Genomic DNA, 135177 nt, shown 5'->3' with positions numbered 1-135177 from the left:
CCTCCCCTCCCAGGTCTGTGGGCCCCCGACCGACCGACCGACCGCGGGCTCAGAGCCGCCTCCGTTAGCGCACACAGGCTCAGGCCCGCGCGGGGGGCTCAGCTGGGCCCTGCGCGCGCGAGTTGGAGTCAGGTCTGCCTTCCTCTGGGGATGCCCTGCTGCCGGCTGTTTGTCGGGTGTTGGGCAGAATCCCGTGCCTGCCGTTTGAGGGGCTGAGGTCCCGCTTCCCTGCTGGCTGCGAGCGGGGCCGCCCTCCTCTCCTGGAGGCCACCACACTCCTTGCCGCACAGGGGCCTCATGTGCCGACTCCCTCTTGCTTTGTATCTCGGCGGCCAGAATTCACCCGATTAGGTCAGGCCCACCAGGGCCCGTGTCCTTCAGGTCGCTGTGCCTTGTGACCTGGCCTAACCCCAGAGTGAAACCCACCTGCTCACAGCGGGGGGCCCCCAGCGGGACCGGCGGGAGCAGGGCCGCGGGCGTCTCGCTTGTGTGCCTGCTTCAGAGTCCATGGTCTCGCTCCTGCCTCGCTCCTTGCTTTGGGGGCCAGACCCCCTCTGGCCCCCAGGAGGAGCAGGGGCCCTGAGGCTCGGGCCCTGGGCTGCTGGGCGTCTCTGCGTCCCCGGCTTCCCATCCTCTGCTGGAGCCGCTCCCTCCCGCCTCCGTCTGGGACGCTGAGGTCCCGATGCTCTTCGGAACTTGCAGGTCTCGCCCCGTCACTGAGCCTGCTGCTGAATCTGGAGACGCGTGGGTTTTCTTTCTGGAAGTTTTCCGGACTGTTTTGGGTCATTTCCTCCCCTCGTGTTCTCTTTCTGGAGCTCCCGTTCGTCAGATGTTGGAGCTGCTTTCTGAGAGAGTTCCTTGGCTTTGTCTTCTAACCATCCTCTCGCCTTTTTTATCTGGTTATCATTTTATTTTATTGTTATTGTTTTGGCTGCACCCAGGGCCTGTGGAAGTTCCCAGACCAGGGACTGAATCTGAGCTGCAGCTGCGGCAATGCCGGGTCCTTAACCTACTGTGCCAGGCCTGGATTGAACCCAAGTCACTACAGACTCAACACCAGGTCCTTAACTCTGCACCACAGCGGGAGCTCCTCTGGTTGTAGCTTTTGGTTTTCCAATCAGGTTCTCGTTCTCGGGCCATCTTCTGTAACACCCCGTTGTGCTCCTGTGTCCGTGAGTGTCGTGAAGCAGCGCTTTCTGCTGTTAAAGCTCGGCCGACCCTGTTTGTCTCTTTCCTGCACGCTCTGACTCGTCCCGCTTTTATCTTGGTCTCTGTCTTTCACGTGGCAGACTTTCCTCGCGTCCCCGTCAGAGGCCTCGGGGGCTCACTGGCTGCTCTCCGTGCCTGGCGGCTCGTGAGGCCAGTGGGCTCCGCTGCGGGCAGAGACCCAGCCGTGCGCCTCGTGGCCGTCCCGTCCTCAGCTCCCCGCTCACCCCCACCGTGCGGGCCTCCCCCTGCTCGCGGTCGGCCTGGCCTGGTCCCCACACGCTCTGGGTCTCCGCCTTCCCAGCTCTGCTGGCCCCCCAGCTGTCTGCTGCCTTCCGAGAATCTGGTGCCATTTCTCCCAGTCTGGGCTCTCTCTTCCTGTTCTTGTGCGTTTCTGCCGTCTTCGTTCCTTTGCTGTCGCGTCGGGAGTTCCAGAAGGAGCAAAGGGGACTGCACGTTTCCGGCCGGCCGGGCGTAACTGCAGGTCGCGTGGTTCCTCCGAGTTGACCGTCACTGTGTGGTGGCCATTCCGTGGCCACGAGAAGCCGTGTCTGTCTCCTCCTGTCCTGCACTGCCGCAGTCTGGCGCCAGCAGGCCGTGGGGGTGTCTAGCGTTCTGTCCCCGAGGCCGTGCACAGAGCCCTCTGGAGACCCCCCTGCTGGTCAAGGGGCGTTGGGTTCCAGCTCCCGGGGAGCCCCGTTCTTGCCCTGTTAGCGCTGTTTCTCAGCAGTATTCACAGTCCTGCCTGTTGCTGCTCTTATGTTCACTTCTGACTTTCTGACTCCTTTCCATGTTAGAAGAAACAAGAGCAGAAGGCCCCGGATAGAGACGCTATATTCAGAGCCACGGCCAACCTGCCCTCCCGCGACATGGACCGGGCCGCGGTGCAGACCAGCCCGAGAGACGTGAGTGCTCGCGGGGCTGCCGGCCTCCCTGGGGCCATGGCCGCTGCGGCGGTGGGGGGTGCTTGGGGGCCCTGGGGAAGCCAGGCGAAGGGGGTACAGGCACTCTGAGTGCTGTTTGGGGCTTTTTTGTAAACCTGGCATTAACTCAGAATAAGAAGTTTGAAAATGAAAAGATAGAAACCGCTGGAGAAGCGGACGTCACGTCCTGAGTTTGGCAAGAACTGTTGGCTGGAACTCCGGGCTCCTGGCTCTTTGGGACTGGCAAGTTCTAAGTTACCACTGAGCCATGACGGGAATCCCAGTGGATTGGCACGTTCTAAGTTGCAAAGCTGAGCCTCTCCAGCGCTCCCTTGGGGGCCTTGGCCGGACCTGGGGCACCCCTGGGACTGGTCCGGTCTGAGCGCTCCCTCGAGCCCAGGTCACTGCAGGAACAGACCTCTCCAGCGCTCTTCCGGGGAGTTCCGTGGGCACCAGGGCACCAGAGCCCGGGTGCCCCCGCCCCCCGCCCTTGTGGTGTGTCTCACGTGATGGGGCGGGTTGGCAGGGTTTCTGAGGACGCCCCCCGCCCCCCCATTGAGAAGATGAGTTAGCGGCAGGCCGTCCTTGCGGCCGGGGCGGAGTTAGAGACTGCGAAGCCCGTAGAATCCGTCTGTTTTCCTCCGTGAAGCCAAAGGGGGGCTTCGCTGACTCCGTGACGGGCGGGCCGGATGCCACCCTGGGCCAGGGCGCCCAGGGACGTCCGCGGGTGTCGGGTTTGTGCCGCTGGCCGGGAGGCTGCGGGCCCTGGCCGTCTCTGCGGGCCCGGCCGCTCCTCCCCGCCCTGCGGACACGCCTCGTTGCCCTCTGGTCTCGTCTCCCGCTCGGTGTCTTTTCGGGGTCTGGCTCGCGCGTGGGGAGCCTCAGGCCGGGCGTGGCCCTCAGAGCCCGGGGCGGGGGGCGCCTTCCTCTCGCCGCAGTTCCAGACCGAGCTCCGGAAGATCCTGCTGTCCCTCATCGAGGTGGCACAGAAGCTGCTGGCGCTGAACCCGGACGCCGTCGAGCTGTTCAAGAAGGCCAACGGTACGCGCGGGCCCTCGCCTGGAGCCCATGGCGAGGCTGGAGACGGGGCTTCGGGGGGCCGCGGGTTCGAGCCCGGGCGCCCTTGGCCACGGGCGTCAGGTGCTCCGTGGCCGCCGTTGCTCACGCGCGTCTGCCGCCCGCAGCCATGCTGGACGAGGACGAGGACGAGCGTGTGGACGAGGCGGCCCTGCGGCAGCTCACGGAGATGGGCTTCCCCGAGAGCAGGGCCGTGAAGGCGCTGCGCCTGAACCAGTACGTGCAGCGGCCCCTGGAGCCCGCGCCGCTTGCATCGTTTCCCAAGTGAGAGGGTTTGGACCCTTCCCCGGGCGCCTGTGCAGGAATAACCCGATGGGGCGTCTCCCAGCGCTGGGGGGCAGCCGGAGGTCAAGTCGCTTGCTGCGAACGTGTGTCGCTCCGTCTGCACGTGTTACCGGGCTCTTGCCCAGGTCTGGTGGCGGCAGACGCGTGTGCGGCCGGCTCCCCAGGGGTCCCCTGTGGGCCCCGCCTTTAGGCCCGTGCCCTCCATTTCTGTTCAGCACTCGAGCCGGTCACCTGTCCCCAGGACACGGTCGGCAGGCCTTGTGCTTCGGACCCAGACGCACGCCTCCCTGGCAGGCAGCCCGGGCCGGCGATTCTCCCCCAGGGTGGGCGGCTCCCGCCGCGGGCGCAGAGCCCAGCGCCGGCCGGTGCCGCAGGGCCGTCTTCTCTCGCAGCATGTCGGTGCCTCAGGCCATGGAGTGGCTCATCGAGCACGCGGAAGACCCCACCATAGACACGCCGCTGCCGGGCCCGGCCTCGCCGGGAGAGGCGGCCGCCGCGGGGCCCAGCGCCGGGCCCAGCGCGGAGGAGGGGGACGAGGAGGCCCGGGACGAGCTGACGGAAATCTTCAAGAAGATCCGGAGGAAAAGGGAGTTTCGTGCCGACGCTCGGGTAGGTGCCGACGGCCCTGGCCCGGCTGCTTCCCCCCGGAGGCCGCGGCCCGGCCCGGCCCGGCCCTGCGGAACGGCAGGCCACGCGGGGGTCGGGGGAGAGGGGTAGATGGGCCGGCGGCGGCGGCTGTAGGGGGCTCCCGCTTTCTGTGGGGGGCTGCGCTTCCTCTGAACCATGAGTCCACAGGCCTGGCACTTTCTGGAAGCTCCGAGGCTCCCGTCTGTCTTCCGAGTGAGTGTCCCAGAGCCGAGCAGCTGGGCGGGGAGGCTGGTCAGGCTCGAGTCGAGGGCCCGAGGTCCACACGCTGTTGGCCGTGCCCCGCCAGCGGGCCCTAGCGAGCCCGCTCAGCGCCACCTCTTCTCTGCCGCCTGTCGTCCTGCCTTCGCATCTTCCCGCCCTCCTCTTCTCTGGGGGGTTGAATTTCAGTTTCACCTCGGATGGTTTCCTCCTTCGAGCACGGGCTGTTGTTCTCCATCCGAGGCCCACCCGCTTCAGCTGGCAGGGCTCTGATCCTTCCATCCTCTTGATTCCGCGGCCACGTCATCCCAGAGTGTGGGGCGTCTGGGGGCCGTGTTTCCAGGGGAGCCCCCACCCCCCCACCCCGCAGGCCACCCTCTGGGGGCGATTCAGAGCCCACTTCTGTGGGGCTGAGCCGGACCTCCAGCCAGGGGCCAGTTTTCCTGTGGCTCATCCCCTGCCCTCCCTCCAGGGATACAGACCCCTCTCAGGGGCCCTGCGTTGAGCTCTACGTGCCCCCAGGGCCTGCGTGCTGTGTGTGACCTCAGGCCCCAGTCCGGCCCGATAACGCCCGCGCGGGGGCCCCCCCACCCCCAGCACAGCCTCTGTGGGCCTGCAGTTCTTGTTCCTTTGGGAGTCTCCTCCTGTGCATTCACAAGTAGCTGGTTTACTTTGGTCCAGAGGAAAGTTTCTCATCGTCTCGGTGTCTTAGGGGCCAAGCTCGGCTCCAGCTTGGGAAGGGCAGCCGCTGCTGGCTGGGCCTTCTGCTCTTCGGCCGGGCTCTGCGCTTCGCCCTGTGGGGACCCGCGGGCCTTATGGGGCGGCTGCTGGGCCGTTCATCGTCTGGTTGCCGATTTAGAGGCTCGAGAGAAGGGGCTTCTGTTCCTGTCCCATCGGGAAGGTGTCCACAGGGATTGAGATGTGACTTTAGATCCTGGGGAGACCGGATTGGAGAGCACGGCTTGGACTTGAGATGCTCCCCTCGCCAGCTGTGGGCAGAGCCTGCGGATGCCAGGGCCCCATGTGGCAGCCCACGAGGGGTCTTTCCTGGACGGCTGGGAGGAGGGGTGGGGGAGCGTCCGCTCTCGCCCCCAGAAGTCCTGGGCCGAGACAGGAGTCAGGAGAGAGGAGGGTTTTTATTGGGACGAACAGGCAGGCCCTCCTGTCCTTGGCGTTCGAAGTAGATTCCCGGAGCTCCCTGGTGGCTCAGCGGGTTAAGGATCTGGTGTTGTCTCTCTTGTGGCGCTGGTTCAGTCCCTGGCCCCGGAACGTCACACGACGCAGGCACAGCCGAAAAGGAAGTAAACTGCCGGCGGTTTTATAGCGCGGGCGTCAGAATCCTCCTGCGTGGGGCTCTCACCCCAGCGGTCTCTGACGCCCAGAGGGAGGCCGTGGCTCGGGAAAGCAGACGAGGGGGGTTATAAGCAGAAAGTCCTGACTGACCGTCGGACGCACCGCGTGCGGTCTGGCCCCGCTGAGCCGTCTTTCCCGGCCCCCGCCCGCAGCTGGCGGCGGCGGCGTTGGGCCCTCTGGGCAGCAGTCAGGCGGCCTGCAGGCTGGCCGCCCACGTCCACCAGAGGGGGGCGAGGTCAGAGCGCGGGGCTGTGCGGTGTCCACATGCCGACCCTGGGCCCCCACTGCGAGCGGTCGAGGGCAGAAGGCGGCAGAGGCTTAAATCGCGTGGTGTGAGCGGCCGAGAGTTCAGAGAAGCCCGAGAGGCTTTGAAAAATCTGTTACCTTTTTGTGCAGAGCCGACCCTTTCAGAGATTGTGCGCTAAAGTCGGGGCAAAGCAAAGGGTGTGTTGTCCTGTTGGGGGTTTTTTGTCCTGAAAACGTACGTCCGTCCAACCCCCAAACGTTGGACATGGGGTCATTGTTCCTTCCAAAAATTAGCACGTGTCTATGCTTAAATCTCATTAATTGCGTTTAGCATTAATCTTAGTTTCCGTTTTTAAAGATAACATGTGAAGGAAACCTCTTTTTCTTTTTTTTCTCTGTCTTTTAGGGCTGCGCCCGCAGCATATGGAGGGTTCCAGCAGGGGTCGAATTGGAGCTGTAGCCACTGGCTTACGCCACAGCCACAGCCACGACTGCGACCTGCACCCCAGCTCACGGCAGCGCCGGATCCTTAACCCACGGAGCGAGGCCAGGGATCGAACCCGCATCCTCATGGATGCTAGTCAGGTTCCTTGCCACTGAGCCCTGACAGGAACTCTGAAAATGCTGTTTCTTGCGAAAATGACGGGCGTTTTGTCTGCACTGAAACGGAATTGCTCGTGTGCCCCTTTTCCCCGACACTCGCCCTGGATCATGTGAAGGCAGTTGTGCCCGCACAGCCGGGGCTGCCCCGGGGGGACCCGCGGCCCGTCCGCCCGCCTCTGGGCGGCAGGCCCTCACCTCGGCGCTGCGTCTCCCTGTGGTTCAGAAAACCAGGAAGCGTTCGGCCGAGGCCGTAGGGAAAGGGTTTTCGGAGAGCAGCCCCGGCGGCGTTTTAACCCAGCTTCAGCCAAGCGCCCAGACGCTTGCGGGCGCGGCCTCAGCCGGTGCCTTCTCCCCAGGCCGTCGTCTCCCTGATGGAGATGGGCTTCGACGAGAAGGAGGTGATGGACGCCCTCCGGGTGAACAACAACCAGCAGAACGCCGCCGTGAGTAACACCGCCGGGCGCCGGCGGCGGGCGCCCTGGGCTTTGCGGCAGGCAGGGCGCCAGGTGGGCGGCGGCGCCGAGCTTTCGGGCCCCGGGAGGTTCTCGCTTGGCCCTCCGAAGCCAAGCGCGCGTGCTGGGGCTGAGGGACGGGTTGGTGGACTTCGTTCCACTAGCGCCAGGAGGGACCCGCGCCCAGCGCGGCGGGGAGCTGCCCGGGAGGGGCTGGGGCGGCAGCTTCGCCCACTTGCGGGGTCAGAGCCGGGCAGTGGCCAAGCAGTTGGGAGACAGAGGGGCCTGGACCTGGGGGACGCCCAGTCCTGCCCGGCCGCTTCCCCGCAGCAGAGCCCAGCGTTCTTAGTTCCTCTCTCCGCCCCCTGTTCGCTGGCCGGGTGGGCTGCCTGCCGAGAAGACCACCCTGGGAGCCGGCTGGGAGCTCCAGCTGCAGCGCTTGGGGTTGGAGGGGGTCCGGGGACACTAACAGCTGCCGCCCTCTGTCCGCAGTGCGAGTGGCTGCTGGGAGACCGCAAGCCCTCTCCCGAGGAGCTGGACCAGGGCATCGACCCCGAGAGCCCCCTCTTTCAGGCCATCCTGGACAACCCGGTGGTGCAGCTGGGCCTGACCAACCCCAAGACGCTGCTAGGTGTGTGCCTTCTCTCTGCTGGTGCGGGCGGGCCCGGCGGCCACCGCGCAGGTGGCCCTGCTGATACTGCTGTCACCACACCCCGGTAGCTCCCGCCACCGCGAGTGCCGCGCGGGGCCCAGAGATTGGGCCCTGGTCGCAGTGGGACCGCCGCCTATGCGGTGGCTCCGTTCAAGCTTTGATAAACCAGTTAAAGTGGGTGATCCAGGCCGGCAGTGTAGACAGCAACGCAGGGTAGGGCCGAGCTTGAGGGCCTGTTGGTTGACTGGCTCTTACTCCTGTGAGGCGTTCCCGTGGCATTTTTTTCGACTGTGACGTGTATACGTACGGAAGGGTCTGTGCCTTTAAGAGTGTTATGCTTAAAGAGAATAATAAAACCAGCAACCAGTGCCTGCTGTTCAGCTTAAAAAACCCGGATTTTTAAAAGCCAGCGCAGCCCAGGCCCCAGGGGCTCCCCTCCCCCGCTGTGAGTGGCCCGAGAGCCTCCCCCGGGCCCTGCTGCCCGAGGCTGGTCGCTGCCTCTGTGTTCCAGGCAGGCTCCGCGCCGCGCCGGGCCTCTGTTCTAGAGAACTTCATCGCAAGGCGGTGCCAGGACTGGCCGCTCTGCGGCCATGGCACCTGCTGGTTCCTTGCCTGCCCGGCTGCCCTGCGCCCTCCGTGGCCCGCGGGAGGGTTTCTCCAGGCCGCCTGCTTCAGACAGGGCTTACCAGGCGGCCGTGAGTGTGCTGAGCCCGTTTGCCAGGAAGGTGGCGCACGTCCACAGCAGCTCCGAGCCCTGGTCCCTGGCCCCCCGGGAGCAGCCTCCCAGCGGGCACAGGTGCTTCTGCCTGCCTGGTCCTTTGCCTGACCTCAGAGGCCAGTCTGCTTCCAGCAGTTGCCTGCCGTCGGCCCCTCTGCCCGCAGTTGTCCTCCTCTCATCCAGGCGCTTCTTCCCCGCACGCCGATCCCGTCGCTGTGCAGGTTCCGCTGCTTTCTCCCCTCGGTGAACACATGTCCTGCTCTTGAAGCAGCTGAACGTTCCTGAGTCCTGGAGGAGGGCCCGCTGGTCCCACGGTCAGGAGACCTTCTCCTCTCTCCTAGTGGTTTTCGGGTTTTTTTTTTTTTTTGGCTTTTGAGGGCCGCACCCGAGGCATATGGAGGTTCCCAGGCTAGGGGATGAATCAGAGCTACACCTGCCAGCCTACGCCACAGCCACAGCAGTGCTGGATCCGAGCCACATCTGCGACCTACACCGCAGCTCATAGCAATGCCGGATCCTTCACCCACGGAGCAAGGCCAGGGATCGAACCTGCGTCCTCATGGATCCTAGTCAGATTCGTTTCCGCTGAGCCACGGCAGGAACTCTGAGAGTTATTGTTTATTTGGTAGATATTGTTAGGAATTGAAACCCAGAAGGCAGTGTCTCAAGTGACCCTGAGAAAACTGTTCCCTAAGAGTTTTTATTTGTACATTTGTTTTCAGCTGCGCCCAGGGGTGTGTGGAAGCTCCCTGGCCAGGGACTGAGCCAGTGCCGCAGCCGCGACCCGAGCCACTTGAGTGGCAGTGCTGGGTCCTTAACCCGCTGAGCCAGAAGAGAACGCCCTCAGATTTTTTTTTTTTTTGGTCTTTTTGCTATTTATCGGGCCGCTCCTGCGGCATATGGAGGTTCCCAGGCTAGGGGTCAAATCGGAGCTGTAGCCACCGGCCTACGCCAGAGCCACAGCAACGTGGGATCCAAGCCGCGCCTGCAACCTACACCACAGCTCACGGCAACGCTGGATCCTTAACCCACTGAGCAAGGGCAGGGACCGAACCCGCAACCTCATGGTTCCTAGTCGGAGTCGTTAACCCCTGCGCCACGACGGGAACTCCCGCCCTCAGGTTTTTAACCACAGATGCTTTTTCCCCTTCTGTCGAGATCGCCGGGTGGTTTAACATCTGCCACGTTGAGTGTTTCTCACGTTTCTGAAGCAAACCACCCAGAGCCGGTGACCCGGGCCAACACCACGTTTGATGTGTCTTCTCTTGATGCACCTGCTCTTTTCAAGGGGGGGTTTAGGAGTTCCTGCTGGGGTGCAGTGGGTTAAGGATCCAGCATTGCTGCAGCTGTGGCTGGGATTCGATCCCTGGCCTGGAACTTTCGTATGCTTTGGGTGTGGCCAAGAAAGACAGAGAGACGTTTTCAGTGGACACAGGTCTTTCTTTCTGTAGATGCATCACAGGTTATTTAACAGACGCTGTTCCTCTCTTGCTGGTTATTTACGTTGTTTTTCACTGGGCGCTTCCGAAGCTCCTCATCTTGGAGCTCTGTTCACAGGACGCCCCGTGCGCGCGCTCTGCGTCTGTAACGTGCAAGTGAGACGCGCGCAGAAGGTCCTGCCTTGGCGAACGCTCTGTGTGGTATTTCCTCTGTGCTCCTTCCCCCTGCGGTTCATCTTGCGGTTTGCTGGGTGGGGGGACGCGGGGTCCCCGTCCTCACCTGCAGCAGCACCCCGTACCTCCTTGTTCCGGGCGCTCCTGACCCTCCAGCTGGTTTTCAGAGGCGCGTGCTCAGGAGCGCCTGGCCCTGTTTTAGGGGCCGGGAGGGCCGCCCGTTGTGATCGCGATGGACTCAGACGTCCACGCCGAGCTGAGGCCCCCGTGGCCCCGAGCGGCTGTGAGCTCACATCAATGCTTTCCAGGAAGCCTGCAGGCTGGGGGCCGCTTTCCCAGCCGGGCCTTGACGTCGGCCGACCTGACAGGGTCCAGGGGGCGGGTGACAGCCCGTCCTGCGGTCAGCGAGCTCCCCACCACTTGGCCAGTGTGTCGGGGGTAGAGTTTCTTCCGGGGGCACCTCAGTGTGTAAAAGCGCTAAGTCCAGTTTTCATTTAAAGAACTGCTCAGTTCCATTTTCATTGTGCTCGTTTTTTTCAGTGATTCCCTTGAGCCTGAACACTCGGACTTTTCCCATTAGATGCTAGGTTGCAACAGCACCTTTGTTTCCAGTTGTGGTAGTGACCGGGGTGTCTGTCTTTCCTGCCTGACCGCTCTGTCAGCGTGGGCTTGGGGTGGGGTCACGTGGGCGCGGCTGCCAGTTCTTTAAGGCCCTGGCACCTGCTGCCGGGTGCTTGCCCGTTTCCGTGCCAGTGAACCCGCCCTCCTGCAAGTGAAGACACTGCTCCCGTTTTCAGGCAGCTGCATAAGCAGATCAGACCCGGCGGGCGGGGGGTTGGAAGGGCCTTCCGCGTGGCCCGGGCTGTCCCGGGAGCTGCCAGGCCGGGAGTCTGCAGCTGGGGAGGGCGCGGGCACTCAGCCGGCTCTGCTGTCTCCCCGCAGCGTTTGAAGACATGCTGGAGAACCCGCTGAACAGCACCCAGTGGATGAACGACCCTGAGACGGGGCCGGTCATGCTGCAGATCTCCAGGGTCTTCCAGACCCTGAACCGCTCGTAGGCCGCGCAGCGCGGCTCCTCTGCGCACCCCCAGCCGAGTCGGGGCAGGAGCGCCGACCCCCGGGGCCCCAGGCCGGGGGCGGAGAGGGGCCGGGGCTGCGGCTTCCACCTTCCTGCTGCACACCTCGGACGCCGCGTCTCCAGCCTCTGCCAGTGTTTACAGACAAGTGGCTGTCACACCGAGAAGGGTCGTCTCCCTCCGAGGGTCCCTGTGGGCTCTTGAAATGCTACTTGAATTGGCCTGTAGGCGCTGCTTGTAGAGTCCACGTGTTATTTGAGAGAGGAGGCATGTTTCAACCCAAAGTGTTAACGTCAAAGGTACTAACTTAAGTAGAATTCACAGATGACTTTCTTTAATAAATAAATCCCCTTTTGCAGTTTCTGTCCTGGTGTTATTTCGGTGCCCAAGTGGACGTCGTGTGCGCCCTGGCAGATGTTTGCATTCTTGGCTGAGAGCGGCTTTCCACGCCACTTCTGGTTTCTTGGCAAAGTCCCGTGTTTTAGTTGGAGTTAAAGTGCCGGCAGGGGAGTTCCCGTCGTGGCGCAGTGGTTAACGAATCCGACTAGGAACCATGAGGTTGCGGGTTCGGTCCCTGCCCTTGCTCAGTGGGTTAACGATCCGGCGTTGCCGTGAGCTGTGGTGTAGGTTTCAGACGCGGCTCGGATCCTGCGTTGCTGTGGCTGTGGCGTAGGCCGGTGGCTACAGCTCCGATTCGACCCCTAGCCTGGGAACCTCCATATGCCGCGGGAGCGGCCCAAAGAAATAGCAAAAAGACAAAAAAAAAAGTGCCAGCAGGAACTGGTCCTGGCTGCCTTTTCTTTTTTAACCGTACTTGTGTTTTTAAGTGAGAAACTGAGCCACCGCACGGTCCGTGGAGCTGGCCTGGTGTGGGGCTGGCTCAGCTGCGTGTGGCAGCGGGAGGGCCTCGGAGTCACCGAGTCACGGATCTTTCCTGCGATGTTTGGGGGAGGGGTCCCTCAATAAGAAGAGGCTGGAGCAGAGGGCAGAGCCCACTTCTCAGGTGACCAGCGCCCCGACTGGAGCGCCAGCCTGCTTGTTTTGGTTGAAGAAACCCTGTGCCTCGATACCCCAGGCGGCCAGGCCTCCTCCAGGCTGGAGGGAGGGGACCTGGCCACCTGGTGTCAGGTCCCGTCTCCTGTCTGGGCTTTTGCTCCTGCATGTCCCTTCCTGGCTTCTCGCTGTGGCCGCCACAGGTATGTGGAAACCCCCAGCCAGGGGCTGAACTGGCACCACAGCAGTGGCAGTGCTGGGTCCTTAGCCCACTGCCCCGCCAGGGAACTTGCAGGGCATCAGATCTTGATAAAGTACATTTTCCCATTGATTTACACAGTAGCCACGTTCCTCGAAAATACCCTAGAATTAAGAATACGTGCAAGTGATGGGGAAATTTCCACACCCTGAGGCATGAGGTCGTTCTGGCGCACATGTGATTTGGCTGGAACCTGGTGCTAACTAAAATGGCCTGTCTTACAGCCTGTCAAACATGCGTTGTGGGTCTGCTTTAACCACCAAAGGAAGACTGCACTAAAAAGAAAAATAATGCATTTGAAAATCAAAATAGTATTAGAGTTCCCTGGCAGCCTAGCAGGTTAAGAATCACGAGTTAGCACTGCTGTGGCTCAGCTTCAGTCTCTGGTCCAGGAACTTCCACATGCTCTGGGCGCTGCTGGAAAAAAAGCAAGGGGTTCCCACTGTGGCGCTGCAGAAACAATCCAGCATGAGGATGCGGGTGTGATCCCTGGCCTCACTCAGTGGGTTAAACATGCAGTGTTGCCGTGAGCTGTGGTGTAGGTCGCAGACACGGCTCAGATCCAGCATTGCTGTGGCTGTGGAGTAGGCTGGCGGCTACAGCTCCGATTTAGCCATTAGTCTGGGAAATTCCATGTGCCTCGGGTGAGACCCTAAAAAGCAAAAAAAAGAAAAGTCAAAATGGGTTAATGGTGGTTCAGGCACCCAGTATGCAGCCGGGTGGCTGTTGTGGATATGGTTTTAGACAGTTCCAGATCCCTCAGGACCTTAATTTTCTGAGCTGTATCAGACTCAACCAGCCGTTCTCAGAACAGTATCTGCCAGCAGCTGCCGGCTGCAGCCTTACAGTCTCAAGGTCTCCCGAATAACTGTGTATTTGGGACCCTAACACATCCTTGATTACCAAGCAGCCTTACATCTTGCCAGCTCCAATCCTAATTCTTTTTTTTTTTTTTTTTTTAAGGGCCAAACACGCAGCATGTGGAAGTTCCCGGGCTAGGGATCGAATTGGAGCTGCAGCTGCCTGCCACAGCCATAGGCACAGCAACTTGGGATCCCAGCCACGTCTGCAGCCTGCACCACAGCTCGCAGCAACGCCGGATCCTTAAGCCACCGAGGGAGGGTCAAGCCCGCATGGATACTAGTCAGATTCTTAACCTGCTGAGTTGCGACGGGAATTCCTCTAGTCCTGATTCTTGACGACTGACGTGATTTTGCAGGTTCCCTCTTTACAGGCCTCCCCTGTCTTATAGTCTGGGGAAGCGTTCGGGTGCTTTCTGAATCTGTGTCTCCCAGGCCGTGGGTCCTCAGGCTCAAACAGAACTCGTTTCTGCTCCCGCTGTAGATTGATTGTTTGTGGTTCTCTCTGTCCACACAAACAGCACTGAGTTTGAAGCAGAGTTAGTTTCTGGACACAGATGATGTGATGCGCGCGCTCGGCCGTGTGATGCCTGGTGCTCGAGGAAAGCCGTGTGGGGCAGTGAAGCTGTGAGTGGACGATAGGAGTTCCCTTGTGGCGCAGCATGTTAAGGGGCCAGTGTTGTTGCTGCTGTGGCTCGGTTCAGTCCCTGGCCCAGGGATTTCCACAACCAAAACAAAAAGAGAAAGTGGACCGGGCAAGGGTGGTGGGTTCGCCTTCAGTGTCTGGCACGCCCACCGCCCTTCCCCGAGAGCCCATTCTGTTGGTCCCTGGGCTGCTCCGTCTTGCAGGGTGGAGGCAGCTTTGCGACTGCCCTGTGGGGCCCCTCGCAGGGAACTGCAGACGTCAGCCGGATGCTGCTTTACCCCGTAGCGAAGCTTGTCCCTTACTCGTGAGCCGCTGCCCTGAAGGTTCCTCAGAGCTTCGTGCCTGCACCAACCTGACGGGGCTGCCTTAAGGCCGCGCCGCCGAGGGGAGGCCCAGTGACATTTCCAACCCAACGGTGGGCACTGGTGTTAGGAGTGGGGGGATGGCAGGGAGGCCAGCAGAGAAGCCACAGCAACCTCCTCGGTGGGCAGCCCCAGAGCGACGCCCTGGACAGGGCTGCTCAGAGCGCACAGCCACGGCCGGAAGCCCCCTGCTCCTCCCGGTCCTGGGTTCAGGGCACTGCCTTGCGGCTCCCCTCCTCTCAGGCTTTAGGTTAGGGGAGGGCTTTTTCTTCGAGGGCTCCACCCAGCTCTGCGCAGGGAGCCCTTGGGGAGCGTTCAGGGGCGGCTCCCCTGCCCAGGCCCCAGTGGGAGCTGTCTGCTGCTCTGAAGCCTTATCGCTGTGACCTGAGTGTCCCTGGCAGATGCCCACCGAATTTGGTGACTTGGGACGCTCAGCGCGCGTCCTCTTCCTTCCTTGGAGAGATTGGAAAGTGAGTTTGCTGCTCGAGGGGGCTGCTCCTCGGAGCGAGCGCGCGCGCGCTGTCTCCAGGGGCCTGGGTTCGCAGCGCCCCGCCCAGCCACGCCCTCAGCCACGCCCCGGCCCCGCCCGCTCCGGACCACACCTCTTCCAGGCCACGCCCCTTCTGGGCCCTGCCTCCTCCGGGCCACGCCTCTCCGGGGCGTGGCACCGCCCCCCGCCCGCCTCGTGCTCTTCTGAGCCGCACCCCTTCCAGGCCACTCCTCCGAGCTCGTCCGGGTCTCCCCAGGCGCGTCCTCAAAGGTAGGCCCGCGTTTTAACCCGACGGTGCGGTCGTGGGAGGAGCTGCGGAGGAGAATAAATCGCTCCCCTTGAAACTCAGTAGCTACGGAGAGCGCTTATGTAGGATTCAGGCCAGCACCTCTGCTTCCCTGTGGGCTGATCAGTTCTACTCCTGCGCCCGCCACTCGGGGGCACTCGGGGACTGTCCTCTGGCACGTGGAGAGGTGGGCTGGCCACTGCAGCAGGGGTTGTGGCCAAAGGAGTCTGAGGGTAGAAAGGCCCGGGGGTGACAACGAGGGCCTGCCTGTGCTGTGTGCCTGGTGGCACTCAGGAAACACTGGATGGGCCAGGCCAGGCGGGCGGCACGTGGAGGCCCCGTGGACTGGGAGAGCCTGGCGTCTGCCGGCCTGCTGCTGGGTTACCGTCCTCTGAGTGGGTGTGGAGGCGCGGCTGCAGGAGCGGAGGCCCCAGCTGTGGGGTGGGGTCTGCTCCCAGGCCCTGTGCCCTGCACTGCCCTGTGCTGGACGCTCAGTCTCCCCTCCATGGCTGGGCATCCTGCAGTGAGCCTGCGTAGCTGGATGAGGCAGAGCCCTGCCGGGCAAGGGCACCTGGCTCTGTGGGCCCAGCAGCGGGTGTCTGGGAGGTTGCAGGTTTGAGAGAAACTGTTTGCCAGCAGGACCCCCTTGGGTGATCCTGAGCAGCCCAGGTCTCCTGACTATTCAGAGCGTGCCTCTCAGGGTTTGGGGTGCCCAGGACACCCCACCCACCCCAGGCTTTCCTGGGATTAGGGGCCAAGTTGGGTGTGACAACTGCAAAAGGGCTTTCTGTGCTGGCACCTGGGGGGTGGGGGTGGGAGGACCCTGGCGGGCTCTCCCTGGGGGTGGGGAGCTCCCTCCCAGCTCTGAGACCTGGAATCCAGCATCTTCCTGCTTCACCCAGGGACTGTGGGGAGCTACAGGCCAACAGGTACGCCCCAGTTTGAACCACGTGCCCCAGGCCGCAGCTGAAGGCAGGTGGAAAGGCTTGTCTGGCCATCGCCTAAGACGGCAGCCTACCAGTTGGCCGAGACAGCCCAGGACGGGATAATCACTGCAGAGTGACCGCCATGTCACGTTGGCCAGTCCAGCCCAAGGCTGGTCTCAGAATCTAGAGCGGGGAGTTCCCGTCGTGGCGCAGTGGTTAATGAATCCGACTAGGAACCATGAGGTTGCGGGTTCGGTCCCTGCCCTTGCTCAGTGGGTTAACGATCCGGCGTTGCCGTGAGCTGTGGTGTAGGTTGCAGACGCGGCTCGGATCCCGCGTGGCTGTGGCTCTGGCGTAGGCCGGTGGCTACAGCTCCGATTCAACCCCTGGGCTGGGAACCTCCATATGCCGCGGGAGCGGCCCAAGAAATAGCAACAACAACAACAAAAAGACAAAAGACAAAAAAAAAAAAAAGAATCTAGAGTGCAGAGGCTTTGCGCTTAGGCCACTCCTAGCTGCTGCAGCCCCGGCTGGGCGCCACCTTCCTGCCAAGGACCTGGACCTGGCGACTCTGCTCTGCTGGCGGCCAGCGGGTGGGGTGGGGGCCAGGGGCTGCCCCCTCCCCCCAGCCAGGAGCAGCGCTCTACCTGTCCCCTCACACCCTCACCCACACCCACCTGGACCCCTGAGGCCGCCCCCTGTGGGCCTTTGTTCCTGAGCCCAGACTGTCTGCTCTTAATAAGAGAATGAGCTGCTGTCCCATCTGCCCCAAACCCTGCGCCTTCCCAGCTGCTCCTGGCAAGGTCCACACCTGCACAGTGCCGCCCCCATCATCTCACTTTCCAAGTGGCAGTGGCAGCTCCAGCACTGCAGCTTCTCAAACTGGTCCAAGGATGGACGCAGCAGCTTTCAGAGAAGGCTGAGGCCAGGTTGTCCCATGGAGCGGCCGATTCTGCCGGCCCCGCTAGAGTGTCCCTTGGAGGCCAGGGTGCTGGGGCTGCTCTCTGCACGTGCTGGCCACACCGGGGCCCAGAGCTGCTCTCCCACGCCCCTGTCAGGCCTGGTGCCACCTGCCCTGGGTATTAGCTCAGAGTCCTGGCAAGCAGACAGGGCGTGGGGGTGGGGCTGCGACCCTGTTTACAGCCAGGGAGGGGCAGCCGCCAGCCCGGGCCAGCAGGTCTGGGCAGGGCCCGAGGGCTCCAGGGCGGGAGCAAGAGCTGGGCAGGTGGAGGGCCAGGTGGAGATGCCTCAGCCTTGAAGTCCTGCAGCCACCTGGGGACTTGTCTTAAGTCTTTAACTTCCGCAGAATACAGAGCCTGCTAGAGGCCAGCACTCAGTCCCGGGGGGGTTTTGTCACTCCCATAAAGAGTGGCCCTGGATCCTTGTTCCCCACAGACAGGCACTGACGCCCGCATTGCCCACCTGGGCTGGGTCCTGCTCCCCACACCCTCGTTACTGTGGTAGACTCAGCCCCTTAGGGACACTCTGCTAAGCCCCCTTCCGCTGCCTGGTCATCTCGCCTCCAGACCCTCCAGTGCATCTGCAAAGATGCTTTTGCCAAAGGAGGGCACACGCACAGGTTCTGGGGGGACGTGGACCTCTGGGTCACACAGCAGCTTCTCTGTGGGGGACCCCCTGTAACCACAGGGACAGCAGCTTCCTCTACTCCCTCGTTGCAGGCCGAGGCTGGGAGCTCTGTCCTGCCCCTGGCTGCCGACCTGGGGCCAGGCTGGGCTTTCTCCCTTGGAGAAGGACCTCCTTTCTCAGGTGGGCCTTCTGGCAAAGAGGGGGCGGGCAGGATGTGCCTGCAGAGCCACGGTCCTCAGGGCTGCCTGACACAGTTAACTTAGTGTGGACGGTGGGTCCCCACCTCCGGCGGGACCCTTCCCACCTCTAGAGACAGGCCCCTTTGAGAGCCCCTCCCCATCCCTCTCCGCAGCCCCCACCCCCACTGCGTTTTGTCACATGGGTGGTTTGCCTGTGGTGGCAGGGACCGCGGGGTGCGGGCTGCGTGCCTGTGGTCCAGGAGCCGTGGCTGGCACGGTCTGGTGCCAGGCATTCACTCCAGTGGCTACTGAGCTGGGATCTGCTCCTCCCCTACACGCCTGGTGGGGGGCAGTACTCCCAGCCCAGCAGGTCTTGAACCCCGACCTGGGGCTCCAGGAGGGGTGGGGCTGGCAGGGACCTGGCCTCTGGATGTGACCTCTGGGGCTGGTGGGGAGGCCTCTGCCGGCCCCCTGTCTGGGGAGCGGGACGGTGTTCTGGGTGGCCAAGTCCAGCACCCAGGGTCTGTGTGGACCCTGCCTGGTTGCAGGGAATGCAGGCATGACCCACTGGCCACCTCTAGGGCAGGGGAGCTGCAGCTTCCCAGCTGCCTGGTGCCTGGTTCCCGATGACCCTAGTGTCTCAGGACAGGCTGCAGGCAGGTGCACCTTGGAGGACAAATGGCAGAGCACGTGAGTCCACTTATAGGAGAGACGTCCAGAAAGGCAAGTCCGGAGTTCCCTTTGTGGCTCAGCGAAAACGAATCTGACTAGTATCCGTGCGGACGCAGGTTCAATCCCTGGCCTTGCTCAGTGGGTTAAAGATCCGGCATTGCCATGAGGTGTGGTGCAGGTCGAAGATGCAGCTTGGATCTGGTGTTGCTGCGGCTGTGGTGTAGGCCAGCGGCTACAGCTTCAGTTGGATTCCTAGCCTGGGAACCTCCATGTGCCGCGGGTGTGGCCCTAAAAAGACAAAAAAGAAAAGGCGAGTCCACAGACAAAAGTGGGTTGGTGGTTTTGGGGGTTGGGGAGGGGGTGGGAAGGGACTGCTGACAGCAGGGGGTCTCCCGGGGTGGGGGGGTGCAGGTGCTCTGGCGCTAGATGGAGGTGGGGGCTGCACAGAACCCTGACTAAATCAAGCACCGCTGTCCTGGGCACCTGAAAGGGGCTAATTTTATGTTATGTGAATTCTGCCTCAAATTTTAATTGTATCTTTTTAAATTATCATTTTAAAATTTGAATTTGTATTTTATTTTTTAGGGCCACACCCATGGCACATGGAAGCTCCCGAACCAGGGACTGAATCCCAGGTGTGGTGATGCCGGATCCTTAACCCGCTGCACCAGCCGGGGATGGAACCGCCGCCTCCGTAGTGACCTGAGACGCCGCAGTCGGGTTTTCAACCCTCTGAGCCACGGTGGGAACTCCACCTCAATATTTTTTTTAACTTTTTTTTTTTTTTTTTTTTTTTTAGTCTTTTCAGGGCCACACCCATGGCATATGGAGGTTGCCAGGCTAGGGGTCGAGTCAGAACTGAAACCGCTGGCCTCCACCACAACCAGAGCAACAGCAGATCCAAGCCGCATCTGCAACTTACACCACAGCTCACGGCAACGCCAGACCTTCAACCCACTGAGCGAGGCCAGGGATCGAACCCGCGTCCTCATGGATACTTGTCAGGTTCGTTAACGACTGAGCTGCAATGGGAACTCCTCAATATTTTTAAAAAAGAAGAAAAACCCTAAATTGCCTCTAAGCTTTCCAGTTACGACTTTTATGATTTTTAAGCCCATTCCACCTATATTTTTTGCCTCTTTTATTGACTACATCAGTGTCAGCAAATTGATAAATTCTCTCTTTTTCTCCTTTTTTGGCCACACGCATGGCATACAGAAGTTCCCCGGCCAGAGACTGAATCCTAGCTGCAGCTGCAGCCTGTGCCACAGCTGGATCCTTAACCTGCTGAACCCCAGTGGGAACTCCTAATGCAGTTGTTTCAAAAGCCCGCCTCAGAGCAAAATGTCACCCGCCCAGTACTGTTAGACGTTTAGTAGAAAAAAGGGTGATGCATTGAAATTACCTTCTTGCGATGAGGTGGCCGAGCTCTGGCCTTTCTTTCCGAAGGGCCTGGTGCTGCCCAATCGGCCATCCTGAGGCCGCAGAGAAGGTGCAGCTGCGGGGATGCAGGCAGGGCCAGGGTGGTCCTAGCTGCCCACCCGGTCCATCCCTGAGGACGTCCAGCAGGGCTCGGTCTGGGGCACCCAGGGGCTCCAGGGCCAGACAGGACAGCTGACCTGAACCAGCACTTCCATCCGGGCTGCCCTGCTGAGCGGGCCCTGAGGCCAGAGCTGGGAAGGGGTGCGGGGAGGGGAAGGCGAGGGTGGGGGTAGCTTCCAGGAGGAAGGGGCTGGAGGTCCGACATGAAGGAGGGAGTGGGCGGGCGGCGGGGGCGTTCAGGAACCTGCAAGCCCCTCCTGCGGGAGCCGGAAGGAGGGGCCCCCCACTTCGCCAGCACAAGGAGGGGCGCGGCCCAGGCGGCGAGCAGGTCCGTCCCCCCCGAAGGGGCGCGATGCACCGGTGTCCTCCTACCCCGACGCCGAGAGGGGGCGGTGGGCGTTAGCTCTGGGCGGAGGGCGGGGCTCCTCGGCCCCGCCCTCCTGGGAGGCCCCGCCCACCGGCCCCGCAGAGTCCCGCCTGGCTCTCCTCCCCGCACCCCTGCCCGGCCCGCCCTGCCGCTTATAAGCCCCCGCCCCGGGCTCCTCGCCGGGGGTGGGCGTGGGGCCCCGAGCAGGCCGACCTGGGAGCAAATTGGGACCGTTGCCCGGGGGGCCCGCGGGTGCCAGAGCAGAGATGGAGGCTGGAGGGACAGCGGGGCTCTACCACCATCGCCTTAGCTCACGTCCCTCTCCTGCCTCGGCCAGCTGTCCGCAGGGTCGGTCCAGGTCCTGGGTGGGAGGAACACCCTGAACCCACATGTGCGGGGTGGATGCTGAGACGGGGGCGCAGGGGACAGAAGTGGGGTGGTATCCAAGGGCCAAGCAGGGGTGGGGCCCCTGGGCGGGGAGGGGGGTCCCCAAGGACAGATGGGGCAGAGATGGGAAGGCACTGAGGGCGGGGGTAAAGGCTCTATTTCCGTGACCCAAGGCTCGGACACGGGGCCAGGGGAGGCTCCGGGAAGGGGCTGGGGCCAGCTGCCCTGGGGCCCTACCCCTGGCCCAGGACGTTTCTCAGGTACAGCTTTGCCAGCCCAGCTGTCTGTCGTTCTACTCAAAACTTGGTGCTGGGGTTCCTGTGGTGGCTCAGTGGTTAATGAACCCAGCTAGCAACCAGGAGGACCTGGGTTCTATCCTTGGCCTCGCTCAGTGGGTGAAGGATCCGGCGTTGCTGGGAGCTGCTGTGTAGGTTACAGCCGAGGCTTGGATCTGGCGTTGGTGTGCTGGCAGCTGTGGCTCCAGTTCAACCCCTAGCCTGGGCACCTCCATATGCCACGGGTGCGGCGTTAAAAAAAAAAAAAAAGTGGTTAAGCTGGTGCATTTTATGTGATGCGCCTTTTCCACAAGAAAAAGGAGCCTGCTGCTGTCTCTGCCCTGAACCCTCCTGAGGGAGGGTCAGAGGGCGTTGGTGCCCCCTCCTTCCTCCTGGTGCTGCTTGGCCCAGAGAAGGAGTGATGGGGACGGGGATGCAGAGCTGTGGGTTCGGGCACCCCCAGGAGTGACTCCAGTCACACGGGGGACGCCTGTGGGGGAGCCCCGCCTGCCGCCAGCCTGCCCCTTTCTCTCGGGCACTGGCACCCTCAGCTGAGGCCCGTTCCTCACTCCTCTTTGCTGGGTGGTCAGCGGCCAGTGGGGCCTGGGCTTGCCCCTGGGCAGGGGTGCGGCTCCTGAACCACAGCTCCCTCCCGGGTGTCTGCAGACCGGTGACAGTGATGGTGGCCCCCAGGCTGACAGCCCTCTCCTGTCTTTGCCCAGGGAGTGTGTGACGATCACAGAAGCTCCAGGCTTCTTCCTGGGGCAGCCGAGGGGGCGGGAGGAGCCGCCTCCCCAACCCCTTCAGCGTTTCTCGAGGCCTCCCTGCCCCCCAGACAGAGCAAGGCCCCCTCCTCTGCCAGGTGTCTGCTCCTGCAGCACAGAGAGGGGACCACTGCCGCACAGGTGTCCACTGAGGGCCCCCCATCTCTCTAGCTGGTGGGGGGGCCGCAGTCAGAGCCGCCCCTCAAGGAGGCACCTGCCCCCCGAACTGTGAGGCTGTGCCCCAGACTTTCCATCCTTTGCGTGAGGACGGGGTGGCCTCGCAGAGTTGTTCAGGGTACCTGAGTATGGATGCCTCGGGTGTATCCTGGGCTGGCCTGTCCCCAGGAGCCAGAGGGGACGAGGAGGGAGCAAAGAGCAGAGTGGGGGTGGACCGGCCAATCCTGGGGTGGGGTCGGGGCCTGGAGGAGGAGGGGAGACCGCACATGGCGGTGGTTTGTGGTGCTTCCGAGACCACCCCGCCCCGACAGACCCTGCCTCTCTCTCGAAGGGGAAATTAACTTTTTATTAAATTAAGTTTAAATTGAATCAGCCTATCTCCCCGGGGGAGCGGCGGAAGGAAGGCTTGGGATGCGGGCACCTTAGGCCGAATGCCGGGGTGCGTGGCGTTTGGCGGGTGCCCCCTGCACTCATTACATCTGTACCTGGACTGTCCCAGGAGTCTCCCAGCCCGGCTTAGCTGTGCGATCTTCAGGTCCAGTAACCACGGGGGTGGGAGCCTCCCCTTGCCAGCTCTGCGCCCACTCTCCTGCTGCTGTCGGGGCTCCCCTCAGGGCTGGTTTGCACCCAGCTGCCCACGAGCCACGGTGAACAGGCCGTCCTGCCAGGCCTGCCCGAGGCCCTCACGAGCCGTCAACAGAGGTCCTCAGGGAAGCACCGGGCAGGTGGCCGGTGGCGACCTCAGCTGTCGGTTGAGGGGGGAGGAGTGCCTGGAAGGGTATCCAGGCAGGGAACAGCAGGCTCCAGGCCAGCCGAAGGGGGCCAGGACCAAGGTGGTGGTGGTGGGGGAGGCGATAGGACTGGCTCCTCCAGCCTGGTGGGTTCTCTCTGGAGCAGTGGAGCCCCCCGAAGGCTTGGCTGGGGCTGGTCTTGGAAGCTGCGGCTGCAGACAGAGCTGGGCCCCGGTTTTGCTTTATTCTTTTACTTAATAGCTTTTATTTTTTACAGTAGTTCTAGGTTCACATAAAATTGTGTTAAGAAAAGCGGAGGCCCCCGCCCCCGCCAGTTTCCCTCTTACTAACGTCTGCCTGCTGTTAGAGCATTTTATTAACGAAAGGCCGCTGTTTACTTAGGGGTCTCCTCTGGCCCGAGTCTCCCGGCAGCTGTGAGGCCCACCTGGGGCTGGTCACGTGACCTGATCCTCAATTTTCCCGCCTGTCAATCAGCTGTTGTTGCTCCATAACGATGCCGAGACCACAGCACGAGGCTGTGGCTGCCCTGAGGCGGCTAGGGCATGGGCTGCTGCTCCCTCTGTTCTCAGGAGTAAAGGTGACTCTTCTGCGGAAGGCGGTTTCCAGTTTTGCTTTTCAGGGCTGCACGTGCGGCACATGGAAGTTCCCAGGCTAGGAGCCGCAGCAGATTCGATCCACGTCTGCGACCTACACTGCAGACCACGGCAACGCCGGATCCTTAACCCACTGACCGAGACCATCCAAGACTCAGGACTCCTAGACCCCCAAAGATAATTGCTGGGCATCCATCCAGCAAGGAAAGTGACTCTGTGGGAGCCGTGGGATCCAGGGTGGAGACGAACCCCTGGGACAGCCCAAGACTGGGGAGAGCTTGCACCCAGGCAGCTGAGGTGTGGACAGAGGTTCAGAACCAGCCTCGAAGCCCCTGGGGATGCGGCTGCAGCCCTGATTGGCCTCGGTCTAGCCAGCAGCACCATATGCCAGCAGGAGTGATGCCTACCCACGCCTCAGGTAGCAAGACACAGACCTCACTGCTGGCGGTGGATCCTGAAATGGCCTCTCTTGGCCACAGTCTGGGAGGAGACCCTGCCAAACTCAGCCTTACGGGAGAGTCTAAAGTGGCCTGAACTGGGCTCCAGCCTTCCCAGCCATAGCCTGTGAGTCCTGCCGACACAGGGACACAGCAGGAGACACACTCACATCTGGGCCCTGTTGATTCTGAAGGGACCCTATAAGCAGCAGCTCCAGCCCCTCCAACCCTGGCCAGGAAGCAGCTCCCAGAAGCCTGCTGGGGACACGTCCATCTGTGTCTCCAGAGCCAGGTCTGCGGACTTGAATCTCAGCTGTGGACCATGAAGCAGTCCAGGGACTCAGTCATCCAGGGCCAGTCCTGCCCACTTAGAGGCCCATTCGGTGACCTGGCAGAAAACCTCCCAGGAACTCTGTGGAGCTACACCTGTCTGTGCACCTGGTACCCCGTAAGTATCTGAGGACCCGACTTCAGACTCTGAAGTGAACCCATATCCCACACAAGGTCTGGAGGCAGTCCTGTCCCCCAGGGACCAGACAGGCTCCATGAACACCCAAGCTCCTGGTAACAAGCCTGCCATCCAGGGGTCCAACCGCCGACCCAGCAACAGCCTCTAAGGCAGCTCCACCCAGCAGAGCTGTAATTCCAGCAGTAATTCCGTCATCCTGGGGAGTGATGGGGAAGGCATTTCTCAACCAAAACCAGTCTCTTTTGTTGTCTTTTCTAGGGCTGTGTCCGCGGCCTATGGAGGTTCCCAGGCTAGGGGTCTAATTGGAGCTGTAGCCACCAGCCCACGCCAGAGCCGCGGCAACGTGGGATCCAAGCCGCGTCTGCCACCTACACCACAGCTCACAGCAACGCCGGGTCCTTAACCCACTGAGCGAGGCTAGGGGTCGAACCCGCAACCTCATGGCTCCTGTGGGATTCGTTAACCACTGCGCCACAACGGGAACTCCAAAAAACCAGTCTTTAAAGACTGAAAGAGGAGTTCCCGTCCTGGTTCAGTGGTTAATGAATCCGACTAGGAACCATGAGGTTTCAGGTTCGATCCCTGGCCTCATTCAGTGGGTTAAGGATCTGGCATTGCCATGGGCTATGGTGTGGGTCGAAGACACAGCTTGGATCCCGCATTGCTGTGGCTGTGGTGAAGGCCAGCAGTTGTAGCTCCGATTTGACCCCTGGCCTGGGAACTTCCAAATGCTGTGGGTGCGGCCCTAAAAAGTAAAAAAAATTTAAAAAGATAAATAAAAATAAAGACTGAAAGAGGCATGTGCTCCTTCAAATGCACAGATATCAAGCTCCTTCAGCACTGAAGGAGCCATAAAAACATTCCCCAACAACAGAAGCTTGCAGAGCTCATCACCATCGGGCTTGCCTTACAAGAAACGCTAAAGGGAGTTGAAATGAAACCATGCTAAGTAACCACATGAAAACAAACACAGGGATAGGCCCACCGGGAAAGTCAAACTCAGAAAACCTTAGTACAATAATGGGTGCGTAAATAAATCACTTTTCTCTCTAGTGTAGCAGGAAAAGCAACACTGGAGAGCTTTGTATGTAATTGAAGGTAAGTTGCTATCAGCTTAAAGTAGACTGTTAGAGCTACACCAAAGATAAGGGAAAGCAGTTAATGCATACCACTAGAAAAAATAAATCACAAAAGGAAAACAGGAGAAGGATAAAGGAACAAAGGAACACAGAACAGTCAAAAAACAACGAACCAAATGGTGATACCTGGCAATAATTATTTTAAATGTAAATGGATTAAATTCTCCAGTCAAAAGACATAGGGAGGCTGGATGGATAAAAACACAAGATGCGATGATATGCTGCCTAAAGGGGATTCACTTTAGCTTTGAGGAGACACATAGGCTGAAAGTGAAAGGATGGAAGAGGATATCCCATGCAAATGGAGAACAGAAACGGCAACACTTCTGTCAGATAAAATAGATTTTCAGTCAGAATTGGTCACAGGAGACGAGGGGTCAGTGTGTAGCGTTAAGGGGCTCAATTCATCGAGAGGCGTAACAACTGTAAATGCACACGCACTTAACAGTGGATTGCCTAAGTATCTGAAGCAAACGTCAATAACTTAAGTGAAAAACAGACATACAGGAGCTCCCGTTGTGGTGCAGTGGTTAACGAATCCGACTAGGAACCAGGAGGTGGCAGGTTTGGTCCCTGGCCTTGATCCGTGGGTTAAGGACCCGGTGTTGCTGTGAGCTGAGGTGTAGGTGGCAGATGTGGCTCGGATCCCGAGTTGCTGTGGCTCTGGTGTAGGCCGGTGGCTACAGCTCCGATTAGACCCCTAGCCTGGGAACCTCCATATGCCGCAGGAGTGGCCCAAGAAATAGCAAAAAGACAAAACAAACAAACAAACAAACAAAACCCAAAAAAAACAAACAAAAAAACCAGACATATAGTAGTGGTGGGGGACTTTAATACCCCCATTTTCAACACCTGATAGATGTTCCAGAGAGGAAATCAATAGAGAAGCCAGCAGGCTAAAATAACATAAACAAAATGAACCTAACAGCCTATGCAGGACAGTCTATCCAAAAGCAAACAGAATACACATTCTTCTGAAGCACACACAGAACATCCCCCAGGATAGATCATACACTGGGCCACAGAGCAAGTCTTAACAAGTTTGAGAAGACTGGAATCGCATCGAGTACCTTTTCTGACCACAATGGTATAAGACTAGAAATCAACAACAGGAAGAAAACTGGGAAATTCACAAATAGATGAAAGTTGAATAACACACACCGGAACAACCACGAGGTCAAAGAAGAAATCCAAAGGGAAATCAGAAAGTATCTTGAGGCGTTCCTGCTGTGGTGCAATGGGATTGGTAGTGTCTCTGCAGCACCAGGATGCAGGTTCAATCCCCAGCCCGGCACAGTGGGTTAAAGAATCTGGCATTACCACAGCTGTGGTGTAGGTCACAACTGTGGCTTGAATGCACCAAAATTTATGGGATGGAGCAAGAGCAATTCTAAGAGGGAACTTTATAGAGATAAATGCCCATATTGAGAAAAAAGAGGGAGTTCCTGTTGTGGCACAGTGGAAATGAATCTGACTGGGAACCATGAGGTTGTGGGTTCGATACCTGGCCTCGCTCAGTGGGTGAAGGATCCAGCATTGCTGTGAGCTGATGTAGGTCACAGACCTGGCATTGCTGTGGCTGTGGTGTAGGGTGGCGGCTACAGCTCTGACTTGACCCCTAGCCTGGGAACCTCCATAAGCCATAAATGCGGCCCTGAAAAAAAAAAAGGAAAGATCTCCAATGAGTGTCCTAACTTTACACCTCAAGGAAATAGAAAATGAAGAACAAACTAAGCCCAAAGTTAGCAGAAGAAAGAAAATAATAAATAGTAGAGCAGGAATAAATAAAATAGAGACTAGAAAAAATAAGAAAAAAATCAACAAAGCTAAGAGGTTTTTTTTTTTCAGTGGGCACACTGGTAGCCTATGGAAGTTCCCAGGCCAGGGATCAAATCCAAGCTGCAGCTGCAACCTACACCACAGCTGCAGCAATGTCAGATCCTTAACTGGCTGTGCCACAGCAAGAACTCTCTAGGAGTTGGGTTTTTGAAAATGAAAAAATTGACAAGGGGAGTGCCCATCGTGGCACAGTGGAAGCTAATTCAACCACTATCCGTGAGGATGCGGGTTCCATCCCTGGCCTCAGTGGGTTAGGGATCCCGCATGGCTGTGGCTGTGGTGTAGGCCGGCAGCTGCAGCTCTGATTTGACCCCTGGCCTGGGAACTTCTATATGTCATGGGTGTGGCCATAAAAGGAAAATTAATTAAATAAATAAAATAAAAACATTGACAAGCCTCTTGCAAGACTAACCAAGAAAACAAGAGGACTCAAATTAACAAAAGCATGAATGAAAGAAGAGACATTACAATAGATACCAGAGAAATACAAAGGATCATTAGAGACTGCTATAAACCATTACACTCCAACAAACTGGATAGCCTGGAAGAGAAGGAATAAATGCCTAGAAACATACAGCACAGCGAGACTGAATCATGAAGAAGTAGGAAATCTAATAGACCAACAGTGACTAAGGAGATTGAATGAATCATCAAAAATCTCCCAACAAAGAAACGCCCAGGACCAGATGGTTTGACTGGTGAATTCCACCAAACATGTAAAGAAGAATTACTGCCAATCCACACGGAAGGATCATACACTATGATCAAATGGGATTCAACCCTGGGATGCAAGGATGGTTAAACACATGTAAATCAATAAATGTGATACAACACATTAATAGAATAAAAGATAAAAATTGCATTATCTCAGTCGATGCAAAAAAAAAGCATCTGACAAAATTCAACAGGCTTTCATGTTAAAATTTCCACAAACTGCGTACAGAAGGAATTTACCTCAGCATCATAAAAGGCATATATGACATTCACAGCCAACATCATACTCAATGCTGAAAGGTTGAAAGCTTTCGGGATTGGAAACAAGCAAAGGTGCCTGGTGAGCCACAAAGGGAACTCCTCCAATGACGTTTTTATCAGAGAGAGAAAAAACAATCCTGGAATTCATATGAACCATAAAAAAATCCCAAGTGGTTCAAGGAATCTTGGGACAGAAGAACAAAGCGGGGTCATCACCCTTCCTGATTTCAAACTATATTACAAAGCTTGAGCAATCCAAGCAGTATGGTATGGGCGTAAAAATGGATACGTAGGTCAATGGAAATGAATGGAGAGTCCAAAAATCAGCCCACACATAGATGGTCAACTAGTGCTCAAGGCAGAGAGGGCAGTCTCTTCAGTAACCCGAGCTGGAAGGCTGGACAGTCCCAAGCAAGGGGACAGACCCCATCCGACTCCGTTCACAACAATTGGCTCCAAACAGGTTAGAGACTTAAATGTAAGACCCAGAGCCGTGAAACGTACACAATCAAACAGGGAAAAAGCTTCTTGAGACGCGTCTCGGTGATCATTTTCTGGCTATGATACTGAAAAGCACAGACAACAACAGCAAGAATGAACAAGTGGAACTACGTCAAACTCAAACGCTTCAGCACAGCAAAATGAACAGGCAACTCACAACAGAGCGGGAGAAAATGTTTTCAAACCATGTCTCTCCAAAGGGGCTGATACCCAAAATACATAAGGAGGAGTTCCCGCTGTGGTGCAGTGGGTTAAGAATCTGACTGTAGGAGTTCCCACTGTGGTGCAATAGGATCAGCAGGTTCAAGCCCGGGCCTGGTGCAGTGGCTTAAGGATCCAGGGGTAGATTGCAACTGTAGTTTGAGTCTGATCCGTAGCCTGGTGTAGTGGGTTAAAAGAGCCAGTGTTGCCACAGCGGCAGCTCAGATTGGATCCCTGGCCCAAGAACTTCCACATGCAGTGGGTGTGGCCATAAATATATATATGGAAATCGTACAATTCAATAGCAAAAACCAAATAATCCAATCGAAATCCAAACAGCTCTTTTTCCAGAGAAGACATACAAATGGCCACTACGTACATACGTACATGCACAGGTGCTAGACATTAATATTCATCAGGGAAATGCAAATCAAGCCCAGGAGCTATCACCTCACACCTGTTAGAATGGCTGTCATTAAAAAGATAAAAGATGGAGGTCCCGTCCTGGCACAACAGTAACAAACCCGATTAGTATCCGTGAGGATTTGGGTTTCACCTCTGGCCTCGCTCAGTGGGTTAAGGATCCAGCACTGCCGTGAGCTGTGGCTGCACGTTGCAGATGCGGCTTGGATCCAGGGTTGCTGTGGCTGTGGTGTAGGCTGGCAGCTGTGGCTCTGATTTGACCCCTAGCCTGGGAAGGAACTTCCATAGGCCACAGATGCGGCCCTAAAAAGCAAAACAAAACAAAACAAAACAAAACAAAAAAACCCACAAAAGACAGAAAAAAGAAAATTAAAAAAAAAAGATAAAAGACAACAAGTGTTGGTGAGGATGTGGAGAAAGGGGAACCCTCATGCACCACTGGAAGGAAACTGGTGCAGCCTCTCTGGCAAACAGTATGAATATTCTCTCTCTCTTTTTGTCTTTTTGCCTTTTCTAGGGCCGCTCCCGCGGCATATGGAGGTTCCCAGGCTAGGGGTCCAATCGGAGCTGTAGCCGCCGGCCTACACCACAGCCACAGCAACATAGGATCCAAGCCACGTCTGCAACCTTTACCACAGCTCATGGCAACGCCAGGTCCTTAACCCACGGAGCAAGGGCAGGGATCGAACCCGCAACCTCCTGGTTCCTAGTCGGATTCATTAACCACTGTGCCACAACGGGAACTCCAATACGAATACTCTTTAAAAAATTAAAAATAGACCACCATATGCACAGCCACTTCCGGGGACATATCCCAAGGATAGAAAATCATTCTCTCAAAGGGATACCGGCACCTCCACGTCCACTGCAGCATCATTCACGACAGCCAAGACAGGGAGGCAGCTGGATGGATGAATAGGTAGCGGAAATGTAATGTGTAATGAAACACACAAGGAAATCCTGCCATTTATGACAACGTGGATGAACCGCGAGGGTATTACGCTAAGTGAAATAAACCAGACAGAGGAATACAAACACTGTCTGATCTCTCTCTCGTGTGAAATCCGAAAAAGCAAACTCACGGGAATAAAGAGTAGACTGGGAGTTGGCGGGGCCTGAGGGGGTGGGAAATGGAGGGGTGTTGGAGAAAAGGCAGAACCTTCTAAGACGAATATGCTCTGGGGATGTGAGGTATGTCTTGCTCCCTACACGGGACAACGCACCCTGTATTGTATACCTGAAAGCTGCCAGGAGAGCAAATCTCAAATGTTCTGAACATGGGTGTGTGTGGGTGTGTGCGTGTGCACACACACACACACACAGTAACTGGGTGAGGTGATGGATGTGTTAACTAACCTTATTTGGTACTCATTTCACAATATAAACCTATACACATAGCAACTTATCACACGGTACAACTCAAATGAACAGTGTTACACATCCTTTAGTATATCTCAGTAAGACTCCCAAAATGATTAGCCATGGAGTTCCCGTCGTGGCTCAGCGGTTAACGAACCCGACTAGTATCCGTGAGGACCTGGGTTCAACCCCTGGCCCTGCTCAGTGGGTTAAGGATCCAGCATTGCCGTGAGCTGTGGTGTGGGTTGCAGACATGGCTTGGATCCTACATGGCTGCTGTGGCTGTGGCTGTGGCTGTGGTGTAGGCTGGCAGCTGTAGCTCTGATTGGACTCCTAGCCTGGGAACTTCCATATGCTGCAGGTGCAGCCCTAAAAAGCAAAAAAAGAAAAAAAAAAGCCAGATTTGAAAAAGAATTATACATTATGGCCAAGAAGGATTTATCCTAGGAATGCAAGGCTGGTTCAATATCTAAAACTGCAATCAATGTCACATACTTTCTTTTCAGATGCTTCTGTGGCACGTGAAAGTTCCTGGGCCAAGGAGCAAACCCACACCACAGATGTAACCAGAGCCACAGCAGTGACACCACCAGATCCTTAACTTGCTGAGCCACCAGGAAACCCACGTAATACATACATTAACAGAATAAGTAAGAACACCACACGCAATCATGCTGACAGTCACAGACACAAAAAGCATCTGCCGAACTCCAACATCCTTTCCTGATGAAAACACTCCACAAAGCAAATGGAAGGGGACTTAACCTGAGAAATAAAACCCCCACTGCTCACATCATACATATTCGGTGATGAAAGACTGGGTGCTTTTCTCCTAAGAGCAGAAACTAGACAAAGATATTTGCTCTGCCACTTCTGTTCAACCTTGTGCTGGAGGTGCTGCCAGGAAATCGGGCGAGGAGAAAAGGAAGAGGTGAAAATATCTATTCACAGATGTCATATCCTATATAGAAAATCCTAAGGAACCCTCAAAAACAAACAAACAAAAACTAATAAGGTTGCAGGAAACAACCGATTCTTATTATCATCCAGATCAGTAAACCCCCCGGAGTTGCCCTCTACCTCCTCCTTCTTCTGCTCTTCACACACCCCCTCCCCATTTCTTTCCTTGTCCTTCCTACTGCCAAGTCTTCATCCAGGAGCCAGAGTGACCCCTCTAAAGGGGTCTGGCGCTCAAAGTCCCTCCTTGGCTTTCCGTCTCACTCAGACTGGGCCACGGTTCTCACTGTGCAGGATCTGCCCCCACCCCACCCCACGGCCCTTTCGTACCAGCGTCTCTGGATCCTGGGTTCTGGGTTCAGTGCCTCATTTCTTCCAGCACCACTGACTCAGGGTCTCTACGGGGCTGTACCCCCTGCCCAGAACCCAGCTGCCCCAGGTAAGTCCTGTCTGCCCCTCACTTCCTGTGGGTCTTTGCACAAATGTCCTGCTTCATTTTCCTTGCCTGCCTGCCCCCACACCCACCCGCCTAGCTTTCCATGGCAGGGATTTGTAGTCCGCTCTCATGCCTGCACGGGAGTGTTCGTGGATGACTGGCTGTGGCCCCTGGACTGATATCACTTGATAACCTGGGGCTTCCCTCTGGCTTCAGATGCTGGGTGAAGCGGAGGCTGGGAGCCGTTGTGGCCTTCACTCTCAGGGCACCCGACTCACAGGACACTGTTTCTTCTTGCTGTCCTCCAGGCTTGGGGTTCTTGCACCCCTGGTGTTTGGTACAGTAGCCAGTAGCCCTTCCTTAGTTCAGCTGTGGGGTCCTCTGATAACCATCACTTACACAGACGGCTTCATGGTGTTATTGTAATTATTAGCCCAAGGGAGCTCCCATCCTGGCTCAGTGGAAACGAATCCCACTAGTATCCATGGGGACACAGGTTTGCTCCCTGGCCCCGCTCAGTCAGTTAAGGATCTGGCACTCCAGTGAGCTGTGGTGTAGGTTGCAGATGCCACTGCGATCTGGGGTTGTTGTGGCTGAGGCGCAGGCCAGTGGCTGCAGCTCCAATTAGACCCCCAGCCTGGGAACTTCCATATGCTGCCGGTGCGGCCCAAAAAAGACATATATATGTGTGTGTGTGTGTGCATATATATGTATAAATTAGCCCAATACAGGCCCTCTGACGCCCACTTTGCCGGGACGAAGCCAGCCCCCTTTGGGATGTCCCTATGGCTGCCCTCGGGGTAAGGACACCGCAGTTGGTCTCAGGGGTCCAGACGCCCACCTTCCCTGGACGGTGCCCCGGAAGCCATGGCTAGTGCCCAACGGGGGCGCTCCCAGGGACAGGTGCGGGGGCGGGGGTTTCCCTGGCTGTCAGTGCTGCGGGGGACGAGGTGGGGAAGGGGTATTCTAGAGGCTGCTGGCCGGGTGGGGTCCCCGGGCTCCCGGCCCCGCTACGGCAGGAGGCGCCCTCAGGCTCCTTCAGCTGGGTGGGGGGGTCTCTAGGCCCCGAGGGCCGCTACGAGGGGAGGCGTCCCAGGGCGCTGCGCTCCTGGAGGGAACCCGTCCCCGCCCCCCGGGCTGCTTCTGGGGCGCGGAGGCGCGGGCTCCGAGAGCATCCCGAGGTCGAAGTCAGCCCGCAGAGGAGCTCGGTCGGTCCGGTGGCGGCTGAGGGCCCGTGGTCCCGGCGGCCCAGTGTCAGGGAGCGGTAGGCGCGGCCCAGACAAAGAGATGCTGCGGGACCCGCCGGGGCCTGTCCACCCGCGCCGCCCGCGCCGCGCGCGACCACGCGCCCGCGCCAAGGGGCGGGGCCTCGGGCGGCGCCCACTGCGCCTGCGGAAGGGGGCGGGGCGATCCCGGTCGGCCTCCACTGCGCCTGCGGAAAGGGGCGGGGCGGGCGCGGGCCGGCGGCCGCTCCCACTGCGCCTGCGCCGGCCTCGGCGGTGCGCGCGCTCCCGCCGGTTGGCCGCCTCCTCAGCCTCCGCCGCCGCCCCCGGGTCCGCGCACGCGCCCCCCGCCCCGGCCCGCGGCCCCGGCCCGCGCCCCCCGGCTCGCCGCCCCCCGGCCCCGCGGGCCCCGGCTCGGCCGCGCAGCATGCAGCAGCAGCACCCGCGGCGGCGGCGACGGCGGCGGCTCTGAGGTGAGGCCGGGCGGCGGCGGCGGCGCGGACGCGGGCGGCGGGGGGCGCGGGGGGTCGGTGCCGGGCGGCCGGGCGTGGGTCCCGGGCGCGGCGAGGGTGCGGCGCCTTTGTTGCGGCGGCCCCGGCGCCGCCCGCGCTGCAGCAGCGGCCCTTTTGTGTGCAGATGGTGGACGCGGGCGGCTGCCCAGCCGGGGAGGGCTGGAGGAGGATGGAGGCCGCGCCCGACGGCGCCGTGGACATCGTGCCGCTGGACCGCTACGACCCGGCGCGGGCCAAGATCGCCGCCAACCTGCAGTGGATCTGCGCCAAGGCCTACGGCATAGGTGGGCCGGGGGCGCGAGGGAGGGGCGGCGGGCGCCGCGGGCCTTTGTGCGGGGGCGGCCGGCGCGGGGGGCGCGGGGGCGGCGAGGGGCCGGCGCCTCCCGGTGCTCGCGGGCGGAACCCCTCGCGCTCGGGCGGGGGGCGCGGGCGTCGGGGGCGGGAACCCTGGGTCCCAGCCGCTCCCGAGCCTTGGGGACGTCAGGTGTGGAACGGCCTGGCCGTGGAAGGCGGCGTGGGAAGCGCTCCCTCCGGTGAATTCCCGCGGCGACGAGCGGGGAGCCTTGTTGCCGAGTCCAGCTTGTGCGGCCTAATGTGCTTAGGGGATTAGGGCGCTCCTGTTTCCAGCTCTGGGCACGTTGCAGACACAGCGGTTCTCCTGGTTGCTGGGCTCCGACGGCTTCCTTGTGTGTGAATTTCAGGGGCTTTGTTCCAGGGGTTAGCATTCAGACTCAGTGCTGTGTACCCTTCTCTAAATTTGAAACATGGAAAAAAAAGACCAGCCAGGGAAGGACATTCCTGAGTCTAGAGCCGGACCGAGGTGGAGGGAGAAGCCTTTCAGGAAGGCCTGTGGTTGGTCAGTTTGGGAAACTTGCTGAGCAGGTGTCTGTCGCCCTGTGACAGGCCCGGGCCGGTCGGGGTGGCCCGGGCCGGGGATGGCCTCCGCCGTGAGCACCCAGGGGCCCCGCGGGCCTCAGGGCCGAGACCAGCGTCTCGGTGAAGGTGGGCTTTAGAGGCGCGAGGAGAGCGTGTCCCCCGCGGTTTGGGAGGTTCCAACGTTGCAGCTCTGTTTTGTTCTCCCACGGAGCTTTATTCAGTGTCCACATATGTGATAGCGAAACGCTGCTTTGGGGACGACACGGAAGGGCTGAAAAGCGCGTACCAAGTTTGAGAGGCTCTGGGTGTGCAGCGGGCAGTGTCCTACATGGCCGTGCCGGCGGGGCTGGCGGGGCTGGGAGGGCAGCGAGTGGCGGTCCCCTGGCCGCCCCTTCCCTCGAGTCTCGCGTGGGCTGTCGTTGGCTTTTCTTTCCGTTTTGCCGCCCTCGTTGACATCAGTAGACTGTGTGGTTTCGAGGTTCGTGTTTTGCACCCGTCCTAGCGCCCGCTTCATTCCGCTCGGTTCTTGCGCTCTCCCGACCGCTGCCTGGTCCCCACCTGCTTTTGCCCTGCTGTGTCGTATTTCCCAGGAAGCCTGACCCCTGCGCTCACACCGCCGCCTCCCGTCCGCCGCTCTCCGTGGCTGTGCGCTCTTGGGCATGGCTTTTGGGGCGCGTGTGCAGCGTTCACTCCTGTGTGTGTGTGTCCTTTAAGATTTTGCACATGGAGGAGGCTAAGGTTCTGGTAATGAAGGCCGTGTAGACACAGATACTCTGAAAAAGCTCTCTCCTTGTTTGCGCTCCAGTTTCTTAAGCTTAGTGGATGCGTTTCCGTCCTGTCGCATGTCGCTCTGTCGTTCCGCGTGGTGTGTGCCAGGTCCCTGGCAATAAGCATGCATCTCTCGGTGTCACTGTCGGATTAGCCGAGTTTTATTTCCAAATCGCTCTTGACTACTTGCTGACTCTGGAGATAATTAACTCAGAATCTGATATGAAAATTGGCTTTAAAGCTTGGGAATGATGGAAGGTGGGTATTTACAGAGCTGAGCGGGAGCAGGGGCTGAGGGAGACTGGAGGCCCGCCGAGGTCCTCCGCCTGAGCTGCGTCTGACCCGTTGGCTGTGGTGTGCTCGTCAGACACTGATTGCAGGACGTCTGCTTCCCAGTCATTTTTGCAAAATGAGAATGCTTTTCTGTTCCATGCCTTGCTTAAGGAAGGGAAGCAGATGTGTGTGTGTGTGTGTGTGTTGTGTTTGAGGCTCTCTTTAAGTTTACAAATTTGGGTGGTTCCGATTCTGCTGACCAAGAAGACTGGCCTCGGCTCCACTGAAGCGCTGTCATCAATTTCACCGGCCCGTGGGCGCGTGGGAGCCGCGGCTCGGGCGGGAGGTTCTTTTCCCGGCTCCTGGCTGGAGGTCTTGGCTTTTGGGAGGCGGGTGGGGGACGTGGGGAGGGTAGTGTAGCCCTTTCCTCCCCACACTCTTCCTGGTCCCGGGGCCTGGTCCTGTCATCTTTTGGACGTCTCCGTGCGCCTCCGCTGAGCTTTGAGTGGGGAGGCGTCATCCTTTCAGTCAGTGTGCTTGTTAATTATTAATTAATTATTTACAACCATGTAAATCAGCTCTTGGGGGTGATGGCGAAAGTTGCTGAAATCCGGGCGTGTCAACGCACTTGTTCGCTAAGTAGCTCAATGGAACCCAACCGCTTTTCCTTCGTGTAGGAATTGAAAGCGAGCGGACACTCTAGGGGGCCAGGTGCTCTGAGGCTGCGTTGTTTTGCCTTTGCCTTTTGGGACTCTTGGGGTCCCTGGGGCCGCCTCCCGAACCTTGTAGTAAGGGGGGGTGGGCCCAGGAGAGCTCCCCCTTGGCCAGGCCTTGAGGTGGCATGTGGTTGTGCCGAAACGTTTCCTCCGGTTTTCTTCATCTCTGCTGCCACAGCCAAGAACTGTGGGCCGGCCTGTGCTCTTATTTTTAGATTCTTCTCCTCCTCTTTGGGGGTAACTCTTGTTTCATTGACAGTGTTTTAATTATTCCTTTAGAAGTAATATACTGGACACGCTGAAAGGTACTCGCTTTACAGGATCAAGTGTCTGTACAGGGTCGTAGAACCTGTTTAACTGGAATGTTTTCGTGACGTCCTTTTGGGTGAACGTTGTAATTAATTGGTAAGTTTAAGAGGGTGACCTGGAGTTTATTTTTAGACTGGAGCGCTAGACTGGGGCTACTGCATTCCTGGCTTTTGGTTTTAGCCCATGACCTCAGGAAATTGAAAGGTGTTTAGGCCTTGGTTTCAGGGCCGCTGGGGGAGTAATAGCTTCTGTTATCTCCCAAGGAGCAGGTTGGAGAAGTAGCCCCGGAAAAGCGCTGGGGCTGCTCCGTCGCTCAGTGGTGGGGGTTCCACCCGCTGAGCAGCCCTGGAAACCCAGGTGCAACTCACTGGAGCTGAGCTGCCCTGGACCCGGCAGGCGGGACAGAGAGGCCACCGGTCAGTCGTTCCTGGCAGGAGGCGCCATAGGGCTGTGCAGAGCCCACTGCCAGGGAGGGACTGACACCCGTGTCCTGTCGCTCTCGTTAGTTAAACTACGGCTGTGGACGCCTGTGTGGCATGGGGAGTCCGCCTGTGGCCCCTTTGGCCTGTGTGGCCGTTGGTGGGCCGGCGCATCAGGCCGCTGATTCTGGCTGATTCTGGCTGTCTCTGTGTAGGCGTCCCTGACTGTAGGAGCAGAATCCCTTCTTTGTCACCTCCAGGGGGTCAGCGCCTTCCTTTGTTGTGCCAGAGCTTGGTTAGAATGGACAGCCTGCCCGGGACCCCTCTCCAGGCCCAGCACTGGGGGTGAAATCCGCCGTGACTCCCGTGCCTGGACCAGTGGGAGGTGTCGCTCGGGGAGTCCTAGTGGGAAGGCCTGGATCGTAAGCACATCGCCAAGGGTTTTATGCCGATTCCCTCAGGTTACTGGTGTGAGTTTAGATTGTATATTTTAATGGTCGTGTGCTTAGCAAGGGATCTGGGTGCTGCTGAGTTGGGCAGTTCCAGCGCAGTGTGGATGCACCTGCTCCGTGGTCCTGGCTCCCGGGGGCCGGGTGCTGGCTGGTCTTGTAGCGCGGCCTCCCCTCTGCTTGGGCGGGCTGAGAGCCGTCCGGGGCCCGCGAGGTCCGGGGTTGTGGTCGTCCCGTCTGGGACAGAGTCGGTGCTCCGCGGCGCATGGGATGGGTAAGAGTTGGGAACGCCTTTGGCACAGGTGGGATGGGAAGATGTGCTGGGCAATTCTGTCCCGGTGGCCAAGGGTGGTGCCGTTTTATTTCCAAAGATAGGCTAGTCTGTCCACGTGCTCGTTCTGGTCCTGATGCCACACATTAAATGCCAGCCAAAGAATGTGCGTCTGTCCCTACCTCACACGGTCCTGAGCCTTTAAATCCGAGCCACGTCAGAGGGGCCGTGCTCTGCGCTGCTGTTCAGGTGGTGCACCTTTTCTTCCAGAAGCCCCACTGCTTCTTGGGCCTCCGGATGGCTCACAGGCCCTCCTGCTGTCGACTCTCTTGCTGGCCGTATCACATTCACAGTGCCAGTGTCCTTTTTATTTCCTCGTTAAACTGTTAAAACTCAGACTGCTGTCACTTTGCATGTGGTCTGAAGGTCCCCAGGCTGGAGCCGATGTCACGTTCATTGGGCAGGACCACCCTCGGAGCGGTCGTGCGTACGCGTGTCCTGCGCTGAGAAAGTGCAGCGGGGAAGCTCGTGTGCTCTCATCTCTTTAGTTGCTTAAAATTCCCGTGATCTGTTGACACGTACAAAGGAGAATGAAATGCAGGGACTGGAGTTCCCCTTGTGGCGCAGCGGGTGAAGAACCTCATCGGTGTGCATGAAGATGTGGCCTCGCTCCCTGGGTTAAGGATCCGGTGTTGCTGTGAGCTGTGGTGTAGGTCGCGGTGGGGCTTGGGTTTGGCGTTGCTGTGGCTGTGGTGCAGGCCAGCAGCTGTAGCTCTGCTTTGCCCCCTAGCTTGGGAACGTCCATATGCCGCGGGTGCAGCCCTAAAAAGACAAAAAAAGAAAAGAAAAGAAAAGAAGTGCAGAGACTGAAAGATGGCAGCTGGGCAGTGGTGCAGGAGCTGTGTTGAGGTAGAACGTGGGCTGTCAGGTGGGCACATGGGAACCACGGTGCCTGGGCTGCGGAGGGCCGCTGGGGGAGGCTTTGGCGGATGCTCATGTTTGGGCAGAGGGGAGGGCGTCCAGCCAGGTTGCCTGCAGAGGAAGCCGTGTCCGTGGGCACTGAGTCGATTAACCTCCTTGTGACAGAGGATTTGTGGCCTGAAATAGTAGGTGATTAGTTTGGCCATCAGAGTGGGCCAGACTGTTCGTGGTGTTCCGAGCTGGCTCGGGGTTTCTCCTGGTGCGTGCCTGGGAAGGTTTTTGCGTGTGTGGGCAGGGGGTGATGTGAGCGAGAGCCTCCTGGCAGGGGGCAGTGGGTAGAGCTGCGGCCCCTGGGATTTGCGGGGGCTTGTCCTGGCCCCCCTCGGGCTGCCAGGGCAAGAGCCCCTGGACGCGGTGCTCAGGAACGTCCGGCGTTCATGTCTCACAGTTCTGGAGGCTGGCCGATCAGGACGAGGGGGCTGGGAGGTTCGGGGTCTGGCGAGAGCTGCTTCCTGACTTGAGCGGGAGCGTCCTTGCGGGGGCTCGCACCCCACTCGCGAGGGCTGCACCCTCACCCCCTCACTGCCTCCCAAAGCCCCGTCTCCTGATGCCTTCACCCGGGGCTTCGTCTCAGCATGCCTGGGGGGCACCAAGTCCATGGCCGAGCCGAGGCCACTTTGGCTTCAAGTACCAAGGCCTCGGCCAGGCTGTCCGAGCGGGAATAAGAGAGGCTGAGCCAACAGGTGTGAGGAAAGCAGAGTCCTCAGCCTGGGCCGGTCGGCGAGTGGGGGTGGGAGGTGGGCCGGCACGAGAAGGTCCGCTGGGGGCCACCAGGAAAGGGAGCCAGAGCGACTCCCCGGAGGGGCCCTGGAATGTTCCATTCGGGAAGGTAAAGCTGCGTGTGGCTTAGGAGGGTGAGAAGCAGGTGAAGGAAAGGGAACAGAGACACCAGGAGGGAGGACGCCGCGTCCTCCCTGCTGGCGGGCGCCCAGAGGCCCGCTGGGGTGCCAGTCGGGGTGCACGTGCGTCCACTGCTGCAGGGTTGTGGGGAGGGGCGCCCGGGGGAGGGCCGGGGCGGGGCCTCGGGGTGCCCAGAGCTTGGGGTTGGGGTCGGGGTTGCGGTCGGGTGTGGGCGGGGGGCCGTGGAAGGTTCTCAGGAGGGCAGAGCTGCGCCACATCCACACGTGGGCTCTTTGGAGAAGTCTCTGCCCGGGGTGGGGGGGGGGGTCAGGGCCGGTGTTTGGACACACGGAGGAATTTTGTTTTGAACCTTTGAGGAGACCCGCTCTGTGAAGGGTTACTTTCCAAACAATAAAATGCACGCATTTCCCCCCTTTGTGGGCCGAGCTGCGGCCTGTGGAGTTCCTGGGCCAGGGTTCAGACTCGCGCGGCCGTCGGGACGGAGCCGCCGCTGCCGCCGCGCCGGATCCTCAGCCCCCCAGATGCTGGAGAGCAGCCAGGTGCCGCAGGTCCCCTCGCGCCGCCGCGGGGACGCCTAAATAAATGCACTCGCTCTTAAGGGTATGGTCCGGGAGCGCCCGTCGTGGCGCAGCAGAAGCAAATCCGACTGGGATCCGAGAGGATGCGGGGTCCACCCGGGCCTGGCTTGGCGGGGGAGGCGCCCGTGCTGCCGCGGTGCAGGCCCAGACTTGGAGCCGATCGCTCGTTGCCGTGGCTGTGGTGTAGCTGCAGCTCCCATTCACCCCCTGGCCTGTGTTTAAGCCGATGGAAACGTCCCCGTGGACAGGACCGCAGGGACGGCAAGACAGGGTCACCACCTCCAGGGGTTCCCTTGAGGCCCCCCCCCCGCCCCCGGCTTCTGGTGTGCCCGTAGCTGCAGAGCAGGTTGGTCTTCGTAGCGAGTCGTGTGCCTCTGGCGCACACGGCAGAGCCGCTGGCTGTGGCTGCTCCGGGGACCCCTCCGCGCGGGCGGCTCTCTCGTGGTGGGCGCTGGCGGTCGTCGTCATGGTTGGGTGCCTCCGTTTTCGTCCCTCGCTCGCTGGTGGGGGACACTTGGTTGGCTTCCCGTTTCGGCTGCTGTGGCCGGAGCTCCGGTGGCTGCCCAGGGAGGCTCCTGCCGTCTCACCGCTGCGCCTCTGGCTGCTGCTCGGCAGCGTGGGTTCGACCCCGGCCCAGGAATTCCCACGTACTGCCTGCGTGGCAAAAAAGGGAAAGAAGTACCAAGACAGCCCCAAACCAAACGCCCAGGAGCGAAGGGGTTTTGCTGCCGTGAAGACAGCTGTGGGCGTCCCGGTCTTCGTGCGGACGTGGGTCCGCGCCGGCCGCGGTGAGCGCCTGGGCGCCGGGTCCTGGGCCACGCGGGTGTTTAACCACTCCGCTGTCTTTCAGAGCGCCTGCGTCGCTTTTTAACTTCAGCAGCGAGTGTGAGAGCTCCGGTTGCTCGGTAACCTTGCCAACCCGGGGCACTGCCGGTCTTTGTAACAGCGGCCCTTCCAGTGCCAGGCTGGGGACGCCTCCCTGTGGTTGTGGCGAGTGCGTTTCCCTGGTGACTAATGACGGTGAGCGTTTCTTAGACGTGTGCTTACGGGCCAGTCGAATCTCTTTTTGCGAAGTGTCTTCTTCGATTTTTGGCCAACTGAAAAAATGACACGTTTATTTTGAGGTAATCGGATGCTGACGTGCAGTTATCGTAGGGTCTTGGGCACCTTCGCACGTTTCCCCCCCGAGGTAACTTCTTGCAAAACCTCGATGCATCACAGAGGGAGTATTGACGGTGTGTGATTAGACACGGCGCCTCCCACCCCCGCAGGACCTCGTCCCTCCCCGAGCCTTTTATAGCTGCCCTTGCCGCCCTTCCGTTTGCTTTGGGTTTATTTTGCCCTGCTTCTGGTTTCTTGTTTTTTCTTTCTTTCTTTTTCTTTTCTTTTTTTAGGGCCACACCCACAGCATATGGAAGTTCCCAGGCTAGGGGTAGAATGGGAGCTGCAGCTGCCGGCCTACACCACAGCCACACGGCAACACGTGATCCAAGCCGTGTCTGCGACCCACACCACAACTCATGGCAATCCCAGAGCCTTAGCTCACTGAGCGAGGCGGGGGATCGAACCCTTGACGTCCTGGATTACCGCTGAGCCACAGCAGGAACTCCTCCTTCTGGTTTCTTGAGCGTGGGGCTTAGATTCTTGGTTTGAGGTCTGTCCTTTTTTCCAGTGCTCTAAGTTTTCTCTGTGGCGCTGCCATGTGTTGATATGTTGTATTTTCATTCCGTTCTATGCATTGTTCTTTTGTATTTTTTGGTATTTTTTTTCCTTTGATACTTTGCATTTGCTTCATGAATGATTTAGAGGTGTAATTTCCAGTTGCTGAGATTTTGCTGTTTTGGATTTCTGTTGTTAGTTTTAGTCTGATTCCGTTGTGGCAAGAGAACATGCTCTGATTTCTGTTCTTTTAAAGTTGTTCGGGTTTGTTTTATGGCCCAGGATAAGGTCCGTTTTGGTGACTGTTCTGTGGGTGTTTGAAGACCTGCGTTTTCTGTAGTTGGGTGGCGTGTTTTACGTGGCGGTTAGATGCTTTTTATTGGGCGTGTGGTTCAGAATGCTCTCCTTGTTGATTTTATCCCTTGTCGGTCCCTGATGGGGAATGTTTGAGTCTCTGTACTTGCAGTGCCTATTTCCGTTTTTAGCTCTTTCTTTCTTTTTTAAGTGAGTTCTGAGGCGCTGTAGTTTGGTGCACACACATTTAGGATTGCAAGTCTTCTTCGTGGATGACTCGTTTACTCGCCTTGTCTCCAGTAATTCTCGTTCTCCTTTATCAGATATTAATGTAGCTGGTCTTGGGCTTTGGAGGGGCTTTTTTTTTTTTTTTTGTCTTGTTGTTGTTGTTTTTTGTTGTTGTTGCTATTTCTTGGGCCGCTCCCTCGGCATATGGAGGTTCCCAGGCTAGGGGTCGAATCGGAGCTGTAGCCCCCGGCCTACGCCAGAGCCACAGCAACTCGGGATCCGAGCCGCGTCTGCAACCTACAGCACAGCTCACGGCAACGCCGGATCGTTAACCCACTGAGCAAGGGCAGGGACCGAACCCGCAACCTCATGGTTCCCAGTCGGATTCGCTAACCACTGCGCCACGATGGGAACTCCGTGGAGGGGCTTTTTTTTTAAACCGTATTTGTCTGGGATAGCCTTTTTATGCCTTTACTTTCAACCTACTTGTATCGTTGAATTTGAGGTAAGTTTCTGGTAAACACCGTATAGTCGTGTCGTGCTTTTTAAAGCCATTCTGCCAATCTGTCTTTGGCTTGGTGTCTTTAGCATATTAATGGTTAGTATAATTATTGCTCTGTAACTGCGTATGTCTGCCTTTTTTTGGGCTGCTGCATGGCATGTGGAGTTCTTGGGCCAGGGATACGATTTGAGCCCCTGCTCCAGCAGTGCTGGAGCCTTCAGCCCACCGTACTGGGCCAGGGATCAAACCTGCGTCCTGGTGTAGCAGAGACACCACTGATCCTGTGAGCGCCACAGAAGGAACTCCAAGCCTGACATTTGATTATTTATGTTCTGTTCGTTTTCTGTTTCTTGTTTTGTGTGGTTTTTTTGGGGGGCCTTCTTGTGGATTACTTGGCTATTTTTTATGATTCCATCTTGATTTATTTGCATCATCTTGGGGTGTGTCTCTTTCTATAGTTTTCTTAGTGGTGCTCTGCGTATTACAGTACACATGTGACTTACAGCAGTGGACAGGTATTGTTTTACCATTTTGAGGGTAATACGGGAACCTTTTTTCCGTTAGGTTCCTCTGCTCCCCCTGCTTTTAAATATCACCATTGTCTTGAGCACCTGAAAGTGTTGCAGTTTTTCGTTTTTTCTTTTTTTGGCTGTGTTTGTGGCATGCAGAAGTTCCTGGGCCAGGGATTGAAGCAGCACTACAGCAGTCACCAGAGCCACAGCAGGGACAGCATGAGATCCTTAACCAGCTGAGCCGCCATGGAACTCCCATGTTGTAGATTTTGTCATCAGATATAATTTAGAAAATTCTTGAGGAAAAGGATAATCTATTTATACATAGAACCCATTTCTTTATATTTTTCTTCCTGATTCTCTGGATTTTTTTGGTTGGTTGGTTGGTTTGGCTTTTGTCTTTTTAGGGCCTCACCTGCAGCATATGGAGGTTCCCAGGCTAGGGGTCCAGTCAGAGCTGCAGCTGGCAACCTGCGCCACAGCCACAGCCACAGCAACGTGGGATCCAAGCTGTGTCTGTGACCTACACCACAGCTCACGGCAATGCTGGATCAGCCCACTGAGCGAGGCCAGGGATTGAACCCTTATCCTCAGGGATGCTAGTCGGGTTCATTAATAGCTGAGCCATGATGGGCACTCCTCTGATTCTCTGTTTTTTTTTAAATCATTTTCTTTCTGTTTGGAGAATTTCTTTTAGACATTGTTTTAAGGTTTGCTAGAGACAATTCTTTTTTTTTTTTTTTAAGTCTTCCTTTGTCTGAGGATGTCTTTATTTCTTCTTTATTCCTTAAGGATAGTTTCACCAGATATGGAGTCAATTGACAGTTGTTGCCTCAAGCACTTGAAAAACATGCATCGCTTACCTCTGTCCTCCACGGCTTCGAGGAGAAACCTACTGTCACTTGAATCGGTGTTCCTTTATCCATAAGGTGTTATTCTTTCTGGTTGCTCCAGAATATTTTCCTTGTCTTCAGTTTTCAGAAGTCTGATTATGATGTGTCTTGGTGTGGATTTCTTTGGGTTTGTTCTATATGGGGTTCACTCAGTTTTGTGAAATGTCTGGGCTGGTGTCTTTCTCCGTATTAGGAATAGTTTCCAGCCATTGTTTGCTTAAATACTGTTTCAGCCCTACTCACTTTCTTTTTTGGGACTCCAGAGATACACACGGTGGATCTTTTTTGTTCTTGGACATGTCCCAGAGGCTCTGTTCATTTTATGACTTTCAGTATGTTTTCTCTGCTGTTCACATTGGGTAACTTCTGCGTCTTACTCCTGAAGTTCACGGATTCGAGTCTCTGTCCTCTCCACGTTAACTTACGTTGGCCACACCTGTGGCCTGCAGGTGTTCCCAGCCGGGGATGGACCCCATGCCACAGCAGCAGCCTGAGTCATAGCAGTGACGACACTGGATCCTTAACCCTCTGGGCCACCAAGGAATTCCTCCACTTTAACTATGGAGACTAGTGAGTTTTAAAATTTGTTATTCTGTCTAATCAGGTTTTGTTTTTGTTTTTTCACTTTTAGGGCTCCTTTTGCGGCATATAGAGGTTCCCAGGCTAGGGGTCGAATCGAAGCTACAGCTCCCAGCCTACGCCACAGCCATAACAACACCACATCCGAGGCCCACCTGTGATCTACCCCATAGCTCGTGGCAACGCCCGATCATTTAGCCCACTGACTAGGGCCAGGGATTGAACCTGCGTCCTCATGAATACTAGTTGGACTCATTACCACTGAGCCACAACAGGAACTTCCAATTTATCAGTTTTTATATTTTGTTCTTTTTATAACTTATTTGCTGATTTTTTTTTCAGTTTTCCTTTGTTTTGTAACTGTTGTAGATTCATATTTTGGACGTTGTTTAAAGGCCTTTGTTGGGTAATCCAGCATCTGACTCATCTTGGTGTTGGTGTCAGTTGATTCTCTCCTCATTAAAGGCTTATGTTCTTGGTTCTGGGTGTGATAGGTGATTTTCTTACTGTTTCCTGGTCATTTGGCTGTCATGCTAGGAGACCCTGGGGGCTCCTGAAGTTTTTTCAGGCAGACTCGCCGCTCCTCTCCTGCCCACGTGTGGACATGGTTCCAGTGGCAGCCTGATGTTCACGTCCTTGTGAGGCATCTTGTTGTGATGGTGGGCCGGGTGCCCCCGCTGCACCTGCTGGTGCTGCTTTAGGAGGGGATGGCCCGGGGCCTCTGGGTGGGTGGGAGGCTGTTCTCTGCCGCAGGACACGGAGCGTCCAGGCTGGGTGCTTGTTATGGTGGGGTCCTGGTCCGACCGCTGGACTCCCCTGGTGCAGAGTGATGAGAGGGTATTCCAGGGCTGAGGGGGCAGGATGGAGCCTTGCTGAGGCAGGTGTCCAGGCTGCTTCTTAGTGGGGCGTCCTGTTGATCCCGTGCTGGTGCTGCCAGCCTGGCCTCTGGGGCAGGTCCGGGGCAGGAACGGGCCTGTTCCACTCACCTTCTATCTCTAGGCTGAGGTCGGGAGATGCCGGGCTGGGGTCACCTTTCGGTGGGGGTCGTGCGGCCCTCTTGCTGTGCTCCTCCAGTCCTGGCGCCCCAGACCGGTGGGCAGTCCTCTTTCAGCTCTTGGAGTTCCTCTCGGTTACCCTGTGGGTTATTTCCGGGTTTGCGCTGTGCCAGGGAGCGAGGAGTGTCTGGTCTTGGCCGGAATGTGCTCCTGGCTGCTCTCAAGGTTTTTCCTTTGTCTTTAGATAGATGAGTGTTACTGTGAGGTTCTTTGGTGTGTGGATTAACTTTGTTTTTTTTTAAACCCTGCCAGGGTTCGTCCACCGTCTGCCCCGTGTTTTCTTTCCTTTCTGTCGGGGTCTCTAGTCACACCCCTGTGACGCTCACAGGGTCTGTCATTTATCGTCTCGGCTGTATTTTCTCTCCTCTGTGTGTGGTGTGCTGCTGAGCAGTCCTGGGTATAAATCCAGGGGCTGCACTTTCCTTGGTGTAATTCTCACTCGGTTCTTTTTCTGCTCTGCAGAGCGCTCTCTCTAATAGTCTCCATGTTTCTACCAAATTTAGGAGTCTTGTCTCTTCTCCTGCCACCGTTCGAGGCACAGGCATTGAGGGTCTGCCGGGTGCCTCCCCTGGCGTCCGCAGGGCCCTGGGGCTTTTCACTTTATTCTGTCAATTTTCCTCTGCTCTCTAGATGGACCATCGCCATTGATCTGTCTTCAAGTTCACTGACTCTTTCCCTGCCGTTCTCTTCATCTTTTTTTGTTTTTTGTTTGTCCTTTTTTGGCCGCACCACGTCATACGGAGTTCCCAGGCCAGGGATCAGATCTGAGCCGCATTGGCGACCCGTGTGGCAACACTGGATCCTTTAACCCACTGTGCTGGGCTGGGGACCGAACCTGCATCATCCTGGTGCTGTAGAGACACTGCCAATCCTGTTGTGCCACAGAAGAAGCTTCCATTTTTGCTTCTTAAAAATTAAATTTATTTATTTGCTTTTGCACTTTTCAAAGGTTGCTTTCCACGTGCGGTTATTACAGGCTGTTGGCTCTGTTCCCCGGGCTGCGCAGCACATCCTTGAGGCTGTCTTGCACCCAGTCGTTTGTACCCCCGGTCCCCCCCACCCCCTGCCGCCCCGCTGGTAGTCACTGGTTTGTCCTCTGCATCTGTGAGCCCGCTGCTGTTTTGTTCATCTTTTGAATCTGTCGTTGAATTTCTCGTTGACACTGTATTTTGCGTTTCTGAAAGGCGGTTTTTTGAGGTAGGTTTTGTCGGTCTGTCGGTGTCTCTGTCCGTCCGCTGTGTCGGGAGGGCCTCGCAGCGCCGTGCTGTAAGAGCTGCGGTCTGGGTCCCTCAGGCCTGGCTGCTGTCCTTTCCCCCGAGAATTGGTCGTGTTTCTTGTCTTCGTATGTTGAGTGATCATGGATTGTGTCCTGGACATTTTGAATGTCGTGTTGTGAGGCTGTCTTCTGGGTGCTGCTACCATCTTTGGGATGCTGTTGGAATTTTTTCGGTGGCTTGTTTGGCAGCTGGGTGGCAGTAAACGTCGTCAGGCTCAGACCAGAGTCTGGTTTGCCGTCTGTGGGCAGTGGTTTCAGTTCTGTCCCCTGGACCCGCCCGCGTACTCGCGCCCCGCGGCTGTGCAGGTTCACGTGGGAGCGTGAGGTCCTCTCCCGGCTCTCTGGTCTGGGACTCTTTCTACACGTTCTGGCTCCAAGGGACCCTCCTCCTTGCCCTCTGGCTTTGTACTTCAGCTGCCCACTCTGTCACCATGCGGTTCTGCACTGCCAGGGCCACCGCTGGGGCAGCCTGCTGAGAGGAGGGGGGAGAACAGCAGGCACCCCTCACGCCCCCCAGGCCAGTTCTGTGGGTTCTCTTAGTGCTCTGGCTGCCTGTGCTGTGACTGCAGTTCGGGGAGCAGGAGGCTGGGACAGGGATCAGGGACCCCCCCCCCGCCGACTCTCCGGCTTGCAGGGCTCCCTTCCAGTCCTCTGTCACGGCTCTGGCAGAGGCAGGAGAGGAGAGGGGCTCTGCCCCGTGCCCTCGCCCGCTCTGGTTTGCCTTCAGAACCCCAGGTGTCCAGAGTGTTAGCTGTGGTCCGTGGCAGCAGCTGACCCAGGCTGTTGTCACCTTGGTGGCAGCGCGGTGGGGCCTGCTTCTGCTGGCTTTGGTGCCAATGCCTGGTCTTTCTGCTTTCCTGCTTCTGCTCATCCACGCTGCGTGTTGAAGGCATTTGACCATCGTAGGCGTCACGCTCGGGCTGTTTCCTTCCTCCAGAAGGAGGCTGCGTTTGCTTCCTGACCCCACGGGCCCTGGCCCTTTGCTCCAGGGCACGGGTTGGGGTTCTTCAGAGCTGGGCCGGAGGCCGTCAAGGGCTGCCCCCCTTGAGGGTCACTCTTTTTAGGGTGCTGCCTTTGAGGGTCCCAGCCCAGAGTATGTGGGGGGCTACTGGGGTCCCGGCTCCCTCGTCAGGTCCCGGAGTCCACATCCTGTCCCTGAACCTGGACGTGGGCAGCGTCCCCTGGTTCCTGGCTCCCCGGAGCGGCTGGTGACCCTGCCCTCTGGTGACCCCACCCCGGCGGGTCCGTTACGTCTGTGCCGCCTTGGACTTGTCACGCTAGACGGACGGTCCACCTTGCCGGGAGACGCTCCGTGTATTTGATCGCCTTTTGATCGGCGGCCCTGCGGGGTGAGGGGGTTCCGCCTGTGTCTCTTGGCACTGGGGGTGCTCCCGGGCGCCTGGGTTGGAATCCCGGCTGCTGGCCGTGGGCAGCGTTGCTCATCCGGGGAGAGGGGCTGCGGTTAGTGCCCGGCCGAGGCTTTGAGGTGTGAGCCGAGCGGGTCCTGCCTCAGGTTGCAGAGACCCGGGCCTCAGCGCGCACGCAGCCGTGCTCCTCAGCCCTTCCTGCTGAGCGGTCCTGCCCCTCGGGGCCGCTCCTCTGCCAGGCCCTGTCCTGCCCCGGGAGGGGCTGTCCCCAGATTGCTCTCAGGGCCTCAAGATGGAGGCGGGGGGGGGGGGTGGTGTTGGGGTGTCGGTCTGCCTCCCTGCCTCCCTGCCCAGCCGGGTTCCAGGGCGTCCCCGGGTCCCGCCGCCTGCCCGTGCCCGGCCAGCGCTGCAGGTGGGGCCCCTGGAGGGGCTTTTCTGCAGCCCTCTCCTCAGCAGCAGCCGCCTCCTCTGTGTGAGGTTTTTGTTCCCTTACAGAATGTTAGCTCTTCCCTCTTGGAGCGTGGGGGGTACACCTGCAGATGCCTTTGGCAGGTTCTTTTTTTTTTTCCTTCCATTTTTGGAGCTCCCAGGCCAGGCATCAGAGCCGAGCTGCAGTCGAGACCGGAGCCATAGCTGCGGCAGTGCTGGATCCTTGAGCCACTGTGCCGGGGTCAGGGAGCGAACCTGCGTCCCAGTGCTCCCGAGACACTGCCGATTCCACTGAGCCGCAGCGGGAGCCCCTTTGCCGGGTTCTTTTGGCCTCTGGGTCGCTGTGGGTTGGGGTCTGTGGCCTTCGCCCCAGCAGTAGGAGGTTTCCTCCCTGTCTTCTTCATCGGCTGCATTTGGACTGTATTGGAGGTTCTGACTCTTACATGTGAGGCTCTGGGTGCTGTTAACATCTAGAGAATGTTGACTTTTTAAAAAGCAGGTGGTTGAGTCAGGTTGAGGTGTGGGTCCCGATGCCCCGCCTGCTGTGGGCCGTGGTTCTGGTGGGTTGATCCCTGGCACCCTCGGGAGCCCTCCCTTCTGCCCGCGCTCGTTAGCTCTCAGCGTCTGGGCCATGCTGCCCTCAGCTGGGGTCCCACGTGGGCCACTTGGGGCATCCCGGACAGTAGCCACGGGTTCTAGGTTCCTGATCCACACCTCTTCTCTGTGATCTGCACCCCCCCCCCCCAGCCAAGGACCCCCAGGCGTCGCCCTTCCTGGCTTTTGTTTTTTTAAGTAGAGTTGGTGTACAGTGTTCCTTTACTTTCTGCTCTACAGCAGCTTGACCCAGTCTCTCTCGCCCACACACGTATATAGACACACATTCTGGTTTTCGTATTCTGTTCCACGTGTTCTAACCCGAGATTGGACACAGTTCCCTGTGTTGCAGTGGGACCTCATTGCTTAACCATCTAAATGTAATAGTTTGCACCTACCAACCCCAAACTCCCCGTCCATCCTACTCCCCCACACCCCCCCCGGCAAACACAAGTCAGCCGTCCACGTCTGTAACCCGTTTCTGTTCTGTAGATGCATCATTTGTGCCACATATTAGATTCCACACGTAAGTGATACCATGTGGTATTTGTCTTTCTCTTTCTGACTTACTTCACTTAGTATGAGACTCTCTAGTTGTATCCATGTTGCTGCAATTGGCTTTATTTTGTCCTTTTTTATGGCTGAGTAGTATTCCATTGTGTGTGTGTGTGTGTGTGTGTGTGTGTGTGTGTGTGTGTGTGTGTGTGTACACACTGCATCATCCCTTTTTTTTCCATCTTTTTAGGGCTGCATCTGCATCGTATGGAGGCTCCCAGGCTAGGGGTCTCATCAGAGCTGTAGCCGCCAGCCTCCATCATAGCCACAGCAACGCAGGATCCGAGCCGCATCTGCAACCCACACCACAGGTCACGGCAACGCCAGATCCTCAACCCACGGAGCGAGGCCAGGGATCGAACCTGCATCCTCATGGATGCGAGTCAGATTGGCCTCTGCTGAGCCACGACGGGAGCACCTCCCGCATCTTCTGAATCCATTCATCTGTTGATGGACATTTGGGTTGTTTCCTTGGGTTGTCTTGGCTATTGTGACTAGAGCTGCAAGGAACATAGGGGTTCGTGTGTCTTTTTCAAGGAGCGCTTTGTCCGGATCCATGCCCAGGAGTGGGGTTGCTGGGTCGTGTGGTGGGTCTGTATTTAGTGTTCTGAGGAACCTCCGTGCTGTTCTGCGTAGTTGGGTTGAACCAGTTTACAGTCCCACCAGCAGTGCAGGAGGGGTGCCCTTTCTCCCCAGCCTCTCCGCTTTGGTGAGCTGCGGCCCTGTTAGGGTGGCCATGCTGGCAGGTGTGGGGCGGGACCTCAGGGCAGTTGTGATGTGCGTTCTCGCCCACGCGGGGATGCTGGCCTCCTCCTCCCGCGTGGAGCCGTCGTCTTCCTCGGCGCCGTGGAGCCGCGTTCTCGGTCCGAGGCGCCGTGCCGAAGCCGGGCGCCCGCAGGCCCTTCTGGCTCGGTCTGGCGCGGGGCTGGCCCCGGGCCGTGTCCGAAGCTCTCGGGTGACGGAGGCTCATTCATGGTCCTTGTCTTCCTCGGGCTGCGTCGGAGCCTGTCTCAGGCTTCGGGTTGGGGTGGCCCCCGCGAGGGCACGTGCCCGGGGCTCCTGGCCCGTTGCTGGGCGACAGGACGGGACAGAGTGTGACGGGCGGTGGCAGGGTCCGTGCCTCCCTGACAGTCCCTCGAGCCTGTGGGTAGTAAGAATGGCCCCTGACACCAGCGCGCGTTTCGCGGGGCCCCAGGCCCTGCTCTTCGTCTCGACTTTGATTCAGTCCTCGCCCAGCCCAGCCCCCGGCGATGGGCATCCTCGGTGTCCGTCGTTGCCGCTGGTGGCTGGGGTCTGACCGGCCAGGGCCGAGGGGCTCCTGGTCAAGGCCAGGCCAGCATGCTTAGCAACGTCCTTCCTGCTCAGTCTGCACGCTGTCCTGCCTTCAGGGGACCTTGTGCTGTGACCCTCTGTGCACCCGACCAGCTGCCGCCCTCCGCCCCTTCTGCCTTGAGCTCTGACCCGGTTTACTGCAGACTTGTCAGCGTCCGCTGCTCCTCTCGTGGCCCCGACCCGAGAGCACTGCGGCTGCTCTGGCTGCTGGTTCTTGGTGGATGCCAGACAGGAGTCCGTGCAGACGCCTGTCTCCGAGCCTCTCTCCCGTCAGCTCCTCCACCAGCTCGCGGAGGCAGGGGAGTGGCGGGGTCGGCCGTGTGTCTGGGGGTGACGCCCCGGCAGCAGGCCTGGCGCGTCCACCAACAGAAGGCGCCGCGCCTGGCTGCCTCCCCAGGGCTGGTGCGCGGTGACCCTTGGGGCCCTGGCCCGACCTTGTGCCGCCTCTCCTGGGCCCCACCCCCGCTGCTCTCCCCCGCGCCAGCACAGATGCCCCGGGGCTCACGGTGGGGACGGTGCTCAGTACCGTGCACGGCCCGTGTCCCCAGCTGCTGTGCGTGGCCCGCTCGCGTCTGCCGGTGGAGGGTCGGGGTGGCCGTGCTTGGTCGCCTGCCCGTGTTCCTGGCACCCGCCCCCCGCCCCCCGCCTGGCTCTGGCGCGTGCGCTCATGTGGCGACCTCTTCCCGCTGCAGATAACGTTCCCGAGGGCCTCCAGGACCCCTTCTACACCGACCAGTACGAGCAGGAGCACATCAAGCCCCCGGTGGTCAAGCTCCTGCTGTCCGGCGAGCTGTACTGCCGCGTCTGCAGCCTCATCCTGAGAGGGGACCAGGTGGCTGCCCTGCAGGGCCACCAGTCCGTCATCCAGGCTCTGTCCCGGAAGGGGATTTACGTGATGGAGAGTGATGACAGCCCCGTGACGGAGCCCGACCTCAGCCACGCGCCCATAAAGATGGTGAGTGGCCCGGCCGGTGGGGTGGGGGCCTGGCAGAGGGCACCAGATGAGGCTGCCGCCTGTGCCCTTGCAGCACCACAGAGTCCCCCGAAGCTGCGGGGCCTGACGCCGTGAGGGCCAGTGGCTGTTCTGGGGAAAGGGAGGCAGGGCTTCCTTTGGGCTTCTTGCGAAGCGAGAGTTATGTTCACGCTAACGCTTTTTGGGGGCAAACTTTTTGCCCATGTTGTGCTGTGTAATGGGTGAGCCCACTGTATTTGTTAGATTTTTATTTGTTTTCAAGCTCTTTTTGGCCGTGCCCATGGCCCGTTGGAAGTTCTCGGGTCAGAGACTGAACCCGCACCCCAGCAGCGGCCTGCGCTGCCGCAGTGGCCACGCCGAGCCTTCACCTGTTCGATTGCTTCCTGTGTTCCGTACAAGTGTTTTGTGCCCCAGTACAGAAATCAGTACAGTGTTTCTCCCCGAGCGCCCCGTCCCCCTCCTTCTCTGAAAGCTGCTCCACTGGTGCAACTCTTGCGGGCGTTTCCAGGTCTGAGCCGCATCTGCGCACCAGCCCCGCCGCGGTGCTTCGGCTCAGGCTGCGCCGCACGCTGTGGTGTTCAGCCGGCCCTTGGGGATGGCGTGTTACGGGGCGGCAGGAAGCTCCTGGGTTCGCGGTGGGGGGGGGGAGCCAGCACGACAGCCTGGCTGGGCGGCCCCTGGCGCCTCTTCCCCCCGCGGAGCCGTAGGGACGCCGCAGACGAGGAGGGCGCTGGGCAGCGGGGCCTGAGCACCTCGTCCGGAGGGCGGGGAGCCGCGGAGGCAGAGGGCGTCTGGGCGGCGCGGGGGCTGACGGCTGCCTGTGCCCCCAGGGCGCCCACATGGCCATGGTGGACGCCCTCATGATGGCCTACACCGTGGAGATGATCAGCATCGAGAAGGTGGTGGCCAGCGTCGAGCGCTTCTCCACCTTCAGCGCCTCCAAGGAGCTGCCCTACGACCTGGAGGATGCCATGGTGTTCTGGGTCAACAAGGTGAGGGCCCGGGCCGCCTGCCGGCTGCCAGGGGTGGGCGCGGGGCGAGCGCGGGGCCGGGGCGGGTGCAGCCCGGCGCGCGGCCTTTGTGTCTTGGTCCCGCGTGCGCCGCGGCAGGTCTGGTTTCCGGAGGCGTTTTGCTGCTACGAGAAGAGCGGTGCCTTCCCCCCGTGCTGTTCTCTCCTTCCGCGTCTGGAAGCTTCCAGTGCTCGCCTGCGCCGTCCACGTGGCGTCCGTTTTCAGGAGCGGGTGGTCAGAGGGGCCCCTGGCCGCAGCCTCCAGTTGTCTGCAAGCTGCTCGTGCGCCAGAGGTCTCCCGTCAGGGACTCTGCACGGCCGAGGCGCTGGACACGAGCGGCTTCTCGCCGGGTGTGTGAGCGGCAGACCCCTGCGAGGTTCCAAGAGGCAGGGTAACGTCAGAGCCCGCGGGGTGAGCGGGAGCACGTGGCAGAGCCTGGCGGGGTCTGGCTGCCGCCCCTCGAAGGGCCCGCTTCCTCCTGGAGTCAGGATGGCCGCCCTGCTCCGTACTGGGCTTCCTGCCCGGCTGCGGGCGAGGGGAGTCGGGGCCTAAGAGACGCCTGGAAACTGTCACCCTCCAGCAACCTGGACGGCCTCTCCCGCAGCGAGGCAGTGGCTTCTCCAGGCCTCGTTGTGGGACCTCCGGGTCCTGGTTTGGGCCCGGAAGCTGGCCAGTGCCCACAGGGCCGCCTCTGGGTGGCGGGCACCTCGTCTCCACATCCTCTGGCCTCACGAAGCAGTGCCCGCGGGAAGGACCCTGCGAGAATGGGGCTAGAAAACGGTGCTCAGGCGCGGTGCGGGCTTCGTGGGAGACGGAGGCTGGGCTCCTAGACCTGACTCCAGCGTGAGCTTCCTTCCTGGGGCCAGAAGCTCCCCCGTCTCCTTTGACAGCTTTTATTGACTTTGTCCCTCTTCGCAGAGAAATGGCAGGGTTATCAGAGAAAATCTAGAAGCCGTGGGTGAGCAGGCCCGGCGGGACTTCTCCATGACCTCACCACCCGTCGTGTTCGACAGCAGAGCGTGCTCGATTCCCTTGGGGTGTATGTGCTGGGGTGTAACGCACACACGGAAAGGCATAGTCGGGGTCTCCCCAGGTCTGTGCTGGCGGTGAGGGGTGAGGGTGGCGCCCAGGCTGAGCCGCCACCTCCCCGTGGCTCTGGATCGTTTCCTTCCCACGGGTTCCGCGTGGGCACTGGTTGTGTTGACGCTGATGTTTATTTTTCAAGGCTTTTTTTTGGCCGCCCTCATGGCACATGGAAGTTTCTGGGGAGTTCCCATGGTGGCTCAGTGGTAACGAACCCAACTGGTATCCATGAAGACTCAGATTCAATCCCCGGCCCCGCTCAGTGGGTTAAGCATCCTGCGTGGCTGTGGCTGTGGTGTAGGCAGCGGCTGCAGCTCCGATTTGACCCCTGGCCTGGAACCTCTGTCTGCCGCGGGTGCGGCTGTGAAAAGACAGGAAGAGCTCCTGTTGCTGTTATTTCTTCATTCCCTGGTAAAGCTGAAGTTAGAGAAGCATCTCTGTCTGGCTGCTTGTCTTCCTCTGGGCCGAGCTGCCTGTTATCTTGGGCTGCTCCTTTGCGTGGGCGCCTCGGCCGTTGCTTTTCCCCGCTGTCCGGGAGCTCACGTGTTCAGGCTGCACCCAGTTGCTGTGGGTGTCTCTGCGCCTCCCCGGGGGTCGTGGCCTGTTCGCCTGAGGATTCGGCTGCTGGGCTGGCAGCCCTGCTTTGTCTCCTCTCTGGTGAGTTCTGGCGCTTCCGCCGTGTTTTCAAGAAACGTACCATTTCCGATTCCAGATCCTTCTCTAGCAGACGCTGCCTCCTGACTTACTGTTGGACAGATTCTGGTTGCGGCTCCTGGGCGGCCCCCTGGTCCCCACTTCTCTGCGTGGTTGAGAGGCCTGCCTTGGCCAGGTCTGCGGCAGCCGGGGGCCCTTCTCGGGCGGCGCCCCCTTCTCCCGGGTCGGTTCCCGCCGCCGTTTCTCACGACCGTCCCTTGCCTTGCCCAGCGTTGGTACTTTGATGCCCTGTGGTCCGTGCTTCTGTTCCCTTAGCATCCATGGGAGGCTCTCTCGAGTCAGGAGGCTCCCGCATGCCCGCCACGGCCCGCAGCTTCCCCAGCCGGGTTCTCGGCATCACACCAGCCGTGCTTTCCCGGAGCCCCTCTTGGGGGCGGTCCCCGGGGGCAGGTGAGAGGTGCCCCCACCCGTGGTGAGGTCTCGGCTCCCGAGCCGGGCCGCCCGACGGCTGTGCCCTGCACTGAACGTCGCTGGGCATCACCGAGGTTGAGGCTCTCACTCAGGCGTGATGTTGGCGAGGCTGCTCCCCAGCACTCGTGGCAGGTCTCCGGGCGCTCCTGGGTCCGTGTTCCCAGGGTCGCTACCTGAGGGCTTCTCCCACCCCCTGGCCTGCTCTCGCCCGGGGTGGTGGTTGGGGTCCTCCGTGCAGCCCCTTCCTCCTCCTGTTGGGCCCTGTGTCCTGGCGTTTTCACCCCCGTCAGCAGCTCTGGAATCACAGGGGTGCCGTCAGGTGGCCCCCGTGTCTCCTTTCGTGTGGCAGGGACGGTCCCGCCGCAGTCTTTATTCTAAAAATGTCATCGGGGTAGAGCTGACTCGTTGCCCTGGTTCCAGGTGTACAGCACGTGACCCAGTCACGCGGGCACACAGGTGCATCCTTTGCCCCTGTGGCATCACAGAGTATGACTCCATTTCCCCGGGCTGGGTCCTCGGTCCTTGTCACCCACTGGTTCTGCGGGTAGTGGCTCCAAGCCATCCCTCCCCGCGTTTCCCCTTCGGTAGCCAGAAGTTTGGTTTGCGAGTCGTTTTGTAAGTTCATTGGTCCAGCTGTTTATCCGATTCCCCATCTGAGCGAGGTCACGCTGTGGTCTGACTCACCCCACTTGGGGTGAGAGTCTGGTTACATCGGTGTTGCTGCAGATGGCATCAGTAGGTCTTTTTTGTGGCTGGCATGGCGATGGTCTCTCATCTTTATCCACTCCTGCCGCTGGGCGTCTGGCGTGCTGCTGGGTCTGGCTGTGGTCAGGCGTGCTGCTGCGAGCAGGGTGCACGCCGCTTTTTCCGGGTCCTGTACAGTCCAGGAGGTTGTGGACAGGCCTCCTGCGGGCCCTCATCTGAGACTCGCCTCCAGTGCTGTTCAGAGACCCCTTGGCTCTGCACTGGGGTCCCCGCAGTGCACCTGACCCGGCCCAGAAAGGCCCACGCCTCCCGCTTCTGAACACGCGCATGCTCGGGCCCCTGGGGGAGCACTACTCCCCCCCCCCCGCCCCGGGCCCGCCCGCCCGACCGCCGGCCGGTGTCTGGGCCGGCCTCTGTCCCGGGAGCACTGGAGTTCTCCCTGGACCGTCTTGCTGGGGCTCTTTGCATTTTTTATTGACACCCAGCCCATGGCTTGAATCTCTCACAGACCCCACCCCACCCCCTGGCTTTCCCGAAACGTGACATGCGTGCCGTAAATGGACCCGGTTCCTTGAATCCTGACGCCGGCTCTGTGTTTCACGTTCCCAACCAAGACAACATTCCCATCCCTAAGCGGTTCCTCTGGGCTCCTTGCACTTAGTCTGCCCGGCCCGGATTGCCGCTGATGGCTCCCTTCCCCCCGAGACTAGTTTCATCTCTTCTGGGTTCTGGTAGAGACGGGATCCTGTGGCCTGCCCTCTTTCTGGGTCTGGCACTGGGCACGGGGTCCCTGAGCCTGACCCACGTCATCGCGCCATCGGCGCACTTGGGAGGCTTCGTCTGTGGCCGCCCAGCAGCGCTCATCCGCCCCCTGATGCTGCACGCGCGGGCTTGCTCGTGTGCCCGTCGTGAACGAGGCTGCTGGGAGCCGGTGCACCCAGGTCTCGACGTGCGGGACCGCGTCTCATTCTTTTGAGCAAATACTTCGGCGCAGACTTGCTGGGTCCCGTGATGCGTGTGAGTTCAGGAGACGCTGTTGGAGTGTCTCCAAAGGGATTGTACCAGTCCCGCTTTACACCCCAGCCCTTGCCTTAAACCAGCAAGTCGAGGGGCTTCCAGATGGACCACGTCCTGCTGCTTTGCGTGGCTGTGTCCAGGTGTCTGGTGGCTTGGGAGGCATTTCCTTCACAACTAAAGGTGTTTTCATGTATTTTGTTAGGTCTTTGTTCAGGTATTTTGCTTACTTTTTAATGCGGTTGTTTATCTTAGCGAGTTTCAAGACAGGCGGAGGCACGTAGCGCTGGTTGCTTTGTCAGGTGGGTGCTCCCGCGTGTCTCATCGTTCGGGGTCGGGACGATGCTGGTGTCGGAAGCTGAGCTGGAGCAGCACCCGCTCCTTTGTTTTGTGCAGCAGCTCTCCCAGGCTCTGAAGTGTTCTGTCCTTCAACCTTTGATGGAACCACAACCACAGCAATGTCAGACCTGAGCTGCATCCGGAGCCTACACCACAGCTCACAGCAACACCAGATCCTTAACCCACGGAGCGGGGCCAAGGATTGAACCTGCGTCCTCGTGGCTACCAGCCACATTCGTTTCTGCTGAGCCACTGTGGGAACGCCTCTGTTTAATTTTGTATCCATTTTGGTAACTCGTAACCTTCAAGGAATTTGTCAGTTTTATTTAAATTTATTTGAATCGTTGACTTTGTCTTAAATTGTTGGAATATTCATATTTTTTATTCTTTTAGTGACGTATGATCCTCAGTGATGTCCCTTCTTATTTCCTACTCTCCGTAATTTCTTTTGTTCCTTCCTTAGTTGGGCTTTCAACTTATTGTTCTGAAAAAACCTGTTTCTTGTTTTTATTGATTTTTTCTATGGTTTTGTAGATAATTTCTCTTCTTGCTGTTATTATTTTTTCCTTCTATTTATTTTGAGTTTAATTTTCCCTCCTTGTTAAAGTAGAAAATTCTTTTACGCCTTCATTTTGTTTCATTTTATTCCATTTTAAACACTTTTTTTTTTTTATCTTTTTAGGGCCATACCTGCGGCACATGGAGGGTCCCAGGCTAGGGGTTGAATTGAAGCTGTGGCTGCCAGACCTTTTCATTTTAATATAAACATTTAAGGTGGAGAATTCCTTTGGAAGTAGTGCTTTAGATGCACTGTACACTTTTGTTTTTGAAGCTGCTGCCGTGGCATGTGGAAGCTCTTGGGCCAGGGATTGAAACCAGGCCACAGCTGCGACCTGTGCCGGATCCTTTGACCCACTGCACTGGGCCGGGGATCAAACCTGCACCTCAGTTTACAATTTTATACGTTTCTTTGATGTTTGGCTCACTAGATGACAGCTGTTTTTTCTTACCTGCTTCTGCACTTCATCCGCTGCAGTGTTGTTTTTCTTGGTGTGTGTGAAGAACATCTGCTCTCACGTTGAAGATAAGGATATACATCTTTTTTCCTTTCTCTCTTCCTTTTTTTTTTGGGGGGGTGGTCTTTTTTAGGGCCACACCCACAGCATATGGAGGGTCCCAGGCTAGGGGTCCAGTCGGAGCTGCAGCCGCCGGCCTCCACCACAGCCCCAGCACCGCGGGATCCGAGCCGCGTCTGCGACCTGCACCCCAGCTCAGGCACCGCCGGATCCTTAACCTGCAGAGCGAGGCCAGGGGTCGAACCCGCGTCCTCACGGGCCGTTCGGATTTGTTAGCCCCTGAGCCACAGCAGGAACTCCTGGTTCTTTCATCCTTTAAAAAACCATTTTTCTGCGTTCTCAGTTTGACTCGCACGAGCTGACTCACTGGCTGCTGTTGAGGGCAGCGGCTGCTCAGGGCTGCGGGGTTGCTCCGGACCGTGCCCGGGCCGCATCCCTGTTGGCGGGACGGCGTCTCTCCGTGGCGGTGTCCGGTCGTTGCCGTGCTGACCTCCTCTTTGAGGTCATAATTCCTGAAGAGACAGCTTTGGGTTTTGAGCCGTTGCATCCGTTGCTCGCGGGTGTGTGGCGGGAGTTCGCGGGGTTACTCCGGTGGTCAGGGCGCAGGCGCGCCCGCAGGCGTCGGGGGGTGTCAGCAGGACCGGCCGTCGGCCGCCTTTGCTGTCGGGGACGAGCCTGTCACCCGTGGAGAGCAGCGCTCCGGCGCTCAGAGCCACGCGGGCTTTCCGGGTCCCGTCGAGGCACAGGTCCTGGGACCCGTGCGTCGTGCAGGTGCGTCCTCGGCCTCGAGGGTTCCAGCTGCGGCCGGCGGGCGGGCTCTGGGTGGGGCGGGGAGATGCAGCGTCGCCTTTGTAACGCGTGTGCTTTCCTCTGCTTTAGGTCAATCTTAAAATGAGAGAGCTAACAGAGAAAGACGCTAAGCTAAAGCAGCAGGTACTGGAAAGCCCAGCTCATCAAAAGGTAAAGGGTAACCGTCCCTCCCGGAACGCCCCCGCCGACGCGGCTCTCGGTTTAAGAATCGGCTCAGTCGTGCTCTGTTCGCCCCTTCGCCTTCCCATTGTGGGGGGGTGCCTGGCGCCTGCCCTGGCGCCCTTTCTCCTGGGGTGGGGGCAGCCCCCGACACTCAGGAGGAAGGGACGGAAGGGTGTGCGGGGCCTCTAGACGCCAGCACAGGAGGGGCGGGCCCGCAGCAGAGGCCCCTCGCAGCCTCATGGGCCGGGAGCCCGGCGTGGGCTTCAGGCAGGCCCCTGTCAGGTGACCAGGGAGATGAGCCCTTCCGTCCTGTTCTTCCCGACCGGCGGGCCTGAAGCCGCGTCCTCGAGGCCGGCCTGGCCTGGCCTGCCCGCCTGCCCGCTGCCCCTGGGCTGCGGAGTGAGCGAGTCCCCGGCCCCTCCCTCCCCCTGGACTCCGGGGATTGTCTTGTTCCCCCTTCCCTTGGCCTCCCCGTTCCCCAGGTGGGCAGGGGGCGCTCGCCGAGCCTCTGCCCGAGTGTGGCCGGGGCCCCTCGCTCTTGGTGGCCAGCCGCGTGCGCTTCCAGAGTGTCCTTTGCTCGCGCAGCGGCTGGTGTCGCACGGGTGGCCGTCCGCTGCGGTCATCCGCCAGGTGGCCTGCCGGGCCGCGGGCACCGGACAGACCTCGTGCCCCGAGGACGCCCGCCCGCCCTGTGAGCGCTGGGGCGGGGCTCCTGGTCCCCACGCAGCTGGCCCCGCTGACCTCTCCTCCTTCCTTCCCGCGCCTCCCGCAGTCTCCCTCCAAGTGGTACTGGAAGTTAGTGCCCGTAAGTGACCTCGCACCGCCGCCGCCCAGACCGCCGTCCTGTCGCCGTCACCTGCTTCCGTCCAAAACCGCGCGCGGCCGTTTCTCTGTGGACTGTCCTCCCCGTGGGGTGGTGGTGCCGGAGCAGCCCGGTTCTGGGCGGGGTGGACGGGGCGAGGCCCGCGGGGACTCAGTGGCGTTTTAGAGCCAACGACAGGCAGAGTAAATGTACAGGCGGTTTTGTGTGTCCTCTGTGGACTCTCAGTCCTCTCTTTACTGAGGAGCTGACAGGAGGAGGAAGACAGGGTCCCCCCCCCCCCCCCCCCCGACGGGGCCCAGGAGGAGCTGAGAGGTGAAGGCAGAGCGCCCCCCCCCCCCCCCCCGACGGGGCCCAGGAGGAGCTGAGAGGTGAAGGCAGAGCCTCCCCCCCGACGGGGCCCAGGAGGAGCTGAGAGGTGAAGGCAGAGGCCCCCCCCCCCCCCCCCCCGACGGGGCCCAGGAGGGCCCCGCCGTCTGGTTTCCCCTCGGATGCTGTTCTTCCCTGATGTTTCTGTCCCTGAGGACCTGGCTCTGCCCCCCTTGGCGACGCACTCTGGAAGCAGGACCCGTTCGTCACACTGTCCTGCGGCAAAACTCTTGCCACTCCAGGTGGTCCATTTTACAATGAAATGTTGGAGAATGAGTCGTTTTCCCAGCCCTTTTGCCTGTCCCTTTAGTTTAGTTATTTGGATCAAACATCCTTAGCGTTCTGTCATCACGGAGGAGCCGTGGATACAGGCTGTGAGCAGGCTCTGTGGGAGCAGTGAGAAACAGCCCGATTTGTGGCCGTGGCGACGTCTGCTGCTCCTTGGGATGTCTCGCTGCCAGAGGGGGACGCGTCTGGATGGGTGTTTACATTCCTCTCCACGGAGTCCTAAATCCCCAGGGCCCCAGAGCCACCTGCTCCCTTCTGAGGCTCACCGCGGCCACCGTCAGAAGTGTAGGGCCCTACAGGAGGCAGGGTTTTGGGTGAGAGTCTTCTGGAAGCTGGAAGATGTGACCCAAGGCAGAGACCCTTCAGCTTTCCTCCCGTGAGGCTTTCCTCCGAGCAGGGCCGCCTGGCAGGGTCCCTTCCCGGGCTCGCGTGCTGCCGTCCATCCTCAGCCGAGAACACGCGCTTCCCTGCATGCCGTGCTCGCCTGTGTGCTGTCTGTCTGTGCGTGGAGCCTGCGCATGCCTCGTGCCCTGCATGCGAGCCCGAGAAACAAGTGAGAGGCCACGTCGAAGCCGGGGCCAGTGACCCGAAGTGGAGGAGGACAGGCTGAGGGTTCTGCCCAGAGGCCAGTGCTGACCGCCCTGCCCTGTGCCCTCGCTGGGCGACGACTCCGGGTCCCAGGCTGCGGGGCAGCGCCCCTAGGGTTGAGCTCTGAGCGGCTCTCAGGTCCGCGGGCGGCGGGCTTTCTCCCTGGGGCTGGCGCTGTGTCCTCCTCCCTGGGGAGGAGGCGGCTGCGGGAAACGCCACGCTTCCCTGCAGGGAGGGGGGGGTGCCTGGTGGCAGCCGGGCCCAAAAGGCCCAGGCAGCGAGCAGAGACCTCAACCCCGTGCCTCTGTCCGGCGCACTTTGCCTGCACGCGGGTCCCTGACGCTCCCGTGCGCCTGCCGAGGGCGGCTTGGTGTGCTCGGTGGCGTTGGGTCCCACCTGGCTTGCCGCCCCCTCGGGCTGGGTGACGGTGCTCTCTGCCCTCTGCTTTCCCAGCGGCCGGGGTGACGCTGGTCGCTCCGCGAAAAGCAGCGGCAGGGCGGGTCTTGCAGGGGTTCGGGTGCTCCCCTGGAAACTTGTTTCTCAGGCTCATGGTACGCGGGCCTCTACGCGGAGGGCCGCCTGCCTCCTCCCCTGGGCCTGCGTGGCCCCGAAGAGCGAGGTGGCCCTGGCGTCCCTAGCAGCTTGTTGCTGTCACCCGGTGTGGCCACGAAGCCCCACCGCTGAATCTTGACGGCGGGCCAGACAGGGCGTGCCGTCTGGGCATTTGGGCTCTTCCATGTGATTCGGCCGCTCTGAGTTGTGCGGCAGGAGCTCTGCTGACCCTAGACCTCACGGCCTGCCCATTGTCATCGTCGTGGTGCAGGTGCCGTGACGGCACGTGGGCTGCCCACGCCGTGACCCTCTTCCTGTTCTCCGCTACAGGTGCGCTACCGCCGAGAACACCCGTCCGCGAGGCAGCCGCCCCACTTCCCGCTGCTGGAGGACCTGATGAGGGATGGCAGTGACGGGGCCGCCCTCCTGGCTGTGGTCCACTACTACTGCCCGGAGCAGATGAAGCTGGACGGTGCGTGGAGAGGGTCCCTCTGGCCGGGCCTGGGCCTCCAGAGGACGGTGGGCCTGCCCCGGGGACGGCGGTGAAACGCCGGAGGGTCGCCGAGTCCTTGGCTCCAGCCGGGGAGCTGCAGCCGGGCAGGTCTCAGGCCGCGCACGGGCCGTTCAGCAGGCGGAGAACCTGGACTCTGGGGGACGTGCGTCGTGTGTCAGGCACTCGTCCGTCCGTCTCCGGGGCTCAGACCTTGTCCTTCATGCTGCAGGTGGCTTAAAGGACGAGGCTGTGGTTTGGGGACGGGAGACCAGGGCAGATGCTGACGGCTTACAGACCGCGAGCCATCCCTGCGTGCTCGGGGCTGGCGGCGGCGCCACGTGGCGGCGCTCACACCTGGCCGTGGGCAGAGGCGTGAGGGGTGGCGAGGGTGCCTGTCCAGGGACCGTGGGCACCGCGTTCTGATGGCGGTTTTGCTCAGCATCCTTCTCCCTGCGGGAGGGGCCAGGTCGACAGATGCCCCAACTGCCAGCCGCATGGGAATCTGCCAGACTCGCTGCGGGCACTGAGCGGAAGCTGCCCCTGCTCCTGACCACACGCAGAGGGCTGGGCTGAGGGGTTCTAGAACGCACTGCTGCCCTTAAGGAAAGGGCGCCTCTGGCTCCAGGAGGGCCTGCGTCTCTGAGCGAGAGCCCCTGAGTGGGCGCTGGCTGCCGCAGGCCCGTGGGGCCATGTGTGGTTGGGAGCCGTGACCAGGGCCCTGGAAAGGACCAGGGGACCCAGCGCCGGCCAGGAGAGACCCGGAGGCTCGCCCAATGCCCTGGCCATTCAGGAGGAGGGAGCCGCCAGGCGGCCTCACGGGCGGAAGGAGGCCGAGGCGTAGGGGATCCGGGCGAGACCGAGTCTGGGCCCTGAGGCTCGTGGGCCTTGCTCGGCAGGGCGGAGGGGAGCGTGGCCATGGGAGCACGTCCGCAGCCCGGGCATGCCTGCCACGCAGAGGAGGCGCTGCCTGGGGCTGGCAGGTGCCACAGGGGTCTGAATGTGAGCACAGGGCGTCTCCGGTGCTGCCGCCCTCCGAGGAGGTCCTCGGGAGGGGGCGCTTGTGCGCACCGGCCTGGCCCTGGCTCTTCCCTCCCTCCCTCCCAGGGGCTCTCTGCAGTCGGCCTCGCCGCTCCCGACTCAGGTAGTTCTGGCTTTGCCCTGCTTGCTTCTCACCTGTCTGTTGGGGTCTCAGGACAAAAGGAGTTACTAGGGCGAGAGAGTCGTGGACTAGGAAACAAAAGCCCCTGGCGGGGGTGGGGGGGGGGGGCGCGTGTGGCGCTCACTGCGTCTGCCAGCAGCACGCGAAGTGGGTTTTCAAACCCGACAGAGTGCCGGGGGGAAGGGAGCTGAGCTGCCCCGGTAGCTTGAGCATAGACCTGGCCGTGAGGTGAGAGTGGAGGGAGGCCCGGGGGTCTGAGCACACGGGGGGCAGGCTGGGCGCAGTGCACTGTTGTTGGGAGCCTGCTCTTTTAAAATGAGCATTTGGGGTTCCCTGGTGGTGCAGCAGGTTGAGGATCCAGCATGGATCCTTATATTCAACCACATGAGAATTCGGCTGTGGATGGTTCGATCTGTGGCCCGGGAACTTCCATGTGCCGTGAGCACAGCCAAAAACTAAATAAGAATGGGAAATAAAACATGTAAGCGTGGGCGCCCTACAGAAACGGTCTTGATGGAACAACTTGCACAGACTGCAGAGAGGTGATGGTTTCCCGCAGCAGCAGCAGCACACGGCGTCCTTCTCCAGGCCCTCAGATCTTCACTGCTCAGAAACCAAAGAAGATGCTTTAAAATGTTCTGGATCAAAGTGGGAAGTCTAGTGGAGCTCTTCCAGCGGGCGCTCTGCAGGAGCAGGCGTTCTCGCCTGCTTTGGTCCCTGGCACGTCCCAGCCCGCTAAGGCAGGGTCTGGCCGAGTCGGTGCCTGGTGGGTGTTTGCTGAGTGGACGACACACACGCCGGAGCTCAGGGTGCGGGTGGTGGCAGGTCCAGGCGCGGGTCACCTCGGGGCGTGCTCTGGACAAGAAGGAGTTCAGCCCGTGGTGTACCGGGCTGACCGCGGCGTGCTTGGAAAGAACACAGAAGCAAACCAAACGCTGAGGGAAGCCAAGTGAAGCGTAGTCTCCTGGCAGCCCTGGTCGGAAGCCAGCCAGCGCAGGAGGCGGAATCGCAGGGTCCATCCTGGAGGAAGCGGCACGTCTGGACCCTGACAGACCACCGGATCGGGGAGGAGGAGGCGCAGCCGACAGGCCCGGGAAGCCTCCCAGATGGCGAGCTGGTCGCCTGTCAGGGGGACCCAGGTGGCCGGACTGTAGGAGCAGCAGGAGGGGAGGGTGGGCGCCGCCCCTGCCAGCCTGGATGGCGGGTCCCGTGGGAGGTCCTGGAGGAGGAGCCGCCGGCCTTCTGCGCCGTGAGCTCAGCCCCGGGGAGGGGACGCTGGTGGGGCTGGGGGCCAAGGTGCCGTCTGTGCGGAGATGCAGTCAGAGCCCCCACCCCGTGACACCAGCCCCTTCCTTGGACGCAAGAACTCAGCTGGGAAAGCAAAATTTCGCAACTTTGAGAGGAAAATAGAGGAAAATGTTTTTATGGTATCAGTGTTGGGATGGATTAAATTATAAAATAGGACAAATAATAGGAGATCCTTATATTCAACCATATGAGAATTCAGCGTGGTGACAGAGACACATCACGAACAGAATTAAATGTAAACTATGTCCATAAAAAATATCTGTGAAGTTCCCGTCATAGCTCAGTGGTAACAAACCTGACTGGTGTCCATGAGGCTGCGGGTTCGATCCCAGGCCTCGCTCAGTGGGTTAAGGATCTGGCGTTGCCGTGAGCTGGGGTGTAGGTCGCAGACACAGCTCAGATCTGGCGTTGCTGTGACTGTGGTGCAGGCTGGCAGCTGTAGCTCTGATTGGACCCCTGACCTGGGAACCTCCAGATGCCACAAGTGCGGCCCTAAAAGACAAAAAAAAAAAAAAGGGATCTTTACACAATTGTTTTGCAACCGTAATACACGGAGAATTCCTACAAGTCAGCAAGAAAAAGATGAGCAGCGCAAGGCAGGGTGAGAGCAGGGTTTCACAGGAGAGGAAGCGGGGGGTGGCTGTGGGCCGGCCAGCGCGCCCCTTGGGTGCAGGGCCTCTGGAGCCGCATCTTTATGTTGTCGCGTTTCGTAGTCAGGACTTGAGAAAGGAACCGTCTCTTAGCAGTGGAGGTGCACCCGGTTCCTCGGCTGGTGGAAGGTTCCCTCGAGCTCCGAGCTCGCGTGCACGGCCGGGATGCTGCGCGGGCGGCGTCTGCGGAGACTGCAGGTCGGCGCTCCGCACACACTCCTCGGGGAGCAGTTGTCCTCAGAGAAGGCCTGTTTCTCTGGTCTTCCTCGTTTCCTCTCTCAGGCCAGGCCGGGTCGTCTCGGCACAGCCACTTCACATTGGGTCTTGAGCTGTCTCTGGGTGTCGTCGTGCTTCCTGTGCGGGGGGCCGCCTCCCTCCACAGAGCCCGTCCGGCCCGGCATGGACCGGGGCTGGCATGGACCGGTCCCGGGCCGGGGCCTGGCCTCCTGCCGAGCAGCGGCAAGTGCGAGGCTGTCCTGCACGCGCCTCTGGGCAGCAGAGGGAGGCTTCTGCTGTGCGGCCTGCTGACGCTGGGGCTCAGGAGTGTTCCCGTGCTGCCCTGTGCATCAGCCGGGGGGGCCCCGCGTTGGGCTGCCCTCTCCAGGTCATGGAGACAAGCAGGAGAAGGGCTGGAAGAGCAGCTCGGCTGAGCGTGGGCTGGCCCGACGCAGCCGGGGCCCTTAGACAGAAAGGGAGTTGTTCCTGTTCGTGCGGTGCTGGAAGCCCAGTGTAAATTTCAGCTAAGTTCTGTGTGCTTTTTAGATGTTAGCACTTAAGCTCACGTCCTGGAGAGTTTTGCTTTCTTCGTAGATGTTTTCTTTCCATGTTTAGCGTTAGTTACAGTGGACGCCTACATCTCTTCCTGTTACTGCCTCTTAAAACAGCACCTCTACCCTCATTTCAGATGTTTTCAGTTCAGAGTTATGCACACACACACACTCAAGACACACGCATGTGCACACACACGTGTGAAGCCCGATGTCTTTGCAGTGAATCCGCGTGTCTCTCTGCCTCTTAGACATATGCCTGAAGGAGGTGCCGTCGATGGCTGACAGTCTGTATAACATCCGGCTGCTGAGAGAGTTCTCCAACGAGTACCTGAACAAGTGCTTTTATCTCACCCTGGAAGACGTGCTCTACGCGCCCCTGGTGCTGAAGGTACAAAGGAGTCCTTAAGCGCACAGCCCTGAAGCCGTGTGCGGAAAAGCTGCTTATGTGTCTTCGGTTTTTCTGTTTTCCTTTTAGCCAAACGTCATGGTTTTTATCGCTGAGCTCTTCTGGTGGTTTGAGAACGTCAAGCCCGACTTCGTTCAGCCCAGGGACGTGCACGAGCTGAAAGACGGTGAGTGGCGGGCCTCCGAGCGGCGGCCGCTGGCTCCGCGCGGCCAGGTGCAGTCCCCGAAGGCGCCCCCCCCCCCCCCGGCTGCTCGCTGCACAGCACGGGGCTCCTCTCGGGGACCAAGAGCTGGCGCGGCCCGGGTCCCCGGCGGCGGCCGTCCTTGTCCCACAGCGTCAGGTCCAGGGGCCGGTGGGGTCGCTGGGGAGGAGGTCCCAGGTGGCCCCGGTGCGGCTCCGTGGCAGGAGGTACTCTCCCTGATGCCAGCCTCACCCCATGGCTCTGATTTTTGCCCCTGTAACAAGGAGGAACAGAGTCGGTTTTACCACAGGGTAAAATGACCTGCCAGCCTTGCGAATCCATAAACTTTAAAGGACGACACGGGAGAAGGCCATCATGCCTGTGGTTTCTTAGGAAGAATATAAAAATTTGAGCTGCAGAGGAGAAGAGCAGTAATTAGCACATTAAAATTCAGACCTTTTTTTCATGGAAAGATGATGCAAAGAGTTAAAAAAAGAAAAAGAAACCAAGCAGCCCCCAGGGCTGGAAGATGCTGCAGAACGCCCCCGCCAGCTCGGCGGGGCCCCGAGCCCGCCAGCGCGCCCCGTCTAGGTGAGAGGAAGACGCGCCTCATGAACGTGGGGCCGGCAAGGCGTAGATGCTCTGGAGGCGTGAGCACGAAGGGACGCACACGCGGGCCCACCGTGTCGGTGAGGTGGACCCTCCCCCTGGGCCAGGGCTGGGCAGAGGCAGAGGCCAGCTTCCTCGCCCGCCCATCAGGGCTCCAGAACCTGGGGGAGATGTGTTCTCTCCTGAGAGGCCCCTCCCGCCGTTCCCACCATGGTGTCTGCACCTCTGTGGGCCCTGGGACCTCGCCGCTTGCCCAGGGGCCCTGGCTTCCTCCCTCCTGTTGATTCACCCCGAGCACCAGCTGGCACTGGGGCCCGGCCTCCGGGAGATGAGCTGCTTTACTGCAGAGGCGGGGAGGGTGGTGTGGAGGCTGTTGAGTGGGACAGGGAGCGGCAGGCAGCCTCCTGCGGGCGGCCTCTCATCTTGGGAACGAGAGTGGGACCCACCCGGGAGGCAGCGCGCCCTGGGCTGTGGCATGTCTGGTGGGTCTCGTGGGCCCAGCCTGTACCCCCGTCGGGTGTCCCTGCCTGCCTCCTGCCCCGTGGGTCCTGCGCTGCCAGGTCACGCTCTCTGATCTCTGGCTGGAGGCGGGGCCGAGCCCTGTGGACAAGCAGAGCGTGCACCTGTCTCACCGGAGCCTGGGGCAGTGGGCCTCCCGCGAACTGGCGCCAGGCTTGGGGCTCAGCCCTGGCCCCGTGGAGCCTTGTCGGGGCGCGTCTGTGCCTGCGGCCTCCTGTCCTGTTCGGGGCCATTCCAGCCTCTGTCACCTCCATCACCTTGTGTGTGGCCTGTTGTGCCTGCGTGGTGGGGCTGATGGCCGCCAGTGGCATCTGTCCACCGTCTGAATCCACCCGTCTGTTCACCAAGCTCAGGCCTCCCTTCTCCCATCCGTGGCCATCGGGGTCCCCGTGTGGCTGCACATGGTGCTGGCCCCTGTGCAGCCAGTCCTGAGGCGTCCCTTCATCGGGATGAAGTGCTGAGCTTGCGCCGTGACCGCGTGCGCGCCCGACGCGCGGCTTGAACATGCGGTCGCTGGGCATCCTGTGAGCGGGGCACGCGGGCTCAGCCGTGTCCAGCACATGCCGGGCCTCGTCTCTTGAAGGTGGTGGTTCTTCGTGGTCCTGCCCGTGCCCCTCCTGCGGGCACCTGCCTTAGGCTGTGGGGCTCTTTCCCGCCCCTGATCCCTCCATGGCCTGGGCCCTGGGCGGCGCCCTTCCTGCGTGGCACCCACCGTCTGGGACGTGCTCAGTGCCCCTGAGAAGAGGCTTGTGGGGAGCGACTTGGGGTCCTTTGCACGCGCTTTGGCCTTGGCCTTCGGGTCCTCGCTCCTGGGGCTCTTGCCGGACCACCGGGTCCAGGTGCAGGCCTGGCTCGGCCCCTTCCTGGTCTCTTCGCTTGGGGCTCGCCGGCTGCCTCTGTTCGCCTGGGGAAGCCGCGTCCCGCCCCTGTGCCCTCAGCCCCAGGCCCTTGGCCGCCGCTCCTGCCCCTTGGGTCCTGACTGTGATCTCATCCGTGTCGACGCGGCCCTTTCGGGCAGGAGGCAGCCCGGACGCTCTGGAGGCAGCAGCCTCTCATGCCTGTGTGTGGGCGGCCTGCCCTGGGTTCCTCGACCGTCTAGCGGATCGGAGGTCCCAAGGTGGTGGTGGCCCCTCACGTGGTCGGGGCCGGGCTGCTTACCCGTGTGCTGCACGGGCCGGGCCCTGCTGAGCCACGTGTCTGGGGAATCCTCCCAGGTCAGCACCCTGCCCCTGATCCAGGACTCTGGCTGTGGCCGAGCCCCACTGGCCTCGCTCTCCGGTCCAGCCGGTGCCCAGAGACCTGGTGGCCGGGACGGGCGCCCGGCCAGGTCCCCTAGGCAGGGCCTGGGGCGGGGGGCCCGCTTCGGCTTCGCAGAGTTCCAGGGGGTCTGAGGCTCGAGGTTTTCAAGGCCCGTGGGTCAGGGTCCACGTGGCTGCCTCCTGGCAGCTGGCCTCCCGATCCTTGTCCTGGGTCAGCCTTAGCTCTCCCCCCAGTGTGTGTCACTGCCCGTTGCTGTCCCTGTCGTTCTCCTGGGTCTCCTCAAGCTCCGGGGGTGCAGGGCAGCCACCCCGTCCCAAGGTGCTGGGAACCCCCTCCTTGCCCTCAACACCCAAGCTGCTGCACTCTGCCAGGGCTATCTGGGCTCCAGCTGCCACATTGCTGGGTCCTTGTTGCCAGCTGGATGGATGGTGAGGGGTCCAGCCCTTTCACCTTGGACTGCCCTGGCCCCATCTCTCTTGGGGCAGGCTTCTGGGGGGTAGCCTCAAGATGGGGTTCCTGTTCAGACTGGAGCTTCGGGCTCGGCCTGATCTTCCCACCCAACTGCATGGGCAGCCAAGTGCCCGCTGAGACGGTCGGTCACGTGCTGGGCCCCAGTGGCCAGTCCTTTCCTCAGCTGAGGGGGCCGCAGTGATGAGGCTGCTGTCGTGTCAGAGCCACGCCCTCCAGTGCAGATTTTGTTGTGGTCTCTGGTAGCTTTTGTGGTGCAATATTTGTCGTGTTTGTAACTGAATAGTACACGCGTTGACCTGAAACCAGGTATCTTGGGGGAAATTTGGTTTCAAGTAAATTTGCGTTATTTTTAGTGCCTATAAAAATGGACTTCTAAGAGTTCCTGTCGTGGCGCAGTGGTTAATGAATCCGACTAGGAACCATGAGGTTGTGGGTTCAACCCCTGGCCTTGCTCAGTGGGTTAAGGATCCGGTGCTGCCGTGAGCTGTGGTGTGGGTCTGGGACACGGCTTGGATCCCGTGTGGCTGTGGCTGTGGCTGTGGCTGTGGCCAGTGGCTACAGCTCCGATTAGATCCCTAGCCTGGGAACCTCCATATGCCACGGGTGGGGCCCTAGAAAAGGCAAAAAGACAAAACAAAAAAAAGACTTCTCAAAAAGATTCTCCTTGCAAATGTGACTGTAAATTGTATAGCTATTTCTGTAACTTTGTTGTTTCTGCAGCTAAATCAGTGTCACACCAAAAAAGCAGTCGGCCTCCTGTTCCTATCTCCAACGCCACCAAGCGCAGCTTCCTGGGCGGCCCTGCAGCAAGCCCGGCCGACCCGCAGCCCCCCGCCCAGCTGCAGGCGGAGGGCGGTCACCGGCACCCCCTCGAAGAGCCTGAGCACGTGTAAGCCCGCCTGCCTGCGGAGCCAAGCCGCCGCCCCGTCTTCCTTTGCTTGCTGGCTGTGATTCCTCGGGAGGGGAAGGGGTCGTAGAAACGGCGCCCAAGAGTAGGTGGTGAGGACGGGAGCCTTAGCGCGGCCGGAACTTACCATGAAAACCTGAGGCTCCTGTGTGACAGGCTGTCCCAGGGGTCCGCGGGCCCCCTCGCTGCAGTTTGGGTATTTACCCCCAGTTTGAAATCCTTGGGGCTTTTTCGTTCGTCTTTACAGTAAGTAAGTTTTCCCAAAGAGCCTGTGGACGCAGGCTTGGTCTCTGTGGCTTCTTAGGCATTTGTTTTTGAACGTGAAGGTGGAGGAGGTGCTGATTTTCTTTCCCGTCCTTTTTCCATTTAGGGGGAGAGGGGCGTCTGCTTTCAGCCCGTCGCATCCTCTGTTGCCCCTGAGACAGAAACAGCAGAAGACGATGCAGGGAGAAGAGCCCCTGGGTGAGGGGGCCCTCTCCCCTCGGGCCCCCTCCGCCCCGCCCGAGCTCTTTGGCACAGTAGCTCAAGATGCTCTCCCCGTGACCCTGGTGACTTGGGCCGGAAGACAGTGGCGGGACGCGCGCTCGTTTCCGCTGCTGCGCTTAGAGCTCGTGGTCTTTGGCGTGACGATGCTGTCACAACCTAATGAGTTGCCTGTGGAGCCCAGAGAGTGGCTGGTGCCCCGAAGCAGGGGCCTCCAGGGACGGTCTCCGATGGGTGGTTTCATTGCCCGTGACGGCGTGTGCTTGAGTCCGGCCTGTCGTGGACGTCCAGGCCGTCCCTGCCGGGGACCCACGGGCTGCTCGTGGATGGCTCCCAGCCCCTTGTTGCAACAGTGGGGAAGCGTGCCGTGACGACCTGCTCTCCCCGAGCACCTCGGGGCGCGGCCCCGCGAGGGGTGGTGCTCAGAGCGAGGGAGGGCCGCGCGCCGTGGAACCGCCGCCTAACGCGCTGTCTCCTCCACTTGCAGACCCGCGGCACCGCTCTAATTCCTTGACCCGCGCGGACGGGCAGCCCCGAGGTGCAGCCGTCGCCTGGACGGAGAAGAGAAGCAGGTGAACCGTCTGCGTTTCAGAGACGCTTCCCCCTGCAGCGGTGCTCGGCTGGCACGGCGGTGCTGTCACACGGGTCCAAGGACCCGTGGGGCTCCCTGGAGGCCAGAACTGTCCCCAGGACGGTCCTGGGGTGCACGCGGAGGATGCTGTCACAGCAGAGTCCCTCCCAGCCAGACGTGGGGTCCGGGCTGCCGGCGGAGAGGCCGCCTGCGCGGGAAGGCGCTGCTCTCTCTACCGCCGTTGGTTGGTTCTAGAGAGCGTGGCCATTGGCCTGGAGTCTAGAAAACGGCTCGGCCTTCCTTTCTGGGTGACAAGTGCGGTGAGGCAGTGCAGGCGCCTGGGGGCCTCTGCCGGCCCGGGGGGTGGGGGTGGGGGGCAGGGCTGGAGTGTCCGAAGCCGAGGGCCCTCTGGGCTCCTTTTGTGCTGGTGGGGGAGGGTTCACGTCTTCTGTGTTCGAGACTCGGGGTCTCTTGGTGCCTCGTGTCCTTGTCGCTCCCGTGCTGGGGCAGCCTCCGGTGCAGGCAGCGGCAGCCAGTCCCATGGGCTGTTTGTTCTCCCCACGTTGCAGGCCTGTGTCGCAGCCGGGGCCCTTCGCCCTCCATCACGCCGCCAGCTGTGACGTGGACCCCGGCTCCGGCGACAGCGTCAGCCTGGCCCGCTCCATCAGCAAGGACAGCCTGGCCTCCAACGTCGTGCATCTGACGCCGCAGAACCAGCCGCAGCCCGCGGCCCCCAAGGCCGGCGGGAAAGGCCTCCTGAGCAGCGTCGAGCTCGACGACGACGAGGACGAGGAGCTCCTGGCCATCGTCAGGACGGACGCGGCTCCCCGGGGCGGCGACCCGCGCCTGCCGGCTGGGGCCAGGTCTCCACAGGGGCTGGCGGAGCCCTCGGCAAGTAGGCCCGACAGTTTCTTCCTGGAGCCGCTGATGCCGGCCGTGCTCAGGCCGGCCAAGGAGAAGCAGGCTGTCACCAAGGAGGACGAGTGCGGGGAGGGGCGGCCCAGGGCCTGCCCCCCGAGGCGGTCTGGAGAGGGCCCCCAGCCCCCGGGGCGCAAGCGGGCGTCCGGCACTCACGGCGGTCGCGACTGGAGCAGGACTTTCAGCCCCATCTCCTGTTCCGAGCTCCCCACCGGCTTCGAGCCCGTGCCCGCCGAGGCGGGGCCGCGGGCGGCGGGGGAGGCCCGAGGCGGGGCCCTGGCCGGCAGCGGGCTCGAGCCGTTCTCTCAGGGACAGCCTGCCGACGGCTTCTTCCTTCACGTGGCCAGAGCCGAGGAGGACGTGGAGGGCAGGTTCCGCGGGAGCTGCACGCGCAGCCCGGGCGCCCGCGGCCCGGAGCCCTGGGCTGCCCTGCGGCAGGACTCGGACTCCGACGTCGCCGACCTGGAGGACGCCGAGCAGGACTTCGCCGGCGAGGACCAGCCCGCGGCGGCTGCCAGGTCCGGCGGCGGGGAGGAGGAGTCGGCCAAGCTGCAGGAGGACCTGAAGGTGAAGGAGCACGAGGACAAGGACGACGCCAGCGGCCGCTCGAGCCCATGTCTCAGCACCGTCTCCCAGGTGAGCAGCGTCTCCGCGGCCAGCGGGAGCGTGAAGATGACCAGCTTTGCCGAGAGGAAGCTCCAGAGGCTCAACAGCTGCGAGACCCGGTCGAGCACCAGCAGCTCGCAGAAGACCACACCTGACGCCTCGGAGAGCGGCCCGGCCCCGCTGACCACGTGGAAGCAGCGCCGGGAGCAGAGCCCGACCCGGCAGGGCAGGGACCACGCCAGCCTCCTGGCCTCGGAGCTGGTGCAGCTGCACATGCAGCTGGAGGAGAAGCGCAGGGCCATCGAGGCGCAGAAGAAGAAGATGGAGGCGCTGTCGGCGCGGCAGCGCCTGAAGCTGGGCAAGGCGGCCTTCCTGCACGTGGTCAAGAAGGGGCGGCCTGACGCGGCCCCTCAGCCGCTGAAGGCCGAGGTCCTGGCGGGCGCGTTCGCCCAGCACAACGGGGACGAGCTGGGCGGGTCCCGGGCCGGGGGCCTCCTGGGCAAGGAGCAGGGCCGGGAGGTGCTGCTGGGGTCTCCGGACCTGGACGCGGAGGGCCTGGCCCTCGTGCAGCTGCACCGGCTGAAGGACCCCACCGGCCTCCCTGAGCTGGAGAGGAGCACGGCGCTCTCCGCGGCGCTCCTGGAGGCCGGCGCTGGCGATGGGGTGGGCGCGGGCGAGTGCGGCCTGTCCCTCGAGCGGCTGAACGAGGCCATCAGCGCGCTGCGGCAGGCTCTTCTCCGGGTCTCCCAGCAGCAGGAGCAGCTGCTCAGGTCCCCCACGGCGCCCACGCCGGGCCCCAGCGGCGGCTCCCAGGACCCCCAGGCCACGGCGGCCATGGGCTCTGTCGAGCCCCTCTCCCCCACGGGCTTGGCCGGTCACCGCAAGCCCCCCCGGCTCGGGCAGGGGCGCAACTCCCGCGCGGGGAGGCCGGCCGAGCTGAAGGTGCCGAAGGAGCGACAGCAGGGCCCCTCCCGGAGCAAGACCCCCACGCCCGGCGTCGAGACCCTCCCGCACGCACGGGCCTGCGCCCCGCGGACGCCCTCGGACCTGGGCTGGGACGGTGCCGCCGACTTCGGGAGCGAGGCTCAGGAGAAGCGCTTCTTCGACAGCTACAGGCTCCACGCCGACAGCAACCGGCGGACGCTTGTCGCGTCCTCCTCCAAGGACACCAACATCCTGTCGGAGCAGCTGGGCTTCAGGGAGGCCCTGGAGGGCGGGGTGAAGGAGGCGGGCCTCGGCGCCCTCGCCGCCCCGGAGAAGGAGGACGCGCCCCTGGACGAGCCCCCGAGGAGCAAGGCCGGCCTCATCCAGGTGGACCTCTCGGACCTCAGGGCCCCCGACGAGGACGGGGAGGCGGAAGGCCGCGAGAACTCCGTGGACCTCGGCAGCGAAGGCGACCAGAAGCCGGGGGTCGGCTTCTTTTTCAAGGTAAGCTCGGGACAGGTGCCGTCCCCGTACCTCCGTCGGGAGGCGTTTTCCGAGGACCGGGACAGACGCGTGCGGCTTGGCTTGGTGGGCCCACGGTCCCCGCGAGGACCCAGCTCCCCCAGAGGAGCCTGGCTGGGACCGGCAGGGCCTTCCGTACGGGTGCGAAGCATGAGTCTCGTGGCTTTGTCGCCTGTCACAACACGCTTCTCTTTTGACGGTCTTGCCGCCACCCAGGGTGAAAGAGCCGCCTCCTCGCTTGCAGGCCCCCAGAGCAGGCGATGGCCACGTGGAGCCTCTGGGCCAGGGTTTGCTGAGCCCTGTCGCGGGGCCTGCGCGGGCTAGAAACTTGGGGAGACGCCCGTGTCTGTTCGTGCGCGCCTGGTCATTGTTCTCTGGGGGAGGGAGCAGCGCCTGTGCCTCTTTGTCATCCTGGCTGCCCGGGAGGCGGCCGGCACAGCGCAGCGCCGGCGGGCCTGCCTTCCAGGGGACGCGGCCGGGTGTCTGCAGGGGACCCTCAGCAGGCGAGTGGCCATCCAGCGTCAGCGCCCGTTGCCCGCGTGGTTCGTGGGGCAGGTGGAGCTCCGTGTCCGCAGGCTCCCGGGGCTTTGGCCGGCGTGTCCTTCTGCTCGTGTTTCCGTGTCCGTGAAGAAGAGGGAGACGTGCCCGGGCCCCGCTGGCGCTGTCTCGCGGTGCGATGGGACCCGCTGCGGGTGCTGCCAGGGTGGGGCCCGCCGGCTCTAGGTGGCTCTGCCTTGCAGGACGAGCAAAAAGCGGACGACGAGCTGGCCAAGAAGCGGGCGGCCTTCCTCCTGAAGCAGCAGCGCAAGGCGGAGGAGGCCCGCGTGCGGAGGCAGCAGCTGGAGGCGGAGGTCGAGCTCAAGAGAGACGAGGCCCGGTAGGTGGTCGCGGCACGCGCGGGCCCCTGATGCCCTCGCCGCCCGCGGGTGCGCGGGGCTGACGGCCGGCCGGCCGCTCCTCCCGCCAGGCGCAAAGCGGAGGAGGACCGGATCCGCAAGGAGGAGGAGAAGGCGCGGCGTGAGCTCATCAAGCAGGAGTACCTGCGCCGGAAGCAGCAGCAGATCCTGGAGGAGCAGGGCCTGGGGAAGCCCAAGGCCAGGCCCAAGAAGCCGCGGCCCAAGTCCGTCCATCGCGAGGAGCCGAGCGGCGACTCCGGACCCAAGAGCGCCTCCACCCGTGAGCACCTCGGCCTGCCGGGTGCCCCCCCAAGCTGGGGGGGGTGGGGCCGAAGGGAGAGTCAGGGCCGAGCGCTCGTGGCCGGGCCGTGAGAGGTGTGGCCGCAGGGAGGTCCCCCAGCGCCGGGCCCGGCGAGGCCGCACGGACGTCTCACGAGCGTTTCTCGTCTCTGGTCTCTGGCAGCCGACAACCTGAGCCGGGCCCAGTCGGGCTCCAGCCTGTCCTTGGCCTCGGCCACCACCACGGAGCCCGAGAGCGTCCACTCGGGGGGCACGCCTTCCCAGCGGTGAGCAGGCCCCTCCGGCGGGCGGGGCTGTGGGCCACGGGCCGTCGCTGTCGTCCAGAGCAGCGCAGCCACTTCCTGGGTTCAGTCCGTCTCTTCGTTGTCCCCGTCCCGGCCCGCCCAGCGCCCCCTGCGCTCTCGGCGGAGCTGTCGGGGGTGCGGCGGCGGCGTCTCGCTCTTCATCCTTGCACCGCGGGCCCGCCTTCTCCCGGCGGGGACGTTGCTCCGCGCCGCCATGGTCCCACCAGCCCTCCCGTCGGGTCCCCTTCCGCCTGCCTTGCGGCCAGCTGTCTGAGCGTGTCCGCGGGGGCCCAGGGCCCTCTTCCTCACCGGGTCTCCTCCCTGCGGGGCAGGTCCTCAGCCTGCGCTGTTCCCTGGGCCTTGGCTCCTGGGCTGCGTCCAGGCCGGGTAGGCCGTCGCCTCCCCCCTGTTGGGCTTCCCCACGCTTAGGTCAGGGCCGTGCGTCTTGCAGGGAGCCCGGAGAGGAGGCTGGGTCTTCCTGGGGCCCCTGCCACGTGTCACCTCGACCGCGGACCCCTTGTGATCGAAGGCTCGTCGGGAGGCGCTTGGTGTCGGGACCCTGTTGATGGGCCTGAGCGCCCGCCCGCCGACCCCCTGCCTCGCCGCCGCCTCCCCTCGGCAGGGTCCCTGCCTGTCCTTTACCATGCGTGGTGTGTCCCGTGGCCGAGGGACGTTGTCCTCCACCTCGCGTGTCCGGTAGTTTCTTGTCACCCGGGCTCCGTGGAGGACGCCTCCTCGGCTCTGGGCTCCGTCTGCGGTTTTGTTCAGGTGGCCAGTTACCTGGGTTGGGTTCAAACTTGGACCGCACCTGCCTCTCAGGCGAGTACCCGTCTCACTGCTGTTGGGTCTGCTGTGCTCAGCGGAGTCTGCCCTGCAGGGACGCGGCGCTGGCTGCCAGGGACCAGAGGCACTGTGCCCCGGGGCTTGGGCTTGGCCCGCTGCGCCCTTCTTCTTTCCTGGGGGTCCTGTGCCTAGGTTGGCAGCAGCCCAGACAGCGCAGGCTGGACCCTCGGTCCCCCAGGCAGCAGGGCTGAGTCCGTCGTCCTGTCCCATTGGGATTGCGTGGGGTGACCCTCCCTGACGGGGTCCCTCCCCTCCAGGCTGTGCGCCTCCGCCACCCGGTGGTGCCCGAGGGGCCGGGGTTTTGTGTCTCGCCGAGTTTGTCATCACGGTCCCTGGGATGGGGGCAGGCCGGCCTCTCTCCCCTACCGATGCCGTGCCTCCCTCCATGGCCGGCGGCCCTACTCTGCGGATCCTGCAGCGTGGCCCATTTTGGGGGGGGGTCCCCCAAGCCAGCGCCAGCTGTGGGCGAGGGGTGTGCCTGCCACCATCCCAGTTTCCCCTCTGTCCCTTTTTCTTAGCAGAGTTGAGTCACTGGAAGCCTTGCCCATCTTGAGCCGCAACCCCAGCAGGAGCACGGACAGAGACTGGGAGACGGCGTCCGCGGCCTCCTCCCTCGCCTCGGTGGCCGAGTACACAGGTGACGGCCTGCGGCCACCGCGGGTCCCGGGGGATGGGCCTGGAGTCTGCACTGCCCCAGGGCTCAGGAGGGTCTCCTGGGTGCTCTGGAACGTCCCCCTTGGAGACCTTACTGTTTCCTGCTTTTATCTTTTTCACGTCAAAGGAGCTGAAATTAGAAAAGCAAGGCAGTGTCTTAGCATGTGAACCTTTTCCTTCGTTTATTTAAAATCTATAACAGGATTCTCTCATGTATTTGAGGTGCTTTTACTTCTCATTTTCATTTTTTTTAAGTTTTCTTTTCTCTGTATGTCCACACCCACAGCACATGGAGGTTCTCGGGCCAGGGCCGAATCGGAGCTGCAGCTGAGGCCTACGCCACAGTTTGCAGCAAAGCCAGACCCTTAACCCACTGAGCGGGGCCAGGGATCGGACCTGCGTCCTCATGGACTCTAGTCGCTGGGCCGCACATACTTCCCACTTTCAGAACACCGTGAACCTCGCTAACTCGGCCTACCCGTTGCTTGGTTCTGCGAAATCATTGGCTTTCTTTTTGTGCGCGTGTCTGTGCCGTAAATGTTAATTTTGCAAATGTTGGCCTGGTTTTCGTAGGTCCCAAGCTCTTTAAGGAGCCCAGCAGCAAATCAAACAAACCGATTATTCATAATGCCATCTCCCATTGCTGTCTGGCTGGAAAAGTGAATGAACCCCACAAGAATTCAATACTAGAGGCAAGTATCAGATTGTTAACGCGAGCATTCACGGAGAGGAAGCGTGCTTCTGGCCGCGGGTCTCGTTCTCCCACGTGCCTGTGAGCACACGGGCCCCTCTGCTTACGCAGCCCAGGCTCCTGGGCCTTTGCAGTAGGGCAGCTCCGTGGAAGCAGGATGCAGACGAGTGGGGCTATCCGGGGCGGGCAGTGGGGGGCGGGTGGGGTTTCTCTGCAGGGCGGAGCGCCAGCAGGCCTGGCTTGGTGGCTGAGGGCAGGTTGGCTGTGGGTGGAGGAGGTGGGAGGGCTTTGTAGGAGGGACTCCGGCCAGCTCGGCGTTGGGGCTGCTGGCGCAGTGGAAGTTTGGGGTCGAGTGCTGGTGGTTTGTGTCCTGTTAAGTGGACTGTGCCCCCTCTGCTGTAGCAGGACTGCCAGGCCTCGGTCATGAATGGTGAACAGGGCAGCGCCAGCACCTAGAAGGTTGGAAGGCAGTTGGTGGTCGAGGGTCCGGCTTCGGGCTGCGTGCCTGTGGGCTGACTGAAGGTCAGGCTCGGGGTGGCCGCACGGGGGCCGGGCGCCCCTCCTTGTTACGTGTCGTTGTGCTGCTCCAGCCCCTGGGTTGGTCAGAGAGCGAACGACCTGGGTGCAAGGCGGCCCCCTCAGGGTCACACAGGTCATGCCAGCTTGGCCGCCGTGGTCTGCTCGGCCGTGACATCCCAGCGGACAGCCACACACGGACCGGAGGGCATGGCTCAGTCCTCAAAGAGCCAAGTCCACAAAGGCAGATGGTGGCCAGCCGTGGCCGCAGCCGTCCTGAGGCAGGGACAGGCCATCTGGCGAGAGTGAAAGGGGCGCCTGCAGGGGGCGGTAGGCTGGTCAGCGGGTCTCATTGGGCAGTCTTGTTTGCTCAGAGGCCTGGAGCTGGGGGCTGCCCTGCAGATCTGTGGGGGCAGGCACAGGCACAAGGAGGGGCCGGATTCTCCAGTTTAGGCTGGAATCTGGGAGTTGGAGGGTGGAGGCCGCAGGGCTGCTCCTGGGGACCAGGCCTCTGTGGGCTAAAGGGACTGGTCTTTGCATTGAGTGAGGCGGGGGCGGGGCCGGGCCAAGGGGCCGAATGGGGAGGCCAGAGGGCCTGGCCCGGGGTCCCGCCTTGCCTCTCGTCCTGGTCGTGTTTAGGTACAGTAGCCATGTAGCCCAACACTTGCCGCGCTGCCGCCAGGGCTCACGGTGGGGTAATGAGCGCGTGTTGGTGCCTTGTTCCCTTTACGACGGGGCGACTTTGCCTTGCACGTCTGGGCAGCGTTCACCTGTCCGCCTGTGGGTGGACGTCTGGGTTGTTGCGACTTGCCGCCTGTCCCGAAGGACGCTGCTGTGGACATGGGTGTGCAGGCTCGACGCGAAGCCTGCTGTGGTTTCTCTCCAGAGCACGACTCGGAGGATTGCTGGGCCGCAGGGTAACTAACCCTCCGAGCAGCTGCCGCGCCCGATTTCCACAGCGGCCGTAGCGCCCGCGCCTCCCCGCGCCTGCGGCTTCTTCACACCCTCACCCACACCTGCTCTTGCCTGCCTGCGTCTAGCCCGGTGGCTGTGGCTGTGGCCGCCGCCCCGATGTGGTCTGCAGCTGCGTTTCCCCGGTGGCCAGTGATGTGGAGCATCTCGTCACGTGACTGATTTTTCACCTAATGTTTTTTTTTTTGTCTTTTTGCTATTTCTTGGGCCGCTCCCGCGGCATATGGAGGTTCCCAGGCTAGGGGTCAAATCGGAGCTGTAGCTGCCAGCCTACGCCAGAGCCACAGCAACGCGGGATCCGAGCCCCGTCTGCGACCCGCACCACAGCTCACGGCAACGCTGGATCCTTAACCCACTGAGCAAGGGCAGGGACCGAACCCGCAACCGCATGGTTCCTAGTCGGATTCATTAACCACTGCGCCACGACGGGAACTCCATGATTTTTCACTTAATCTTAAAAGCCTCTTTTCCCTTGGCGGCGTGACTTCTTCCTAAGTGACTCCTCAGTGGTGGATGATGCTCCGGTGAACGGATAACTTGGAATTTTGCAGTCGGAAGGGAGGAGGGTGTCCTGGCAAAGAGCCCGCCTGGCGGGCGGGGGGCGGGGGGCGGGGGGTGGTTAGCTGTCTGCAGGCCCCTGGGGCAGGCCTGGGCGGCCGAGACACTCACGCTCCGTCCCATCCCTCACCCCTTCCTCGCAGGAGCTGGAGAAGTGTGACGCCAATCACTACATCATACTGTTTCGCGACGCTGGCTGCCAGTTCAGGGCACTTTACTGCTACTATCCCGACACTGAGGAAATCTACAAACTGACGGGCACGGGGCCAAAGAGCATCACCAAGAAGATGATCGACAAGCTGTACAAGTACAGCTCCGACCGGAAACAGTTCAACCTGATCCCGGCCAAAACCATGTCCGTCAGTGTGGACGCACTCACCATCCACAGCCACTTGTGGCAGCCCAAGCGGCCCGCGGTGCCAAAGAAGACCCAGACTCGCAAATGACCCCGGTGCGGGCAGGAGCGAGGACGTGCCGGCCGATCGATATTTATTATTTTCATCCTTTTGGGTACGAAGTGTGCAGAATCACAGACCTTTTTCAGAGAGGCTTCTGGACCCGAGGCAACCCTCCCTCAGCTCCCCGCACGCAGGGTGGCAGTGGAGCCGGAGCGAGGAGCCGGCTCCGTATCCCGTGGCTCGTGGCCGCCCTGGTCACTGCGCTCGGGGGGGCTCCCGGAGGAGGAGGGACGCGGGTGCAGGAGCTCCAGCGGCGGCTCCTTTTACTTGAAGTTCTCCTTGCGTGTAGATTACAAGCGAGTTGCTTTTCTTTCTCGTCTCTCGCCTGCCCCCCTTTGCACATGACCTGCCACCCCTCTTGCTGGCCAGCTGTGATCTCGTGAGTTGGGGACGGAGAGTCGGTCTCAGGGCGGGTGTTTGAACGCCTCTGAGAGAGAGATTCGTACGGGACCTTTTTCATTTGGGAACTTGTATTGGTTGATTGATTGTGTCTACTGCCAATGTTTATATCCAGTTCCAAGGTTTCTGAAGAAGAATTCTTGTTCCTTGCTGCTCAGAAAAAGTTTACCGAAAATACCGGTTCACTAAAAGCACTGAAATCTGCCAAGTCTGTCTTCTGCTAAGTACCGTTTACACGTACGGCGCGCCCTTGCCGCCCCGCGGCCGTGAGGACGCGGATGCTACGCTCGCCGGCCCTGGCCTCGTTGAGCTCAGGCACGTCGAGCAGGTGGCGGCCTCGTGACGTTTTGGGCACAGCGCTCCAACGAGGTGTTCACTTTAATAAAGACAGATTTTGGTAAAGTAGAGAGTATTTTTCACTCTGAGCATGTTTCTCTTAAAAGGTGATGCACTTAAGCTGACGGTTCTCTCGTAGTGTTTTCATCACTGTCCCGGCCCGATTCTCGCTGTGGAAGAGCAGCGCGCCCTCAGAGGGGCGTGCGGGTCTCAGCCCAGCTTGCGGGTCTTGTTTCGTCGCTTAATTCAAACCAATTCAGTGGTGATTTGCAGCCTCTCGGAACTGTCCCCCAAGGAAGCAGGCTGTCCTGGGTTCTCTCCGCGCTGGTCCCAGCGGTCACCGGTGCCTCCCTGGACCAGACGGTCCCTGGGGCAGGTGGGTCCCCACCTGGTCTCTACCGACACCTGTGCACCCGACCGGCTGCTCCGACCGCCGGAAGGTTCTGGAGTCGCTTATGTTAGTTTTGCACATGCTTTTTGGGGAGTGTTACTTGAATCTTTCTCAAACCGCGGGGAAAAAAACGGAAGGATCAATAGGAGAAGTCAGACCGGAAGACTGTCGGTGGTTTAGGTGAAAAGGGGAGCGCACCTGCACGCGAGGACGGAGGGCACAGGGTGCAGAGGCCCTCGGGGCGCGGGGGCCCCCCACCCCCTGCCCCGCCCTGGCCCCTCGGCGATCTTGGCCGGAGCGGGGCCCTGCGTCCGGCAGCCCTGCCTCCGCGGGCGGTGGGCGGCTGTGCGGCTCCTCCCGCTGCGTGTTCACCGGCCCTGGGGCTCCCCCTTCCCATGCTGTCCACGCGTGTGCTTTGCTTCCCCCTGTACGTTTGATATTATATGACTATATTTATTTTAAGAAGACACTGAAATGTAATAAATTAACTAATTTCCCTTTATGGTCACGTGTGTGAGGTTGTCCCGGCTCGTTTTGTTGGCCAGTCTCCCCAGCCTGCTGAGGAGACTCCATGTGTCTTTGCGTTATAACCAGCTTCATTTGAGTTGCCCAGCGTGCTTCTAGTTAGCCAGCTTCCTTTGAGTTAACCAGCACACTTTTGGTTGACCAGCGTCCTTTTGTTAACCAGCACACTTAGTTAAACCAGCATCCTTGTGTTAACCGGCATCCTTTCCGTTGGGAAGTCACACCCTCCTTCTCGAGACGGCCGGTCGGCCCGCGGAGCCCTGCAGGGCCTGGACCGCGCCGCTCCCGGGCGCCCGCGTGTTGGCGGCGGCGGCGGCGGCGGCGGCGGCGAGCTCCGTGGCTGCCGGGGCCTCCCCGCGACGAACGTGCTCGCTCGCCAGCCGCGCACGTGGCGCACGTGGCGCGGTGCGTGCGCGGGGCCTTGGGGGTGACCTGGGGGCTCGGGCTGACCGCCACCTGCAGCGCGGGCGCCCGTCGGGCCTCGGGGCCGTCGGGCCAGGCCGGGAGAAGAGCACAACGGGGGCAGCGCCCGCTCGGGGTGGGCTGCGCGTCCTTGGCGCCGCGGCGCGTATCTCAGGGGGAAGCAGCTGAGATAGGATTTCCCCTGAGATGAACGTGGACGCCTTTGGTAACGGACACCGCCTTACCTCCTGAGGCGGGGGTGACCCTGAGACCTGGGGGCTCTGCGGGGGGGGTGGGGTGGGGGTGGGGACACAGCCTGCGCTTCCCTGTCGTGGGCGGGGGAGGTCTCCGAGGGCGGGACCTGCCCCGTAAGAAGCTCGGCCCCTCCGGCCCCCTCCCTCTTTCTGTGCTCACCCGGGCGGGGCGGGGGACCCCCGCTCGTCACCGCCTTCTCTTCTGGACTAAGAAGTTACAGTTGCAAGTGGGGTGTCTAAAAGCGGGCAGGGCCAACGGGCAGCAAATGGAGGGCAAGTGGCGGCCGGAGCTGCCCGAGGCTCGGCCAGGGGCCCGTTGTGAGAGCCGTTCCCGGAGAAGACGGTGGGAATTGAGGTACTTCCGTTGCAAAGAAAGAGCCACAGCTTAGAACCCGCGTTTTCCATGGACGCGAAGCCTCTGCAAGCATAATTAGGAAGGTCAGAGGCTAACAAACTTGGCCTTGGAGTCCCGGCTTCACGTGACCCATCTGGCGACTGGTTGTCTGCACCTGGAGACAGTGGTCCCTTTGCCCAGGGTCCAGGGTCCCTTTGCTTGGTGGGAACAGAGGTTGTCGCCCGGGCCCACCTGCGGTGCTGGGGTGTCAAGCCCGCTCGGCCCAACGCCACCGCCCTCCAGGAGACGCTGGGTCGTGCTTCCTACTTGCAGCCCCTTCCCTTCCCCTGGACTGGAAATGGGTCACACGGGCAAACAAGCCCTGCTTTCTAGACAACTGCTGCTTTTCTTTTTTTTGCTCTTCAGGGCTGCTCCCGCGGCCTGTGGAGGCTCCCAGGCTAGGGGGGCTCCCAGGCCAGGGGTCCAAGCAGAGCTACAGCCGCCGGCCTCCACCACAGCCACAGCAATGCGGGATCCGAGCCGTGTCTGCGGTCTACACCACAACTCAGGTCAACGCCGGATCCTTAACCCACTGAGTGAGGCCAGGGATCGAACCCACGTCCTCATGGATCCTACCTGGGTTAACTGCTGAGCCTCGACAGGAACTCCTAGACAACTGCTTTTTATGTTCCTTTTGTTTATTTAAAAAGTGACCTGCGTGTTCCCATCGTGCCTCAGTGGAAATGGCCCTGACGAGCATCTGTGAGGACGCAGGTTCGATCCCTGGCCTCACTCAGTGGGGTAAGGATCCGGCGTTGCTGTGGCTGTGGTGTAGACCGGCAGCTGCAGCTGCAATTCGACCCCTCGCCTGGGACCCTCCAGATGCTGCAGGTGCGTCCTAAAGAGACGTGGTGTTGGAAGCCACCGTGACGGCTTGTTCTGTGAAAGTGTCGGATGCGGGAAACGGTTGAGAAGCGCACAAGGGAAACGGAAGGCCGCTCTCTGGTGCCCGTGCCCCGGGGCGGGGGTCGTCACCCACACTGCCACAGGGCGTGGGATGTGAGCCCGTGTCCCTGGGCCTGGACAGCCGTCCCGCCACACACCGTGTCCTCACGGAGCCTCGTCTTGGCTGGTCTCAGATGTGAGGTGGGTTTTGTTTTGGCCATGCCCGCATCACATGAACGTTCCTGGGCCAGGGGTCGAACCCACGCCACAGCAGCCACCACGCCGAATCCTTAACGTGCTGCGCCACCGGGAACTGAGATGTTAAGTGTAGGATGACTCCTACCCTGTGTCACCGAGAAATAGAGACGCTCAGATCTCAGAGGCGCTCAGCTGTGCTGCGGGTGGGGGAGGACACCCCAGAACCAGGAAGCTCGGGGAGGTGGGGGGGAGGCTGTGCGAGGAGACGGTGCCCTCTGCCCACCCGGCACGGGACAGCCCACGAGCCCTGGGGTGTCAGAGCTGGTCGACAGGTGCCCCTGCCGCGGCCGCTGTCTGTCTGCAGCTCAGGCGGGTGCCCTGGGGTGACACGACTGCCCCCGCCCCTGAGAGTGAGGCGCCCTCCAGGCGTCTGCAGAGCAGGCCGTGCTTCCTTTCTGGGGGATTCCTGGTCACCTCCTCTGCCCACTCTCCGCTGGGCTGCTTTAACTAACTGCCTGCTTCTTCCTACCGATTCATAGACATTTCAGAAATTGTCCAGTCCAGATTCAGGAGTGCCCGCTGTGGTGCCACAGGACGGCCGCGGCCCTGGAGCGCTGGGGCGCAGGTCCAATCCTGGCTGGCAGAGCAGGTCAAGGACCTGGTGTTGCCGCAGCTGCGGCGTGGGTCACAAGTGCTTCTCAGATCTCATCCCTGGCCAGGAAACTGTATGTGTGATGTGGGATGGCCAAAAAGGCGGTGAACAAAAAAAAAGATCTTATCATGGGAGCCGCGTATATGCCAAGTCCCGGCAGGTTTTTTGCTGCTACTCTTGGTATTTGGATAGGACCCTCGTCGGGGTTGGGCAGCTCCCCGGAGAGGAGTTTGTTTCCAGCTGTTCGTCTGTTATTGTTTTGTGTTTTTTTTTTAATTTATTTTTTATCATTATTTCCCCCAACACACTTTTTTTTTGCCCCACTGTAGAGCATGGGGACTCAGATACGCACACATGTATACGTAATTTTTTCTCCCATTGTCATGCTCCGTTGTAAGTATCTAGACATGGTTCTCAGTGCGACACAGCAGGATCTCATTGTAAATCCATTCCAAGAGCAATAGTTTACACCCATTAACCCCAAGCTGCCAGTCCCTCTCACTCCTTCCCTCTCCCCCTGGGGAACCACAAGTCTGTTCTCCAAGTCCACGACTTTCGTTGCTGTGGAAAGGTTCATTTGTGCTGGATATTAGATACCAGACTTGAGTGATATCATTTGGTATTTGTCTTTCTCTTTCTGACTCACTTCACTCAGTATGAGAGTCTCTAGTTCCATCCATGTTGCTGCAAATGGCATTATGTCGTTCTTTTTTATGGCTGAGTAGTATTCCATTGTGTATATATACCACATCTTCCGAATCCAATCATCTGTCGATGGACATTTGGGTTGTTTCCATGTCTTGGCTGTTGTGAATAGAGCTGCGATGAACATGCGGGCGCACGTGTCTTTTTCCAGGACATTGTTGTCCAGATGTATGCCCAGGAGTGGGATTGCTGGGTCATACGGTAGTTCTATGTATAGTTTTCTAAGGTTCCTCTATTCTGTTCTCCATAGTGGTTGTACCAGCTTCCATTCCCACCACCAGTGCATGAGGGTCCCCTTTTCTCCACACCCCCTCCAGCACTTGTTATTTGGGGACTCATGAATGACGGCCATTCTGACTGGTGTGAGGTGGTACCTCATGGTAGTTTTGATTTGCATTTCTCTAATAATCAGGGACGTTGAGCATGTTTTCATGTGCTCTTTGGCCGTCCGTATATCTTCCTTGGAGAAATGTCTGCTCAGGTCCCTGGCCCATTTTTCCATTGGGTCGTTGGCTTTTTTGCTGTTGAGGTGTATAAGTTGCTTGTATATTCTAGAGATTAGGCCCTTGTCCGTTGCATCGTTTGAAACTGTTTTCTCCCATTCTGCAGCTTTTCTTTTTGGTTTCCTTCGCTGTGCAGAAGCTTGTCAGTTTGATGAGGTCCCACTGGTTTGTTTTTGCTTTTATTTCTGTTGCCTCGGGAGACTGACCTGAGAAGTTATTCATAAGGCTGATGTCAGAGAGTGTTTTGCCCGTGTTCTCTCCCAGGAGTTTGATGATGTCTCATATTTCAGGCTTTCGGCCGTTTTGAGTTTATTTTCGTGCATGGTGTGAGGGTGTGTTCCAGTTTTATTGGTTTGCATGCAGCTGTCCAGGTTTCCCAGCAATTCTTGCTAAATAGACTGTCTTTTTCCCATTTTATGTTCTTGCCTCCTTTGTCGAAGATTAATTGACTGTAGGTATCTGGGTTTATTTCCGGGTTCTCTGTTCTGTTCCATTGGTCGGTATGTCTGTTTTGGTACCAGTACCACACTGTCTTGGTGACTGTGGCTTTGTGAGATTGCCTGAAGTCTGGGAGAGTTATGCCTCCTGCTTGGTTTTTGTTTCTCAGGATTGCTTTGGCGATTCCGGGTGTTTTGTGGTTCCATATAAATTTTTGGATGGTTTGTTCTAGTTCTGTGAAACATGTCCTGGGTAATTTGATAGGGATTGCATTGAATCTGTAGATTGCTTTGGGCAGTATGGCCATTTTTACAATATTAATTTTTCCAACCCAGGAGCATGGAATATCTTTCCATTTCTTTACATCATCTTTGATTTCTTTGATTAAAATTTTATTATAGTTCTCGGCATATAGGTCCTTTGCCTCCTTGGTCAGGTGTATTCCCAGGTATTTGATTTTGTGAGGTGCAATTTTAAAACGTATCGTATTTTTGTATTCCTTTTCTAATGTTTCATTGCTGGTATATAGAAATGCAACTGACTTCTGAATGTTAATCTTATATCCTGCTACTTTGCTGAATTTGTTAATCAGTTCAAGTAGTTTTGGGGTTGAGTCCTTAGGGTTTTCTATGTATAGTATCATGTCATCTGCATACAGTGACAGTTTGATCTCTTCTCTTCCTATATGGATGCCTTTTATTTCTTGTGTTTGTCTAATTGCTGTGGCTAGGACTTCCAAAACTATGTTGAAGAGCAGTGGTGAGAGTGGGCATCCCTGTCTTGTTCCAGATTTGAGTGAGAAGGCTTTCAGTTTTTCCCCATTGAGGATTATATTTGCTGTGGGTTTGTCATAAATGGCTTTGATTGTGTTCAGGAATGTTCCCTCTATACCCACTTCGGTGAGAGTTTTTATCATAAATTTTTTTTTTTTTTCGCTTTTGCTTTTTTTCTCTTTAGGGCTACACCTGTGACATATGAAAGTTCCCAGCCTAGGGGTCGAATGAGAGCTGCAGCTCTCAGCCTACACCCAGCCACAGCAATGCAGGGATCCAAGCCACGTCTGCGACGTACACCACAGCTCATGGCAACGCCGGATCCTTAACCCACTGAGCAATGCCAGGGACCGAAGCTGCGACCTCACGGTTCCTCGTTGGATGCGTTCCCGCTGCGCCACGACGGCAGCTCCCGCTCTTCCGATTTTCTCAAAGTTTTTGTCTCAAAGTTTTTGCCTCTTTTCCGGCTAAGTCACCTGTCTTTTCCTAATTAATTTATATAAGGTTTCGTTTGTTTGTTTGTCTTTTTGCCTTTTCTCTTGGGCCGCTCCCACGGCACATGGAGGTTCCCAGGCTAGGGGTCCAATCGGAGCTGTAGCCGCTGGCCTACGCCAGAGCCACAGCAACGCGGGATCCGAGCCGCATCTGCGACCTACAGCACAGCTCACGGCAACGCCGGATCCTTCACCCACTGAGCGAGGGCAGGGACCGAACCCGCAACCTCATGGTTCCTCGTTGGATTCGTTAACCACTGCGCCGCGACGGGAACTCCAAGATAAGATTTTTTTTTAAGGTAATTAATACACAAAATATAATAGAAATATCCATTCATACTCTCTTTGGTGTTGTGACAAGCAGAAGTTCTGAGGAATCGTCTGGCTCAGTGATCCAGGTTCTAACGAGAACTTAAGAAATCTTTCTTTACCATGAGGTTACAAAGGGTTCTTTTTCAGTGGCCTCACCCGTGGCATTTGGACGTTCCTGGGCCAGGGATCACAACTGAGCAACAGCTGCGTCCTACAAGGTGGCAACACCAGATCCTTTAACCCACTGAGCCACTGCAGTCCGATTTTTAAGCCTCTGCGCCACGATGGGCTCTCCTCCCAGGTATTTTTATAAAGTCAGTGTCTAAAGCCCTCTTCCTTGGGCCTTTCATGTGCAGGCCTCTGCGCACGTGCAGCCCGTCTTTGGGGCTCGTGGGAGGTGGGGGGCCGTGTTTGTCTGTGCGGGTACCCCGCGAGCCCGGGGACCTTTGGGAGCACACCCCCTTCCCCGGCGCCACTTCCGCGGTGACCGTTGCTGCGCTGTGCAGAGCAGCGAGCCCAAGGCTGGCGTGTCCTGGTCCCCAGAGCTGCGACCGTGCTTGGCCCCCGGCAGAGGGGGTTGGGGCTGCGGATGGAGCTCCGCGGGCCTCCTGGAAGCTGGAGCTGGTTGTCCAGGTGAGCCGGGAAGGCTCCTGGGAGGGAATGACGGGAGCCCCCAGCCGTGCAGGCGGAAGGCAGACATTCAAAGGGACACAACTGATGTCACGAGGTGGAGAAGGAAGCACAGCCGGTGGGCGAAGACACCGGCCCAACGGCGCAAGAGCAGAGAATCAGAACGGCACCAACCCGGGAGAAAGTGTTCAGATGGACCCAGACGAAGACGACCCCCTCCGGCGGCGGCGGCGGCGGCGGCGGCGGCGGCGCTTAAACAGGAGTAAAGAGTCACGTGTGGGTCTAGGGTGTTTCGCGTGCGTGAGAGGCAAGCCACGTGCAGAACGAGGGGCTGATGCGGGCACGTGCTCCTCCCGATGAGTGGATGAGTGTCGCGGTTAGAACCCTCGAGCTCTGATGGCACCGGCCGCCTTGCCTGCGGTCCCCGCCGGCAGCCGAGGCTGTCCTGCGCGCGGCCGGCCCTTGTAATGAGACGAGGAGGCCGGGCGCCGAGCGGGAGGGAAAGGGGAGCCCGAGCATCCTTGTCTGCAGAGACGCGAGCCGCCTCCTGGAACAGCCCCAGGGAGGGACCAGCCCGCAGGCCCCACTCTCGACCGGCTGCGGCGGGACTCAGCGGGCAGGCCGGTCACAGGAGCCGAGGGCAGCGGCCCCGGCCCAGCGGGCCTCCCGGGGCTGAGACTCCGCCCGCGCTTCCAGAGAACCGGGGGCCGACCCCTCGCGCCGGCTGCAGGGGGGCCCCCCGAGGGCTCTGCGGGCCACCGCATCAGCTGGTTCCGGGCTTGCATGTGGGAACCCGGGACGAGGAGCCCTGAACGTGGTGCCTGCTGTCGCCGTGGCCGGGCTTGGTGAGGGGCTCCGAGGCCCCAGCGGGTGAGCAGGGCCACGAGCCTCCGTGTGGACGGCAGCCCCTGTCCACCTCAGCACCGAGGACTCAGGCTCAGCACCTCTTGGGGGGGCCCTGGGGGAGGGGTTCTCCCGGGGTGACCCCCGAGCCCACCAGTGCAGCAGGGCAGCCGGGAACCTGTCACTGGGGTGTCTCCCCAGCTGAAGGCGGCGACGAGCTCCCTGTGGCCCCTCCTCTCGGACCCCTGAGCTGCCAGGGCCCAAGGTGGGCTGGAGGAAGGGCTGTGACCCAGTCCCCAGGATGCTATAGGGCAGCGGGCAGGTGGCACCAGTGAGCCATCCTCAGTGCAACCAGGAGAGACCCTGGAGCCCTGGTGCTCGTGGCTTCGAGACCCCTGCTGGAGGCCAAGTTCCCTGAAGACCTTTGGGGACCCTCAGAGCTAACAGGGGTCCCAGCCAGACAAGGGGCTGGTGGTCTCTCTCGAGGTGACTGGCGCTGGTGTGGAGTAGTCCTGGCTTAAGGTGCTTTTTCTACCAAAACCACATCTGCCCCCCCACGAGTCTCCTAAAGGATGGAACTCGGGCCTGGGGGGCAGCAGAGGTACCGCCTGCAGCCCCTACCTGGCCGCCCGGGGGCCGCGGGTAGACACGTCTCCGCTTGAGAGTGAGACACTGCGCTCTGCGCAAGTCACTAAGGGAGGGCACAGCCCTGGGGTGGCCAGGACTCTGCAGCCGGCCCCCGGCAGGGGGCTTAGATGAGGGCCTCGGGAGGACGTGGGCACCCCGCACTGCCCCCACCCCCACTGGAAACCCTTGCCCCTGAACCTCCTGGCTGCCCGCCCCCCCCCCCCGCCCCCAGGCTGCCCTGTGGCCGAAAAGAGGGCAGGGCGTGAGCCCAGGACCTCCCTGGAGGGTGGTCTGTTGCCTGGCACCTTCCTGGGAGGGGCCTGAGTCCAGGACCACGGAGAGAAACTGGCCTGGCCACGGGTGGGGAGGGGCGCCAGCCTGCTGGGACCTGGCCTGCCTGCAGGCGCAGTCACGTCCCTGACGGGGGTGGGGAAGCCTGCAGTGACATGCCCGAGTGGGGGGGTCAAAAGTTCCCGCCCCCCACCCCCGAGGAAGGGCTGCAGAGGGTATGGGCCCCCCGGGTGGTAAGGGGGGCCGTGCAGTGTGCCCCCCTCAGCAGGTGTCCTTGAGGCTACCCAGAGGTGCCCAGGCAGGGTGCCCCGGGCACGGAGGACCTGATGGCCACTCAGCGCTCTGTGACCAGGGCGAGGTGGGACATGCTGCAGGGAGTGGCCCAGCCCCACCACGGACGCTCCCGGCTGGCGCTTCTGCGCTGGGCGACCCTGAGTCCCCGAGACCACCTTGCTGGGCCCTCGAGCTCCTGCTGACGTCACTGGGGGCTAAGGTGGCTCTGGCCAGCCGGCTGCCCCCGGGGGGCCTGCCCCTGCCCTTCGCGGCCCAGGCTGAGCCCCCTCCTCACCCTCCCAGCTGGGGAGGAGGGGCTGGACCGCAGACCTCATGCGTGCCACCTGCACAGCTGTTGGACCCCAGACGCCAGCCCTCGGGGGTCTCCTGCCCTGGATGCAGCCGGGCTCAGCCCGAGGGAAGCTCGCCAGCCTCCAAGGAAAACGCTGTGGCTTCACTGAGACGTCCACCCCCGAACTCAAGTCTCGCAAAGGAAAGGGGCACCTTTGAGACTGTCGGGTGCGGGCCGGCGTTAAGACGAGGTTTCAGGAATGTCGAGGGGGTGCTGGCCTCGGGTTCCGCGGCGGCTGAACGGAGGCCTCGCTGTGGAGCCCCGCCTCTCAGGTGGGAGCCCGACCGCGTGCGGGGTGGGGGCAGGACGGCCAGTGTCCTCCTGGGGCTGGGCTTCCCCCTCCACCCCCAAGGGCTCTCCTCCGGCAGGCAGCGGCGGCGGGGTAGCTCCACCTGCTCCTGGCCGTGCTGTTCACACCTCGTTTCTCTCTTCCTTTCCTGCCGTCTCTGACCGGGTTTTTCGGCCACACCCGCGGCAGGTGGAAGCCCCCCGGCCAGGGTTTGAGCCCGGGCCGCAGCAGTGACAGCGCTGGGCCCTGAAACCACTGTGCCACCCAGGAACTTGGCCTTCTCTGGTTTCAACGAGCGTTTGACATGATGCCATCCCCTTGCGTCTCCCAGGGAGCAGGTGCGCTTCTTTTGAGATACGGGGGCTTGTTCTGCAGAGCAGGGCTCCTTCCGCAACCTCCCTCTACCCACCGTGAGTGCCCGGGCGCCCAGGCCCTGCCCACTTCACCAGCTGGACCACCGGACCTTCGCTGGCCTCGCCGTCTTACCGGTTTTCTATAGGAATGAGCAAGACTAGAGGGTCTCTAACTGCGTGTGTTCAGAAACCTGGCAGAACACCGAGGACCTGGCTCCACTCGCCCGTTCAAGGCCGTGCCGGCCCCCGATTCGGGTCTCCGGCCCTTGCTGGACGCTCCGTTATCACAGCCACGGGTGTGAGCGCCTCGTCTGGACCCCACTCCTCACCGCTGGGCCCGCGAACCCCAAACCCAAGCCGGGCAACTTGAAGCATGCCTCCCGGGCGGGGCCCCGTCCACAGCGCAACAGCCGCCTTCACCTCTGCTCCTGCGGGCGCCTCCTCCCCTCGGGCAGCTGGAGCCCGGGTGCCACAGGGGGACACGCGCGGGCAGAACGCTGGGAGACGGTCACCTGCTGGCCCAGCCTCCCAAGGCTATCCTACCCCTGTCGCCCCCTTAAGGGCCCCAAGGTTTCCCCACCCGGACCAGCTGCCCCCTCCTGTCCCCCTGCTGCCCGCTGCCTTTGGGCTTGTGGACACTCGGGGAGGGGGGGGGCGGGGGGGGACCAGGCTGCCAGGGTCGGGGGAGGAGCTGGCTGTGTGGCCTGGGCTCCAGAAGGAGAGGCTGGCCTGGGCCACCTTCCTCCCTCAGGGCAGGCCACTCCAGCAGCTGTGTTGTCCTGAGCCACCCCCACCCCAGGGGCTGTGCTGGCCCTTTCCCGGCCGGCCTCTCGGGATGCTCTCGGGGAGCAGGGCCTCACCCCAGAACAAACTCAGGTGACTTTGTCCCAGCCAGGCACACCCCTGTCCCCTTCCCCGGGCACGACTGGGCCCCAGAGCTGGGCCGCTCACCAGGGAGCCCTGGACACTGGAGCCCCCAACCCCGTCACTTGCTTGGGGGAGGGCCCAGGCCAGCAGCCTTTCCTCGGGGGTGGGGGCTTCCCTGTGGGGTCCGGGTGGGTGGGGGACCGCAGCAAGTGTTTCTAGCCTTGGAACCGGGTGGCGGGGGCAGGCCTGGCCTGAGTGCGAAGCCGCAGAGGGGGTGTGTCACAGCGCCGCCCCGTCTGCAGAGCGCGTCCATTTAATACAAGCTTCCGGCACTGAGCGGGCACATCCCGGCACAAACAGGCACAGGGGAACCGCGGAGGCGCCCAGAGTCCCTCCCTCGGCAGGAGTCGGCCCGGGTGGTTGTGCTTCAGGTCTTGGGTTAAAAGGGCTGCGGGAGATCCGCATAAAAACAGGCGAAAGGTCCGCGTCCGATCGCGGGGGCCCCTCTGGGGTCTCCTGGCCCGCCTGGCCTGGGCGAGGGGCTCTGCCAAGCTCCCCATTTCCTCTGGGAAGTGCTCCCCTCGCCGCCCGATCTGGGCCAGACCCTCACAGCTGAGCCGGCAGAGGACGTGTAGGGGGGGAGAGGGGGCCCCGCGTGGAAACACGCCCGCCAGGTGGTCTAGGCCAGCCCCTCCCTGCACCTTGGCCCGGCTCGGTCACGGTCACGAGTTGCGGTGCATTTGTGTAAAGGGACATGGATTGTGTGGACTCGTAAAAACAGGTTTAAAAAGGCTCCCGACCAGCGTCCCGTGGTGCCCGGGGCCGCTGCGCCCCTCACCCCGGCCGAGGCCTGCTCCCTCGGGTCCAGATCGGGAGCAGCGCCGGGGGGGTGGGCGGCCCGGGGCCCTGTGACAGTCCGCAGGCTCGTGCATCCCGTGGCTCGGCCGGGCAGGGCCCCTGGCTGCTCAGAGCTGCGTCTCGTCCCGCGTCTCCGGGTTGCAGGAGGCCAGCTTGTTGCTGCAGCTGCTCTTCTGGCTCTGGGAGCCGCTGGCCACGTGGGCCAAGGGGTCGGAGCGGATGAGATACCTGCGGGGAGGCGGGAGGATCCCGAGGCCGCCTCCGCCCGGGGGCGTGGGCGCGCGGACGGCGGTGTGGACATGCAGCGGGTGGGGACGCGGTACCTACACGATGTCGTTGGGCTCCAGCCGCGTGTCGGGCGGGGGGTTGATGAGCACGTAGGAGAGGGTGTTCTGGTGGTCGTTCATCTCGTCTGCAGAGGAGACAGGGCCCGGCAGGTGGTCACCGCTCGGCCCCTGCCCATCTCCGCCCTGCAGGGCCCGGAAGAGCTGCTGGCTGCGGTCCGGCGGCAGAACCTCCAGGCCTTTCCAGCCGAGCAGCCCTCCGCCAGGAGGGGCGGCCAGGCCGGTCCCCCAGAACACTCCCTGCAGCGTGCTCGGCTGAGCCGCCAGCACCTTACCGTGTGGTCACCCTGAACCGAGGCCTAAGGCCTGGAGCAGCACCCCCGTCCCCTGCTCGAACCTGCACACCTGCACGTGTGCAGACGCTGGCACAGACCATACACCTGCCCACGCAGCCCAGCCCTCGGCGCGTCCCCCCACCCCTGCCCAAGGCCGCCCCGGTCTCCCCTCACCCTGGACTTGGCCTCTTCTTCCCAAGCCACCCCGCGGGAGGCCCTTGGTGCACGCAGAGCCCTGCTGCCTGTCATGGGGACATGGGGACAGCCCCGTGTCTGGCTCATGGGGTGGCTGTGGGACGCGACCCGCAGGGGTACAAATGGGTTCTGGGGAACCCCTGATCGCCTCATAGGTGTCTCTGGCCAAATATAGGGACAGGGCTGGCCACTGCCCAGCAGTGAGCCGCAGTCACTGGCAGGGGATGAGCGGCTCGTGGCCTAGGTTTACCCATCCGCCGACCTCTGCAGGCCCTTCCCGACCCTGAGCCAGGACGGACACGGGGGAAGGGGGTTCTCCAGGAGTCGGGCCCTGGGCGGCCTCTGTCCCTGGCTCCTCCCACTTCCCCGCCTGTCCGTGCACCTAGCGACAGAATCCTCTGGAAAGCTGGGGCAGTTGCTGGTTGGCCAGCCAAGCAGGGGCGGGGGGCTGCATCTCGCTTCCCTGAATCCATGGAACTGGCCGTGGATTCAGGGTCCCCACAGTGGCAGGTGGAGCCCAGCATGCTGGGGGGCAGGCGGGGGCACAGGCTGGGACTTGGGGGCTGACAGACATCAGCGGGTGCCAGCCTCGTGTCCAGGCCCGGCAGCCAGGCGCTGACCGCCCCCCCACTCCCACTGCACGCGGTGGGTCATGCTGCCCGAGGTGCGGCCGATCCTGAGCCAGGTTGGGTCAGGCTGGAAGCCGTGCTGTGCGGGCTGGCAGCAGGGCCCGGGGGATGCAGGTGGGAGGGGGGCGGCTCCTGAGGCTCCTGGGGACCCCGCACCCCTGGCCACAGCCCTCAGCAGGGCGGCCGTGTGGAAGCAGGCTTGGTCCGAAGGGGGCAAACGGAGAGGTGGGCACAGGCCAGGGCCGTGGCCACAGCTCAGCTCCCCTGGGGCGGGGCCGGGCCTCTGTGTGCGGGTGGGAGTGGCAGCTCCTTGGCCCTGCTTCTCCCCTGGGTAGATGGACCCCGGGCCCTCCCAGCTCCGGTCAGGCCCAGCTTTGTGCTTCCGGGGTCTGGGCTGAGGAGGGGGGACGTGGGCCCGGGGCTCGAGGCGGGGGTCAGTCTCAAGGCCCTGACCTCCATTTCCCCAGGATGGGCCGGCATCCCCGTGACTGCTGTGCCCTGGTGAGGACCTTGGGTGGGGGCAGGGCTGGCGGTGGCTCTCCTGGCTAATGACCAAGGGAGTGCCAGCCCACCCACTCCCTCCCCCACGGCATTCCAGGCCTTACAGTGGGGGGCTCCTCCCTAACCTGCAGTTCAGCCTCCCAGCCGGCCCTGGGCGCCCACACACACTGCCTGCCTAGCCCCGCTCTCCCAACGAGTTCAGATGACTAGATGCGCCCCCAGGCGGCTGTGAGGAAGGGGCTGGGGGCGTCTCCTGTGCAGGCGGCCAGAGGGGCTCGTGATGGCACCCTCCCCAGGGGGATCCCCCAGCCCACAGGATCAGCCTCTCCTCTGGTTTTATGTCCTGGCCCAGGCACCTCGCAACACCCACACACGGTGGGGGCTCAGCACACCCCCCGGTGAGTCCCAGGGACCCTGTGGGTGAGGCCACCGGCCCGGGAGCCCTGGCGGGAAGCAGGGGTGCAAGTGGGCACAGGGATGGGGTGACGCAGCCGTCCTTCACGGCAGCTCCAGGCTCAGGCTCGGGCTGGCAGGTCTCCCACGAACGCGGGCGCGGGAAGTGGAAAAGCCCGAGGACCCCAGAGGTGCCTGGGCGTTGCCCGCAGGGGCCGAGCTGTGCCGGCTCCCAGCGGCTCCCTTGGCTGTGACTCTCGGGGCTCCTCGCCCCGGGCCTGGGCTGCCTCCCGACAGCTCCCACCACCCTCAGAAACAGTCCCGCAGAGCTGGGCCGCCAGCTCCGGGGTCCCCTGTGCCCCGGGGGCCTGGCCGAGCAGGCTCCGACCTCCCCGGGTGCCGGGAGCCCGCAGGGGAGGAAGGGGTTCTGGCATCGAGGCCTGTGTGCCCTGTTGGGGTCTTGGGGCAGGTCTGCAGGGTGTCGTCTTGGAAGAACTGGGAGCCCAGGTAGGCCCTGTACCCCAGAGCCTCATCGGCTTTGCCTCAACTGAAGAGGGAGTCTCCCTCTTGAAGCCCCAGCGGAGGCGCGGATGTGTCAGTGGTCTCCTGGCTCAGGGGGCCCGCAAAGGCTCAGGGGGTGGGCGTGCAGGCCCAGGACCCCAGGCCCAGCCCAGGCCTCAGCCTGCTCCGGCAGGCAGGGGCGCGGGCACCCCGGCCTGGGGCCGGCCATCCGGGTGCTTCCCGAGAGCTGGGTGGGCTCCCAGGGGCCGGCTGCAGGCGGACTGCGTGCCCAGAGCAGGGTTCCTCCTCCTAGACAACCGCCCGGGGAGGCAGGACGGGGCTTCTGGGGGCAGGTCCCGGGCGGAGGCGGGAAGCCAAGGTGGCCGGCAGGGAGCACTGAGGCCCTGCCTGCGGGACCCTCTCTCTTGGCTTGTCCTGCCTGTCTGCCTGGTGTGGGCGGGTGGCTGCCTGGCTGAGCGTCGGCGAGGGGTGGGCCGGCCCCTCGGCCAGCCTCCGGCCACCGGAGCACAATTACCTTGCAAATATCCCAAGTTTACCCGATTCATGACGTCACTGGCTGTTAAATTTGCTACATCCTCTATAGACACACAGGAAGAGGGGCAGACAGAAACAGAGAGAAAAATCAGCAAAGCAGCAGAGGCGGCTCGGCGGCGCGGGGGGCAGGTGCACGCGGAGCGGCCAGCTAGGGGCCAGCCTGTCCTGACCAGAAGTCGCCGCCCTGTCTGCCAAGCTCTGCTGGGGGCGGGCGGGGGTCGCAGAGGCCGAGGGGGGTGCAGGGGGCGGGTGCCCACTCTGGGGGTCGGATGGGCGGGCATCTCTGACTGCCAGCATGCCCTCCGCTCAGAGCCTCAGCAGGAGCTCTGCCGGGAAAGGGGTGACAGCACCCACTGGGGAAGGGACACAGGGGACACAGGTGAATGATGTGGCTGGTGCGGCAGGGAGGGGCTGGGCGGTTCTCCTGGGCTGCCCCTCCCGCCAGGTGTGCACAGCCAGCAGATGGCGGAGCCAAGCCACCTGATCCCACTTGGAGGGGGGCTCACGGTCCCTGACCCAGCGGGTGGGTGACAGACGCCAGGGCGGGGAGAGGGGGCGCCCATGCAGGGCAGAGCCAGGCCTGGGAAGGTGGACAGGAGACCCGAGAAGGAAGCCAGCCCAGGATGTGGATGAGGCCAGGCAACGGGGGGCGGGGGGCGCTTGGACCGCACCAGCTGAGGGAGGGGCTTCCGGCCTCTGGCCGTCACGGCAGCCCAGCCTGTACATGGTCAAGGTTACCAACATCTCCCCAAGACAAGCTGCAGGGAAAGTCTGCCCGTGAAGACAAAGGCCCTGGCGGTGTCGCCCTGAAGTCGCAGGAATGGGGTGGCCGTGCCCAGGAGCAGTGGTGGGGGCCCTGGGGCCTGGGAGTGCCTCGGCGCTGGGCCGTTGGACCTGTGGCCCCCTGACCTGCCCCCGAGCCCTGGCTGCTGGGGGGGGGGGGGGGCTCTGGGTCTCCGGGCCACATCCCCGCTCCTGCTCCGCACGGGGACCCAGCGGGCCTTGGACTGGCCCGAGGTGGCCCGTCTGTGCCCCACCGAGGCCTGCGTCCTCGGCCGCCCCCTCCGCCAGCCCCCTCCTCCAGGGCTCAGCCCACCCCAGGCCTTTACTGCACCGGCGGGGAAGCTGAGGCCTTAGCAGAGGCTCAGCCCGTCCCGGGGTCCCTGCTCGGACCGGTCGGCCTTACCGTAGCCAGTGGTGGGCAGCCCCAGGTGCTTCATGCGGTTCTTGACCAGCTCGGACAGCTCCTGCCGCTCCGAGCGCCGGTACAGGCTGAGCCGCTGCTGGCTGATCCACTCGGCCGCCGCCTTCCCCGAGGGCCGGGCGCCCTTGCGGCTCAGCCTCCGCGCCCACGGCAGGCTCTTGCGCCGCAGGAGCGGGTGCTCGGCCGGGTCGCCGCCCGCCGCGTGCTTGCCGTGGGCGCTGCCGCCACCAGTACCCCCCCGCGCGCCCCAGGACCCCTTCACGTCCCGCGTGTCCTCGCCATCCTCCACGCTCACTGAGATCTGGGACTGGCCGGGGACAAGGGGTGAGGGCCGGGGACAGAGGAGCGAGCGGGGAGGGGGGGTGACCGTCAGAGCAGCCGGGGGACCGCAGCCTGGGGACGGGTGCCCTCCTCTCCAGCTGGGGGGGGGTGGGTGCCAGGCCAGAACCCCCCTACGTGAGCCCCAGACGCCCAACCTCAGCCCTGGCTCCAGGCCTGGCCCTGACATGCTAGCGAGAGAAGCCACCCCATCAACCTCTCGGGGCCCTGGAGGCCACGCCCTCGCTGCGGCTCAGTCTCCTGGTGGGGGGGGACATGGGGGGCTGGGAGGCACCAGGGGCTCGTGGGGCTCGGCGGATGCGTGGGGCTCTGGGGTGTGGAGACGGCACAGACGCGGTGGAGAAGGGGTGCCCGCCACGACGGGGCCGAGACATGACATGCAGTGGCCTGTGGGACCGGGGCACCCGGGCCTGTTTCCTGTCTGTACCGGGTGGGTGAGGCCACAACCCCTCCCTGAGTGCACCTGCGCCCCTCCCCCGAGGCCCGGGACTCCGCTGTGCTAGGTGAACTCACCTGGGCTCTGAGGTCGTGGGGCTGCAAAGGAAACCAGGACGGCCTGGGTACCCGCGGGCGCTCCTGCCCGGCCCCTCATAGACCCAGGGCCGGTGGGCAGCCCGCCTTCTGTGGTTCCACTGGTGGCACAGGGGCCCCGCGGTGCTCTCAAGCCTCCCCTCCCCCGCAGGGGTCACAGCCGCCCCAAGGGTGTCCCACGTCGGGTGGCGTGCACCTGACCCCAGAGGGCCTGGCTGCCGAAGGAGACGCGGGGCCTGAGCCGCGGGGAAGCAGGGCTGCCTCTGGGACCCCCGGCCGCCCACCTCCGAGGAGAAGACGTGGCTCTCGGTGCGGTAGATGCCGATGGGGACCTCGGCGCTGGAGGAGCACAGCTTCTGGAAGAGGCGCCCGTACGTCCGGATCCACAGGTCCTCCTCCGTGATCTTCATCTGCAACGCAGGCAGCCCTGGGCTGGCAGGGCCGCCCCCCCGCCGCCCCCCGGCACCAGCCGCCCGCCCGGCCCGGCCGCCCGGGCACTTACGGCGCAGAGGTAGCCGGAGCCCGGCGTGGTGTCCAGGCCGAGCAGCAGCCTGGTGATGGGGATCATGTAGTCCTTGACGAAGGACTGGGGGCGAGAGGCTGGCGTCCACACCTGCGCGGCCCCAGCCCCGCGTGACCGGCAGACGCGCTGGGCAGCCCCTCCCGGCCGTGGTCAGTGACGGCCACACGCATCAGGTCAAGGGGATCAGGAGGAGAGGGCGGGGCCCCCAGACGGGAACCCTGCTGCTCCCGGGCAGGCGCGGGGCCCAGAGCCACCCAGCCTCCCGGGCACCCGGGGGTCGGACGCCCAGAGGGACGCTGGCCAGGCACTGCGGGCGCCTCCCTGCCCCTCCTGCTGACCTGATAGAGCAGCGTGTCCAGCATGCTGATGCTGAAGACGCGGCCGGCGGCGAACGGCAGGCGGAACATGAAGGCCAGGTTGGAGCCGTTTTCCCGCTCCCTCTGCAGGACAGGGGTGCTCAGATTGGCTGGTGCCCACGGCCACGGCCACATGGGGCAGAGGCGGCTGGGTGGAGTACGTGGGCGGCTCGTGTGTGTGCCAAGCCGCAGCAGACGGCCGAGCCCAGGCTGAGCACCTGCTCTGGGTCCCCCAGGCACACTGGGGGCCGGGAGTGGGGGTGAGGATTCGGGGGCCTGGGCTTGGTTTAATGCCCTGCTGTCGCCATCCTGGAATTCTCTCTTTTTTGCTCTTTAGGGTGGCACCCTCAGTATATGGAGGGTCCCAGGTTAGGGGTCCAATCGGAGCTACAGCTCCCAGCCTACGCCATCGCAACTCCACATCCAGGCCGCACCTGTGACCTATGCCACAGCTGACGGCAACGCCGGATCCTTAACCCACTGGGCGAGGCCAGGGACCGAACCCGCAACCTCACGGATACCACTTGGGTTCTCTCAGTAATTTCATCCCAGAACTCGTGTCTGTAAGCGAAGTCGCGGAGGTGGCAGGCGGGCGCAGGAGCAGAAACGTGGGCTTCGCAGTTTCCTCGTCCCCTGCGCACGCGGCATTTGCGACGCTCCAGGGCACAGATTCCTCAGATGTTGGGAGCATTTTCTGTGGCTGCTGGGACACGTCACCACGGGCTGGCACCAGATGTCCCACTTCCTGCTGGCAGCTTGGACAATCTTTTCCGTCTCTCCCAGTTTCTAGAAGCGGACCACACCCCTGGCTCCTGGCCCCTTGGTCCCCAGGGCCAGCACTGGGGCCTCTGGCCACCCTCTCACAAGGCCCCTGGTGATGGTGTGGGGCAATCCAGGGCCACCTCCCGTCTCAGCGCCCTCCCCAGACTCGCGCTCCCCCCTACTGCTTCCGGGTTAGGATGTGGACATCTTGGGGGGGGGGCTGCTGATGAGGGCGGGCTCTGAGCCCACGGGGTGTCACTCCTGCGGGACCAGAAGGTGCTCCAATCAGAGAGAAGGCGACACGCACAGACTCCCCAGAGCATCCTCTGCTGCTTCTGCACCGGAGGCTTCATCGCTGCAAACTTGGATGACAACGCAGCCAGACGGCCAGGCAGGGGGCCTCACCTCTGTCCCCCGTCACCAGCAGGGAGCCGAGGGCACCCCAGCAGCACGTGGCTGCTGGGAGAGAAACGATGCGTGAGCTCTGAGCAGCGTTGTGCTGTGCCGGAAAGAACGAGTCCCGTGAGAGCCAGGAATCGGAGCCACATGACTCTGGGCTGCTTGTAGGACTCACGATGCGTTTACGAGGACGAAGAGTCTCCTGACGTCACTCAAGCTGTCAGCTTCCCTTTACGCAGAACTAATGGTTCCAGAAGAAAAGAACCACATCCGATCCGGGCAGGCTTCAGGAGGAGGAAGAGGCGTGACGGAGCTTCCCAGCTTTCTGAGCAGGGGCCCCGCGTCCACGCCGCACGCTCGGCAGCGGCCGCAGATGGGCCAGAGGCTTTAACCTGCACTCTGAGGTCACAGGGAACAGCGGGACGCAGAACACAGGTGGGCGAATTCGGAGAACGGCTCGGCCAGAGGGAGGGGGGCAGGATGCCCAGCCGGATGTCAGAGTCGCAGGCACCGAGGCTGCTGGACCAGGAGCCCGGGTCCCGGGACAGGGATGGGGGTGGCCCAGGCCCTGGGACGTCTTGCGGAGACGGACCTGCAGGAGACAGCTCTCCCCGGCGCCAGTGGACTCTCCTGGACACGCGTTTCTCGGAACGCCGGAAACGCCTCCGAGGTTTCTTCAGCTTGAACCAGGTGAACAGGACCTGTCTTCTCCAGGTAGGACGTACACCCCAGCCTCGCCCTCCCGCCCCGCTTCCCAAAGGATCCTCTCGGCGCCTCGCCGCGCCCGCCCGGGTGGAGCGGATGCAGAAGCGACCCGGGAATCTGGGGAATCTTCTTTCCTTTCTTTTCTTCTTTCTATTTCTCTCTGCTTCTTGTACTTATGATAAATGTACACACTTTCAAAAAATACATCGCCACTGATTCCTTCAAAGAAATGTCCCTGGCTGCCCCTGTGGGAGGCCGGTCACCATCTGCTGGACCGTCCGTCTGCGGCATCAGGGAGCCCGGACACGCCTGGGGCAGCAGAGACCTCCCGGGAGCCCCGGCCAAGCGCAGCCAGTGCATGAGCACACGAGGGCCCGGGGGCCTCCTACGGACCTGGCACTCGCGGGGAGGGCGTGACGGCGGCTCTGACCGTCCCCTGCCGGCCCCTCTCCTCAGCCCGGGGTCCCGCGCACGCCGGGTCTCCTGCCGCACGTGGACCTCAGCCCCTCACCAGCCAGGAGCAGCCTCCTGCGGTCACACGTGCTGGCTGCTTCCCGACTTCTCTCCGTCATAAAACCGCAGCACTCACTTTACCATCACGCACCCCCGAGGTGGGAAGGGGGCTGCCCCCGCCCCTGGAGGCGGTGCTGCTGGGGAAGGAGCAGTCGACTGGCGATGCCTGCCGCAGGGGGAAGGGGTAGGAGGCAGATTTGTGGTGGAAGGAGGCGGGTGTGCATCTGATACGCTTGCTGACGGACCTGCTTCAAGCCCACCTCCCGAACAGGTGGGGGGCAGCTGGCTTGCTTGAGGGAAGGTGGCACGCGAGGGTCCGCGCCAGGATGGGCGCCTCGACCCGTTCTGTGCCGCCCATCCCTGCTCGCACTTGGGTCAGACTGGGCCTTCCAGGGCCTGAGAGTCCTCCTGAGATCCTGAGACCTGGAACCTTCCTGCCGGGGCCACGGAGCCCAGCTTCCAATTGCCTGGTCCCAGCACAGAGAGGATAGAGGCTTAGTTCCTGGGCTGCTGCGTGGGGTCCGGTGGGCTTCACGGTGGGGGGCAGGGGTGAGCAGGCAGGATGGCCCGAGGTCTCAGGCTACCAGCCAAGGAGCCCAGGGTTGCCACGAGCCTCTGGGCAGCATCCCCTTCCTTTGTCCGTCCACGGTCGGGGCCACGGAGCTCCAGAGCCGTCCCTTCCGTCGGCTGCTGCTGGCCAGGCCCGGCTCGGGCGGGCAGCCGTGGGGGTCCTCCTTGCTGTGGCCAGGGTTCAAACACATGGGCGCAAGCCGCTCCCTGGCAGGGCCTCAGCCCAGGCGCGCAGGGAATGGTCGCGGCTCCTCTGTGGCGACTCGCCTGCTTCCTGGTTTCGCCGGAGTGTGGCGCCCCCCCGCCCCCACAACCGGTGCTGCCCTGGCCTGGGAGGGGCTGGGGTCCACAAACCTGCCCGGCGGCACCACCAGGCCTGTCCTGCCTGTGTCCCTGGGTTCCCGGCTGAGGCCCTTCATGGCGCCCGAGGAGCGAGAGCTGCCCTGCCGGGGACCCCCTCTGATCCCCCGTCCCTGCTCTGCACTGGGACGAGCACGGCCCCGCCGGGCAGTGGATAGAATAGACACGGTTCAGGCTGGGGTGTGGTGTCGGGGCTGGCGTCACCTGGGTTCCTGACGGGACAGGCAGCCCACGAGGCCAGACCTGGACCTGCCCTAGGCGACGCTGGCTGCTCCTGGCTGATGACCCTGAGGCCTCCGGGCTACCCAGTCCAGGGCCTCACCCTCCTCCGCAGGCCCCCGGGCCCCTCTCGCCCACCCCTCCCAGCTCTGTGCAGACCTGAGCCCCTGAGCTCCGTGGCTCGGGCGCAGGGGAGGTCGGGCGGGGGCCCCTCACCTTTTCCAGTTTGGAGAGAGCCAGGGAGTAGCTGTCCTTGGCGCGAAACTGCATGAACCGCATGTTGGACGGGTGGGTGAGCTCCGTGGTGATGCTGAGGCTGGGGAAGAGCCTGGGGGAGAGGGGCCCTGGTCACAGACGTGGGGAGGGATGTTGGGGGGGGGGTCCCTGGTCTCAGAAGTGGGGAGGGGTGGGGGGGGGGTCCCTGGTCACAGATGTGGGGAGGGATGTGGGGGGGGGGTCCCTGGTCGCAGACGTGGGGAGGGATGTGGGGGGGGTCCCTGGTCACAGATGTGGGGAGGGATGTGGGGGGGGGGCCCTGGTCACAGACGTGGGAGGGATGTGGGGGGGGTCCCTGGTCACAGATGTGGGGAGGGGTCGTGGGGGGGGTCCCTGGTCGCAGCGGGGGGAGGGGTCGTGGGGGGGCTCCCTGGTCTCAGACGTGGGGAGGAGTGGGGGGCCCTGGTCTCAGACGTGGGGGGGGTGTGGGGGGGTCCTTTGTCACAGACGTGGGGAGGGATGTGGGGGGGGCTCCCTGGTCTCAGACGTGGGGAGGGGTGGGGGGCCCTGGTCGCAGACGGGGGGGGGGGTCTGGTCACAGATGTGGGGAGGGGTCGTGGGGGGGCTCCCTGGTCACAGATGTGGGGAGGGGTCGTGGGGGGGGTCCCTGGTCACAGATGTGGGGAGGGGTCGTGGGGGGGGGTCCCTGGTCACAGATGTGGGGAGGGGTCGTGGGGGGGCTCCCTGGTCTCAGACGTGGGGAGGGGTGGGGGGCCCTGGTCGCAGACGGGGGGGGGGGGTCTGGTCGCAGCGGGGGGGGGGGCGGCGCCGCGCCCTCACCGGAACATGGTCTGCACGTTGACGATGGTCTTGGCGTCGGCCATGTAGTCCTCCTCGGCACTCATGGTGCTCTCCTTGTCCACCACCACCAGGTTGTCGGCGTAGATGACGCCCGACTGCAGCAGGCTGTCCAGGCTGCGGGAGACGCCCTCGCTGTGTGCGCCCGCCCTCCCGCCGCCCCGCCGCGGCTGCCCGGATTGGGGCGCGGGGCGGGGGGGGGGTGCCTGTGCGGGGAGACGGGCGGCGCGGGGCGGGGGCCCCTCCGTCTTACTTGTCCACGGAGCCCTCCATGTAGTAGACCATGGGGAAGCAGCAGATGGCCTCCAGGAAGTGGTGGTCGGGCCTGTGGGGACAGCAGGTCCGGGAGGCGCCCACCCCACGCCCGGCCGGGGCCCTGACCGGGGTGTGCGGGGCCCCAGGGCCGCAGGGGCTGCTCTCCACCCGAGGGGAACCCGAGGCCCTGGGGCCTGACGGCCGGGCTGTCCGCTGGGCTCCGGGCGGCCAGGCCTCGGGGGTAGCGGAGCCGGCGGGGGAGGGCTCCCGGCAGGGCCCAGCAGGGCCCGGAGGGAGGAGGCTGGCACAGCGCCGAGGCCCGGGGGCGGAGGCCGCGGGGGGCGGGGGGGCTCACTTGTTGTCCAGCAGCAGCACGATGGGGCTGAGCTCCCTGCGGGGCCGGTAGTAGGCCCGCAGCGGCACGATGAAGTTGTAGAGCCCGTTGCCCGCCGTCTCGGCCGAGACGATGATCAGCTTGTTCTTGAAGCCGTAGGCCTTGGCGTCTTCGTAGCTGTTGTGCTTGCAGCCCTGCCGAGAGCACGCCGGAATCCACCAGGGCTGGTGGCCGCCGGGAGGGCGCTGCGGTCGGGTCCGCAGCCACACGGCACCGGGCGGCCAGTCCCGGGCCTCACGGGTGGGGGGCCACCCGCCCGCCGCGCAGAGCAGAGTGTGAGCTGGGGCCCCTGCAGGGGTCACGTCCGGGAGGGAGGGAGGGGTCTGCAGGACGGACACATCTCATGTGTGTGTGTGTGTGTGTGTGCGCGCACGCACGCGCGTGTGTACATTTTGTCAGGTGTGCCTTTTGTGTGTGTGGACGTGTACAGTTCGCTGTGTGTGCGCACACATTTTTGCCGTGTGTGCGTGTGCGTGCACACTTTCTAGCTCTGTGCACAGAGTCCTGGGTGCAAAGCAGCCGTGGGCACACCGAGTGCCCAGACCTGGTTTCCACTAAAGGGAAGCAGGCTTCTTGGAGAAGCGGTTGCTTCCAGGGCTGGGGCGGCGTAAGAACCAGGTGGGGTGGGGGGACCACGGGCTCAAAGGGGTGCACATGCTTCAGGACCACGGGGACACGTCGGGAGGGCCTGGAAGGCAGCCCCAGGGCCACCAGCAAAACCCAGAAAGTCTGCGCATCAAAACCAGCTGGATCCGGGACAAAGCCGGCGCAGCAGTGGGCACCCTCTGAACAATACAGGGAGTCCGCGCCAGGGGCATAAACGGCTGAGAGCGTGCGCCTGGGAGATGGGGCCGCGCCTCCTCCCAGTGGAAAAGCTAACAAACAGGCAGGAATCAGGATCCTCGAACCCTCGGCTGCAGCCCACAGCTGCGGCGGGACGTGCGGGCGGAGCTCAGTGAAGAGCTGCTTGTTCAGCTGGTCCCCACGCGCCTCCCCGCAAATGACCCCGAACCTCAAAGGCAAAACCAGAACTTCCTCCAGCCCAGCCCCCAGCCGGCGGTGCCACCTGTACCACGTGGTCTAAGGCAGCACCACAGCGCCTCCAGGAGGACGCGCCCCTCTGGGCGTCCCAGGCCCAGCAGCCCCCTCCCCATGCTCCACCAAACCGGAGAGGGGGGCGAGGAACATTCCGGATGTGGGTGGGGTCGGGATGGCTCGGCTGTAAAGGGCCAGGGGGACTCCCGGGACAGGCAGGGCGGCTGCGGTGTGGGCTGCGGGTCAGACCCGTGTCCGGTCTGGGGACGTGGAGTGGGCCGTGTGAGGAATGCCCTCCCCTCAGGAAATGCGTGGATGCAGGAGGGGAATCGGGAACGTGCCCGGGGGGAAACAGCCGGCCCGGGCGGGCGGGCAGGCAAGCTCAGGGGCAGGTGGCCCTGGTGGAGTCGGAAGTGGGTCTGAGACGTCCAGTGCGTTCCAGGCACCTCCCTGATGTCTGCTGCGACCTACCTTGTCCAGCCGCAGGCAGCAGAAGGGGGCCTTCACGGGCAGAAGGTGGCACAGGGTGGGGGAGCTGCCGATGTAAGGCGAGTTGGGGGGATAGCCCCTCACGTACCTGGGGGGAGGAACAGGAGCTTCAGCAGGGCATGTGCCGCCACACGGGGGCGCCAGATCCCAGGGACCCGTGTCCTCTGGGGCCCCAAGCTGCGCCCTTTGCCTGGGGGGCGGGGAGTCAGCCACTCCAGGGTGGGGCAGGAAGGAGGGCTGTGCCTCCACCACTGTCTACTCCCCAGGGGTCTGGGTGAGACGCCACACACACACACACACACACGCAGAAATCACAGACACACACACGGAAATCACACACACACATATGGAAATCAGGCAGCTACATACACACACACACCAGCTTACACCGGCCTGGAAGTGGCAGAAGAACCCAAGGCTCACCTGTCGCGCCCCACCCCCCATACTCCAGCCCCAGGGCAGGCGCTGGCCTCGGCCCCTTCTCTGCTCCCCCAGCCAGGCTGGTCTCCCCGTAGGCTGCCCCCCCGCTGTCCCCACAGCCCCCAGCACACACATGAGGGTGGTCGAGCTGCCACGGTTGGCCCCCAACTACCCTTGAGAGGGGCAGGCCTTCTGCTCTGTCTGCAACTGGCTAAGGGACAGGGCGTCAGAGGCCAGCCTGCCACCTGCCCCATGTCTGTAGGACCCTATGGGGTGACTTCATCCCGGAGCTGGTCCCACAGTCTGCATTTAAAGCATGTTTACTCCGCCCCAGAGGCAGAGGCAGAAGCTGGCAGTGGCCTCAGTGCCAGCCCAGCTGGGAGGAGCCGGTCATGCGGGCCGGCGGCCGACCACGGCCCTGCAGTCCGGCGCCCCCTGTCTGTCCTGGACGATGCCAAGGGGCTGAGAGCTGAGAACACACTGGGTCTCTCCCTTGGCATAATCTCACAGGAAGACCTGGGCCCGAACCCAGAGCAGGGTGACAGCTCGGGTGGGCCAGTGGCACCTCGCGCAGGGCTCCCCTCCTGGTGACCTCTGCAGCCGGGCCCGGACAACAGCCACCCGCCAAGGGGGCTGTGGCACTGAGGTGTGGCTGCCCAGGGTTCGAGGTGGAGGAGGGTGAGGGGTGAGGGCGCAGAGCCTGGCTCTCCTGTCCGTGGGCTGCGTTCCCAGAAGATCCCACTTGCTAAACAAGGTCTCGGGAGCAGCTGTGCGGAAGCCCCACTCAGAGGGCGGGATGGGACCCAGGCTGGTGCCGGCCGGCCCACCTCTTCCCCGCGCCAGCACTCCCTGCCGTCCTCCCCTCGCACGGCCTGCTCCGGACACTCACTCCACCATGGACAGCCCCTCGTCCTCCGACGGCAGCATCTCGTCCTCCGACTGGTCACTCAACAGATCGCAGGGCAGCAGGGCCGAGGTGTCGGCCAGCTCCAGGACGGGCGCGATGCTGGGCCGCCGGCTGCCCGAGCCGTTCTCCGTGGGGAGCGCCAGCTTGCTGCCCGCGCAACCCCCGCCGCTCTGGGCCGGCCGGCACTCGGTGTTCTGGAGGTCCATGGCCACGGTCCCTGGAACAGTGTGGCTGAACTTGACGGGCAGCCCCTCCCCAGACGCTCCGGGGGGCGGGGGGTTTTGGAGCGGAGGTGGACAGAGCGACCCGGCTGCACTGGGACACCGACCCCACAGGAAGGCAGGGCCATCTCCGTGGGACAGCTGCGAACCCGAGGCCCCGAGGGTGGGGACTGGCCCGCGGGCGCGGCAGGCGCGGGGGGCTGGGACTCGGGGCGCCGGGCCTCACCCACAGAGGCGATGATGCTGTGCACGGGCAGGCGGGCCGAGCCCTCGTACAGCCCCTGCCCCGCCAGGCCCCGCCTCTTCTGCTTTTCCTCCTGCTTGAAGATGAAGGCCGAGTTCTCCTCCTTGGTGATATTGATGTAGAAGCAGGTGTCGGAGGCGGCCAGGATGTGCCGGGGCCCCGGGTTCAGCAGGATGCTCTTGTTGTCCTCCTGCTTCAGGCCGATGAGGCACACGCCGTACCTGGGAGGACCGGGCGGGGCTCGACGGGCCCGGAGCTGCCCTTCCCAGCTCCCTGGGGGCCGACGGGGCACCCCTTCCCGATCCGCCCAGAGACCCTGGAGGGCAGTCTCATGTGAGGGTGTCGAGGCTGGGAGGGCTGACGTCCAACCCTGCTGGGTCACTCCCTGGCCGTGACCTGCCTACCCCCGCCCCCGGGGGTGGGTGGGCGGGCGGGGCGTACGTCTTGGGAGGGAGGTGGGCGGGGCGTACGTCTTGGGAGGGAGGTGGGCGGGGCGTACGTCTTGGGTGGGGTGGGGTGGGCGGGGCGTACTTCTTGTGGGCGTGGAAGGCGGCGTAGGTGAAGCTCTTGCCCTCGTACTCCTGGAAGAACTTGCTGTCCCCCATGCGGACGTGGTAGACCTCGTTCCCCGAGCAGCGCCCGTACATGCGCTGCCACTGCTCCGGCGACTCCTGGCCTTCCCTGGGCGCGGGCAGGACGTCACTTCCACGCACCCCCCCCCACCGCCTGGCCGGGCTGCAGTGCCCCCCGAGTTTGGCTTCTGGCCGCGTGGGTGGAAGCCAGCGTGACCCCGGACCCCGACCCCGCCCCATCGGGCCGAGAGTAGACTCGACGGCCGGAGAGGTTCCTTGGCCAGGTCTCTGAAGCTATAAACTCAACGGCCTGATCTTCAGGGGCTGTCAAAATGTTTGAGTCAAGACTGGCCTCTGCGGCCTGTGGGTCTTCTCTGGTGCCTGGGGCCACGTCCTCCTCCCCTGCCCGGTCCCTTCCCTAGGGCCACCCAGGCCCCACAGGAGCGGAGGACTCCAACTGGGGCCCCCACCCCCACCCCCGCCCGGCCTTCCCAGAGGGAAGATGGCACCTCTCGCCTCCGGCTTGGCCTGGGAGCCCAGCCCCGGTGCGGGAAACCAAATTTCTCCCATGAACCCAGCCCCGCCGGGCCCCCTCGCCGTGCGCGAGACCTGGGGCTCTCCTGGGCTCCACCCCAGCCCTCCGCTGCACAGGGACGCCCCAGCTCCTACCCCTCGCTTGGCAAGGCAGGAGCTGCTTCCGGTGAGAGCTCCGCCCTCAGCCGGCCACCCATCCTCACTCGCCCACCCTGTCACGGGTCTTGACACCTCCCTGGCCCCCAGTACCCCTGGTCTCCCTGGCCGCGCCCTGGGAGGCACTCACTGGCCACGCGACGTGTGCACCAGCAGGGTGATGAGGGTGGATGTGGCCGGGCAGATGCAGTTCAGGGCCAGCATGGCGAACTTGCACTCCTCCTCACACACCACGTGGTCTGCGCCGGGAGGGCCAGGGTCACCACCAAGGCCTCGCTGCCCGCCACCCCCATGGCAGGGGCCCCCTTGCCCGGCGCCCCCCCTAGGACTCCTCCCTCCTCTGCTCAGCCCACCCCTGGGAGCCTCTCCATTCTCCTGGCTCTTCTGTGCTTGTCTCCCAGCTTGACTGAGAGCGCCAGGACGGGGGTGGGGGGGTGGGGGGGGTGGGGGGTGGTTCACCTGTCCCCAGGTGCTTAGTAGTGGCCCTGTTCACCTGTCCCCCCTCAGGTGTCTCGCACAGTAAGTTCCTGCTTTTACCTGTCCCTCCCAGGTGTCCAGCAGAGGCCTTCTCACCTGTCCCCCAGAGCATCCCAGGTTCCCCGGCCTGGGCATGCTCATCAGACAGTGCTCCTGCCCTCACTGACCTCCAGCCCCAGATGCAGAACTTGGGGGCGTGTGAACTCTGCCTCCACGCCCCACCTCCACCCCCAGCATGCTCACCTGTGAGCACACAGGTGCCCCCCCCCTGGCCAAACGTACCTGCAAACTTGACATGAAACTTGTTCTCGGGCTTGAGGATCTGGACGTAGAGGGGGCAGTTGGGGGCAAAGTCCTTCACAGCCCAGGCACGCAGGATGGTCTGGTGGTCCTGAGGCAGGGAGGCCATGGCCATGCTGATGGGCAGCAGCAGGCTGGGGGCGGGGCTCTGCCCAGGTGCCCCCCCCCCCGCAGCAGGTGTGTGTGGGGGCAGCCAAGGGCACTCACCGCCGCGGTGCGGTCCACCTCATTCCGGCTGCTGAGGATAAAGCAGGCCTCCCCGTTGTCCATCCTGCAAAGCACCAGGTTTGAGCAGCACCGGGACCGTCAGGGGAAGGGGTGGGCCTGGTGGAGACCCCACCTCACTCTGACCGCCCTCGGCGTGCTGAGGACAGGCCCCCATTGACCCTGGGTGGGCCTGGAGTGCAGAAGGGAGGGTGCCTCCGATGGCAGTGATTCTGGGCTCTGCCTGCCGGCCTGTCCCCTCCTGCCCGAGCTGGGACCGGCTGCCTGAGGTCTGGGGATGACCAGTTCTGCTTCCCTCATGCCCCCCAGGGCCCCAGGATGCAGAAAGGGCATTTGAGGAACGGCCACTCAGACCCCGGGGCATCTCCCACCCCATCCTCCGCATCCTTACTTGTCCCTGCCCCGGGGATTTGATTTCTATCCCCAGTTTTGTGGGCAAGACTGTGGGGCCCAGGGCTCAGGAGTTGGGGGGGGGCAGCTGCCCGATCTCTTGCCTTCTTGGCCCCAAACGACACACATTTCACCGGGAAGGTTGCATCAGGCTCAGGAATAAAATCATGACCTCAGGGGTGGGGGTGTGTGTGCTCAGAATGTGCGGAGGCACATTCTGGAAAGTTGCATTCACAGCTCAGTCTTCTCACCTCAAGTCACCCTGTCACCTAGTTTTTAAAAGAAAACCCGCCCACAGCCTTGGCGGTTCCCCCTCCACCCCCCCCCCTTTCAGCCTCTGCTAGAATCAGATGAACATCCAGGGGGGCCGGAGGAGGCCGGTGGGCTCGCCCAGGCGGCCCTGCAGAGGTCAGCGGGCCTGGCCGGCCTGGGCAGGAAAGGGCACAGAGCTGGAGCTGCCCCTCCCTGGCAGGTCCATGCCACGGCCGCCGCTCAGGCCCGCACCCTCCCCCACCGCTGGCACTCACTTGGCCCGCATGAGGTCCTGGTCCTTGAGTGCGGAGCCCTGGAGGTAGATGACCCGCTGGGACCACAGGGGGATCTGCAGGACCCTGCGCACCTGGATGTCCATCTCGGTGGGGCACAGGATGACCACGTAATAGTCCTGCAGAAGCGGCGGCTTCAGCTCCCTTAGCAGCTCACCCCGCCCACCTGCCTTCCCGGGGGCCTCACGCCCCGCCCCCGCCCGGCCCTCACTGCGACGGCGGCGGCGTATCTGGCGGGGAGGGGGGGAGGCAAGACCCCTCAGACCCACCCCCATGTATGCGAGACCCCCTGAGCTCCAGGCCAGGCAGGGAAACCCTGGGGAGCCGGGCGGCCGTGGGCGGGTCCTCACCTGTAGCCGTGGGTGGGGCCTTGGGCGGGGCCTCGCTCAGGGCTGGGGCGGGCTAGGGGCGTGGCCTCGCCGGCGGCGGGGCGGGGCCTCACCTGCAGCCTCGGGTGGGCGTAGAACTCGTTCAGAAAGTCCATGAGCAGGTCGATCTTGAGGGAGCTGACGCACAGGATCACGTGCTTCTCCGTCTGGGCCCGGTGGCGGCTGTAGTTGCCCCCCGACTTCTGTCGCTCCATCCACAGGTAGACAAGCTCCTCAAACTGCAGGTAAGAGGGGGCCATGGGTCAGATGGCCTGGGGCTCCAGTAGCTCCCACAGCACAGAGCAGGGCGGGCGGCCGGCAGTGTGTGCCCACAGGAAGGGCCAAGGCCCGAGCAGGACAAGGGAGGCCGGGCGACCCAAACACGTCTGGGAAGACCCGGGGTGTTTGGGGCCCAGGTCACTCAAGGGGCCAGGTGGGGACAGAGTGGACGCTTCGGCCGGCGTGCGTGGTAGCGAGAGACTCAGCAGGTCCAGCTCGGGGCCGCAGGTGTGCAGGAGACTACTAGTGGGTGCCAAGGCGTGCACTCCGGACATCCAGGTGACGGAGCCCTCTGGGTGTCCACCAGCACCTGACGCATTTCTAGAGAACCCTGGACACGTCCTAGGGAATTCTCAGCCACGGAATTAGGAACCCAGACTCCTGGCGTGGAAAGGACTTTCAGTGCTGTGGTTCGGAGCCCACGGCAAGGCTGCCGTCTGGGGATGGTGTCCGCCCTGGCCCAAGCTTCCTGGCTGTGTGCTTTAGGAGCTGGGAGTCCCCTTCAAGTAGGACAAGGACCGTTGTGCCTCGGTGGGCTGGTGGTGAGGGGGGCCTGGGCTCCGCGGATCTGCCTGGGGTGCTGACCCGCCAGGGCCTCCCGCTCCAGGCTGACTCAGGAGGGAGCCAGTCCCAGGGAGCCTCTCTGGCTGTTTCCATTTCAGGCACTGTGGTCATTTGTTTCTTTCACACAGTTTGAAATGCACAGCAGCAGCGGCCCCCGCAGCGCCCACCTGCTCTGCACCATGTGCTCGTGGACCTGAAGTCTTCTCACTGAATTTACGGAGCACCCACTGGCCTTCGGTGATAAGACGCCTGGGCTGTGAAGCACAGGGCTGGGCCCAGAGTCTGGGGGAGGCAGAGACCCCAGGGTGGCCCATGAGGCCTGTGTGGGGTTGGGGCTCTGACATCGGACACCTGGGTTCAAGCCTCACCTGTCACAGGTGGGCAGCTCGTCTGCAAGATGACAGGACGGCGCCTACGTCCCAGGGCTGTGGGGAGGGTTAAATGGCCTGGTTGCAGAGGATGCAGGAGTGGCCCCCCAAAGCTTGTCCACCTGGAACCTTGGAATGTGACCTTATTTGGAAATAGGGTCTTTCAGGTGTGTTGTCAAGATGAGGTCAGACAGGAGCAGGGCGGGCCCTCAATCCAACGGCTGGTGTCGCCGGTGGAGAGGAGGGGCACAGAGGTGCAGGAATAAACCATGTGGAGAGGGAGGCAGCGCTGGGGGGGACACGGCCACAAGCCCAGGGAGGCCAAGGACCGCGGGGCCACCGGAAGCTGGAGAGGCAAGAGCAGGCCTCCCTGGAGCCGCCAGAAGGGCAGGCTCTGCGGACACCCGGCCTCAGACCCGGGTCTCCGGGCTGTGAGAGGGTAGCCCGCTGCTGTTTGAAGCCCCCAACCCGTTTGAGGGGCACTTGGGAAGCACGGTGCTGACAGGTGACACCTCAGCCCTGAGCTGGGAGGACACTGAGAGGGACGTTTGCAGGCGGGCGTCTCCTTGTCGTCATCTCCAAGGGCGCTAACTGGTGGGTCTGGTTAAGGGGAGGTGAAGGAGGGAGCCAGGACCCTCTTCCATCGCTGACAGGGAATCGGTCAGCGGGCGGGTGGGCAGCTGCTCCGACAGCCCGCTCAGCGGCCTCGCGGGGCCTGACCATCCGCCCGCCCTGGAGGACGGTCTGTGCCCCCGGAGCCAGGCCCTGCCGGCCTCCGTCTCCTTGGGGCTTAGGTGCCAGCCTGGCCTGGCTGATGGGACGTGAGTGCCAGCTCTGAGCCGCCACTGCTCTGCCCAGGAGCACAGGGGCCAGCACACCCCCGGGACGGAAGCTTTACAGTCCGACGCCAGAGGCAGGAACTGGCTTGTCCAGGGGAAGCAGCTGTGCCCCTCATGGTCCTGACGGCTGCTGCTGCGCCGGCAGAGGTCTCCTGACGCCCGGCCTGAGGGAGACCTGGCAGCCCCTCCCGCTGTACACTCTGCCCAGGTCCTGGGGGAGCCAGCCCACGGCATCCGGAGCCCGTCTCCCCATCCCTGGCTCTCTGTCCTGAGGGCTGCGGGCCCCACCGCCTGTGCTGGAAGCTCCACCCTGCAGCCCCGCGCTGCTCTCCCACCGCCTGCCTGGCGGAGGGGCTTACCGGGGGGGGGGGGGCGGGGGGGCTCACCTGCAGCGGGAGCACCACGAGGGCCACGCAGATCATGATGACGACGAGCAGCTGGGACGGCCAGATCTTGGGCGTCACGTCCCCGTAGCCCACGGTGGAGAAGGTGACGATGCAGAAGTAGAAGGACGTCAGGAGAGACAGGTTGTCGCCTGCACGCTCCAGGTGCTGGATGCCGCAGGTCCTGGACGCAGGGAAGGGGCTGCCCTGGGGTCTCGCCATGGACACGACCCCCAGCCTGGGCCTGAGTCCCGCTCGGCCGACGGGCGCTCGGGGCCCGTGAGGCTGGCCCACACGGCACGGCCCCTGGACCTTCCCTTCCCGCCCCGTGGCTCTTTGGAGGCCCCTGGAAAATTGGCTGCGTGGGTTCAGCGTGGCCTGGGGGAGGGGGTTGGAGGGGGTGGGTGTGGCCGCCCAGGCTGTAAGCGCCTCATGCCACCCCCGTGGCCCAGGAGGTCAGACAGGGCGTGGCGCACAGCCAGCCCCTGCCCGGCGCAGAGCGGCGCGGTCCTTCCCACACCCGCGGCCCCACGTCCCGTCCCCAGGCTGGAGGTGCTGGTGGCAGGGCTGGGGAGATGCAGCGCGCACCACGGGGCAGCACACAGCCGCGTCAAGGGCCCTCCCCCAGGGCAGGCGGATGGAGGAGCCTCCGGCCCCGGACGCGAGGGTGCGGCGGTGCCCAGGGCCCAGGCTGCCTGCCGCCTGCCTGGCGGGGACTCACCCCGTGAAGACCAGGCACAGCAGCGTGCAGAAGAGGATGAGCACCTGGTTGAACATAGCCGACTGCGTGCGCAGGATGGCGCGGTGGAAGTCGTTCTGCGGGCGGGGGCACCGTCGGTGGCAGCGCCGGGACCGGGATGGAGCCCAGAGCCCGAGCCGCCGGCGTGTCCCAGATTTGTGTGCGTGAGTGAAGGCGGAAGGGCACGGCCAGGGGTACCCTGTCCCGCCTGTGCTGGATGCGGGGAGCTGGGCACAGGCCCGGGGCCGTGACCTCAGCGGCGGCACCTCCCTCTGCGGCTGCCGATGGGGCGCCAAGGGAGCCCGGGCCCAGGGGCCGCCCCGGGAGCAAGTGGCCGACGCGCTGCCGCCTGCGTATGGGCCTTGCTCAGACCTCAGCACGGGGTCTGCCTGTGGCCCGGGGTCACGTGGTCCTGGTTTGGGGGCCCAAGTTTGCGGGTGGCCCTGGGTCTCACTTGCACTTGGACCCGCTCCCTCCCCAGCTGTGCTTCCGGCTCAGGGGACAGGCCGGGGTGACTCTCCCCGGGAAGGAGGCCGGAGGCTGTTTCACGGTGACAGAGACCACGTGTGCCCTCGTCACCCCCGCCTCCGGGGCACCCAGGGAAGATGGCCGGCTCGGGGGCGGCAGGCGGGCCCGGGGGGGTCCTGGGGGCCGTGCGGAGGTGGGGGCTGGGGGCTTACGATCATGTTCTCCAGGGCGTGCTTGGCGAGCCAGCAGTTGAGAAAGACAGGGATGAAGAGGTTGCGCAGCGGCGCCCAGAATATCTGCGGGGGGAGCAGGGTCAGGGGCTGGGGGCTCGGGGCCCCTCCCTCGCCAGCGGCTCACCCACCGTGATGATGAAGGGCAGCGTGTTGACCATTTCCAGGACGAAGGACACGCGCAAGACCTGCTCCCAGATGTTGCCCTGCGGAGCCAGCGGGGGCTTCAGAGCGGGTGGGGCAGGGAGAGAGAACGGGGCGCGGGGCGGGGGGGGGGGGAGCCGGGGGAGGGCCAGGCCTGGGGGGGCCCTCACCTTGTAGCTGAGGTAAATGAGAAGTATGGTCTCCAGGAAGCTGATGATGGCCACGACCACCTGCGGAGGGTCGGCCTCTGAGCGGGGCTGGGGGGGGCGGGGCCGCCCAGAGCCCCGCCCCCCCACGCACCTGAATGGCCCACAGAGTCATCTTCCTCTCCACCCACAGGATGGGGGCCCTGGGGGGAGAGAGAGAGAGACAGCGGGGTGAGGCTGGGCTGTGGGACCCCAGAGGGGGGGCACCCCCCCTGACCCCAAGCTCTGCTGGAGCGGGCGGAGCGGGAGGGAGCGGGACCGGCCTTGCCCTCGGAGGGGGAGGGGACGAGAACAGGAGGGGAGGGCAGTGCCCCTCCCAGCGCCCCAGGGAAGGCCTAGGGGCCTCCCGTGAGGCCCAGACTCGCTGCCCTGGGGGTGGGCTGTGGCTCGGAGGCCCTGGCTGGCCCAGGTGGCCTCTCTGTCATCCGGGCTCCTGGGGACGGGCTGCTCTGCCTGTCCTTGCGGGGGGCGGGGGGTGAGGCTGACCAGCCACCCTCTGGGTATCCTGACCTCAGTCCTCGTCCATTACCCAGCTGGGCTGCTGTGAGGACAGTGACATAGGGGAGGACGCGTTCCTGCTTGGCCGCAGTCTCTGGACAAAGGTTGGGGTGAGACTGGCAGGGGTGGGGGCAGGTGGCTGAGCTCAAAGCTTACCCTGCTCCCCCTTCCCTGGCAGACCAGACCCCAGAGGGCCAAGCCTTGACCCCCGCAAGCCCCTGGGGGGGGGGTGGGAGGGCCCCGTGGCAGTAGGGGGCAGTTATTGGGCAGTTATTTCCTCAGCCCCTTGGAAAGCACCTGTGCCCCCCCCCACCCCAAAGGGACGAGATTCGAATGCCCAGCCTTTTGGGGCTGCTCAGGGGCCCTGGCTCAGGAGGCATGTTGTCTTCAGCACTGCCACCACTCCAATCGCAGACCTGGAAGGAGGGGCTTCTGGAGGGGGTGTCCCTTCCGCCCCCGCCCTCTGTGCCCCCCGGGAAAGGGCAGAGTGGGAGCAGCTGAGCCGGGAGCAGCGGTCGGGGTTCTGGCCGGTTTGCTGTTGTGGCTGCAGCTGCAAAGGACCAGGACTGCCCTGCAGGGCTGGGCACGAGTGGCAGGGGAGGGGCAGGCACAGGCGTGGGAATAAGGCCAGGAGGGGGCTCTGGCTCTTGAGGACAGACAGGGAGCGGCTGGAAGGGAGAGGCCTTCACCAGGGCGCGGCCAAGCCCCGGGGGCGTGTCCTCACCTCTGGACGGGCATATCCCCGCTCTGCGGACCCTGCCTCAAGGGCACCTGCTTTCTCTGGCTAAAGAACCGTGAACTGGAGAGGCAGCCGGCGACCCCTGCCTCTCTCCTCCTCACCCACAGCCCGAGATGCTGGGAGAGCCTTGCAGCGGGGGGCGGGGCAAGCCGGCTCGCGGGGACACCTGTAACGCCCAGATTGCTGCATCCTGCGGGGACATCCCGGCGCTGCCCGCTGCTCAGTCAGGTCTGGGATCCTGGGAGGCTCCCAGGTTGAGGCTGGGCATGGGTCCTGGGGCTGGGCAGTGCCAGCCCCGTCCACCCCCTACCTGGGCGTCTGAGCGGAGCCGGTGGCGGACTCACCAGTTGATCTCGGAGGATGATTCATTGAAGGTGTAGTTGTGCTTCGGGCAGCCCCAGCTGCGGAGAGACAGAGCTGGCAGCCCTCCCGGCACCGCCCCGAGGGACCTGACCCTTCCCAGGGCTGCCCCGGGGTCAGGGGGTGTGGGCACGCTCCCCTCCACCCAGGGCCAAGCCCCTCCCTCTCAGACGGGCGTCTGCATTCTAACACTTGGGGGACAAGGCAGCCTGCTCCCATGGCAGGTGCTGCCGGAAGGGTCTCTAATGCGGGAGGGGCAGGCTGGGTGAGAACACAGGAGGTGACCCCGGGATGGAGCTGGCCGTTCTGCCTGGGCTGCCAGGGGAGGGCTGTGTGTGGCCCGAGATGGACCGCGGAGGACCCAGAACCCCCCGAGGCTAGAGCTGCCACAAACAAGGCTGGACAGTGCGGGGGAGTCACAGAGACTCCACGGTGCTGACGCCAAGAGGCATGTCCCTATCACTCCTGGGGACAGGGCTCCCCAAGCCACCTGGACGTCCACCACTGGGAATGTGGGGCAGGAGCCTGGCACACGTGCCAGTTCTGCCCTAGATTATAGTCAAGGCCAGGGTCACGGGCCAACGGGACCTCATCCTCACAGGGCCCCATGGCGACAGGCAGCTCCCCCCACCCCTTTCTCAACTGACACTTCCTCCCGAGCCCTCTCACCCCACCCATCCTTCTATCCACGCGTTTGGCCACCCTCCCACCCACCCAATCACCCTCTACCCACAGCCATCCACCCATCCATCCGCTCATCCATCCTCCGTCCGTCCGGCTGCATCCAGCCACCCACCCATCTATTCTACCCCTGCACCTCCCAGCCCCTCATCCACCCATTCGCTGCCCCCGCCCCGTGCCAGTCTCTGCGTAATGAGCACAAAGACCTGGTCCCCGAGTGAGGTAAAGCCTTGGGAATGGAAGAGGTGGGATCCGCTGAGGACAGTGGTTTGAGAGTCAGGTAAAGCCCAGTTTCCTGCTCAAAGCACCACGGTGGGATCTGCCCTCCCACACGTAGGATGAAGATAAGGAAGTCTGTTCTCAGGAGCAGGTGAGTCTGGTCTGGGAAAGCCGCCCTGCCGCGTGTGGGTGGGTGGGTGGGGGGGCTAAATGCCCCTGGTACAGCAAACTCTCACCCCGTGGCCTTCCTGGCTCAGTCTACAGGGGCCCAGCAGCCAGGCCTTGGCCTCCAGGGAAGAGGGGAGGGGTCTGCCCTGAGGAGCCGGGCAGACAGGCGACCTGGTTACCCAGAGGACAGGGGTGAGCAGGCCACACAGCCTGACCGCAGGGCCCTCTGCCTCTGTGCGCCCATCCTAGTGGGAGCGGTGCCAAGGGCAGCCAGACATTTGAGGAAGTCCCCTGGGCGGGACCTCGGGGGAGCAGAGCCAGAGCAGAGAGGAAACTGTGAGCAAGGAGAGGGTTTCAGACACACGGCAGACATGCCGAAGGCAGTGGGGACCCACAGCGGGGGCGGGGCTCTCGGAGGCTGGAAAACCTGGGAGCAGAAGTGGGCATCTCCACTAGAGAACTGGGCCGCCTCAAGGAGACCCAAGGAGAGCAAGAGGGACTCAGAGGACTGTCTCAGAAGCTTCCAGAGCCCCACATCCGGGAGTGAGGCCAGAACCTTCCAGAGCCCCACGCCTGGGTATGAGGGATCCAGAGAGGCTCTCAAAGCAGATGGGTGGGTGAGCTTAAAGACCCGATTCCGATTCTGGCCCTGTGTGGACCTAGCCCGCGTCCACAGGGACCCAGGCGATGATGGGAAGGGGCCACGCCAGGCCCCACAGACACTTGCCAGACGCGGGTGCAGAGGGGTCCCAGCAGCATCCAGGGAAGAAAACGGCCTTCCCCCCAGCCTCACGAGTGGGAACGCAGGGCCGCCTCCAGTGCCAACTCGGCGGAAGCCGCCGCAGCCAAAGCGCAGGCGGACCCCCCGTTCCCCTCCACTGCGGCCCGCGAGCCACCCCAGACTGAGGGTGTGGGCAGCTGTCCCCATGCTTAGCCAGGAAGTCACATGTTCCTTGCAAATGATGGAGAGACCATGGGGCCCGAGGGGGCAGGTGCAGCCAGGGGAGGCCTGCGGGGCTCACGTTCCCCACCCCATGCCTGGCACCCCGCCTGCCCAGCGGGAGCTGAGGGAGTCGGAGCCCCTCACTGAGACCCCGTGCACCACCGGGTGTTGGGGGGGCATCCCAGACCCTCAAGGAGAAACGTATCCAGGTCTGGACACGGCTGCAGACAAGGACACCCGCCCCCTGTGCTGAGCTGGCCGGTCTGCAGGGGCCTCAGGGCAGAGTCGTGGCCACGGATCTGTGGGAACAGATGCTGGGTGGGGTCCCGCGGGGGAGGGAAGGACTCCCCAAGGCCCCGGGCACGGGGTGCCCCAGGGACGGGGTTGGGTGCCGGGCGTGGACCCCTCCCTGTGCAGACCCATCGGCCTCTGTAACGCGGAGGAGCCCTGGGCCCGGGGGTCACGCACCATCCAATGCCCAGGGCAGGGTCGTCGAGCAGGACGCGGACTATGTACAGCAGGCAGGTGAGCAGCTTCAGGGAGAAGTTGAACAGCCGGATCCTCAGGCCTGCGGGGGCGGGGGCGGGGGTCAGGGCTCCCCCGGCTGGGGTCCCAGCCCACATGCCTCCCTCCCTCCCTGGGCCTGGGCACCCTGGCTGCCCCCCAGCACTGCCAGGGCTCTGCATAGTGGGGAGGCTGGGCTGGCCTCTGAGAGGTTCCACCCGTTCCCCCCTTACAGGGCGTCCCTGAGCTGCGCGGCAGGGGGCAGACCCCCCCCCGGGGTGGGGTTGGGGGAGCCACTGAGACCTGATGGACTAGGACCCCGGGCGCCAGCCCTGTGCCCCCTTTCGCACCGAGGTGGCCGAGCCCCGACTGGGAAGGCAGGCGGAGGGGGCCCGCCGGGGAGCGGTGGCCCCCCGAGGGCGGGGGGTGAAGGGCTGAGCCGGTGCCTCTGTGGCCAGCCGGGGTCCCCACGGGGTCTCCCCACCTCCCGCGTGGAAGGTGGCGTGGGGCTGAGAGGAGCAGCCCCGTCGCCCCTGAGCCCCCCAGGCCGCCCGCGGGCCCCACTCACTGGATCTTTGGTTTTTGATGAAGAACAGCTTGAGCCGCTCCTTGAAGGTGTTTTCGTTGACGTAGAATTCCACCTGCACCCTGGGGGCAGGAGGGCCTGGGCTGGGGGCCGGCGGGGGCGGGCGGCTCGAGCCCAGAGCCCCGCCCGGCCCGCCCGCCCCGCGTCCCCGCGGGCCTGCCCACCCTGCTGCCCTCGCAGCGCCCAGGGCCCCCCCAGGGCCCGCACCGCAGCCGCCAGGATTAAATGTGGCCTGTGTAGCTCAGAGCTCCGAGCACCCCAGAGCGTGTGTATAGCATGTTCCGGAAGCTGGAGGTCAGGTGCTTTGCCTAGAGGCTCGCTGCAGCTCGCAGGACGGTTGGGGCGGATGGGCCCGCGGTGGGGGCCCCCCCAGGCCAAGGCCGCTTCCCCTCCCTCGAGCCCGCTGACCATCCTCAGGCGCTCAGAGCCCCTGCTGGGCTCCCAGCATCCTGGGAACAGACCATTTGGACCGGCAGGAGCTGCTGGAGTCCTGCTGAGCGAGGAGGCAGCGTGGGGAAGGGCCATCTGGCCACTCATAACGTGTGGCCTGGGGGTGATGGGCTGCGGCCCCCTGTGGACCCTGCCTCGGCCGCGGGCCTGCTGTGGCCGGCACCCTGGCCAGGCGAGGGCTTAATGTTCCACCAAAATGGAACACGCCAGCGTTGGCAGCAGGAGGCACGACAGACGACCCTGCCGCCAGCCGGGACTGGTCCGGCACGGCTGCCCTCGCGGAGGTGGGGGCCCGGGCACTGGGCGGCCTTGCTCTGGGTTAGCACCGCCATCCCCACACGGCCTCTCACGGGCTGTGTCTGTCCCATCGGCAGGCTGGTCACAGGACCCCAAAGCAGCCCCCGGGCATCCCTGTGGCCTCCTCGCCCCCTGGCCAGACAGAGGCACCGGGGCCAGGCCTTTGGCCGGAAGGGCCTGGTCCCGATGCCATGGCCGGTACCTCACTCAACACAGCTGTCAGGTGGAGGCGGCCCCCACCACCCTCAGAGGCATTGTGGGAGTGGGCCAAGACCGTCCCACCCACAGCTCTGTGTGATGGTCATGACGCGGGAGGCAGAGGGGCTCAGCACCCTGAAGGCAGAGTTGTGCTGCCCGGAGAAATCCAGGAGGGCTGCATGGAGGAGGCTGTGCAGGACAGTTGTCCATGGGCGGAGATGAGGCGTGTGCTGGCCCAGGCCCCTGCTCCCACCCCACCTCCCTGGCATTGCCCACCAGGGCAGGGAGCCCTGACACCTGGGCAGTGTCAGAATGGGCTGCGAATGTCCTCCCACTCTGGGCGGCCTCCGGCTCCCATCAATGCAGAATAAATGCCGCTCTCCCCTTGACAGTTTCATGGCGCTGCTCCGCCTGGGGCAGGCTGCCCCAGCATCCCCAAGAGTGTTTAAAATATGCATCACTCCCTAAAGCCTGTTTGAGGCAAAGTAGGTGGCACAGGCTTGATGTGTTGGCAGCAGCCGTCTGGACGTGCCCTGGAGGGGGCCCAGGGAGAGGCCTTGAGTGGAGCCCCAGCACCTTGCTCAGGTGGGGGGCCCAGCCTGCCCCCGGCGGCCGCCACTGTCACAGGGCCCAGGGGGAGGAGGTGTGCCCAGCACACCCCATTGCACACTGCACCCCACTGGACACTGCACCTCACTGGACACTGCATCAGAGCAACCCCAGTGGACCCCACTGCACACTGCACCCCACTTCACACTGCACCCTACTGCACACTGCACCCCAATGTACACTGCACCCCATTGTACACTGCATCAGAGCAACCCCAGTGGACCCCATTGCACACCACACCCCACTGTACACCGCACCCCACTGCACACTGCATCAGAGCAACCCCAGTGGACCCCACTGCACACTGCACCTCACTGCACACTGCACCCCCACTGCACACTGCATCAGAGCAACCCCAGTGGATCCCAATGCACACTGCACCCTACTGTACACCACACCCCACTGCACACTGCATTAGAGCAACCCCAGTGGACCCCAATGCACACTGCACCCCACTGTACACTGCATTAGAGCAACCCTACTGCACCCCACTGGACTCCACTGCACACTGCATTAGAGCAACCCCAGTGGGTCCCACTGCACACTGCACCCTACTACACACTGCACCCCACTGTACCCCACACCCCACTGTACACTGCACCCCACTGCATACTACATCGGAGCAACCCCAGTGGACCCCATTGCACACCGCACCCCACTGCACACCGCACCCTACTGCACACTGCATCAGAGCAACCCCAGTGGATCCCACTGCACACTGTACCCTACTACACACTGCACCCCACTGTACACCACACCCCAGTGTACACTGCACCCCACTGTACACTGCACCACACTGCATACTACATCAGAGCAACCCCAGTGGACCCCATTGCACACCGCACCCCACTGCACACCGCACCCCACTGCACACTGCATCAGAGCAACCCCAGTTGACCCCACTGCTCACTGCACCCTACTGCAAACTGCACCCCATTGTACACTGCACCCCACTGTACACTGCACCCCACTGTACACTGCATCAGAGCAACCCCAGCACACCCCATTGCACACTGCACCCCACTGTACACTGCACCCCACTGGACACTGCATCAGAGCAACCCCAGTGGACCCCACTGCACACTGCACCCTACTGTACACCGCACCCCACTGCACACTGCATTAGAGCAACCCCAGTGGACCCCAATGCACACTGCACCCCACTGTACACTGCATTAGAGCAACCCTACTGCACCCCACTGGACTCCACTGCACACTGCATTAGAGCAACCCCAGTGGGTCCCACTGCACACTGCACCCTACTACACACTGCACCCCACTGTACCCCACACCCCAGTGTACACTGCACCCCGCTGTACACTGCACCCCACTGCATACTACATCAGAGCAACCCCAGTGGACCCCATTGCACACCGCACCCTACTGTACACCGTACCCCACTGCACACTGCATCAGAGCAACCCCAGCGGACCCCAATGCACATTACACCCCACTGCACACTGCATCAGAGCAACCCCAGTGGACCCCACTGCACACTGCACCCCACTGCACACTGTACCCCCACTGCACACTGCATCAGAGCAACCCCAGCGGACCCCACTGCACACTGCACCCCACTGCACACTGCACCAGAGCAACCCCAACGGACCCCAATGCACACTGCACCCCACTGTACACTGCATTAGAGCAACCCTACTGCACCCCACTGGACCCCACTGCACACTGCATCAGAGCAACCCTAGTGGACCCCACTGCACACTGCACCCCAACACACCCCACCGCACCTGTACCCCAGCCTCCTCTGTAGCGCTGCCCAAAGCCAGGTCAGGGAAGCTCCTGAGAGCCCCTCTGGGGAGCTGGTCAAACGCCTTCTCTCTGAAGGAGGGGCTCTCACAAGCCAGGCTGGGCCTGGGCCAGGTCAGTGCCCACATGTCCCAAGAGACCTCAGGGCCCAGAGCACCCCCGACTCTCCTGCCCCATGCAGCGAAGCCTCCAGGAGGGGTCCCCACTCCTTGCGCCCCTCCACTCGGGTGCCCCCACCCCGGTGGCCGAGCCTCATTCCCTCGTCCTTGGCGTCCTAGGGACCCGCCCCCGCCCCCTCCCCATTGCTCCGGGCCTGTGCCCCTCACGGTCACGGCCGCTGTCACTGGAAGTCCCTGCCAGGCCCGTGGGTCAGGACGGCCGATGGAACCAGTCATGCCTCAGACGTGGAACCCATGTCACCTGTCAGCTCCCTCGGGGTCCCGCGACCCCAAGCAGGAGGAGAGAAAGGGGTGGTGGGCCGGGGGAGCCAGGCCTGGGTGCGGGGTACCCATCGAGTTGCCTCCACTTTCAACATTTCACGAGCTGTGGCCGCCCCTTCGCCCCCTTCCGCAAAAGTCACCTACGAGCTTTTCATTTACGCTGAAGGACATTTAAGGCTGGCGGGTGTCACTGGGCTGAGGGACCTGCTCTTGGCCCAGCAGGTTCCTGGGAGGAAGCAGCCTGGGGTCCCGGAGGTCGGGGCTGGCAGTCAGAGCCTGCCCCACCGCTCTGTGCCTCGGCTGCCTCACCTGGGACGGCCTGTGACAGCGCCCACCTGCCACGGGCATCCCGAGGGTGGCTGGCACGGGGGCTGTGGCCACGGAGAAGCTAAAACGTCCTTTCCACGCCCCAGGGTCTCTTCCCTGTGACGTGTGCTGAGCGTTGGTTTTCAGAGGGAGGATGAAGTGACAGGCCTGCCCTTGGCTGGGCCCTGCCAGTCACCAGTTCAGACGGCACCCGTGATCAGGGCTGGTCTCGCTCTGTGTGTCCGACTTTGGCCCCCAGCTATCGCCTCAGGCAGGAGATGGCTTATGCCAATTCCCCACAGTGTGCCTGCAGGTGCCACATGGCTGGCGCCCACCAGCTGTGGCCCAAGGCCCCATGGTGGCCCCGCCGGTGGCCAAGCTCACAGGAAAGCTGCTCTGGGGAGCCCGGGACCGGCCGAGAGCTCAGGACGAGGGCCCTACAAACACAGCCTGAGGACCCTGGGCAAGGGTAGAGCAGGGGGTCCACTTTCTCTGCTCCCATCTCATCCACTCGCTCGTTCCTGCCACGAGATGCCCGCTGGCGAGGGCTGGGCGCAGGGAGGGTGGAAGCTGCGTCACTCATCGGCACGCACTGGACCTGGTCATGGACCCCGGGACCTGGGGGAGCCTGGGCCTCAGACACTCCCTGGGGTACCCCCGGCCTGGGGCCATGAGCCCCGAGGGCGGGCCCGGCCAAACCCGCCCCTCTTCCTGGGACAGTCCCCAGCCCTGGCCCCTTCTGTCATTCTCGGAGTGAGCAGCTCTTGGGCCGGTGAGGACAGAGATCCGGGTCGGGCAGCCCGACGGCACCCCCTGAGCCCTGCCGTGGGGCCCCACCCCCTACGTGCAGAGAAATAGGCCCGCCAGGCTGGAGGCCGGCCCAGGGTGCCCAGTGGGTCAGAGGCACCGGGGCTCTGGGCTCCCCAAGGGGCCCGGGCCTGCCGAGTTTCAGGGCGTGGGGTCAGGTCCCAGTAGGCAGCTCCGCCCCGCCCCCACGCAGATGGCGTTCAAGTGGGTCCAGGCCCCTGTGTGCACGGCCTTGTCCACACTGAGTGGACCTGGGGAGGCCCCCTTGTGCCGGCAAAGCAGCTTGAACCCCACCCCACACCAGGACGGGGCCTGCAGGGGAGGATGGGGGCTGCCCCCCCTCCCTGCTGACCGGTGGGCTGACCGGCGGCCTGGGGAGTGGCCTTCCGGGTAATCCTGGCAGGTGGCGCTGGCCCAGTTGCCCTGTGCCGGGAAGCGGCAAATGCAGGGCCAGGCGGCCGGCCCCGGAGGGAGGGTGGCCAGACATCAGGCACACGGCTGTGGGCAGGCCCACCTGCCCGGCCACGACAGCTGCACTCACATGGGGCTGAGATACGGCTGCCTCCTTCCCCGTCTGGGCTGCGTGCTGCCGGCTCTCCAGCAGGCGCCTGTGAGCTCCACGCAGGAGGCCACAGAGCCACGGGCAAGAAAGAAGAGCAGGGGCCCAGCCCAGCGGCCAACCCAAGGCCGGCTATTCCGAGAATGGGCAGAGCCTGTGCCCAGCCTGGGTCCCGGACAAGGACAGACACGTGGCCTACTCTGCTCCCTAGGCAGCGGCACCTCCCGGGCTGCTCTGGGTTTGGAGGCACAGAGGACTGGCAGGGGTGACTGGTGGGCGGCAGGGTGGGGACCGGGCTGCTTTGCCCCCAACCACACCCAGTCCCCAGCCTGCAGACTTGCTTGCAGGCACCCCTCCCACCTCCTCACCAGCGGGGCTCTGGAGCCACCTCGCAGGGTGGATGCCAGGGGGGCCCAAGGCTCTCCTCTAACCCCTCCCACTGCCAGGGTCACGGCATCCTCTCTGCCAGTCATTCTGCTGGGTGCCCGGGCCACCGAGGAAACGGAGGGCTGCAAGTGGCCAGGCAAGGTGGGCAGTGACCTCTCGAAGCAGCGGCCGGGCCTGGCCTGGAAGGCAGCCCGGCCTGGGGCCCCGCGCACGCCCCACGGGCTCCTTGCTTTGGCCTTCGGCTGGTTCAGGGGCCCTGGGGAGCCTCTTTGGGCCTCCGAGGGCCTGGGGGTGTTTGTGCTACCGGTGACACCTCCACTCTGGGACCCCTCGGGCGGCCGCAGTCAGCCCCTTCCTCCCACGGTCTCAGACCTGTGCCCGGGGAGACGAAGGCTGGGGGAGCCCCGCGATGCCTTCCCTCCCAGCCGGCACCATGGCTGGGCGACCGAGGCCCAGGGTGGCCCAGCCGCCAGCTCCCAGACTCTAGCCGGTCACAACGCCCCCAGCCACGGTCAGCAGCTAGAAGCTTGGTGAGCGGGGGTGGCTGCCGCTGCTGATGTTAATGAAACGAATCATCAGACCCCACCTGGCGCTGTGAGTCTGAGCAGGGTGGGGGCTCCTTCCAGGAATGTGCCCAACCTGGTGGCTGCGGGGGTGGGTCCCCCGACCTCGCGGCACCTTCCGTTTGACCTAAGTCTTTTTTTTTTCCCTTTGCTTTTTGGGGCCACACCCATGGCATAGAGAAGTACCCAGACTAGGGGCTGAATTGGAGCTGCAGCTGCTGGCCTACACCACAGCCACAGCAACGCCAGATCCTTAACCCACTGAGCAAGCCAGGGATCGAACCTGCAACCCCCAGGACACTCTGTTGTGTTCTTAACTCACTGAGTCACAATAGGAAGTCCCTGGACCTAAATCCTAACTGAAGCTGGGAAAAGCCTGGCAGGGTGCGCCATGGGGCCGCTCGGCCAGGTGCCCGGAGAACCTGGACCTGCAAGGCAAATATAGCGGGCTGAGGCCCAGGTCCCCAGGGGCCGGCCGCATGCCTGTCCCCACACAGCCACCACAGCAGGTCCCGCTCCCTCTGGAGGGTTGTCAGGCCGTGCGGCGTCTGCCTCCGGATATCCCTGCTTCCTACTCCCAGGCTCCTCCCCAGGCTCCCTCAGGTGCCCCGGCCTCAGCCTCAGCCCCACCCGAGGTCCCCAAGGTGCCGGGCGGAGCCACGTCCCCTGGGTCTGCCCAGGGGCTGGGAGCAGCCCCAGCAACGAGCAGAGCACTTACTGAGACAGGGAGGAGTCCAGGCTGAAATCTTCCACATGAAGCCTGGGGACAGAGTGGGGTGGACACATCAACGGGGACAGTGGACAGACGGACGGGTGGGGGCCTGGACTCCCAGACCAGGCGTGGGCACAGACATACAGGGAGGATCCGGGCAGGATCTGAGGGAGGCAGGGGCACGTCCATGCGCACGCACCCCTGACCAGGCCGGGCTCCCTCGGTGCCCTGGAGAGCAGCCCAGTGCACGCGGCAGCGCAGGCCCATGCACCCTGCCCCCGCCCACCGGGTGTGGGGACGCCCCGATCTGGGGGTTGGCACATGCAGGACAGCGTGCCCACCTGCGGGGAGAGGACCCGGGGCGCGGGAGGGTGGGGGAGGTGGAGGATGACAGGTTGCTGAGCGCTCCCCACCCCTGCTCCGCGCTGGGTCTGCCCCAGGCCCCGTGTGGCCTCTGTGTCCAGGAAGGAGCACTGTCAGCCCCCAGAACACCAGGAAGCTGATGGCGGCCCAGTCAGCCTGCCGACCTCCCCCAACGCCCTGCCCTCCACAGGCCATGGCACCCCCGCCCTGCCCCTCAGTTTCCTGGTGCCAGCACTTCTTGGGGACCCCCAAGGGCACCCCGTCCGCTGGGCCAGCAATACACACCTGCTGCCCTTTGGGTCACCTGGCCTGGCCAGCTGACACCAAGATGGGCATGGCCTGTGCCAGTGGAGCCTGGGAGGGAGGGGGTGGTGGGAGCTTGGGGCTCCCAGGGCTGGCCTGTGTGGGCTGGGTAGGGTCGGGGGCACAGAGGGTCTGCTCTTTGCTGGTGAGGCACCCATCCAGGGCCAGCTTCTCCAGAGAGGACTTCAGGGTGCCTCTCTTTTAATCCTTGAGGCAAACATATTCCAGAAGAGGAAACCCGGGTTCAGAGAGGACCACTGCCCACCCAAGGCCACCGGCAGGGAGGAGGGAGCTGGCCTGCAGGGCTGGGCCCTAGGCACTCGCCTGCCTGCGTGCGCAGGGCCCTCTGGGTGGGCAGGTTCCCCCCACAGTGTCCCCAGCCTATGCGTCCTGGTGTCTGGGTGGGCGAGGTCCTGGCAAGGTGTACTGCGGGGCTGGGCGCTGCACAGAGCAAGGAAAACCCGGGCTTAACCAGGCCTGAGCCTGGGGTTACTGGGAACTTCTGGCATACTCTGTATGTTTATCCGGCTCAGGTTCCCTCTGGCCTGTGCGTTGCTGAGTCGGGCGACAGCTGCACCTGGGGTGGCAGGAACCTGGCAGGACCATGGTGCGTCACACGGACCAGGAACTTGCTGAGAGCGGGGGAGGGGTGCTGGCAGGAGAGACGGGGGGGGGGCCGCAGGGGGTGGGCGGCGGGGAGGGGAGAGGGGCCAGGGTCCTGGAGGATGGGCATGGGTCTCTGGGGGATACCAGGTAGGTGGACGTGGGGTGGGGGAGGGGGCTCTGCCTGCTGCAGTTGAACTGACAGGCCACAGGTCCTGGGAAGAGCAGGAGGGCAGGGCCACCCAAGAGTGAGGCCTGGTGGCCACACGCTGGGCAGGGAGCAGACGGCGAGGGCCGGCTTGACCCCCAGAGCAAGTGCTGGTCCTGGGCCGGCCAAGCCGGTGCTTCCTGCCGCTCCGGCTCCCCTTCCTTCCCCGACCCCCACAATCCGCAGAAGCCCCCAGGGCCCTGGCAGTCCAGGCCAGTTGAGGGGCAGCCAGGCTCAGGGGGGCAGCCCAGACTTAGGGCCCTGGGTGAACGGGCTGCCCCTAGCGGCCACTCTCTGCAGCTGCCACTGCCTCAGGCTAATTTCAATCCCCAGCCAACCGGGGCACCACCTGTCCTGGCCCCGCCCAGTCCCACACCCCCGACTCCACCCACACCCAAGGCTCCACCCGCCTCTGAGCCTTCGCAGGAAGACCCCTCAGCGGCCGCGTCCCGTCCTCCCCCTACTCTCCCTGTCCGCCGAGCTCTGAGCCAGCCCCCTCCCTGGATGTCCTCTCCAGCCGAGGGTCCTGGGCAGGTGAGCCCCACCCCGAAACTACCCCTGGGGGAGGCGCAGACACCCTGTGGCCCAGCTCGCACGCTCACCGCCTGGCCGCCTCCCGCTGCTCTGGGCAGGTCCTGCTTCCCCACTCCCGGCACCCTCTTCTCTCTGCCCTGGACCTCCTTTGACCTCTGCAGCAGCCTCCCGCCAGCCGGACCTCAGAGTCCTGGCCTCGGGCCTCCCACCCCTCCCCTGCACGGGTGGCCTGCCCAGCCCGCACAAGGGTCCTCCCTCCCTAGCCTGGGCCCTGCCTCCTGGAGTCCTGCTCTTGGCGGGGCCTCTGGGGCCCCACACTCAGCCGTCCACAGAGCGCCCCACACCCAGCATGACCCTCAGAGCCCAGGAGTCCACCTCGCACATCCTTCTCAGCACCGGGCCCCCCCCCCCCCCCCCCCCCCCCCCCCCCCGGTCAAGTCCCTCCTCCTTCCTTCCAGGCCCGTGCATCTGGCACCTGGCTGGGACCTGAGCTGTGCCTGGAAGCCTCCTGCCTACACCTTCTGGAGGCTCTGTCCCCACCAGCCTGCGGGTGCTGGGGGAGACCCCCTCCCCCGTGTCCTCGGCAGGGGCGTCCCCAGAAGCCGGCACCCGGCCCTGCCCCGCCCCGCTCTCCAGCTGGCCCCTGCCTCCTGGCCGTGGGGGACGCTGCTGGGCCTTGGTACCCTCACTCCATCCCGGCTCCAGGGCCTTTCTGCCACACACAGCTGTTGGGGCCTGAGGACTCGTCCCTCCAAGACCAGGGGCAGCCAAGGCTGAAGGACTCCCCGCCCACCACCAGAGGGGCCCCGAACTCAGGCCCCTGCCCCCACCCCAGGCCTTCCCTGACCGGAGGCGGCGCTCCTGAAGAAGGCACATGGGAACAGCCCTGCCTGTCACCCGTGGGCCTCCCCACTAGCCAGTGCTGGCACTGCTCACGGCCCTGCATGGTGGGAGGGGCCCCAGGGAGAAGACTGGGCAGGAGGCCAGGGGGGCGCTGCGCCAGGGCCCCCAGGCAGGCATGAGGCTATTATGCTGAGGCCACTCAGCCCCAGGGCTGCCGGGGGCATGAAGGGGCCCGGGCCCAGCCTTGACCGATGGGCAGAGTTCATCGCTGGGCCAGCCTCTCCCTCACTGGCTCAAACGCTCTCAAGAGACGCCGCCCCCCAGGTCACGCTTTCTAATCCTCGCCCACCCCCTCCCGGCCTTGCACTGGAGAAGGGAGGTGGGGAACGGGAGATGGAGCCGACGTGGAGCCCAGTGCTGAGCGTGGGGTGTGGGGGAGCCCTGGGCAGGGCCTCGGGAGCAGGCACCTCCCTGTGGCTCAGTCCCCTGGGAGCGGTGGCCAGCCCGCCCTCTGCCTCCCTACGCCCCAGCAATGGCAAGGCCTCCAGGAGGCTCTGGGTCATCCCGAGGAGGGCCGAGGCCCAGCGGGCTCCAGGAGATGCGTACGGGAAGGGGGCAGCTCCAGGAGTTTGGGCCCCTAGCTCCCTCCACCAGAGGGCACCCCCCTCCCTGCTCTGGTCTCGCTGGCATCTGTGTTAGACTCGAGTTCCTAAGGAACAAACCCTGCGATTCCTCCTCTGCTCAGGAACCTGCCATAGCTCCCTACGGATCCCATCCACAGCGAACTCTTGGGGGGCATTTAATGCTTGGGAAGAAGAGGCTGCAAGTGCCAGGCCCCAGTGCTGCTGGGCCAGCTGTGCAGCTGCAGACACTTCCTGTTTTCTACTCTGCAGAAGGAGGCTGAGAAGGATCCTGCACTCAGAGGCGGCTGCGGGGTGTGGGATGGGAGGGCTTCCTGGAGAAGGTGGCCCTGCTACCTCAGCTCCCATGCTGCACTGCAGGCTCAGATGCAGCCCGGGCGGGACCTGCCATCTCTGTGTCCCTGCAGAAGCAGGGACAGCGGGGAGCCAATCCTTTGCGGGGGCCAGGCTGGCTGCAACCAGAGCCTCTGGACTTGCTGCCCCCCACAGTGTCCAAGAAGAGAACTGAGAGGAGAGGAATCTGGCCTCCAGGGCTTCGGCAGGCACTTGCTTCTGTCCTGCCCAGGGGCTCTGCCCATTAGCTGCTTGAGGCTACCAGGAGTGCCTGTTAGAGGCACTTAATCTCCAGCCTTAGCAGTCTCCTCTGGCAAATAGGAATGACCTCTGGGGCTGCCCCCCCACCCCGGGGGGGGGGGCAGGAATTGGGGTGTGGAGGCAGGAAGGGGTCTGGATGGTCTGTGGCCGGCAGGGAAGGGTGGGGGAGGCTCCCCAGGCACCCTTGGTCCTGCCATCTGCCAGATCGAGACTCTGCCAACCCCTCGCCCCAACCCTGACAGTGCATGATCCCTCTTCCTGGCTCTGGCCCTGGCTGTTCCTTCTGCCTGGAAGCCCCTGCCCACTTCCCTGTGCTCCCCCTGAAGGAAAGAAAGCCCCCGCTCTCCTTGCCCCGGCCCAGCCTATGCCTCTCTCCACCAGGCATAGGTTTCTGTGCCCACGACATATGCCCACACCAGGGTGGGGCTGATTCATTTCAGTTTCCCCCGCAGAGCTGAGCAGGACTCCTGGCACAGGGAAGGTGGTGGCTAAGTACTGGCGCTGCAGACCAGCCTCAGTGTCCTCATCCGTGAAATGGGGTGCTGTACTGCGCCCATGCTCAGCATGCCAGAGGGGGGTGGGCACTGCTCTGCCTGGCCAGGAAACCCACCTCCTGGACCTTGGCTGCCACTGGTCCCGGCACCAGCCCAGGGAGCCTGAGCCTTGTTGCACCCCAGCCCCAACCTGCTGTGCAGCCTCCCCGGAGCCCCCAGCCTCCCCGGGCCTCACACTCGCTGCTCACCTCTGAAGTGGGGACACAGATGCTGGCCCTGCCTCCCCCAGGTGGCTGCTGGAACCAGCGTGAGTGTGGCCTCCAGCGGGATGGGGCTCGGGCAGTGGTCACCGAGACACCTGGCACAGCGCCTAAGTCCCCACGTCTTTCCTCCCCTCCCGTCTTACCTGTAGGCCCACTGTGCTCAGCCTCTCCCAGCAGGAGAGAGCAGGGGTCCCACAGACTCCCCAAGGCGGGCTGGAGACACAGGAGTGGTCGCGGCGCTCTGCTGGGGGTCCCCCGGGGAGACCTCAGCCGTCCCTCCCTTCCCGGGGCTGCAGGCAACGCGGCAGGTGCAGCCGAGCGAGCCCGTGCAGGATGCGAGCGGCAGAGATGCAAAGCCCCTCCCGGCGGCGCCCCGCGCCCCCGCCCCTACCTCTGGCCCACGTCGCTGCCCACGGAGCCCCCGCCGCGGGCTGGCAGCAGCGGGCTGAGCCCATGCGGCTCCTCGGAGACCGAGGCGCCGGCCGGGGCGCCCCCCGGGCCCGCCTTGCTCTCGGACGGCGAGCGCGGCAGCTTGGCCCGCGCCATCCTGCGGGAGCGCACGGCCGCGGCGGCGGCGGCGGCAGCGGCGGCGGGGGCGGAGCGGGCGCTACCATCTCCGCGCGCCGCCCCGTGCGCTCCCCGCGCCGCCGCCGCAGTGGAACGGCCGAGGGGGGCTGGGAAGCTGGGGGGCGGCCGGGCTCCCTCCCGCCGCGGCCTGGGGTGGGGGGGCGGCCAGGCTCGGCCCCCTCCCCAGCGCAGAGGCCCCGTGCGCCCAGGCCGCCGCACGTGGGTGGGAGGGGGCCCTGAGGCTGGAGGGGCCGCCTTACAACGGAAGTAGTAGTACTAGCCATACTGTCGCGGCGCCCGCCCGGGCAGGGGAGGAATAGTGGCGCGGCGACAGCTGGTGGCTCGTGGCCGGTCACCTCCGCAGGCAGGGGCTGCTGGAGAGGGGAGACAGCTGCTGATTCGCGACCATGTGCCCGAGTCACAGCCGCCCTGCGGGTCCTGGGGACCCAGGTGTGGCACCAGTTCGCTTGCCCAGAGCCCTGAGCTTCCGGCTCATCCCTGCTGCCCAGGTTGGGTGGGTCCAGCCCCTTGGTCAGATGGGAGCTGGCTGCCTGAGCTCCCTCCCGCAGGCACGCAGGGGCCGCCTCTTCCCCGATTTTCTACACACCCCAAGCCCCCCGGGGGGTCCAAGGGGAACTCATGTATCCGTGGCCGAGGGCCAGGCCGGGCTTGGTGCTGGGCATGAGATTCCCAGGCGTCGGTCAGGCGGCTCCTTCGCGGAGCCCGGGGTGGGCCCGCTGCCCCACCGCCGCGGGTGAGCTCGTCACCTCCCTGAGCGCGCACCGCTTGAGTTGAGGAAGTGTGCAGATTTCTGTCCGTTGGCAAAAGGGGAAGCCGAGGCGCCCAGGGAGGAAGTGGCTTCCCTAGGAGACCCAGGCAGGAAGGCGTGGAGCAAGGCCTCCCTCCAGGACCGGCCCCTGAGCCTCTGCTCTCCCATGGCTTCGTGATGTGGCTTTTCCGGCCAATTCCTTTC

The 135177-nt window shown here is 62.7% G+C and overlaps 4 protein-coding genes across 25 annotated transcripts in view; 2 read left to right on the top strand and 2 right to left on the bottom strand.

The window, feature by feature from the left end:
- UBAC1 (UBA domain containing 1) overlaps window positions 1-11413 on the top strand; it is an 18029-nt gene extending 6616 nt beyond the window's left edge. For 2 of the 4 annotated variants that reach the window (XM_047768906.1, XM_047768908.1), the window contains 7 exons: window positions 2004-2111; window positions 3068-3170; window positions 3314-3470; window positions 3884-4100; window positions 6896-6982; window positions 7484-7622; window positions 10917-11413. In XM_047768906.1, coding sequence (XP_047624862.1) covers window positions 2004-2111; window positions 3068-3170; window positions 3314-3470; window positions 3884-4100; window positions 6896-6982; window positions 7484-7622; window positions 10917-11032 — 927 coding nt within the window. In that variant the 3' untranslated portion in view covers window positions 11033-11413. The remainder of the gene's footprint in view (window positions 1-2003; window positions 2112-3067; window positions 3171-3313; window positions 3471-3883; window positions 4101-6895; window positions 6983-7483; window positions 7623-10916) is intronic. The other 2 variants (XM_047768907.1, XM_047768909.1) reach the window with 1 other exon arrangement.
- A 22133-nt stretch (window positions 11414-33546) lies between these two features.
- Window positions 33547-82061, top strand: CAMSAP1 (calmodulin regulated spectrin associated protein 1). 5 transcript variants are annotated; one of them, XM_047768902.1, is made up of 19 exons: window positions 33547-33599; window positions 33763-33922; window positions 52107-52369; window positions 53218-53379; window positions 59619-59699; window positions 60484-60516; window positions 62659-62800; window positions 66957-67096; window positions 67184-67280; window positions 70875-71043; window positions 71432-71523; window positions 72032-72116; window positions 72685-75067; window positions 75826-75962; window positions 76053-76261; window positions 76445-76547; window positions 77930-78045; window positions 78636-78754; window positions 80943-82061. In XM_047768902.1, exons 2-19 carry the CDS (start codon window positions 33763-33765, stop codon window positions 81243-81245), a joined length of 4794 nt encoding a protein of 1597 aa, XP_047624858.1. In that variant the 5' UTR covers window positions 33547-33599; the 3' UTR covers window positions 81246-82061. The 5 variants fall into 5 exon arrangements, with proteins under 5 accessions (XP_047624858.1, XP_047624855.1, XP_047624859.1 ...); XM_047768899.1 differs by having other exon boundaries at window positions 77927-78045; XM_047768903.1 differs by lacking the exon at window positions 60484-60516 and having other exon boundaries at window positions 77927-78045.
- A 461-nt stretch (window positions 82062-82522) lies between these two features.
- LOC125120961 (uncharacterized) lies at window positions 82523-90333 on the bottom strand. Its single transcript, XM_047769302.1, has 6 exons — window positions 89964-90333; window positions 89719-89799; window positions 89476-89568; window positions 83556-83591; window positions 83133-83480; window positions 82523-82581 (listed from the first exon to the last, which is right to left on the bottom strand). The coding sequence occupies exons 1-6, from the start codon at window positions 90331-90333 to the stop codon at window positions 82523-82525; spliced, it is 987 nt and encodes a 328-aa protein (XP_047625258.1).
- Window positions 90334-93718: 3385 nt separating this feature from the next.
- KCNT1 (potassium sodium-activated channel subfamily T member 1) lies at window positions 93719-134183 on the bottom strand. 15 transcript variants are annotated; one of them, XM_047768898.1, is made up of 32 exons: window positions 134029-134183; window positions 128798-128839; window positions 121682-121761; window positions 121078-121177; window positions 118583-118639; window positions 117096-117144; window positions 116966-117025; window positions 116783-116857; window positions 116634-116717; window positions 115936-116030; window positions 115218-115398; window positions 112856-113020; window positions 112396-112532; window positions 111461-111524; window positions 111236-111344; window positions 110607-110715; window positions 109746-109895; window positions 109197-109435; window positions 108732-108966; window positions 107405-107510; window positions 105860-106032; window positions 105503-105574; window positions 105232-105366; window positions 104392-104503; window positions 100630-100731; window positions 100271-100354; window positions 100053-100178; window positions 99751-99771; window positions 98881-99205; window positions 97675-97737; window positions 94629-94713; window positions 94303-94529 (listed from the first exon to the last, which is right to left on the bottom strand). In XM_047768898.1, the coding sequence occupies exons 1-32, from the start codon at window positions 134181-134183 to the stop codon at window positions 94409-94411; spliced, it is 3711 nt and encodes a 1236-aa protein (XP_047624854.1). In that variant the 3' UTR covers window positions 94303-94408. The 15 variants fall into 15 exon arrangements, with proteins under 15 accessions (XP_047624849.1, XP_047624846.1, XP_047624839.1 ...); XM_047768894.1 differs by lacking the exon at window positions 128798-128839; XM_047768896.1 differs by lacking the exons at window positions 128798-128839; window positions 134029-134183 and adding an exon at window positions 133781-133931.
- Window positions 134184-135177: the final 994 nt, after the last annotated feature.

Source organism: Phacochoerus africanus, chromosome 2, assembly GCF_016906955.1.
Source record: "Phacochoerus africanus isolate WHEZ1 chromosome 2, ROS_Pafr_v1, whole genome shotgun sequence".
NCBI lineage: Eukaryota > Metazoa > Chordata > Mammalia > Artiodactyla > Suidae > Phacochoerus > Phacochoerus africanus.
This window is presented reverse-complemented; position numbering and strand designations above follow the sequence as displayed.

Coding starts and splice junctions, on each gene's coding strand:
- CAMSAP1 (XM_047768899.1), top strand. CDS start 33,763: ATGGTGGACGCGGGCGGCTGCCCAGCCGGGGAGGGCTGGAGGAGGATG. Junction 52,370..53,217: donor GCCACGCGCCCATAAAGATG/GTGAGTGGCCCG, acceptor CTGTGCCCCCAG/GGCGCCCACATGGCCATGGT. Junction 76,548..77,926: donor GGGGGCACGCCTTCCCAGCG/GTGAGCAGGCCC, acceptor CCTTTTTCTTAG/CAGAGTTGAGTCACTGGAAG.
- LOC125120961 (XM_047769302.1), bottom strand. CDS start 90,333: ATGCAAGCCCGGAACCAGCTGATGCGGTGGCCCGCAGAGCCCTCGGGG. Junction 89,569..89,718: donor GAACACTTTCTCCCGGGTTG/GTGCCGTTCTGA, acceptor ATTCCCTCCCAG/GAGCCTTCCCGGCTCACCTG. Junction 83,592..89,475: donor CCCCCTCTGCCGGGGGCCAA/GCACGGTCGCAG, acceptor CCCCCCCCGCAG/AGCCCCCAGGTCTCAGGGTC.
- KCNT1 (XM_047768883.1), bottom strand. CDS start 127,602: ATGACTGGCAGAGAGGATGCCGTGACCCTGGCAGTGGGAGGGGTTAGA. Junction 112,533..112,855: donor ACGCCCACCCGAGGCTGCAG/GTGAGGCCCCGC, acceptor CCGCTTCTGCAG/GACTATTACGTGGTCATCCT. Junction 106,033..107,404: donor GCTGCCTGCGGCTGGACAAG/GTAGGTCGCAGC, acceptor TGCTCTCGGCAG/GGCTGCAAGCACAACAGCTA.